The sequence below is a fragment of the Eublepharis macularius genome, chromosome 1 (genome assembly GCF_028583425.1).
Source record: "Eublepharis macularius isolate TG4126 chromosome 1, MPM_Emac_v1.0, whole genome shotgun sequence".
Taxonomy (NCBI): Eukaryota; Metazoa; Chordata; class Lepidosauria; order Squamata; family Eublepharidae; genus Eublepharis; species Eublepharis macularius.
In genome coordinates, this window is record NC_072790.1 from 78804357 (window position 1) to 78948535 (window position 144179).

Sequence of the window (144179 nt, forward strand, 5' to 3'; positions counted from 1 at the left end):
CATGGGACATTCATTTATTAAAGGTACAGGTGCTTCTTGGAGGAAGGAACCTGCCCCCCCCAATGTAATTTTCCCCAGATTTTTCTGCAAAGCTGGGGTTTTTCTTGGGTTTGTAGAAACTTCTGTCTTGTCTCTAGCATCCACAGGTGGCCATGTTAAGAATCAGGTATCAGTTTTTTCTTAGAGCACATTGAGAAACTTTATTAGTATACAAATTATTTTGAATACATGTCATTTTGCATTGGTTTAGGTTTAATTCAGTATTTAGATGTATAGAATTTGAATTTTTTTAAAAAAGTGCTTTTAGTGATTTCCCATTCCTGGTTCTCCAAGAAAAGCAGTATCATTTTAAAAAGAGAAGAGAGGTGTGTGTAAATCACGGTAAGTAACTGAAGGCCATGTAGGAGGAAAAGATGCAGTAAACGGAAACTTCATCCTCTGAAATGCTAGAACCGTTTGCAAATTGCTTTCTGATATTTTCAAACTGCAAAATGTGTATGTGACAAAAAACAAACTTTAATATGGCTCAATAGTGCCACCTAGAGAGTATGGAACCTGTAAGGTTCTGCCAAGTAGATCTCAATGACTTCACTGCATGAGTCCAGAACTGCATGAGTTAAAGCTTTATTGATAATCGACTAGTTCAACAATCCATTACAGGGTCATTGCCAGGAATGAAATTCTGTGCCAAGCCACAAGCCTGTATTGAAATCTAAGCACAACCCAGTTCCCTCCCCATAGCTACCAGCCTAGCCTAAGTTCTTACTTCCCATCCCCCAGCCTTTACATTGTGTGTAAGACAAAAGCAAAGTGACTATGAAGGAAAGTGGAGAGGATGTTTAGAAAGTTCAGAAGTTCAGATGTATCCTTGACAACTGTTCTTCTTCCTAGGCTGAACACTGGAGGTAAGCAGATAAATTGGAGACAGATAAGCTCAGGAGCCCCCCCCCCTCTGCACGCTTTCACAGGACAGCTGCAGCTGTCTCTAACCTAAGAGCACAATGTCCATTAGAGTCCAGTCCTTAGCCCAAGCTTTTACACAGCAGTCCAGGGATTTGTCACGTCCCTGAGGTATGGCAGGAGATGCTAAAACCCTGACAGGACCTTGGGCCGCTGGGGTTTACATTAGACTAATCCATTCATTTCCATTCCCCATTAGACCACCTTGCGAAACTTAACCTTTAAAGATAAAGGACAAACTAGTTTGGACAGACCAACTGTGTGTGTGTGTTTGTAGTTCAGACCCATTAACAGCTACTTTGCAAGGGGGACTATAATTTTGGTAATCTTGATTGATAACAGCTTCTGGCATCAAAGATGGGGCTTTATGTTGGATTTCTAAACCAGCTAGTCTCTCTTAGAAAGGAGGCTAGCTTAGGTTAGATTCCATTGCTCCTAAATATCTGAGGAGACTGTAATTTTCCTTTGTCTCCACTGGAATTATGTGTAATCTGGTGCCCTCAGGATGATGGGTAGAGAAGTTAAAGAACCCTCGTTAATCTTATTACAGTAAGGAACTCAGCATATGCTTTGAGGAATCTACTACAGCCTAGGTAACATGTAACTAGCTAAATTAGACCAATATCATTGCTTTTATTTGAAAGTCTGCACGCTGTGATACTCTGTGTTCTTCCCTGTAATATTTGTTTTGTCCCCTTTTTCAACTACTTTTGAAATCCAACCACCCTTTCCCTTATTTCTCTTTTATAATAAATATTTTTATAAAGACATTTTTGATTTTGTCTAGTGCAATGCATTTCTCTGGGATATTTCTCTTAATCTCTTCCCTATGTGCCAGACTGTATGGACACTTCATAGTTTTCTTAAAAAGTAATCTTCCAAGTTTAAACAAAGGAATAACAGGTAAATAGTACTGCTGTAGGACACCTTAGTGGCTTAGTCTAGATTTTCTCAGGAGGTCCATGTGTGGTGGTAGCAGTTAGCCAAGTATTTCCATGGAACCTTTAATCTAAAAGTTTTCCCAGAAAAGCACCTTCCTGTGCATCACAATTTGGTGGAACTGGCGAGATTTGAATTTGAAGATTCCCCCCCCCCTGCTTTTTTGGTTGGGAAATCTCAAGTGAGAAACAAAAATCCAATTTTGAAGGCTTTTTGGGAAACTAAGGCACACAAACGTCTTTTGTTGGTTTTAGTTAGGTCATCATGCCAGGAATGCAAGACGGAGATGTCCTGGCAGGCATTTGGTGGGGGCTAGGCTGTCCCCTCGCCAGCCATACCACTGAAGACCGTCTACCACCCATGCAGGAGCTCATAAGTGTGATGCAGGGCATGAGGTAAGAGCCAAGCCCTATGCCTAAAACGCTGTATTTTAATATCTATATCCGCCAATTGAGAAATTTTTATTGTATGGAATAGTGTTTTAATGTTTATTTATAATGTGTTTACTGTTTTTAGACTGTATGTTGTCAATTGTGTGTTGTCACACCGCCCTGAGCCCGTCTGATGGGGAGGGCACCCTAGAAGTGCAATAAATAAATCAATAAATAGGAAAGTATTGTTGGATCAGGAGTAAGAGGAAGTCGTCTTACAAACGCCACTGAGTCAAATGTCCTGACTGCTGCTGAGGCACTAAATAATTCAGCGGTGGTCCAACTTCAGAGAGTGCACTTAGATCCCAGTTGGGAAGAGATGAGAGAACTGGAACTCACTAAGGTAAAAGCAACCATACCAGAAGGAGTGGGGGCACAGATAAGGCCCCGGCCTTTCTCCAACTATACAAAAGACAGTAATAGTGGCCTTCCTTACATCATTTGAATGAGCATGTCACAAGAGACTTCAGTATCGCTAAGAGTGTAACTATCTTTTTATGGGTTCTATCGGGCTTAGGAAGCAAACTTTCACACAAATTTAAGTTAAGAACAATTTTAAACCTTTTAACAATTAATTTTTTTTTCTTCAACTAAACTCGTAAGTGCAACCATACAGAAACTTTAAACCAAGAAAGGGAAAACAGTTCAACTTGTCTGATTCCACCAATTGATAGAGTCCTTTTTCACTATCCTTCCAATTCTAAGCAACTGTAGCCCGGGCTTCTGTCCTCTTCGCGGGGAATTACAGCCCTGCAAAAATAATACATTGCCAGTAACACAAACCAAATACAATACACAAACACCACTTTTAGTCTTATTGTTCACATACAACATTTCTGATTACCTTAGTCAAGGTGGTAAGAGCAAATTATCATTCAGCTTCCCAGAAACCAGCTTCTTCCTCAGCTGCCTGGCTCTAGCTACTGACTCCACCCTACTGGGCTAAACCAATTACCTCACAGGGGTTACAAGAGCACATGAGAAGTCTATAGAGGGATGGCAGAGTCCAAGTATGGAAATAATGACCTTTTAAAAAGCAGAGTAAAGGTGCACTTTGGATTAACTGCTGGACAGAGAAGGAAAAACTTCGGGGCTTTAAAAAACACAGAGAAATTTTCATAGATGGGAGGACATTGAAAACAAATTCTAACTCGCTGGTGGCAAGGACGGGGAATTAACTCTCCAGCAAGGTGAGCCAGAGACTGTTTGAACTTACAGGAACAGAACATACAGTTATCTTCTCCCTATTTAATCCTCATAATTGCAAACTAAACTAACAGCAACTGGCCCAAGTTTGCCCAGTAAGCTTGATGGCTCATGTTTATACTAATCTGGATTTTAATGGTCTAAGCCTAAAAACCAAGCAACTATACCCCACAGGCTATCTGGTTAACATTTTAACTACATGTAACATGTGGAATCAATTGGTAGTTACATGTAATACATGTACATGTATTATGCCAAAATGCACATACCAGACCACAGTGGGTCACATTGCACCTCTCTCTATTGCTTATCCAGAAGTTACATGAAGACAGTAAGATCTTAGTAGACACCTTAATATGCACAGTTTTCAAGTCAAGCTACAAGTGATAGTGGCCACAGGTCCATCCCACGGCTGCCGATACCTTTTTAGAAGCATTTGCAGTGCTTTTAAAATTGCTGCGAGGCCCTGATGCAGGAGGTACAAGCGGCCCCACAGGAACGCTTCTCCCACCCACCCCACCTCTTCAGGTGCCCAAACAGCTCTCTGTTGTTGTTTCAGCATCTGAAAAAGTGAGAGGAAACAAGAGCTCCTGTGGCTGCCACACCATGCAAGCTCACGGGATTGTGGGCTCACAGCGATTTGAAAAGAACTTCTAAAATAGCTACTGAAGTCAGAAGCATTTCAGTGCTTTTTATCTAGTGGAGTGGAGTGGTTGGAGGAACAGATTAGGGTCTGGGAGACCCAGGTTTTAATTTCTCCTCTGCCATAGACATTTGCTGAGTGAGTGTGGGCCATTCATACTCCGCTTAACCTACCTCACAGGGTTGTTGTGAGGATAAAATGGAGAAGGGGAGAATTCTGTAAGCCACCTTGGAGCCCCACTGGGGAGGAAAGTGGAGAACAAATGAATAAAATAAAGCCATTCTATTCTGCAATCACTAAGATTTTCTAGAAGCAGCTGGTATTGTTCAAAAGCAACTGTCAGATTGTCAGCATTCAAGAATGAGCCCAAGGGAGTGCCACATGCTTCTTATGGGGACCCACGAACACAACATGGAGTTGGATCCAACAGAGTATTTTCCTCAGACTAAAGGATTCTGAACATGACTTTCTCACCTCTCTTCCTACTGCAGCCCTAACATTCTCCCAAATGTATTGTCGAAGGCTTTCACGGCCGGAGAACGATGGTTGTTGGGGGTTTTCCGGGCTGTATTGCCGTGGTCTTGGCATTGTAGTTCCTGACGTTTCGCCAGCAGCTGTGGCTGGCATCTTCAGAGGTGTAGCACCAAAAGACAGAGATCTCTCAGTGTCACAGTGTGGAAAAGATGTAGGTCATTTGTATCTACTCAGGAGGGGTGGGGTTGAGCTGAGTCATTCTGTAAGAGTTTCCCAGGGTGTGGAATGCTAATGGCGGGAGGCTTCACTGTAACCTGAGGAGGTTCTTTTGCATATGGATTGGTGCTTGATGTGCTAATCTTCTCTGCAGGGCTATTGTCGGGTGTGGAGTGTTTTGTTGGCCTGGTGTTTTTCAGAACTGGAGCCCATGCTCTGTTCATTCTTAAGGTTTCTTCTTTCCTGTTGAAGTTTTGCTTATGCTTGTGAATTTCAATGGCTTCCCTGTGCAGTCTGACAAAGTAGTTGGAAGTGTTGTCCAGTATTTTGGTGTCCTGGAATAAGATACTGTGCCCTGTTTGAGTTAGGCTATGTTCAGCCACTGCTGATTTTTCAGGCTGTCCAAGTCTGCAGTGTCTTTCATGTTCTTTTATTCTTGTCTGGATGCTACGCTTTGTGGTCCCGATGTAAACTTGTCCACAGCTGCAGGGTATACGGTATACTCCTGCAGAGGTGAGGGGGTCTCTGCTGTCTTTTGCTGATCGTAGCATCTGTTGTATTTTTCGGGTGGGTCTGAATACTGCTTGAAGGTTATGCTTTTCCATAAGCTTTCCCATCTGATCAGTAATTCCTTTGATATATGGCAAAAACACTTTTCCTGTAGGTGACTGTTTTTCCTTGGTTGTTTGATTCATCCTGGGTTTGATTGCTCTTCGGATTTCATTTCTGGAGTAGCCATTTGCCTGAAGTGCGTGGTTTAGATGATTAATTTCCTCATTGAGAAAGCGCGGCTCACATATCCGTCTTGCACGATCCACTAATGTTTTCATTATGCCTCTTTTCTGTCGGGGGTGGTGATTGGAGTTTTTGTGTAAGTACCGATCAGTGTGAGTTGGTTTCCTGTAGACCTTGTGACCTAACTGAAAGTTTGCTTTGCGGATGACCAAGGTATCCAGGAATGAGAGTTTTCCCTCACTTTCTTTCTCCATTGTGAATTGTATGTTCAGGTGGATGTTGTTGAGATGATTCAAAAACTCCCTCAATTCTTCCTCCCCATGGCTCCAAATGATGAATGTATCATCCACAAACCGGAACCATACACTGGGTTTGTGGGGTGCTGATTCTAGAGCTGTTTTTTCAAAATGTTCCATGTAGAAGTTTGCTATAACTGGGCTGAGTGGGCTCCCCATGGCCACCCCATCCATCTGTTCATAGAATTCGTTGTCCCATTGGAAGTAACTGGTTGTCAGACAATGATGGAATAAGGCTGTTACATCCTCTGGGAAAATCTGATTAATCAGTGCAATAGTGTCTTTTACTGGAACCTTGGTAAACAGGGATACAACATCAAAACTGACAAGTATGTCTTGTGGATTGAGTTTCAGAGAACTGATTTTGTTGATGAAATCTGCTGAATCTTTGATGTAAGACGAGGTTTTCCCGATGTGGTCCTGCAGGAGATCTGCCAGATGTCTAGCTAATTCATATGTCGGTGAACCAATGGCACTCACAATGGGTCGGAGTGGGACTGAATCTTTATGTATTTTGGGGAGTCCATATAGTCTAGGTGGCTGTGCTTCAGTCTTGCATAGTTTTCTGTGCGTGTCGGGATGTAGTGAGGAATTCTTGAAGGAATTTGAATCATCTCAACAACATCCACCTGAACATACAATTCACAATGGAGAAAGAAAGTGAGGGAAAACTCTCATTCCTGGATACCTTGGTCATCCGCAAAGCAAACTTTCAGTTAGGTCACAAGGTCTACAGGAAACCAACTCACACTGATCGGTACTTACACAAAAACTCCAATCATCACCCCCGACAGAAAAGAGGCATAATGAAAACATTAGTGGATCGTGCAAGACGGATATGTGAGCCGCGCTTTCTCAATGAGGAAATTAATCATCTAAACCACGCACTTCAGGCAAATGGCTACTCCAGAAATGAAATCCGAAGAGCAATCAAACCCAGGATGAATCAAACAACCAAGGAAAAACAGTCACCTACAGGAAAAGTGTTTTTGCCATATATCAAAGGAATTACTGATCAGATGGGAAAGCTTATGGAAAAGCATAACCTTCAAGCAGTATTCAGACCCACCCGAAAAATACAACAGATGCTACGATCAGCAAAAGACAGCAGAGACCCCCTCACCTCTGCAGGAGTATACCGTATACCCTGCAGCTGTGGACAAGTTTACATCGGGACCACAAAGCGTAGCATCCAGACAAGAATAAAAGAACATGAAAGACACTGCAGACTTGGACAGCCTGAAAAATCAGCAGTGGCTGAACATAGCCTAACTCAAACAGGGCACAGTATCTTATTCCAGGACACCAAAATACTGGACAACACTTCCAACTACTTTGTCAGACTGCACAGGGAAGCCATTGAAATTCACAAGCATAAGCAAAACTTCAACAGGAAAGAAGAAACCTTAAGAATGAACAGAGCATGGGCTCCAGTTCTGAAAAACACCAGGCCAACAAAACACTCCACACCCGACAATAGCCCTGCAGAGAAGATTAGCACATCAAGCACCAATCCATATGCAAAAAAACCTCCTCAGGTTACAGTGAAGCCTCCCGCCATTAGCATTCCACACCCTGGGAAACTCTTACAGAATGACTCAGCTCAACCCCACCCCTCCTGAGTAGATACAAATGACCTACATCTTTTCCACACTGTGACACTGAGAGATCTCTGTCTTTTGGTGCTACACCTCTGAAGATGCCAGCCACAGCTGCTGGCGAAACGTCAGGAACTTCAATGCCAAGACCACGGCAATACAGCCCGGAAAACCCCCAACAACCATCATTCTCCCAAATCCTGCCCCTGTTGGATTCAAGCACTTGCCTTTGTTAAGGATCAACTTAAAAGAGAAAACATCCTCTATTGCTTGTGCTGTCCCCAAATTTCACTACACTCCCTCCTCCAGTTTGGTGATGCATTCTGTAATGAGCCCACAACCAAATCCTGCCACACCATTTGAGACATAGTACATACTTTCTTTCTGCACTTACAAAGCTGGTACCTCTTTTCTTAGATAAAAGAGCTCATGACATTGTTTTCGAAACAAAGCAGTAACTCAACTGTACTTATTGGCTTAGAACAACTTTTATCAAAGCTGTAGCAGAAAGGAGTAGACAGCAATATCAAGTTCTTGCATGTATACCAAGTGCATATACATTTATAGGTTTTCCAAACAAAAAACCACCTCATACTGTATTTTAGATTTAATGCTATATTTCCACAGACCACATAGAAACAGCAAGTTATTTTACCTTAAGTCTCCATGCAACCAAGTGTAACGGGAGGGAATTGTTTTGCTTTAGGTTATTTTGATCACTAGGCAGGGTATTTTTGGGAAACCTAGATCCAGTGGGAGGTTCAGTTGCTACTGAGAAGTAATACATAGCCTAAGAGTATTTTTAAATTCATAAAAAGCAAGCTACTAAAATATAAGATTTTGCTGCACAGTTAGAGCACACTAAAAGAAAATGGCATGATTATTGAGAGTGTAAGTCATTTGACACAGATGTCACAGTGTCTTTCCAATACGTTCTGCTAACTCGCACAACCACGTTCCATACAGTGCTCACAAGCACAATACCATCTGGAAGGAGCATTGTACTTTCTTAGGTACAAAATATTGCAGTTTCCTGAAAGATGTGGCAAAAGACTTGACACATTCCCCTACATAGACTTGCAGATTTATTTCACTGAAGAATATCCCATTTGGAATGGCCATTGGAGAACCCAATATTTTAAAAAAAGGAAAGGCTCCAACAAGAAGTATTTACATTCGCTAGAGGTAAGATATAAAAAAAATGTGCTGATCTTGGAAGAAATTTATGGGGACAAGTTTATAAATTGTATTTTTTAAACTTCAATATGGTATTTGATAAAATGTACGGTGTTAATTCACACGAAAACAATTAAGAATCACTTTGTAATTCATGATAATATTGGGGGAAAGGGAGGGATTAACTTTGTGCTGAAGCAATAGTCAGCGGCAGAGAGCTGCTCTCCAATTCCAGCTTCTTTATCATCTTGAGATGAGGCCTTATGGTTTTAAAAAAGTATACATTTATTTTATGAATGCAGCTGAATCACTGTTCACTAGAATTCTGAATAGTACGCAAATAAGTATTTCCAGTTGTAATTCCTTGCCAGTATAAACAAAAGAAATGACGCCTTTGATTGTGATATTCTAAGGACTAACTGAGGAAGGACACAAAAATACAATGTCAGCAATATATAGGGAAAAAATGTATCATTCATGAGCATACCTTGCTCTGTTTAATTCTGACAACGATGTAGTAAGCTAAGAGTATAAATTAAGTTGTATAAAATAGTTAGCTTGTTTTAAAATCCCAAGAAACTTGTGTTTTGTTGAATAGATTTCTCTCCCTTGGTACTCTGAAAATCATCCACATGACAATCACTTCAGCTTTCCTTCCCACTGAGAAGAGTTTATGCAAAAAGCCTGTGCCAGAGCCTGACAGATCACCTGGAGAAACCAGGCCCTGCAAATTAGGGTGTGTGCGTGCACGTGTGATATATTGTAAAAGAGACTCTCAGATATACTCCACCCCCATTCCCCTAACCATGGGCTGAAATCCTCAAGAAGCGGAGTATCGCACCCAATAGCACATTCACTTGTTTTGCTATTCTTGCCCACAAACCCGGCCTATAAACTCGAGGAAAGACTAATACAAATGTTCTGTCCGAGTTATCCTGTTGTAATTGCTTATTTTTTGTACCCTTATTCAAAATGAACTGCAGGGGGTGGGGTGCAAATGAATACACTAATCAGCTTTGCGTCCTGTAGTACCTTGTGCTGATCCATTTTGTTCTTTATTGCAGTTTGCTTTTCCACACAGTTATTCTTGGCATTTAATCCAAAACAGTGAGCTGCAACTACATTAGATAACAGACATGAATCATTCTCTCATAATGGTATGAATGCTCACTCGGGTAAATCACTGTAGCTCCAGTTTATCCAAAACCAATAAATGCTGAGATTATTGTAATAACTAGTAAATCCAACCACAAGCTACCAAACCAACCCCCCATCCTTGAACAACAACCACCAAAAAATACCAATAACATGTTATTTACTAGAACTAACAATCTTTTAAAGTCTTCCAACAACAAAAAGCTACCCTCGATCAGAGAATTTTGAATACACAGTACTCAAAAAGGTATCAATACTTGTTACAAATGCAGAATTATCAAAATGTACTCATTTCTGTAGTTTCAATGCTTTTTCCTGAAATGTGTTGTAGTTCAGCATGCTGCTGCTTACCTCATCTCCATTTTGCCACTTTTCAATCAAAAAAGGGCTGTCACTTCCTATTTCTTATTTTAAGAGCTTCGATTGTAGTTTGGACTCCCCTTACATTAATGGAAACCATACCCAGGGCAGTACAAGATCATCACTGCAGCACAGTCTCACCCATTGTATAAGGCATGATGGCTAGGAGTACTTTTCAGAAAGCAGGGCAGGGGGGCATCCACATTCACACAAGCATAATAGAACCTTGATACCATTACTTCAGTAGACAGAGCTTTTTGTTACTACACAAAAACTGGGTACAATCTTAGGAAAATGAACATTTGAGATGACCACACAATCCCATTAATTCAAAACGTATGCATGGTTGTGATAATTCAGTCTTTGGTAACTGGAAAGCAACACCACTATTACACTTTTTGCTAATTGGCAGGTGGGTGGAAGGGAGGGAGAAGTATCATAGATCAGCTTAGTAGTTTTCAACTCCAAATTAAAATGGCATCCTATAGAAGCGGCACAGCCTAGTAATCAGTTTGGTAGGGAAAACGCATAGCAGGCAATGGGTTGAAAAGAAATGGACACATAACTGCCTTCGTTCTTATTCAAGAACAACCATGTAATCAATCCCAGATTCATGCAGTCCCCATATCTTCTCCAAATCCATAAGGAGCTTTCTTCATCAATGCTTGTTCCACATAGGAGCTGCTATTGGCCCCTGTGGAGATCTTTCAACAACAACAAACTCATCCGGGTTGCTGGACGCTTGATAGTGAATTAACAGATCCTGAATAGCACGTTCTTCTATCTGAAATGAAAAAAATGAAACAGCTCTATGGAATCTACAAGGAATTTTCAGATTGGGGATGAACATTTGCCATTATTCTGTGCTGTGTAATTTTTAAAAGAAACTGAAGTCACTAGAATTTTCAAGCTTCATTATACATTTTTGCACCAAAGATCTTTTAACAACACTGATAACAGGACAGAGCACAAACAGTGGCACTTACTTGCAAGTTAGAGCATTGTAACAGATTCTGCAATTAAAGGAGTCACACATAAAGCTTTTCTTGAATCAGAAGCTGCTGAGCACGCAAATCTTGTATGCTTGGCTAGGTCCAGTTATGTGGATTAGGAATGCCAACTCAGTGCAACATGATTTATGAATGCTTAGGAACATGAATAAGAGAACACTACAGCCTAATATTTTAGTAAGCATAAATGCCAAACACAATTATTCTTAATTTATTGTCTGAACATTTTTCTTTACCTGGATCAAGGCTAAAGGTTTCTCTCTAGTACGGATAAGAGCAGCTTCTTGCTGGAGCTCTTCCTCTACAATCTCTGCAAATGTGATGGATGTTGCAGCAGCAAGACCTGGCGAGGATGTTGCTAACCAAGGACTGCAAGGTAAATTATAAATGCAAGATAAGCAGTTGACAGATTTTTTAAACATGATAATGTTTAATTAAAAATCCAACTTACTTTTGACTCTCTGAATGTACTGGTTCACAAGAAGGGTCATTTTCTGCCTCAAGATCATTGGTGAGTCTACAGCAAAAAAAATATTAGCAGACCATGAAGCCTAGCGCACACTATTGACTTCCAGAGACTAAACAGTAGGAGTGTTCAGGGGTTGCATGTTTGCTAAGTACAATACTTAAAAACTGCAAGCAGGCATTGCAGCTTTGAGATATTCCCTACTAGTATACGAGGAGAATAGTGCTTGGAATAGTACTTGGTTTGAGGAGGAGAGCTGACGTTTGACTGGATTTTTTCCCATTAAACTATGTGTGGAAAGGATGGGATAAGGAACAGAAAAGGAATATAATGAGCTATTGTTCCTTTTTTGTGATGGAGGCAGTACAGAACAAGGTGCATAAACGTTAAAACGCCACATTTCTCGAGGATAGACCATACATCTAAATAAATGTAAGTAGTTTTTTCAATCCACTTTCATTAGATGAACTGCTGTGCAAATCCAATTACATACACAACTTCTGAGAATCAGCTCCTTAAAGCCATTATAAAACAACCATCATACATTCAAGGCATCACCATCATGCATTAGGAAAATATTGTGTAACTGGATCGCTACACAGATGTAGACTTTTCATAATTAATTGCACTCAGCAGTCCATCCAGCAACAAAGTTCTAAGGCTATAAAGTTAGCATTAGAATAGAAAACACAGTGACTAAAATTAAACGCTGTACATTTAGATGCCTAAACAGATGTACAATGTTGCCAGAAAAGCAGTTTATAAATACTGAAGACACAATGATTTATGTGTTCACCTTATAGACTTTGCAGTTTGTGTATCCTCAAGTTCTTTAACCCAGTCTTTTCTGGAACTAGTACCTACTCCGAAAGACTTTTCTTCCTTGACTAGGAGATCACGGAATGATTTTGGCAATGCAGAATGCATTGAAGTAGCCCTTTAACAGAAAGCAGGGACATAGTCTCAATCAAATACTTGTACCTTCCAGTAAGGATTCCAGGAAATGTATCTCCATGGGAATTATTTTAATGAACAAACAAAGCTTGCATGAAAATCCCAGTACATATCAATCTGTTGGACCTCCACAGGTGTTTATATATATAAGCCTGTCTTTATATTGGCGCAAAAAAGCCCTTGAGAAGTATGGACATTCATTATAGCTCTCTTAGGCTATAACGAGCAGAACAAAATTAGCCATTCCAGACTATCTTGAAATTTGAATATGAAAGGAAAACAATGCCTGAATGTTTAGGCAGAACAAAGAGCTGGGGGAGCCTCTTTCTAGCCCCAAGTACAGGACACTTGTATTTGCAAGAGCTGTCACTGCTGTCAAGTCATCATTTTCACACCATAGATACAAGCTGCTAGGAAACACAAGCATGGCTACCCTGTACCTTAACACTAGTGTCATAGAACATCACTGGATGGCATCTATTACATTACTACAAGGATCCCTTTATATCTAAACAGAGCATTTCGAATCTTTAGCAGCTGGTCAGATCTGACAGTCCATTTGCGTTCTCCAATAATCATGTTTACCTCTTTGGCATTCAGTAAAGAGACCAGCAGGGAGGCACTTTCTTAGAACATCACTTGCCATGTTGTTATTGGATAAATTCTTTTGGAACACATTGACATGGTTGGAAAGAATCATTTGCGTTCAGAACACGCATCTGGAAAACTGTGACTGTCTTAATGAATACTTTCTTTTTTTAATACACAAAATCTGGGCTGTGACTTCTTCACTGCATTTGTGGCTCCAAGCATGACAGTCCTCAACTGTTCTGCTTTTCTCATGTCAGAGGCCTAGGATGGGCCTTTGCCAGGGACTTGAAAAGCTGCTGCCAACTGGTAGTCAGTACCAGTCTAGGCACAGACAAGTGGTCTGACTCAAGAGATGCTTTTCAAACTCTGTGCAATACCTATAGTAAAGAAAATCTCATCCAAGATTCACAGAGAGACATCATTTGAGGCTATCTGCAGCTCTGGAGCTCCTTTCATTCACAAGTTCTGTACTTATTACAAGGGAAGTTAACACATTTTTACTGGGCAGCCATTAGATGGCCACGAGAGTAAAGAACCACTTGTTTTAGCTGTGTAACTGTCTCTCTCCTGCTTGAGTTGCAAACATCATGCTAGAGAGACATCTAGAAGTCAGAGAGAATTCAACAGTGATGGGGAAAGACAACTCAATATGCTCAGCGATACTCTTGCAATTTAAATGGTATAGCTGTGTATTTAATATTGATCGTTATATTGTACACTTGTATTTGGCGGGATAACGCACATAGTAGTTACGTGGTTCTTTTGGTAGATAGTACTAACTGTAGGAAGAATACCAGTGATGTAATGAGTCAATGGTGCATATGTTTGTAAGTCTGATAAAGAGAGGTATTTCACACTGAATTACTCTGTGGAGTTTAGAGTATGTGTATATCAAATTTTAGCCTTTGTGACAGTTTCTGGAGTGCCTTTATATTTTCAATTAATGAAGAAGCATATAAATTTCCCATTATCAGACCACAGCAGTAGCTAAGTTGCCTTGGACTACAAAGAAGAGCCATTCTAATAATGCTGTCAGTCAGTACCACACTACTTTACTGAATACTTCCTCTATACATTATGTTTTACAACTTAACTCACCATAAGCCCATATGTGGACTAAGATGTGACGGTATTACTTGAGAATTTGTTTAATGCAATGTTGATAATTTAGCATACTGAGCTGTAATGATATTTTATCCCAGCAAAAACAGGGACAAATTATATAATGTTAGGAACATCTCTCGGTCAAAGAACCGCCCGATGCCATCCTTCTATGCCCACTGATAAATACAGAGTACATGTGACATTATATATACATGTAACTTCACATGCAATTTCTCCATCCCCTTTATATATAACATTTTTACAATTGGAAAAATAAATGCAAAGAATTCTATGAATCCTTAAGTCCCCCAAACTGTGAAACCAGAGGCTTCTTTTGGTGCAAAAAGTGTATGGATAAAGATATATTGAGTCTCCATGTCAACCAAAGAAGTTCCAGAAGGCCCCACACCCATCTGGCATCCTGTCTTGCCAGAAGAGCTGCTGTATTTCCAAGACAAGTATCTTGTTTCATGGCAAACATACAAATGTTCTGAAGAATGCCACATGCAAGCATGGAAACCTCAATTTGGCGCCAAATACATGCGTATGAGTTTGTTTTATAGACTTTTAAAACCAGGATTATGCCATAAGGTAACTAAAGGGTGACAAGAGAAGACATATCTCTTAATCACAGGGAAGCAGAAATGCAGGAGAACTACATTTTAAACAAATCATTATCAAGCCATCAGTGTAGTATGTACGTTTCATGAGGAAATAAACACTAACAAACACCATTTTCCAAGGAACCAAGATTTTTAAATCATTACTTTACATTGACTGTCATCTTTTTAAAAAACCTCTACGTTTTTTGCTGTTTCCCGTGTTTGCAGCCAGAGGAATGTTATGAAGGAAGGAAGGGTCATATGAAAGTTAGATAGGAATTCACTGTGCAGTTAAATTTTATGCCACGGAGTTAAGGAAGAGAGCGGATTCGTGGGAGCGAGCTAAAGCAAGCCCCACGATGTCAAAAAAAGAGTGGCAATCGGCAATAGAAAACCTGGATAAAAACCTGGACAAAAAACTTTTAGATATGATTAAAGAACTTAAGGACACGAAATTGGAGCTGATAAAAGAGGTTAAAGAGGTTACACAGACAGTAAAATCGGAGCTGTCAGAAGTGAAAAAAGGTATGGAAACAATACGAAGTGAATTACAAGGAACGCAGCAAAGAGTTAAAACAGTAGAAGACGCGATGGAGAATTTAGCAGACACGCAACAAACAGAGATGAGATTGGTGAAGGGGAGAATGTCAGTTGCAGAAACTAAACATATGGAGAAGCAGCTACGTTTTCGTGGCTTGCCAGAAGTGGAAGGAAAGTCAGCGCAAGAACAGATGACTGAGGTGTTGGCTGAGTACCTGGGGAAGGAGGAGGAGGAAGTTGTGGCTATCCTAGATGTGGCATACCGTGTGAATTCGAGAATAGCAACCCAGAGGAAACTACCAAGAGATGTGATTGTGCAGTTTACAACACGAAATATGAAAGAGAGGATTGTGACAAAACAGTTTCAAGATCCATTGGAGATTGATGGCAAGACGATTATTATAATGAAGGAACTGCCCAGATCAGTGTTACTGGACCGGAAAAAATATAAAGTGCTAATTCAGATTTTGAAGGACATGAAAATCAGGTACAGATGGGAGTTACCGGAAGGAGTGTCCTTTGAGTTTGGAGGGGCCAAAAAACGCATCAGATCTGAGCGAGAGATGGAGCGATTTATTAAGGACAATGAAAAAGACTTACCAACAAGATCATGAGTATGGAGTGTAAAGTATTATCTTGGAATGTAAATGGACTAAACTCACCGAATAAGAGGAAAAATACTTTTCACTGGCTACTAAAACAAAAATGTGACATTGTTTGTTTGCAAGAGACCCATATCAGAAAGCAGGATGTAAAATATTTAAAATCTGGAAAACTGGGCAAAGAATATGTAGCGGCCTCCAACAAGAAAAAAAGAGGAGTGGTGTTGTACATAAAAGAGGAGCTACAGCCAAAATTTGTTATGAGAGATGTGGAAGCTAGATTTGTAGCAGTGGAATGTATTTGGAATTTAAAGAGAGTGTTGGTAGTCGGACTTTATGCACCTAACGGTGCAAAAGAAAGCTTCTTTGAGGATTTAAGGAAGCATTTAGACGATCTTGCATATGACCAGATAATTCTTGCTGGAGACTTCAATGGAGTGACAGACTTGGAACTAGACAAAAAGACTACAACGGCACAAAAGAAAAGAGGACTATTACCAAAGCTTTTTTTTGAGTTGATTCAACAAGAGACTCTTGAAGATGTATGGAGGAGAGAATATCCTAAAAGCAGACAGTTTACTTTTTATTCTGCAAGGCATTCTACATTATCAAGAATTGATATGATCTGGGCCTCAAAAGACTTAGCATTATGGACTAAGGAGGTAGAAATAATGCCTATGGTAGGCTCAGATCACAACCCAATTATGTGGAAATTTGGAAAAAAGAGAAAAAGGAAAGCATGGAGAATAAATGAGGACTTGTTACAGGAAAGAGAGAATATGGAAATACTGAGAAGAGAGACAAAGTTTTTTATACAATACAACGTGAATAAAGAAGTACCAACCAATAAAGTTTGGGATGCTTACAAGGCGGTTGTAAGGGGCATACTAATGGACTTAAATGGTAGAGCAAGAAAGAAGAAAGAGGAGAAAAGACAAGAGATTGAGGAGAAAATAAAAGCCAAAGAAATACAGCTGAAAAAGAGACCAGGGAAAAAGAAGGTATACCAGGAAATTAAAATACTTCAAGAACAGCTAACAGCAGTGAGCAATAAAGAATTGGAGTGGAATCTCAAAAGACTGAATCAAAAAGCGTTTGAGGGTGCTAATAAACCTGGGAAGTACCTGGCATGGCAATTGAAGAAGAAAAGGGAAAAGAAGATAATAAATAAAATTTGCGAAGATAACAAAACGTATTTGGAGCAGGCTACCATTAGTAGAGCCTTTTATAAATTTTACGCTAAGCTGTATAATAAAAAAGAAGTAAACAAAGAATCAATAGCGTCATATTTGGAGAAAACCAAACTTCCAGAAATCTCGGAAGCTTGGAGAAATAAGTTGAATAGTGAAGTAACTGACGAGGAAATAAGTAAGGCAATACAATCTGCAAATCTAGGAAAGGCGCCAGGACCAGATGGACTTACGGCTAAATTCTATAAGACAATGGCTAATGAACTGGCACCATTCCTAAAAGAGGTGATGAATGGGGTTTTAAGGGATCAAAGGATTCCAGAAACTTGGAGTGAAGCGAATATATCCCAAAAGAGGGCCAAGACCTGACTAATGTGAAAAATTATAGACCTATATCGCTACTCAACAATGACTATAAAATTTTTGCGAAGATATTGGCGGAGAGATTGAAGGGGTGGCTCTCGGAAGTCATAGAGGAGGAACAAGCAGGCTTTTTGCCAGACAGACAAATAAGAGACAACTTAAGGACAGTGATCAATGCTATTGAATATTATGACAAGCGTTGTGACAAAGAGGTTGGTTTCTTCTTTGTAGACGCTGAAAAAGCGTTTGACAATTTAAACTGGGACTTTATGTTTGCCACTATGGAAAAGCTACAATTGGGAGAAAGATTCATCAGAGCAATTAAGGAAATTTATAGAGACCAGACTGCAGCAATCGTGGTGAATGATGAATTGACCAAGAAATTGACAATAAGTAAAGGAACAAGACAAGGTTGCCCGTTATCTCCATTGTTGTTCATTTTAGTATTGGAGATTCTGATGATACAAATACGTCAAGATGATGAAATTCGTGGAATAAAAATAAAGGACTATTCATACAAGGTCAGAGCATTTGCGGATGACATAATGTTAATTGTAGAGGACCCATTGGAGAACATGCCAAGAGTGATAGATAAGATCAAGGAGTTTGGAGACTTGGCAGGTTTCTTCATTAACAAAAAGAAGTCAAAGATATTATGCAAAAATATGACTAAGCAGAAACAACAATTGTTAATGGAAACAACGGATTGTGAAGTAACAAGTAAAGTGAAATATTTGGGAGTCGAATTAACTGCAAAGAACATAGATCTATTCAAAAACAATTATGAAAAACTATGGACTCAGATAGAGAGAGACTTGATTAAATGGAATAGATTGAATTTGTCATGGTTGGGCAGGATTGCAGCAGTTAAGATGAATGTGTTACCAAGAGTAATGTTTTTGCTACAGACAATACCAATCATCAGAGACTCCAAACAATTTGAAAAATGGCAGAGGAAAATATCAGATTTTGTTTGGGCAGGCAAGAAGCCTCGAGTGAAAGTGAAAGTTTTACAAGATGCAAAGGAAAGAGGCGGAATGCAACTGCCCAATCTGAGACTTTATCATGATGCAATCTGCCTAGTTTGGTTGAAAGAATGGATTACATTAAAGAACAAGAAACTATTAGCCCTAGAGGGATATAAAAAAATATTTGGATGGCACGCATATTTATGGCATGACAAAGTAAAGGTCAACTCGATGTTCCTGCATCACTTTGTTCGGAGAAGTCTATACATAATCTGGAAGAAGTACAGAATTTATCTACAAGAAGGAACCCCTTTGTGGGTGGTTCCATATGAGGTGATAGACCCGAGAGCTGTTGATAATGAACAACAATGTTTAACGGATAAAGAAATAACTAAAACTGAAGCATCCAAACTTAGAATAAAGACACAAGAGGAACTATCACCTGACTACGATTGGTTCCAGTATAGACAGATCAGAGACTTATATAATTCGGACTCTGTAAAGGGAGGTATACGAATAGAGAATTCGGAACTAGAGCAGACCCTTCTTAAAGAAGATAAGAAAAGAATATCCAAGGTATACCAAGTACTGTTGAAGTGGTATACCGAGGATGAGATAGTTAAAACACAAATGGTGAAATGGGCTATAAACTTTAATAAAGAAATAACAATGGAGGCATGGGAATACTTGTGGAAAACTACAATGAAGACAACGACATGTATTAATATCAAAGAGAACATTTACAAAATGATCTATCGTTGGTACATGACACCAAAGAAGATTGCGCTAGGGAATTTGAATACTTCTAATAAATGCTGGAAATGTAAGAAGCATGAGGGCTCCCTCTATCATATGTGGTGGTCGTGTGAGGTAGCCAGGCAGTACTGGGGGGAAATAATAAGAGAAATGAGTGAAATTTTACAATTTCAAATTAATAAGAACCCAGAACTCCTGCTACTGAACTTGGGAATGGAGGGAATTCCAGCCCAACACAGGACGTTGATATTTTATATGACAGCAGCAGCTAGACTTTTGTATGCGCAAAAATGGAAAGTACAAGAAGTGCCAACTATTGAAGATTGGACTTACAAATTGCTGTATATGGCTGAAATGGACAAGATGACAAGAAAACTGAGAGATTTGGACTCAGGGCAGTTCAACACAGACTGGGAGAAGCTGAAACAATACCTGGAGAAGAAATGGGAGGTGGGAGGAAAACTGTGGCAGTTTGAGAACTACTGAAGTATTGAAGTAGAGGGGGGAGACTTTACCGGGGGGAGAAGAGATAAATGTGAATTAATAAGCAGTCAGATTAATAGATTGACATATATATAGATATATATAGGTTAACAAACAGAACATAGAGAAAATAATTAATTATAAGGACTAAATATAAGGAGCGATTAACTAACAATATTTTCTTTTTTTTCTGACAAGTTTTGTACCAAACTGAATGTCTGAAGATATAGATGGGCCAAATTGATTGACTACGTGAGGAGAGATATATAGAACTATTATAAAAAGATAGAATGAGTAATATATAGAGAGAATAAGTCAAATTGTTTGATATAAACGAATTTATGATCTATATGGTTTATGATATATAGAAATATCTGAAATTGAAAAATTGGGATAAATTGTTTATCTAAGATGGAAACAAAGACAGTTTGGGCATATAATGTTAAAAATAGTTAAGGATGTACTGCTTAGAATAATGGAGAATATATATTTGTTTTAGATAGAGGAAGCTAATAAAAGTAAGGGAAAGGGGACAAAGGGTTGGAAAGCTGTTGGAAGTCAACAAAAAGGGGGGGGAAAGGGAGGGGGTTAGAGATGAAAAAATTGGGGAAAATTGAATGTAAATGTGGAAATAATGGATTCTAACCCAATAAAAATTTTTCAAAAAAAAAAAAAAAAAAGGAATTCACTGTGCAGCTCAACTACCAGCAGTCTAAGCCAGAATAGGACAGTGAATGGGGTGCTAGATTTACACATCATGTTAAAATCCCTGCTCAGTCATGAAGATTACTGGGTGATCTTGGGCCACCATCTGTCTGTCAATCTAACTCACCTCACAAGGTTGTCAGGAGACTACAATAGGAAAATCCCATGGGAGGAAAGGCAAGGTGCAAGTATGATAAAGCAATGGCAAGTGATTCCTTTGATTAAGATGGCTAGAAAATAATATACTTTTAAGCAGATCCCAGTTTCCATCTCTGGCTTCTATTTACTAAAAAGTATTTAAGTACCAAGGCTGGGAAAGACCTTTGCCCAGTCCTTAGCAAGGTACTACCAAAAGGACCAGACAGTACTCAGCTGGATGGGACAAGAAAAATTCTTATGTCTAGATCATAGGTAACAGAAGGTGTAATACATATCTACAAATATAAATAGGGGTGGATTTCAGATTTCTGCAAGTTTAAGAGTCCTTGCATAGGAAGAAGCATTAAAATTACTCTGCACTTTGCTTGTACTAAGTGAAAACAATTGTACCCATAGTATTTTTCTGGGGTTGCCAAACATAGTTCAAGGTACTACTTGATATAATTTCAAAACCAAAGTTCATAGCAGTTGCTAGAACGGGGTATCACCAGGCTCTAGCTTATCTGAACACACCAGCAAGAGATAAGAACAAACAAAAATTGTAAAGCAAGACCAAGATCTCAAAGATGCAATCGTATTTCTAAACCACTGCCATATTCAAGTGCGAATTCTCTAGACTAGACCAAAACATTTTTAAAAGATACTGTGCATTTAAGTTCACCATGCCCCAACATAAATGCATTAATAAAAACATACCACACATTCCCTGGCTTTGTAGCTTTTCGAGGTGTAGGTAACAAGGCTGCATCTGGCATGATCTCTGGGCTGCCATCCTTAGCAGCCATGGCAATCAACTTCCTTTGCTTCTGAGAAAGCTTATTCCCATGTGAAGCAGGTCGGCTAAAAATTAAAAGATAAGCTTACCATCACTTTCTGGAAAAACAAACTCTAAACAGAACAAGCATATGAGAAATTACAGCAAGGACCTTTTTATTCGCTTGTCTTTTAAATCCACGTTAGTGGGTAATAACAGCAGCAAAAAAGTTTACTAAGTATTCCAATGCCTGATCTGTGACTATAAATTCTTGTAAAATTTGATTTGTTCAATATGTTACAAATGAACAGTATTTAAGAAGGAAATGAAGTATTGTAGCATTATGTGCAAACAAGATTTTGAACTACAAAATATTTTTCAAAAATAAAAGTTTTAAAAATGTTTCACAAAGTTTAGGACTCTTCCTTTAAATCCTAACCAGTTTCATAATATTGTTTATTTTATTATCAATCCTAAGAATTACATCCCTTGACAAACCCTGGTTTTTTACCAACCCTGAATTCATCTTTGGCATGGTTCCACATTTTTGCATGTTTTCTTCGATCTCCATAATAGTTCTTAAATCCATAGCAGGAGGACTGGCAGGACTGAATGAAAAAAAATTACAAGTTACTACTTCTTAAGATGAATATTTTTACTTGCATTCCAGTTGCCAAACATCATTCACATCTTCTATATCTTGCATCCATATTGTAACCGGATGTGTAATTTATGTCTACTTCCTCAATTATGGCAAACCTCAAATAGAATGTTTTCAGACAACCATCTTATACATATATGTACTTTTCAAGAAAAAACCTCGCCAAGGACACTTTTAGGTCTCTTGACAATGCTAAACAAAATGTTTAAAAACCCATAGTTTATGTGAAGATGGATTACATTTCTTTCAAACCCTACTTCAAATCAGATCCTTTAAGATCGGAAGTTCAGGATGCAATCTGCATACAGTCAGACTTGTAATAGTTCCTTTTAGAAAGAAAGCTATAGGGCAGAGACATGTAACTGCTTTTAAAACAGTGATCACAGCTTCCTGATAACCTGAAGCTTCAAAACTAAGTGACAGTTACTGGCCGTCGTATACAGGCAATGCTTTTCTATTGAGAAGAACCTCTTGCATACATGGCTCACTGCATGAACTGGATTATGAATTAGGAGAAGAAATAATGACTACAACTTTATTTATATATGAATTAGGTGAAAAAATAATAACAACTGCATTTATATACCACTTTTCTAGACAGATTAGTGCCCCAGTCAGCGCAGTAAACAAATTCACAGTGAAATCCTAAGCAGAGTTGTTCTGCTTAAGCTTTCACTGTCAGAGTATTATTATCTCCACAATACAAGTGGGGAACTAGGGCTGAGAGGCGTGGCTTACCCAAGACCACCTACTGAGCTCATGGCAGTAGTGGGATTTGAACCATCAGACTGCTGATTCACAACTCAACCACTTTACCACTATGCTACAGCAGCTCTCACATAGCACTTGACAAACACAGGAACAAAAATATACCTAAAAGAGCTGACAACCCAATTGGAGGAGCCTGCAGAGGTGTTTCTGTTATTAGGAATGCAGCGTGGTGGTGATTTTTTTTGCAGTAATGTTTCTTCACTGGCTTTTACCTCTTTATTGGCATGTGCAACAACTGCACTGGAAACACATATCCTTTCTTTCACCTGAAATCAAGACACTGAAAATTATACACTTTCCTTCACATATTTAGAAAAATCACTGATTTGGGTAAGAGGCAAACATGTACAAGAGCAGACAAGGAACAAAATTCAGTAATGCACTTAAGCCCATGAATGGATCTACGCAGCTACTTTAGGCATGCCTAAGAGCGCTAACTCCCCTTGAACAGCTGGCCCCCTCCCCACAAGTCACACTGACACTCCTGAATTTTGTGAGTGGTTTACTATATGACAAAGGGCTGCAATTTGGGGTTCACAAAGTCAAAAATCCTGCTGGCTATGTGATGCTTGGGATAGTCTTGGATCTGCGTGGCTCCATATTCTACAATGTACCATCACATGCATGATTTAATCCTTTGAAAGATAATTACAAAATGGTCTCGTATCTGGCAGCACTACAGTATTCTGAGAATGTGTTTATGACATCTTCAGATTAGTGAATTTAGCACACATCATCCAAACACCACAGCACAGCTGCCGTAATTTAAAACTTGTGTTAAGCAAATAAGATGGAGCATGCAGTATATACTTCAAAGATCAGGAAGCAACATATGAAAACAGAGAGGTATCAACAACTGTGCTATTCAGGAATAAAATTCCTATAAATAAAGCCTATTAATGGAATTTATGAACAACAAAATTCTCAACATAAGACTGTGTAAATAATCACCATTTTTAAACTGAACTTAAGCCAGCTTTTTGGCTTATCTAAAGAAATTTGTTTTTTATTGAAATAGAAAGCATTAAGGTAACAAGACAGCTCTGACCTCCACCTTATCTGTATGGAATTCTACTGTGAAGTCAGGAGACTGCAAATCTCGGGGACTATTCACTCCCACATAGCTACTTTCAGAATCAGAGGTCAGCATTTCAGGAAGGGATTCAACAGAGTTAGTTTTATCCAGTTTCAGAAGCCCTACATTTATGAGAAAAGGAAAAAGTCATAATTAATTTACAATGTACTGACATGGCAAGAAGTTAGGGATATGACAATGTTCTGGCTACTTAAAAAGTCTAGAGACTCAAAAGATGCATGAAGTTCCACACTATCACACACCACACCCTGCTCAGCTTTAGTAGACACAGCTCTAGCCTGGTACCAGTCTCCAAGCCCAACTACCGATAGGGTGCTTTGCTCATCACTGGCCAAGTCTGTCAGTTTGGTACCTCCTACCTACCCTTACATCAGTCTGAAGTTCATTCACTTGGCAGCTCTACTTTCTGAAAATGACTAAGTAGGAAGTACAGCCCCACTTGTTTCTGCTTACAACCTGACCTGACCAGCTCCTAACAGGCCACTCAACCAGTAACAGCAATGGGGCTGTACAAAAGAACTGGCCCCTGAACTGCTGCCTGTGCAGCATCAGTACTGGTATCACCATCAGTGCTGGTATCAGCTACTGCTAAGTCAGCCACTACAGCTTCCTTTGCCACTGACACCCTTTGGTCAACCCTGGACCCTTTTCCAGGGCACGATCCGCCCTCTGGGTAAACACCGCCTTGCTGGCCAGGCTGCATTTATTTACTTCTCACCAAGAAGATCAGAATGGAGAGCTGCCACAGGGTCCTACGAGCCTAGTTGTTCATATGCACATAAGAAAAACATTCAAAAGAAATTATCTGAGAAGTTTAACAGAAATAATCCTGGCCATTTCCTCCGCAGATATCAGTGACAAACTGAAGCTTAGTTTCATTTAGATCCACTGAGACTGCTCCAAATGTAGAAGAAAGTTTTCCTGAACCATCTTTGAAGCAATCAGCCACTTTAAAAAAACCCTAAATATGCGATTTTAAAATATATACTTTATTTCTGTACCATTTTTCTTCACCAAAGTGGTTCATAATAAATCGTTACTTATTTACAATAAAACATGTCTCTCTGTGTGAGTGCATGCACGTGTGTGTGTAATTAACATTATTTCTATTACTGAGTGCTGGGGGGGGGGGGAGAGAGAAATATTTAAATATGCTTTTTTCACATTACTCTAAAAAATCTGAAATAATTCAATTTATTGTGCGCAGATAGTGCAATCCTATGTAGTTACACAATTCTAATCACACTGCATTCAATGGACTTGGTAGAATGTAACTCTGTTTTGGATTGCAGTACGATGCTTCTAACTCGGAGATAGCATTTAAATAGGTTTTTTTTAATCCTACTTTTTCACTTACATTTGAAAACCAAAGCAACAGCCTTTAGTTACATAGAACTGAAGAGAGCAGATTTTTGTTTCTGGGTACTACCAGTCAAAAAACAGTTGCTCAGCAAGTAGAGCCAGTCACAAAATAGCAGCTCATGCAGGGCTTCACAGAGCAAGTGCACGGTGGCTTCCCCTCTGCTATTTCCCCCACAGCAAATCACTACTACCGTCCCAAACTGTAGCTTCCCCAGAGAGAGAAAAATATATACAGTTATGTTTTTCCTAGAACAGGCAAACACCCTTCTAGACACCTTTCCCTTCCAAGCACGTATGTGCACATACGTGCACATATGGAGGTAGACGGGAAAGGCTGCTGGTACTGTTGCTTTCCTACCCAGAGCAGAAGTGTGGGAGGGTGTATTGCTGCCCCTCCTCGTTCTTGAGAAAGAGGAGAGAAGCTGTTGTGGTGGCTTGAGCAAGAACGGTAACAAAGTGACTACCCCAGCACTGGGGCTGAGGCAGAGTGCTACTTTTAGTTGCTTAGAGAGTAAATGGTTTACTCCCATGTGACCTTCTGCCCACTCCTAGAAGATCCATTTTTAAAAAACCTCTATGATCTCCCTTGAGATAAACATTTCAAGTCCCATTTAATTCAGTAGGAGAGACTGAAGGATTGCAATGAAATCAACTCTCTTATATGTGTTTAATTCTAATTCCAATCTATTTTAATGGGTTCTTGGTTCATTACATTAAACTATAAGATGAATTCTATGTCTTTCCAGTAACCATCCTATTAAGATCAGTCCTTTAATAACCATTCTAACCATGACATGCACACAGACTGAATGTAACTGCCTTCCCATAAGTGGTTGTCATTAATCATTAAACACACAAGACACTGTCACACCCATTATGAATAATGAACTATGGGAATCTTTTTGACATGGTTAGCATCTACACATTTTTACTCTGATATGTTTTCTGCACACTACAGGATTCTGTTCCTTCTCTTTTCTGTTGATCCATGTTCATTTTGGTATGTTCCTATGTTCTTGCCTGTTGGCTTATCCACACATTTCTTGGGCCTGATTTTTCCTGTTGAACTTTTGCAGCTGCTTGGGGGCAGTGTCGGTGGCAACTGCAATCCTGCATTCACTTCACTGCATTATGCTTATTTCACAGACAAGTCCCTTTATTATGTCAAAGAACACTTAAAACTCAGGAGAAAATTGGTGGAAACTTATGTGGTTGAATACCAATATGGACACATATCAAGTTTCACTGCTGTTGTACACCACACGTAGCATTATGTTTTAATGCCTTGTTTTCAGCTGACCAATAAATCCAACTTACTAAAGTGTTCCGTTTCAAAACCCCAATTTGTTCCTCATGAGGAAAAAAAAACCCCTGGCAGCTTAATGCACACCAACTCTGGCATACAATGGTTGGGGAGGGGAGTGAGCAACAGTTGGATATACATCTGGCATATGCTCCAAAATCCTGTGCAAAGGCAACAAAAAGTGGGAGGGGGATTAGACAGGACTTTTAATTTCGACAGTAAAGAGGCCTGACTCCAGAGGCGAGGGAAAGCCTTACTAATTTCACTTCCACAGCCTGTCACTTTTACATACTGCATTAATGCAAAATGTTGCACATTATCTAGTTCACAACCATATATAAGACTAACAGAAAGTGACAATTCAATAGCAACAGCGACTATCAGCAAATCACCCTCTAGCCTGGAGAAACAGCATCATGCAAGGCACCAGATACTGGATTGCACAGAGAACAAATGACAACTGACTCACTAGGATCAGATGACTAGCACTGATTCCATCGAGTTAGGGGCATATAAAGTCCAGAGTTAACTCAAGGCAATAATGGAATCATATGAAGGAAAATGCTTCCACAAATGGTCCTGCCCCATGAAAATGAATAGATCCATGTGATAAACACAGTGAGCAGACACAGGCCTCATCCATATTCAGAGCTGCTTGCAGTAATTAATACATAATGGATTTGCATGGCATGTGCATACATGCAAATGATTTCTCCTACTTGACAATTAATCAAAAAAAAGTAACCTTCAGATCACCATTGTGAAGGAAGCTCATTCACCACTAACCTGTGGAGGGTGGACTCTGAATTATATCCGATAAATTATATCCTCCGGAGCTGTCTGACCGTTTTCGAGGCTTCTTTTTAGCTTTAGCTTTTGCCTTTTTGAGGAGAGCTTCCCTAATTTAAACACACAAACATATGCATTTAAATTTCACTTGCTAAGGATTATGGCAAGCACACAACACTGTAGCTTTTCTTACTGCACACTCCCAGATAAAAATCTTATCAGGATCATATCTTATCCGAACTTAATTAGACTTTATGTTAGGAATTGAAAATTTATTGTCACTGCAAGATTTCCTTCAGAGCTTTACAACGTATCTGCTTAAACCTGTACTTGTTCACTTTTAAATAGAGCAGGTGGGATTCACACCAGGCCTTGGAAATACACAGAAACAGTGCAAAATAAAAGTTGTCTTAGTTGTCAGTCATTATTTGTCACCAAGCCATGCCACTCTATTTGGATGCAAAACTGGTACTCAAGATCTTGTGAAAACATGAAGTGTGCTATAAAGAGATAAGAAATCTGTATCGAAAGGAAAAAAAATTGAACCTTACTGAGTAGCTTGCTCTGTACATAGTTCTTCTTTTAGGAACACAAAGGTTTCTCCTTCCTCAGGCTCCAATGAACTGATATCTGGGCCATCTTGATATGGAGTAATTACTCTCCTGACCATAGCTGGAATCTACAACATTACAAACTCCTTTAAGCTGTACAGTAGGAAAGACAAGTAGGCCCTGAACTCAACTGGAAAACTCCAAAGCTTAGGGAGGCACAATAGCCCTTTATGGTGAATTGGTCTAATGAGAAGTCAAAGTTTTAGATACATCTACATAAAGTGTATAGAATACATGACTGGGCACTACTCTAAGGCTCTAACGTATAACCTCACTTATCAAATGGTCAAAATGCTTTTCAATTGTATTTTTGCCATTTTAACCTACATTTTTCAACTTAGTTATTAATAAAGATATTTATATTCTCTCTTTTGATTTGTACAAACGCCAACATGCTATACAATAAATTAAATAAATATTAGCAACTAAAATTCAAACACAAGCAGAACCACCAAAGCATTTTAAAAAACCACAACAAATCCAATGATCAAAGGCTCTTCTTAAAATTTCTGCCTCTGAGGGCACAAAACCACCAACTGAGAAAGAATGAGGTGAATGCCCCTTGGGAAGCTACACATTAGGTTTAAGCCAGCCCAGAAAGATTTCAAGGCAAAGTAGATCTCTTGTGTTCTGAAAGGCTGCAGACTGCTAGTCCTTTGATCCCCTCCTTCAAACCCCTGTTATCTAAAATCAGCGGAACAGCTGGGCATACAGTCACCCTGTTTTATTATCTAGGTCCCACTTACTATGACTGGCTACAAGGGAAGGTTTTACCATAGCTATATATTTACTGCTAGTTTGTGAACAAGCTCCAAAGTTATGAAAAAGGGTGAAAATGCAAAAAGATCACACCACTCAGCAAATGCCAACCCACAGACACCAAATGAAGAACGGTTGAGGGTTCCTCTAAAATTATCGAAGAGACAGGGTGGGGGAGGAGATGGAGTTCAGATTGGTATTATAAAAATATAAGTGGCTTTGGTTGAAAAGCAGGACATAAATGAAACAAAGGAAATGAACTGGGTAAGTGCACAAGGCTCTGAACTTCTCTTTATTAGGTACGTGCATAGCTCCAAACCCCTTAGCTTAAAAGGCATTAAAATACTTAAAAACAGCCATGATGGTAGGGTAGTATGGGAGCTAACTCACGTACAACACAATACGTCACATGTATGACTACCTACTGCCTGGAACCAGCTGTGCATGTGCTTGGTTCAGTGAACTCCAGGCTCCTAGGGAATGATTTTGTACTGTTTGTGACTAAGGCTGCTGACTTAAAGAAGCTAAGAAAGGTACAAAAGCATGCAGATGAAATGTTCAGGGAGCTGCTCCCTTGATGACACCCCTTCTTCTGTCTGGGCATATTAGGGTCTTGGGGTAAGAGGGCATCAGGCAATAGGAGTGGGGGATAATCCTCAGAAGAGGCCCATTCCTTGATTGGGAAATAGATAATCCTCTCACACCAAAGATACCCCCCCCGATTAGGGGATATTAGTCGTGGGAGAGTCATTCTGTAGACTGATGAGTCTATGATGAGCCTTTCGATCACATGGTAACTTGAATACCTGTGTAAAAAGTTGTGTGAACATTCCAGAACATATACAAGATAAGCAGATAGAATGAAACTGTTAACAAAACCATGCAGCTTCATTAAGACTGGCTTTTCTTCCAAATGATCAGAATGTAGCAAATACAATGGTTTTTTTTTCAAAGGGGACCCATGGAGGCTAGTGGTTCTAAAATTTGTTCTGACTAAATTGGTGGAAACTGTTACTGATGACAGAACTGTTAAACAGATAAGAGAAACAAACTCTACTCAGGAAAAATCCGCAAAGGGAAGTCATCAAGCTGTGGGAGTTCTTTGACAGGATTAAAAACAAGTGGACAAGTCTGACCCAGCAGACAGGATAAACTTGGACTTACAAAAAGCTCTGACACTCATCCCTCACCAAAGGTTCCTGAATAAACTTATTTATTTACATTTATATCTTGTCTTCCTACCCAGCCAGGTGATAAGAGGATGCATCCTCTTGCTGGTTAAAAACTGGCTAAACAAAAGAAAGCAAAGGGGAGGAAAATATGGACAATTCTCTCAATTAAGGGAAGCAAGGAGCAGTGAGGTTCCTCAGCAACCAGTATTGGGACTAGAGCTTGTTAGTAAATGATCTAGAAATGGGAGTGAGCAGTGAAGTGGTTGAGTGTGCAGATGATAATTATAATCAGATGTTGAGAATCAAAGCAGATTGCAAAGAGCTCCAAACGGTTCTCTCTAAACTAAGTGACAGAGTGGCAAATGAGGTTCACTCTAAGTGTAAAGTGATACACAACAGGGGCAAAAAAACCTCATTTCACATGTATGGTAATAAGATCTGCTGACATTCTTTGACAAGAAAAGAGATCTTAGAATCACAGTTGATAGCTGAAAGAAAGTGTTATCTCAGTGCGCTGCAGCAGTGAAAAAGACAAACTTGATACCAGGGATTATTAGAAAAAGAATGGAAAACAAATCTGTCAGTATATCATAATGTCCTTGAATGGTGCAACTGCATTTGAAATACTACAAATATGTTTCTGGTTGCCATATCTCAAAACCAATACTGCAGAGCTGAAGATTGTGCAGAAAAGGGTAATCAAAATGATAAAAAAATGTCAAAGATCAAAGAAAGGCTGAAGAGTTTTGGGCTTTTTGTTTAGACAAAAGACTAGGAAGGCAAGGAGATGACAGAAAATTATACTCAGGGAGAGAAAATTTTTCTTCTGTTTCCATAAGACTAGAACATACAGACACTCAAGGACATTGACAGACGGTGTATTCTGAACCTACAAAAGGAAGTGCTTCTTTACTGTATCAACCAGTGGTCTAATCCAGCGTAGCTGGACTTTGGTAAGAGCCAAGAGTATTACTTTTGAAAATATCGTGGCCTCAAAGAATCCACCCCAGTACTTTTAATGGAGAAAGACAAAGGAAGAAGATTTTATCATATGGGTATGGGTGGGCCTTTAAGTATCTAAAGAAGCAGCTGGCAGCCAGTGCAAATGGTGTACAACTGTGGCAAGCTCCTGTTAACAATCTATCAGTTCCTGCATTCCTCAGTCTATCCTGAGTTTTGATGAAAACAGTGGCCAAGAAATATGGTAAGTACATACAAATTCTGACTCAGCTGCATCTCCACACAGACCTGTTACAGTACTTCACTTGGGATGTAAATAGGGTATGAATTACTACAACTGGGTAATTCTCCATAAAACAGTACAAGTGGTAAAACACACACACACACACACACACACAGCCACAACTGCTACTCCAACATCTACAACTAGGTATACATCTAAGAGCACCCTCAAACAATATACCTGTCTTATGGGGAGTGTTACCTATTCCTGGATCAGACATATTCTCAGATTGTTTTGCCTTGAGTGGATTAACTTTTAGTGTATTCACCCCTACCCAGTCCATCACTGAAAACGGACATAAATTCAGAATCTCCACTACCTCCCTAGAATCAGAGCTGGGTGACATCAGCACACCAATGATGCTCCAGGCAGTGATCACCAGGAGTATCATGTAGCTGTTAGAACAGCATAGGAGACAAGATAGAACCGGAGGCACCCACAGGCCAATGGCCATGAAACAGTAGCAGTCTGCCTGTGGCCACCTCCTGGAGTCTCACGACTAGGAAGGACCACTGCAAAACAGTACCCCATAGCAGCAAGGCACTTGCTGATGGTCACCAATACTGAAAATCACTGAGTGGTCCAATAGAAGTAACAGGGAAATATTTCTCCTTATCCTAGTCCAACACAGGACATCCACTAGAGAGGTAAAGAAGGTCTCAGGTCAAAAGCCATATTAAAAGATCTATATTTTTAATAATATTTTTGTTACAATATTTTAATTCTATGGCTAAGGAAGACAAAACAAATAAGCTATTTTTAAAAGAAACACAAATTACTGAAGAATGACCCTCCCCCGACACACATACAGACTTTGCCTAATTCTCTTGCACAATGCATAAAAATCAATAAAAAACTACAGGGTATTTTGCTACACTACCAGTTCATGAAACTGACATCAGTGTTATATAATTAGCTAATTAATGGTGGAGCTTACCATTTTTCTATAAGACACAGAAAGGTCCTTCAAAACATCATCACTTAAAACATCCAAAGCCCTAAAACAAAAACCACACACATTAGTAAGTAAGTTGGTTGGGAAAGCAGAGATGGTTAAGAGCGTGGGACTCTAATCTAAAGAACCAGATTTGATTCCCCACTCCTCCACTTGAAGCTGGCTGGGTAACCTTGGGTCAGTCACAGCTTCTAGGAGCCCTCTCAGTCCCACCCACCTCACAGGGCGATTATTGTTGTGGGGATAACAACATACTTTGTAAAAATCTCTGAGTGGGCATTAAGTTGTCCTGAAGGGCGGTATATAAATCGAATATTATTATTATTATCTTGAAGGACTTCCAACCTTTGATGGGGTTCAGTTGTCCCTGGATGACTCAGTCAAGAGCCTAGAGGTTATACTGGACCCAGCATTACTGCTAGAGAAGCAAGTAAATGCAGCTGCAAAAGGCCAAATCAGATTAGCCTGGAAGATAGCCCCCTATCTTGACACAGCTGATCTAGCCACCTGGATTCATGCCACAGTAATGTCAAGGCAAGACTATTGTAAAGTTCTCTACACAGAACTCCCCTCAAAGTTAACTTGGAGACTCCAGCTGGTGCAGAATGCTGCAGCCCATTTACTCTAGATGCTAGACAGAGCGTGCATATCACTCTCATTCAGAAGTCGCTTCATTGGCTGCCAATGGGCTCAATTCAAGGTGAAAGCCCTTCATAGCCTTGGCCCCTCGTATCTGCACAACTGCCTCTCTCCCTATGTTCCACCACAGCAGCTCTGCTCATCTGAACAGGGCCTTCTGCAGATACCACCCTGCAGTTGGGTAAAAACATCAGCTGCTAACACATTCTGTGATTTGATTTGTTCGATTTTAGTCCGCTCTCCCTGCGAACGGGCTCAGAGCAGAGTAACAACTGTTAAAAAATTACATTAAAATATACATAAGATACAGTTCATGCAAAAATAAAAACTCAAGATGACGGTCCCCAATATACCCCGCCCCAAATACATTTCAAAGGGCAGGAGATGGAAAGAACACGATCTTACTGATGGAAAACTCGGAGGTCACACTACCACCACCATCCCCGGACAGGAGGCGGGCAGGAAGGCACCCCTAAACCCCAGCCATATGCCTAGTGGAACAACTCCGTCTTGCAGGCCTGACAAAAGGATAGTATGTCTTGTTGGGCCCAGGTTTCCACAGACACAGAGTTCCACCAGGTCAGAGCCAGGACCAAGCAGGCCCTGGCTCTGGTCAAGGCCAGGTGAGCCTCCCTGGGCCAGGAACCACCAGTAAATTTTTTCTGGCTGATTAAAGCACCTACGGGGCATATACGAAGAGAGGTGGTCCCGTAGATATGCTGGTCCCAGTCCGCTAAGGGCTTTATAGGTTAAAACCAAAATCTGAACCTGATTCGGAGTTCCACAGAGAGCCAGTGCAGCTGTTGTAGGACAGGAGTTATATGTATCCTATACAGAGTACCTGCAAGGACTCACACAGCTGCATTCTGGACCTGCTGTAATTTCCGTACCAGACCCAAGGGAAGGCTTGCGTAGACCAAGTTACAGTAGTCTAATCTGGAGGTGACTGTTGCTTGGACCACTGTCTTTAGGTCATGGGTTGAAAGATACAGAGCAAGCTGCCTGGCTTGCTGCAGATGGAAGAAGGCAGACCTGGAAACCACGTGATCTGAGTTTCCACTGATAAGAGACATCCAATATCACCCTCAAACTGTCAAAGCGGATGCAAGAGGTGCCCCATCAAGTGTCAGGAGCTGGATCCCTGAACCCAACGATCCAAGACTCAGATACAGGACCTCCGTCTTTGTGGGATTCAATTTCAGTTGACTGTGAAGGCACAATCTCCAAGGCTCTAGCTAAAACATCTGAGGGAGATTCGAGCTGGCTGCCCATGAACAGATACAATTGGGTGTCACCCACATACTGGTGACAACCCAGTCCGAAACTTTGCACTAGCTGGGCAAGGAGGCGCATGTAAATGTTAAACAGCATCGGGGAGAGAATCGACCTCTGAAGGAACTGCACACCGACAGACATAGTGGTGACAACTCCTCCCCTAGCGCCACCCTCTGTTCTGACCGTGGAGAAAGGAGACAAGCCACTGCAAGGCTGTCCCTTGTATCCACGCATCAGCAAGGTGGTAGGTTAACAGATCACAGTCGCCCATGGTGACTATGGTGGAAGTTCCAATAACATCAGCAGCGCTGATCCCCCTCGATCCAGATGTCTACAAAGATCGCCTGTGAGGGCGACCAGGGCCATTTCCATCCCCCGGAAAGGTACCCCTAACCCTGCTCCTAGAGCAACTGAGAAGCCCATCAAACTAAGTAGAGAGGAGACAACCATAAAGACTGTGGAGACAGTTACTGCTTTCTTTAATGAGCACAGTATAATAACGGCCTGTCTGCAAGCCAGACAGGACCAAAACTGGAAATTGAGGGAGAAACGGCTCCCACCAAGAGTAAGCCTGCCTGCCTCGAGGCTGAAGCTTCTACCTATGAGTTCTGACTGCCCCACCCTGGACCACTGGAGAATCCAGTTAACACTGCCACATGCCTAGGGCTGGATTAGCATCTGGAAAACCCCGGCTTGAATCCCTACTATAGCACGGAAGCTTATGGGTGACTTTACACCACTCACACACTGTCATCCCAAGCCCAACCTACTTCATCATGTTATTGTTCTAAGGAAACGAAAATTATGCTATACGCTGCTTTGGGTAGTACTGGGGAGAATAATAGGATATGAATGAATGCTTGAACACAGTGCCAAATTTCTAAACCATTATTTAAAATAAGAGAGGCAAGTGATAATTTAAGAAACTGTTGAGCATTCTGTGAAGACAGCTGCCAAGAAGGAAGCTCTCAGACAACAGGATGCATTAGCATATGCTTCTTCCAGACCGCCTCCAGATCATCGTTCAATTAAGACAGCCATTGTGCTTGTAGAAGAACCACCTTATGGCTTTTCTTACCTTGTTTCAAGTACAGCTGCCATATTTAGCACTATGAACTGCAAGCAAGACTGTTTCAATTGTTCAGCATTACACATTGCTGCAAACTCCAGAAGCTCAGCAGCATTCTTTAAAGTAACTGAAATTGGGAAGAAAAGGTGAATTACTGACTTAAGACACAGAAAGGACAATGGACAAAGAAAAGCACACTTTTCCATAAGCCACTATTCTTAATAGCAGGTTGCCCACACACATTTGAGAAAATTCCAACATCCAAACCCTACAGCACTGCAAAAGATTCTGGGGTTTGTTGACATAAGAACAGCCCTGCTGGATCGGACCAGTGTCCCATCTAGTCCAGCATTCTGTCTCTCACAGTGACAAACCAGTTACTTGCTCTTGGGCAAAGTCTCAGCAAAGTCCCCTGGGCTCCACATGAATTATAAGTACAGCCTAGAACTGTACTTAGGGAAGGTGGGTAGTAGGAAACAAACTGTCCAACACACTGACCTTCCCACTGAAGAACCACTATTTGGTCATTTATGTAAGCTATTTCAGGGCTATAAAACAAATAGGTGTATAAATACAATAAAAGTTAAACGACATTCTGAAACAAGACACCACTCACGTTTTTCTGTAATGGCTACTTCACATATTTCTTTCAGTCGTAATATGAGGAGCTGGTCTGCTACCACAAGGACATTGCAGATAAATTCCACATTCTGAGAATCTAGAAATGATTGGAAATTGGCATCCTTAATGAATTTCCAATTTTTTTATATTTAATGCCCACCTTATGCCTCCACCACTTTCTAATACAGGAAAGCAACAGGGAGCCTATCAGACTGTCTCTCTGAAGAGGAAGGAGAAATAAGAGGATGGTGTACAAAACCATTACCCTTGCACGGATTCTTCACTCTAGAACTCAATGGAAATCACTGCTCTCACAATCTATGAGTTCTACTTAACCCCACATATCAATCCTCCTTTATTTAACAAAGATACTCATTTTCTTCTACTGTATAAGAAGTCAATACACTCATCTAAATAGACACATATTCCAAACCAGTCACTTCAAACATGCTCTCCAGCAGAAGTGCTTTATTGCCTCTCTCTGCCTGCCAGGATTACACATAGTTCAGTCTTCTCAGTTCAGTCTTCTGTTATCCTTTATATGGTAAATTACAACTTGGAAGCACCTGACTCCATCCTCCCCCATCTTGGCTTGGCTGAGAAAAATGCAAGTCATATTAAAAGCCAGTATTAAAAAACAAATCACATGCAGTGGATTTGCATGCTATTATTTTGTCCCACATACCCAGTCCTTCATTATCAATATTACTTTCCTCCAGCCCCACCCCTTCACTGATCATTCATCTCCAAAAAGTCCTTCCTCACTGCACCAGACTTCCAGGCAAGCTAGTCACTGCTGTTCTAGGAATTCCAGAAAAGTAAATGGCCCCTCACCTTTTACTGCAATAGCTTCATCAGTATATATATAATCAAGGATGACCTGCAGGATGTCAGAAGGGAATGGCATTTCCAGCGCTGCACAACGTGATGCCTAAATGAACAATAAAAAAGCCTGCTTCTCATGAAAATGAGAAAAAATGTTATTCCTTCCATATGATTCAAATATAATTAAGTCATATGCTAACGCTGTTGCAGTTGGTAGTTCTACAGAACATCTTGGTAATATTCCTGAAAAAAAGTGTCAAGACATGAAGTAGAGCAGATGCACTCAAAGAGTACCACACCAAAAGATCACTCATGAGTCTTTCCAAACTTGAGACAATGGAAGCTAACCTTTTGTCCCGAACCAAAACTGAAGGCATGCTTCGCCTTCATATGCCAAAAAGCATCTTGATCATTTAAGAAGAATGTCTCATTGGTCAAGAAAGCCATCTCAGTATGACCACATTCAGAGATCATATCAAAGCCTCTCACTCGCCAGGGGAATAAACATGGCTTGTCTGCCATATTCATGAGCTTCCACTCCCCACTCCCTACCCTCATGAGCATTATACTGTTATAAAAGAGAGAAAGAGAAAATGGCTGTCAACTGCCATTAGCACAATATAAATAATGATGACTCGTGTCACACAAATATACAGCTTCTGCAAAAGGCCCCTTGTGGTCACTATTGTCTAGGAAATCAAAGATAGAAAAAAGACATATTTTGATTTACAGCTGGAAGGTCTGCAGTGAGAGTGAGGAATTGGCAAAAAAATCTCCCCATCTTCCTCAGAAGCGCCCTTCTTCCACAGGCTGTAAACTGGTATTGGAGCCAACCCTCTACATTCTTTCCTGGACATAACCTTCTGTTTTGTGAGCCATTACTTCACCTCTCAACAGCCTCCAAATAAACTTTTTTGTGCAAATGAAAGAGGAATGCAATTAATCTGCAAGCTATACTGGTAAGCTTACCTCAATCCAGGAGCTACTAAGCATGCTATGGAAGTAGTCTGCAAAAAAGAAAAGTTTTTTATGCTACTTGGCATTCTTGAAAAGACTTGATTGTGAACAAGGAAACAGAAATACCTTGTATCCTACTTACCAAGTCTTGCACAGAGTATGCATTTGTGACATGGGAACTCCTTTCCATCTATAGACTTCATGGTCACATCACAGAGGTATGAGCTAAAAAATTAAAAGATATTTTGAGGCTTATTGTTAAAAACCAGCAGATCAAATTCAGTTGGTTTCTTATTGTTTGCAACACAAAAACTGAATCTTATCAAGAAAAAAAAAAGACATTCAAATGATGGGAAAACTCGCCCTAATTTAGAAATAGTTATCAACTTTCTCATCTAGATGCTGTAAAATGACAACCCAAACTGGAACATCCAAAAGAAAAGCTAAACAAGACAGTTATACCAAACTAAGCTATACAGCCATTTGTTACTCTCCTATGTGTATTTAAAGGCCAAAACCTGGTAAATACTATAAACACAACAATGAAAAAGTCACTAACTGGAAAAGTTGCAATAAGACATGCAAGGAAAAAAAGAGAAGGACTACAACTAGAAATGAAAAAGGAGTAGTTAAGGATAACATATTGCAAGAAAAGAGCAGCAGATCACAATTCTTTGGTTGCACAGAATGTTCAAGATCTACAAGGTAAGAATTGGAAGCCAAGCATGTGTTGTTAAAAATCTAAAGCATGAGACAAAAACTTCTAACTAGAAGGTGACACTAAATAACCTTCTTCAATGTGCTACACACTTTAACATGATTTGCGCCACAACCCACTAGACAGATGTGGGGGAAGAGAATTATGTCTACTTAAGGAAAAGGGAGTAGCAGAGTGAGGCCATCTACAGGCCAGACAACAGTTTTCTCATATTAAAAAAATCTGACCAAACCATTCTGTGATTTGTCTGGTAAATTCTTTTGAAACTCACAGTTTTTTCTGGTTCAGCTTTGGTCTGTTTCCATGTTTTCTGTTAACAACATTGATTTTCCCATTTTCTATTCTGACTCCATCTAATCTGCAGGGGAAAAAACCACAATGCTTCAATTGTTACTTTATAACTTTCAACACATTTATCTGCATAAGGAAAGCCACACTGATGTTACCACTGTGAAATTAGTGAGAAGACAATGAAAGAAGACAGGGAAGAAAATGCATGAGGAATAATAGCTGACTAGGAGGGTTCCAACTAGGGGTGTGCGCTTCGGATTTCCTATTCGGGTTTTTAACCCGAATAGGGCCTGATTTGTACAGATTCGGGAGTTCCCGAATTGGCCCCAGCATTGCTGCGTCGATAAGGGAAGCCCAAAGCAAAGCTTTCCAAAGCATTTCAGAACACTTTGGAAAGCTTTGTGTAGAGCAGCAGCACTTTCCTTGGCCTTTGCAAATGCAAGAAAAGTGTTGCTGCTGCTTTCAAAGTTCCCAACATCTTTTTCACCTGATGGGGTGGGGGCGGAGAGGGAGTTCCCACTTCTTCCCTCCCATTAGATGAAAAAAAAAACAGCCTGGGACTTTTAAAAGCTCAACACTGCTCTTTTCAGGGCTGCTTTGAGCTTTTAAAACTCCAAGCAGGCTTTTTCACCCAGTGGGAGCTTTCAAAAGCCCAGGCAGGATTTTTCATCCAATGGGAGGAGGGAACTCACTCTTCCCCCTTCCCATCCAACGAAAAAGCCTGCTTTGATCTTCGATGTGTTCAGAATATTTACAGAGCATACCGAAGCAGCTTAAATACCCGAACCAGCTTGCTGCTTCGGGTTTACGGTTATTCTGGATTTTTTTCCAGTGCACACCCCTAGTTCCAACAGTAAGGGCAAGCTGTGTCATCTCCAATGCTTTTAAGAGGCCTCCGACCAAAGAAGAGTTACTTCAATTCCATGCACCTGGTAAACAATATGCTATCAAAAATCCCTTCTGAAAGCAGAGAACTAGTTATAAATCCTTCTCCCAACAACTTGGCATCATGGGCACAAAACAACAAGACATGAAGATCAGCTGTAAGGCGACACACAAAATTCATGGCATACCTTGAATTTAAGCTGCTCAGTCCAAACTTCTTTGCAGCAGCTTGTAACATTTTAATGAGATTCATTTCTTCTCCAGCAACTTTGCATTTCTTAGAAGCTGATTTTAGTTTGCTTTTCTGGGTTTCATTTACAAGCTGTGCCTGATTACTTCTGTAAACCTCAAATGCAGACTTCTTATTAATATCTTCACGAATGGTTATTTTATTAAAGTTTGAAATTAAGCTGTCTTGAAGTTCTTCCATTTTTTCCTTGTATATCATTTTGGGTTTGCAACCATGAATCAAGAGATCACACGAGTCTGTGTAAATGTACTGCAGAAGGTACATGAACAAGTCTGGGTGAAGTCTTTCTATCACAAACAGATCACAACCAACATCATCTTCATCTTTACGGTAAAGATCGGGAGGATCTAGCCAATCGTGGTCTGAAACAAAGAGCTTCCTAAAAAAATCAGAGCGCATCGCCAAAATATACTTGTGCACAGGAAAAATCCTGGTGCCAACTTGAAAAGTCACATCATGGATAGTGTCCATAACTTCTGCTTCCCCAAGTAATTTGCCAAAATCCTCAGCAAAGTTAGACAGTGACACACTTGGAATTTCGTAGAGACTGGAAGACAGTTTAAGAAATTATTTTGATGTATTCCTTATAATTTCTCATGATTAAAATGTTAAAGCAACATAAGAGGAGGAAAAGTTCTAAATACTATTGCACAATTCTTCATTCTCCTTCTTCAAATTTAAGACCAAAATTAACCTTAAAGGAATACATAATTATCCTGAATTTCAAGTGCAAATTAGGCAGTGAGAAGGGGCATGTTATACATGAACATACATACCCACAAGAGAATGCTGATTTTGGAAACTGCATAAGAGATGTAATGTAACTATTCCAGCTATTTAACTTATGACTCTAAGTATCTTTAACTAAACTATAAACCATTTTCTATACTAATCAGCTTTTGTTCTCATAATTGTACATTTTATTTTTGGATAGTTATAATTTTATGTTTCGTATACATTGTAAGACAAGCTGAACAAAGTCAGAGACAGAACATTTGTTTCCAAAACAGACATGCAGTAGTGTACAATAACTAGAGAATGTTACACTTCTTACATGTTCAACACCAAAACAAACAAAAATAATCTACTAGCATTTTTAGACCAAAAATGAGAAGCATGCAGACCAATGGTTCTCCAACAATAAGGAACTGGTCAAAGTAAAAATCTGCACTTCAACAAATAATGTATCTATAACAGATAACTAAAAGAGTATGCTTTAATTAATATATACTTTAGTGCTGAAAACTATTTCACCTGCATTCAGAAGAGAGTTCCATGAATTTGGGCACAGCACAGGTTACCAAATTGCTAACCAGGGCATATCTATGAACTATCAAAAGGACGATTATGTATCTCTATTTTTTCCACTGCCTTCTACGAATGAAGCATGGTGTTAGACTCCCACACCTCAATAGGTGGTCAATCCAACAATCTGTCAGATAGATAGGAAAATGAAGAACTCTGACTTCGGGCCATCATATTTTAGCACTTGATGTTTTACCTGAAAACTATGCAAAAATGCTAATTCAGTAGGGCTTTCTTACACAGATAGGAGTTGTACTGTACGGAAATGGTTCAGAGAGAAGCTTTGGTAAAGGGACAGGGACTGTAGACTATGCTACTGCGTACTGTCTCTTACCATAAGTATAGTCCTACTGGGTAGTTTCTGTATTATTTAATATATCATGTTAAATTGCTTATGCTCCATTTCAGAATTGTTTCAGTTCTGTAGCGGATTTCTGATTTTTTAAATAATTCTGCAAGCCACACTCTATTGTATTGTTTACTGAATGTCCCAGCTGTTGATCATACTGACTTACGCTGTATAATCTGCCATGAGTCTCAGTGAGAAAGGTGGACTACAAGTAAAGTAAATAAATTAATTTAAAAAAATAAGTTATTCCCATAAACAATTCAGATGTACCTTGTTTTAGGATCTGACTGTAAAACAGCAAAGTTGCATCCATTTGGATCTGTGGTAATACTGACAGCTCTATGAACAAAAGCGAGCTTCTCAAGTTGTATTCGTTCACACGCGCTGTTTGTATCGTTAGGGGCCACATTATGGGTGGAATTCTGAAGATTTGACACAATCTCTGTTAAAAATGAAGCATTTAAATTCATTAGACCATAACTGATGAAGTAAATGTAAACTTATTGAAATAAATTCAAAGATTTTCAATATGGCTGCTTTGCAGTAATGGCCTGAGCAAACAATCAGGCAGATAACTGCTCAGTAGGGAAAAAAATTGAAAATGACCAATGTTATCATAATAAGAATTTTACTATATCTAAGAATGAATGCTGATGGCCCTGCACCAATAATGAAAACAGCAGTGGATTTCCCAGGTATGCATTTGTCAGTTAAAACAAAAGCAAAAAAAAGTCTGAGAACTGAGCCTGATCCAGGAGCCAGACGGCTGAGAGTCTAGTGAAAAACAAACATGACAGAAAGACGGGCAAACTGGTCTGCGGAAGCCTCTGAGAATTTATCAAATCCTGACGGGGAAATTTTGGCATATGTGTAATTCCTCAAACATTATTTCTTCCTTCCTCATGATTCTTTATGGGCCACCAGTTTCTATTTTAACCTTTTAATAACAACATTTTCCTCATCTGTCCATTTTATGTAAGCTAGTATGTGACTTTCAAGACACTAGATGGCACCAGCTTGCCATTTTCACAGCTGTTAATATAAAAAAAACCCCAAACGGTGTAAGAACAAGCACTATGGCTTTGAGCCATTAAAAAAAATTAAGAACTAGCCTGCTAACAGGATCACAGAGCTCTTAACTATGATCCTGTTTGCAGGATCTCTCTTGGAGCACTCAATGTAAACTGGTACTTTTTATTCCAAAGGTGGAAAGTATACACCAGGTGTCATTTTGGCCTTTACTTTTAAAGTTATTCCTCTTCCCTTATTTTGGGCTTCTATTTGGATAAGCTCTGTTACTGAGAATTTGGATTGTCCACTCTTATAATTTTTTCGGAGGCTTGTGAATGTCCCCAACTGTGTATCAGGCATTGCTCTCTGAGGGTTATTCAGCCAAAACTCACCGGAAGCTAGGGCTTGGCTTTCTGCATTTAATTTGAGGCTCAAGGTGGTCTATAGTGAGAAAGGGTATCTGCACGCACTGAGTCTGGACTCTAGCACATCATCCTGAAAACTTTTAGATGAAAAATTGATATCAGCCTTGATGAAAAGTCATGGGAAATACGAGATTCTTGCTCTGATCAAGAAACACATTACTAACCTTGACTAAGTAAAGAGCTTGCCATGTTTGCTCTTCCAAATTTTTTGGTTCCCCCCTCCCAAATCTTTCTTCTTTTGAGTATTATTTGACTATCCTTCGATATGTGAGGGCTTTCGGCCTGGCTAGATTCATGGCTAATCCTTCTCAAGTTTATCAGGGCATATTTATGAATATACCATATTCTGATCGCCTTTATCAATGCCCTTTAGGTAAGACTGATAACTCTTTTCATATTCTTTTTGAGTGCCCACTGTATGAGGATCTTAGAGTTCTTTTTATTACTCCTCTTTCAGCTTGTCATTCTGAATTTTCAATTTTAGATGTGCCGTCCTTTTTACTTTGTGACAGAAAACCCAAAATTACTCTATCAGAGCTAAATTTTTCTTAGTCCTTTCATCCCTTAAGTCATAATTATTTTTGCTGCTCAAAAACATTAACTCATGGAGCTTCTATAGGGGAAAGGAAAGGTTAAGAGCTCTAAAACATAACCATCCAGAAACTCCAAATTCAACACTGCAATAAAAATATTTTGATTCCATTACAAAAAGTACAAGTGTTCAACAAAGGACTCAGTGATCAACTACCCAAAACTGCTGTGAAGAAAAGGAGCAAGACAGATGAACCTGGTAAATAATACTACCTTGCCTTGTGGAATAGAACATTACAAGTCAGGTAACTGGCTTTACTTGAAAAGTTTTGCATGCACAGACACACAACGTACACTAAGGCATTAAAAGGGGTAATTCTGCAATCATGCCCACATTTACAAAGGTGAGCATATTCTCCATCCCAAATGGTGCTTTTCTGCAAAAGTTAGCCTCTAAAGAGTCAAATTAACTGACCTTTCTTTTGTGAATTTTTATTCCCATCCAACCACTTTCCTTTGAAAGCTTCACCATCCTGCGTAACAAACATCAATTCATTCTTATTTAGAGAAATATCAGATATGCAGACTTGGCGGCCGTAGACCCATCGGCATTGCTTCATAGGACTGTTGGCAGATTTCCAGCAAAACACCTAAAATATCAGAGTAATTATCGAAAAAGGTAACAATATCAAAGCTGTTTATGAGCCCACATTTCTTCAACACCCCAATTTCCTATTATATTCTAATATTCTGAACTGGATCATTCTTGTGCTAAGAAGTTGCTAATGTCTATTCTTATTTTGACAGTGCATTTGGAAACTCGCTCTTCATCTATGTCTTTGTCCAAATGTACTTTCTCTCCCAATTTCCATAATTTCTAACCAGAACTGTCCTTTCCTTCAAAAGGCTTCAGTTTTTTTGCATTTAAAAGAAAACAAAATTAATACCTATCAGGTATTAAAAAAATCAGGACAGTTATTTTAAATACCGAGTGGCCAGAGATGTAAAAAAAAATTATGCTTAAATCTCCACCTAGGCATTTAACACAGAGATTTATCAGCTATTTCAAGACTGGTGTGTGATAGCCTTTTATACAGCCATACCAATTGCATTCTTTCACCTCTGTAAGTCTGCTCTTAGGGAAATTTTTTAACACTGAAGATTAACTCCTACCGCAATCAAAAGTTGTGGTACCATTTTTTAAAGTTAAAGGTTTCATTAGACTAATACAAAGAAGTCAAAATATATATTTATTTTATTCAAAAGAAAAATGAAAATTGCAATGGCAATAGCCATTTTGCTGTAGCTATAGCCATTAGCCTTTCTATCACCTTACAACAGAGTACTGCCTTAGGGTGGTATTTATGCGGAATCCTATGCAACTCTTTATTTTAAATGTGGACAGCTGGCTGTGCCTCGGGAGCAGGGCCTGCTGCCATGATAGGGACCTATCCACCCTCTTTTCAGCATGAAGTAAAACATGACACTGAGTGTATATACACGCTTCAGCCAGACAAAGGCATATTCCATGGCTTGGAAAACAAGCTTCCATGGCTCCTAATGCTCATCTTAAGAAGGCAGTGAGTAGTATTATTCCATGTTTTGTGTTGTTTCTGAATGCATACCCTCCCCTCTTATCCTCCCCACATATCTGGCTGCTCCTGTTACTACAACAACAGACAGGTTGCAGATATATAGCATCTCTCTCTATCCCTGCCCTGCTCTTCTAGCATCTCTAAGGCGGTTCTGGCAACATCCAAGGCACCAGGTGTGTTCTTTGAAATGCAGCCTCCAAGATACCAAGTAACCACAAGAAGAAGTCAGGAAAGAGAAACTCTTTACTTTCTCCACTGTTATACCACTATTCACCACAAGTAAACTGAGGGATGGAAGCACCATGAACTAAGGGGCGGGGGGGGGGACCTGTCCACCTATTAATTTTTCAGTGCAGTTTACTGAGTCAGTTCTAAATCAATTGGGGGTATTTGAACATTTCTATGAATACAAGGATTATTGTACTCAGCTTATGCCACTTGTACCTTTTCAGACAAACTGCATTATTAATATTCTTTCCACACATATAAATGTTATTTGTACCACTTGTTTATAGATATCACTAGATACACTATGAAGCAGCAAATGCTGAATCCACATGCACTGGGGAGTCATAACTAATTTCAGTTCGCACATGTATCTGTAATGTATGTTTGTTCTCAGAGTTTTAATGTCTGTTTTAAGCTCCAGGTTTTTTTATTACTATATTTTGTTTTAAACTCCATAAATAAATCTGTTAGAAGATATGTCATTGTCACAGGCACATGTTTTACTTCTTCGTACTTCTATAACACATTTTATGCAAGTTCCCACTGAAAACAACTGTTTCTCTTATAATTAGAGATCTTTAAATAAACTGTGAATAGCTCAAGAAGACTTTCTATAATATTGAAACAACTTCACATATTCTTTTTTATTGTCCTCTCTATGTAAAAATTCATGCTAAATATTTAGATCCTATTTTGGTAAACAGGATGGGATTGCCTGATCCCATTAAGATTAATTTTAAATTGAATGACTCCTCCCTGAACATAACTGAGAAGTTGGCTATACTTTTGCAATGCATCATAAAGTTGTGTGGTAATAAGACATAAAGAGTTAAATTGATATTCATCCAACTGTAACCTCAAAGCAATTTGTATCTTATGATCCATCTTAACTGTTCCTATGCCAATAAAGAATATATTGGTTGAAAAAAGAACTTTCTATAATACACTGCTGCAAGCAAATGCATTTGTTTTAAATAATGCCCAATGCCATAATATCATTACAGGTTAATGAAAATATTTTTTCACTTTTTTCAAAAAATTGAAGTATCACAGGAAACTCACTCTTCCAGCTTCATCCAAGGCAAGAATACAGATCCGCTGACCTTCATTTTCTTTAAGATGTTGAGGATTAACTCGGTATTCCAAATATCCTCCACTAACAAGAACCTTTTTTAGGTTTAGTTGCCTGAACAATGAAACATCAAGTTAAGCTTAGGCACACACATACACACACTAAAGAGAAACATAAAGGACATGCCACCACAGAAACAGAAAAAGAAATATACCTAGTAGAAACTTTCCAAATTACAAAAGCAACTATTTAAAACAGTTGATAATGGAGTCTTAACCCTAACTTGGAGCAGAAATCCTGACAATCTGATACAACAATCCTCCTAACCAATGGAGGGGCTCCAGTCAGTAGCATGTGAGACACCCAGTACTTTTTACTAGAGATAGGCACGATCCGCATTATGATTGAAAAAAACCCACGATAATGGCGATCGTGCGATCAGGACCCAGCAGATCGTGATCGTCCACGGCCAATGATCCAGCGATTGGGAGGGGCCTGGATCGGGGTAATCGGGCTCGGATCGGGGATCCAGACACTCAGGCGCCAGCAATCTATTCCCCTGGCAACGGAGCCAGGGGAATGTTTGAGCTCTGTTTGCCCTTCTTCTGTCGCCCTGGAAACCCGAATGGAAGCCCAGCTTTCCTTGATCAGCACGGTTTCCTTCCAACCACGGAGCAGCAAAGCAGTCACCAGTTGGGAGAAGACACCTAGGGGAGGGAGGGGGAAGGGGGTGTTCTGCAGCCATGGGCACTCCAATCTCATCCCTGCAAACCCTGATAGGCAGCTCTGACAGCCAAACACAGACGGCCAAACACAAACACAGATGCCACCGTCACCACCCACCGTTCTTTTCTCGCCTGGAATACCAGCACGCTCCTCTTCGGCCTGGCGGGCGGGCACATGGGGGGTGCCGCCGGCGAGCAGCCAGACCCCCTGCCCCCTGAGGGGAGGCGGCTCGTTGCCGTCTACCCATGCCCGCCGGCCGCCGCCACCACCCACCTTCCCACATAGCTGGGAATAGCAGCGCGCCCCGCTTTGGTATCCACGATCCACAATCCACAGATCGGGAACGGGAGATGATCGGTGTGGATCGTTAATTTGGGATCGTCGCCTGCGCCGATCCACGATCAGCTAGACCGTTATTTTTTTTTTATCGTGCCCACCTCTACTTTGTACCCTACCTTCTCATTAGCATTCAGCCTCATGCCCACAGCCAATATGTGCAATATACCTATTTGTATACAACCATACAATCTTTGAATGCTGTTCAAAATAAAGCTATTTTTACATTTTTAAAAAGCATCATATTTTGAATTGTAAAATGTTATCATCTAAGCAGTAATGCAATTTTTCAAAAAAAGAAATAGTTATTTAAAGTTTCGACACAACTGGCAATCATCACAGGCCCAGAAAGGAGAGTAAATGAACAACACTAAAGATAAATCATTATTTCTAATGATGCTAGTGAGAGGTTACAGGACTAAAAGGCTTCTCAGGTTACAGGACTCAGAAGTGAACTTAGGATTTCCTAGTTCAAAGTTCTGTTTTGCCATAAACTTATGTTGGCGGCCTTCAGCAGGTCATAACACTCTTGACCAGTTTTCTATCAATGAAGGCAACTAAACAATAAACAAGATGCAAGGATTACTGGGGTAACATGCTTAAAACATTATGGACACCCTAAAGCTCTAGAGAGAGACTAAATGCTATTACAATTAAAGCATTCTGTGATGTGGGGGCGACATTATTACAGTATTTTAAAAGAGTCTTGACAATTTGGTAATAAGCCAGCACAGAGAAATTTCTGGTGTGCTTGCACAAACTTGTTAAAGATTTGTCCCAAAGACAAATTCAAGGCATACACAAGTACCCAATACATTTATTTTTACATAAGGAAATTTCCTCTACCTTAGCCTGTATTTACTGAATAATACCCATCACACAAGGAAAATGAAGCATGCTAAACAAAGCCAGTTCTGCATGCCAGAGTGTTTCACAGTTAATACTATATGGACAGCGCTTACAAAATCTTATGCAACTTTAACAAGCAGTATTTATCGTAACAGTCCAAGAGGTTTCCAACTGGTATGAAATCAAGACGGATCTGTTCAAAAAGAATGTAGTATAGGCAATAAAATATTGCTTAAAAATCCAAATTGAATAGATGTTTTGAAGGAAAGCACTCACTTGGAAGCTATCTTCTTGCACTGATAGTCAGTGAGCAAATAGATATCTCCTCTTTCAGTAACGCAAACTGTGGCACCATCACTTGCAGTAACAAAGGATACTGTAATATCTTTATGATACAGAGCAGAGACTTGGCGAGGAGAAGTAATGCACTTTTCTCCATTAGGATCTAACAAGTGTCCTACAATATAAGAGAGCAACCTAAATTTCAACTTTTCCAAGTCCATAAATATAAAGAATTTAAGCACAATACATCTGAACTCAATGGTGGGGAAGGGGAAATCACACATTCACACACACAGAACAGAAGTGATCCATAAAGTTAAACCAATATATGAAGCTCCTTTATAGCAAACAGAGTGCTCCAGAAACTTCCCCACACCATCAAAACACACAAAACACACTTATACTCCTGCCCCAAGCATGTTTACTTGTAACTGTATCTCAGTGCAATGAAGATTCCCAGCCCAGATCCGCTGTTAAAGAATTTATGTATTTTAAATAACAAAGTCACTTATGCTTTGGAGCATAAGAAATGCTTTGAAGATTGAACTGGGACTTATGCTCCTCTTAATGACAATCATGCCAAGGTTCACGGAGGATGTTTTACCTTGCTACAGAACTGTGTGTACTCACACCAGGGATTTCCAAAATGTGTAACACATTACAGAAAGGAACAACTGACAATTCTATTTGCCTTATTTCTGTACATTTTCTCTTTTTTTGTTAGCATTCTTCCCTTTTCTGCGTAAATTTTTAAAACTACTTGAATAGGAGGTATGCAGACCCAGGAAGGAAAAAGAGACAGAATGAAAAGGAAATTGTTGAAGAAGCACCCGTGCCAGAGACTAGAGATGGGCACGAACCGAGGAAAAAACGAACTGTGCAGTTCGCGGTTCATCGCATTTCACGAACCACGAACTTGCCCTGGTTCACAAACCAGTTTGTTTGGTTCGTGAAAACGCCAATTCTGGGTCAGCAGAAGGTCACTTTCAGGTCAGCAGGAGGTCTGCAGAAAGCCCATCCCCCATTGCCTAAGAAACTGATTGACTGGCACCAGGCTGCCTGCAGTGATCAAAAAATGAACCTGCCTAAAGTTCATGGCAGTTCATCAGAAATGGGCTCTAACAAACTGCCAGTTCATGAACCATGAACTGGCCCGGTTCGTGCCGAACTTTGGTTCGTATTTCGGTTCCTGCCCATCTCTAGCAGAGACCTTAACCAGTCTCTCTGAGAGCTCAGCAGCAGTTAAACCTTTCTTTCTTTCATTTCTGCACTGTTGCTGCCTCTTATTGGAAGATGTTAAACAGGTTAGCCTAATTCTAAAAAAAAGATGGCAATATACAAGAAATTTTTGTTCCAAAAAACTTTTATTTTTAAAGCTTTCTTCCTCACCTAGCTGTCCACCATTCAGTCCCACTGTATACACTGCTTCATTTGTCCATAGCACTGTATGGAACCTGCCTGCAGCTACACCAGTCACCATTCTTCCTTTGAGATTTTTTGCTTGAACCTGTGTGCAAAATCCAAAAGAAATACCAGGAGTTGTGTATTAAACTAGACTATTCAGGATATATGCATATCATTAAGAACATTAATGCATATTATGATATTATAATGACATTTGAAAAGAGAGGGTTGGATCTGAAACAGAACTTGCGCAAACAGAAGCCACTTACACCATGAAGAAGGGTCTGTGATTTCCATGGACCCCCCACCCACAACATCCAACATTTTTCCTGGGAGTCTCCCAACTGTTGGGAGCAGATTTTGAGGTGATGCGAAAGCCTGCAGAAACCAAGGAACTGGAAAAGATCCAGAGCTTTGCACATAGTTCATTGAGTCCAATACACAGAAAGCAAGTATAATAAAAGGACAAGAACTACTTGCAAAGAAGGATTATTACTTTGATCCATTAAATGAACAAAAATATATGGTGGCACTCTGGAAATCTGTTCCCAGTTAAAGCTACCATGCTGTAAAGTTCTAGATGGTTTACAGATTGATCCTCATTTGTTTTGAATGGGCTTCAACTATTCTACTTTCTACAGCCCGCTTTTAGACTACTTTTACAACCATGTGTTTTTCATGCTATTACTGCTGCTACTAACAGCACTAAAAACAGCAATTAACACTACAGAATGATTTATCTTAGCAACCTATCATTTAACACTGGTATCAAGAATTAGATGCTGCAAAACACATTAAATGCTATTTTACAAGATAGAATTAAAAACAGAGTCCTCAAGTCTTACAGGCTCCGTTTATTATAGTGCACCCCATTCTAAGGACTCCAGTAATGTCTACCACAAAGTCCCAGTCCCAGTTATTAAGTCCTCTTCTCACAATTAAATCATTAAGAGCAAAAACAAAAAAATAAATATCATATTAAGAAGTTCTTCTCAGTAAATATATTTCACGATTCAAATTATTTTCTCCCATAGCCTAGTGACTCTGGACGTTCCAATTTTGTTTTGGAGAAGATTCATTGGTTTTGCCACAATCCCACTAAAGTCACTGCCAGGATTCAGCTAACTAGCCCTTTATTATTATTTTTTAAGAAACTTCTTCTCTTATTATTCCGAAGTGCCAGGCAATGGTGCTGAACAGTGTTCAAAATTTACAGTCCTCCTCTGAAGAAATGTGTAGGAAGCAAGGTTATAAACTGGGACAGAAAAAACGCAGATATACCAGGTGCCTTACAAACAGATACTACATTTAAAGAGTTTGAAATATTTTTTTCTGGAAAAAGATAATGGAGACATCCGTCCATGCCTGGCATGATCAAGCATACAGTGGATGTGTGCAAGTGCCCCTACAAGAATGTCAGAAACCATCCCATTTACAAAAGAAGATGTTTACCTGTCTGGGAACACTGCAATTAGGGGGAGGAGGAAGAATACCCAGCTGATGAAAGGTATTCAGGCCAAAGGTGTACACACATCCATCTTCTGTTAACACAACAGTATGATCTTTAGCAGCAGCCACTTGAGAGCACTGATGAACCATTAGGCTTTCCACCAGTCTAGGGATCTAGAGATTGACCATGGAAATATTGCAGTTGACATACATGTCTGTTTCTTTGGAACTTTAGTACTATTGTCAAAATTAAAGAAAAGCTTTTAAATGAAATGCTATTTTTTATCTCTCTCTCTCTCTCTCATACACGCAGAACCCTCTCCACTGTTTTAAGATCCTCCTGCTGAACAATAACTTACACACATCTTTTCAGCTTGCAGTGCTTTTTCAAAATATGCAATTTGCTACTAACCCTGATTGTCCCATGATGCAAGAAATAATGCAGCTGCTGCTGCCTGTTTCAGAATATTCCCAAAAACCAATGTAAGGCTAGAGACTACCTGCCTCTTCCTTTGGGATAGGGCAGATTGTGTGCACCAGACTAAGAGATGCAATATGAGGTAATACATTTTTGGATTCACTTGACTGGGAAAGCAGCTCTATTCTCTTATTGTTTTCTACTGAACTTACAGGGATCTGAAGTCCACCATTTTATTCCTTTCACAAATAAGAAAGAGAACACTATGCCAAAGAAAGTAGAAAAAGCCAGCTTCAACGCATTTCCTGGCTTGCAATGGAAAGCTACTGTAGCTTGTCACTTATACTTTGCTAAAACATTCATCAGCACAATTTCAAAACCTCTTGAGCTTCCCAAGCAGCAAAAAAAAAAAAATCTATAGAGCTGAACTCTAAAGTTTAGGGAAATAAAAATCAAATGCAAGTTAAAAGACAACCAAGTCACAGCTGCATTTAGGTAGTTGGGGGAGCTACATTTAAAAAAATTCCAATCTGTTCAAATGGATCATGCAAAAGACTACAGTTTTAAAATAACAGCTTTCTTTTGTAGTGAACAGACTGGGAGTTCCATTCTAATGTATATTTTATACACATGCTTGATAAAAATGTTAAATGTACATTTTAAATTTTCACCAGACTAATTACAACCAATTAATGCCAGCCCAAATTAGCATGTTACATTTTCTAGCAGATATTCTTCTCACGACAAGAGAATTACTAGCACTGTAACTAACAATATCTTTGACAGCCAATGGTGTGGAAAGTGTACTGAATTTGGACCCAAAGATGTTAATGGGTATCTCTAGAACTAACATTTATAGTCTACAGCCTAACCTTCAATACCAAGGGCATCTTCAATCAAGGGATCAAGGAAGTTACGTCTGTACTGGACCTCAGAAACTGAAGTCAGGTATTACTCCCTAAGTATTTCAAGCTGAAATAAAGATGGCACAATGAAGAAGGCATACAGGAGGTGAGGCTTTCAGAGCTGCACCTCGTCTCAATGCATATGACAAGATCTGCATGGGCAAGAATGCTGTTAGCAGTTTAAAAGAAAAAGGACAAAGTCCTGCTTCTGACAGTGTACTAAAAGCAATTTCTGACCAGATGAATTATATTACATTTTTTAAAATAAAAAGACCAATGCATGCATAGATGCCTCAGAGGCCATACCGGATAGCCAATTATTTGAGTAAGATATTAGTTTCAGAATACCAAGCAAGTCTGTTCATCACCATGACCCAAGCGGCCTCCTTGACCATGTCCACAGGTATAAATGTGTCCTTTCTGGGACAGGAACACAGAGTGAAATTTACAGAGCACCACCTGAAATAAGGAAAAAACGCATTTGACAATTCTAAACTTTCTGCAAATTATCTTTTACAGTGGTATCTGTTGTGCAATACTGCTCAAAGAAATCAGAAATGTATTTGTTGATAAGGATATGAATAAGAGACTCAACATCAAGTTTAATATTAATTGCAGCTTAATGCTAACTGCAAACAGCTTGTTGTCATGACTAGGGATGTGCGTTTCGGCATTCAGAATGCCGAAAGAATGCCGAAACAAAAGTGTTTCGGCTTCTTTCAGGGAATGCCGAAACGTTTCGGGGAATCCCGAAACGTTTCGGGTAGCCGAAAGAAAAAAGCCGAAACGTTTCGGGATTCTTTCGTCTTTCATTCGGCTTTTCAATGGGAAAATGCCTCCGTCTTCCCGGACGTCTGGGGGAGGCATCTTCCCACCGAATAAGCCCAAAATTGGTGGGGACCTTCCTCTAACCCTTCTCTAACAACCACCCAAGTTTCAGACAGATTGGACTTTGGGGGGCCATGTTATGGCCCCCCAAAGCAGGTCCCCCCATCCTCCCATAAAGGAGCATCTTCTTCATTATTTCCTATGGGGAAAAAATGAAGAAGCAGGCTTCCTTTGCCAGGGGTGGCATTTTGCATGCAAAATGCCCCCTTACCCTCAGGGGCCCTTCTCCCACCCCTCCTCCCACCCCCCACCAAGGCTCAGCCTGCTCCCACTTGGGGGGGGCATTTCATGGCCTCCCCAAGTAGGTGCTCTAATCTCTACCACTGACAGCTGGGGGAGGCTTGTGTTGCCAGGGGTGGCATTTTGCATGCAAAATGCCCCCCAACCCTCTGGGGCCCTTCTCCCATCCCTCCTCCCACCCCCCACCAAGGCTCAGCCTGCTCCCACTTGGGGGGGCCATTTCATGGCCTCCCCAAGTAGGTCCTCTCAGCCCCTAAATTCCACCCCTTACAGCTCCACACAAACCCAATTCCCCCCAGCTGCCACACACAGACCCAAATCCCCACATTAGCCCCTCACAGACCCAAATCCACCCCCACCTGCCCCACACCCATAACCCCAGGAACAGGCTGGCAAAGGCCAGCCCTCTCCCTTTGTTCCCTATGCTGGGAACTTCTAAACTCTCTTTCCCTGGGCAATTCTGCACAGCCCAGGGGTGCCACAATGGTGGGCACACTTCTGAGTGCCAGCTGGTCCCTGTGAAAGAGCACCTGAACCACAGACACCCTCCCTCAAATTCCCCCACCACCTACAGAGATGGCTGGCCAGCCAGCCCCATTGTTCCCTATGATGGGAACCAACTGCACAACAAAGAATAAAACAAGAACAACACAAAATAAAGTTTTTTAAAAATTATTTTCTCCCTTCCAAAGTACAAGTAGGCAAAGCATTATGACACATAACACCAGCAGTCCCCCACACAGAAAAATAACACAACTCACTTAACATCAGAGAATCACAAAGCACGATTCCTGTCAAAAACACTTTATTTCTTGAACAGCTTTAGGCTACACAGCAGGGGGGGAACACCAAAGGGCATGGCAGCAGTATCTTACACAAAAATAACACAACTCACTTAACATCAGAGAATCACAAAAGCACAATTCCTGTCAAAAACACTTTATTTCTTGAACAGCTTTAGGCTACACAGCAGGGGGGGAACACCAAAGGGCATGGAAGCAGTATCTTACACAAAAATAACACAACTCACTTAACATCAGAGAATCACAAAAACACAATTCCTGTCAAAAACACTTTATTTCTTGAACAGCTTTAGGCTACACAGCAGGGGGGGAACACCAAAGGGCATGGAAGCAGTATCTTACACAAAAATAACACAACTCACTTAACATCAGAGAATCACAAAAACACAATTCCTGGCAAAAACACTTTATTTCTTGAACAGCTTTAGGTTACACAGTAGGAGGGCACAAAAGGGCATGATAGCAATGTACTACAAAAAATAATACAACCCACTTCACCGTTTTTGACAGCAATTGTGTTTGTGTGATTCTCTGATGTGAAGTGAGTTGTGTTATTTTTGTGTAGTACACTGCTTTCCTGCTCTGTGGTGCCTTCCTACTGTGTAACCTAAAGCAGTTACAGAAATAAAGTGCTTTTGACAGCAATTTTTTGGGGTGATTCTTTAATGTGAAGTGAGTTGTGTTATTTTTGTGTAAGATACTGCTTCCATGCCCTTTGGTGTCCCCCCCCTGCTGTGTAGCCTAAAGCTGTTCAAGAAATAAAGTGTTTTTGACAGGAATTGTGCTTTTGTGATTCTCTGATGTTAAGTGAGTTGTGTTATTTTTGTGTAAGATACTGCTGCCAAGCCCTTTGGTGTTCCCCCCTGCTGTGTAACCTAAAGCTGTTCAAGAAATAAAGTGTTTTTGACAGGAATCGTGCTTTGTGATTCTCTGATGTTAAGTGAGTTGTGTTATTTTTCTGTGTGGGGGACTGCTGGTGTAATGTGTCATAATGCTTTGCCTACTTGTACTTTGGAAGGGAGAAAATAATTTTTTAAAAACTTTATTTTGTGTTGTTCTTGTTTTATTCTTTGTTGTGCAGTTGGTTCCCATCATAGGGAACAATGGGGCTGGCTGGCCAGCTATCTCTGTAGGTGGTGGGGGAATTTGAGGGAGGGTGTCTGTGGTTCAGGTGTTCTTTCACAGGGACCAGCTGGCACTCAGAAGTGTGCCCACCATTGTGGCACCCCTGGGCTGTGCAGAATTGCCCAGGGAAAGAGAGTTTAGAAGTTCCCAGCATAGGGAACAAAGGGAGAGGGCTGGCCTTTGCCAGCCTGTTCCTGGGGTTATGGGTGTGGGGCAGGTGGGGGTGGATTTGGGTCTGTGAGGGGCTAATGTGGGGATTTGGGTCTGTGTGCGGCAGCTGGGGGGGAATTGGGTTTGTGTGGGGCTGTAAGGGGTGGACTTTAGGGGCTGAGAGGACCTACTTGGGGAGGCCATGAAATGGCCCCCCCAAGTGGGAGCAGTCTGAGCCTTGGTGTGGGGTGGGAGGAAGGGTGGGAGAAGGGCCCCAGAGGGCTGGGGGGCATTTTGCATGCAAAATGCCACCCCTGGCAACACAAGCCTCCCCCAGCTGTCAGTGGTAGAGATTAGAGCACCTACTTGGGGAGGCCATGAAATGGCCCCCCCAAGTGGGAGCAGGCTGAGCCTTGGTGGGGGGTGGGAGGAGGGGTGGGAGAAGGGCCCCAGAGGGTTGGGGGGCATTTTGCATGCAAAATGCCACCCCTGGCAACACAAGCCTCCCCCAGCTGTCAGTGGTAGAGATTAGAGCACCTACTTGGGGAGGCCATGAAATGGCCCCCCCAAGTGGGAGCAGGCTGAGCCTTGGTGGGGGGTGGGAGGAGGGGTGGGAGAAGGGCCCCTGAGGGTAAGGGGGCATTTTGCATGCAAAATGCCACCCCTGGCAAAGGAAGCCTGCTTCTTCATTTTTTCCCCATAGGAAATAATGAAGAAGATGCTCCTTTATGGGAGGATGGGGGGACCTGCTTTGGGGGGCCATAACATGGCCCCCCAAAGTCCAATCTGTCTGAAACTTGGGTGGTTGTTAGAGAAGGGTTAGAGGAAGGTCCCCACCAATTTTGGGCTTATTCGGTGGGAAAATGCCTCCTCCAGGCGTCCTGGAAGACGGAGGCATTTTCCCATAGAAAAAAGCCGAAAGAATGCCGAAAGAATGCCGAAAGAATCCCGAATCCCGAATCCCGAAAGAGATTCTTGTTTCGGCTTTCAGCTTTAACGATAGAGAATTTTCTTTCGGCTTTCTACTTTCGGCTATAGCCGAAAATTTTTGGCTTGCACACCCCTAGTCATGACTAGACATGGGCACGAACAGAAAAAAAACGAACATGGTGTTCGTTGTTCGTTGCCACCCATGAACAACGAACAATGAACACTGACGAACATGATCCTCTCACGAACATGTTTGCTGTTCGTGGGGGCCAGCAGGCTCTCCTCCAGCCATCAAGATCCCTACTGCACCACTCCCAGAAACCCTACCTGAGCAGGCAGCAGGAAAGGTACCAATAATAAATAATATCTTGGCCCCAGAACCTGGCAGCAGCCCTGGAACCTGAAGGGGTAGATCCCTATCCCACCACACACAAAGAAAATTCAAGCTCCAATGCACTCACCCTGTCTCTCTAACAGTAGCCGTCTCTCCCTAAAAGCCAGAGCTGGGAGCCCCCCTCCCCCTGGTCTTTTCTTCTTGTAACAAATTTGGAGCTCCAGTCCACACTTGGAAGGAAGACCTGCCTATCAAGCTAAATTGGGCTTAGATTGGGGTTTCCAGGGCAACAGCAGGAGTTCAGACACAGTTCAGACAATCCCTGCCTGAGTTGCCATGGGAATTGATTGCAGTTGCCAGACTGTCTGGCTTGATGAACAGCAACGAAGGAGGCTTGCAACGACTACCTGTTCATTTAGAATGGAGCCTCATGAACAGCTTGTTCGCGAACAGCAGATTAGGCAGTTCATGGGTTTTTTTAGTTCATATTGCTGATCGTGCCCATGTCTAGTCATGACTCATGAGTATAGGACAAATGGAAAAACAAAGCTCCCAAAACAAAGAGATAACTGGCATTTTAAAAAACTGCATTTTATGATCATTTATGACCATTCATATTTTCCAAGTGAAAAAAATATACTGAACACAGAATCCACCTTGTGGTGATCATGTACCTCTAGAATTTTGTAACATATTGTTTAAAATTTAACCACAGAAGACTGAAGCAGGCCTACCCTTAATCTTATCTGACACAATTCTTATACGTTTTGTATAAGGAAAGTATATCAGAACAAATAGCAAAAAGAGAAGTTTATGCTGAACAAAAAACAGTCTAGAACCCATTTATATAAAATGAATTACCTGTTTGACATAAATACTATTCCTAGGAAAGTGATCCACCAACTCAGGATGATGTTTGCTCTGTTGACCACCATGCCCCAAAGTAAAATTTATATTGTTTCCCCAAGTGTAGACATCTGTAGGATCTAAGATAAAATGATTAATTCTGTATGTATCATTTTCTATACACGTATATGAGATGTATTATTTTACTATCATCTCTGGTTTCAGCTGAAAGACTCCAGACAATCCCACAAAATTACATCTTGGAACATTAAAGCACATCAGTTTATTACTGCCACAGATCTAGGTACCTAAGCATTTGCAAAATATAAATCAAGGTACCCTCCTTTCAAAACCTCCAACTGCAACATGCTGTACAGCTGATCCATCAAAAATGTTTTAACTGTATCTTTATTTTAAAGAAGAAACTAAGATAATGCTGACAATTCCAGTCATGCTGAATGGTACATTGCTTACGGAAGAAAGTGTTCTGTTTTCAGAGAATGCCTATGGCTAAATGTAATATATTTATACAGCATGAATTAGGAATAAATTAGAAAGATGTGAAAAACCATTTGCCAACATGCTCGAAGTACATTTCAGGCTGCAATGCCTATCATGTTTACTTCAAAATATCCGCATCATATTTGGAACTGCTCCAACCACCCACCCCCACGTATAAACATGCATAAAGATCTGCACACAGTGAGAGGCACACCCAAAAATCTAGAAGAGAAACATTATAAATTTGCTGAAAAACAGGGCTACTAAAATGGGCTCTACCTCTGCACAGCAAAACCCTTCTAACTACTGTATATTTTGTACATATACACTAGCTCAGGGTTCACCAATGTGCTCGCCATGAACACTGTGGCCCCCGCAAGCACTTTCCCTGACACCTTACAGAAAATGGGTGGCACCTTTTTATATGGCAGGGCTTGTTATTGGCCACCTTCATTCAAATGAAAGGGTTTTCGAACAATAGCAACAGCAGCATTAGCCACTGTAAGATCAGGAGGACTGCTAAACATCTGGCCTTGTGGTTCTATTCTCCCTTCGCTACTTTGCCTCTTTTTATTACTGCTTCTCTCTTTCCCTTCTGTACCTACAGGCTTTCATTCCCTTTCTGCAATTATTCTGCAAAGTGGGGAAGGACATTATCATATTTGGCTCTGCCTCCTGTGGCAGCCTTTTGGGGCTGGCACTCACCGCCTCCTCTCAAAATTCTAAAGGTGCCCTCAGGCTAAAAAGGTTGTGGATCCCTGCAGTAGCTTAAAAGTCACTAGGACTATACATAAATTCTCATCCCTTCACTAACAAAGAAACAGCTGCAAGAGAGCAGGTAGGTAAGGCTATGAGGCAGTCATTAGCTGGTTGGCCAATCATTTCTAACATCCTAACAGGGAGAAAAAAAACCTGGCTTCCACATGCCTCCTTCCCAAAATCTGCTGAGCTTAGCAGTATTCCCAGGCTTCCTTTCGTCATGCACTATTGCCCAAGGGGAGGACAGCCTCCGAAGTCCAAGCAGCCTTCCCCACCCCACCTTGGTTGTGTGTGTCTACTTTCCACTTGGGAAAAACAAGTGAAGAAAATAGTTATTACTTCAACAGATGGAAATCTTAAACTGAAAGTAGACAGACAGCTGTGGAAGAAGTAATGGCCACTTCCATCAGCTGACTGCAAGTATTAGTCCTTCTGAATCTGCAACTTCACACAGAAGAATGTGCCAGGTATAATCCAGCACCCCCAATTTAATGAAAGACACACATTCCAAAAGGTCAGCAGGTTGAACAGAGTAGTGTAGTGCCGTTCAAATTTGTATATGAAAGAATAATGATCCACATATATAATGCCATACCAGTATTCTTGAAAGTAACATAACTGGGTCTGTCCTTCATTACAAGATCCAAAGCAGATAAGCCTTCTTTATCCTGTATGTATAAGCTCACACCATGCTGCCGTGGTGAGGAGAGGGGCACCAAAGGAGAGAAGAGGAAAGAGACACATAAACTGACAATCTGTTTTTTAAAGAACAAAAGCAGGCACTGCTTTTTCCTTATCTCAAGCATTTTTGCAATACAGAAATTGGTCACTCTTATTCCCATTTACAGATGGAAGTCAGTTCCATAAATGAGAGTATTCATTTATAATTAATCAAAATACATCCTTCATTTAAAGTGGAAATGATACTGCCAGACATTTTTAAAAACTCATTTTCATTAGACTATACAGGTTCAACAAGTAGGTTTAATGATTTCATGGAGACAAAAACTGCACATTGCTAGCTGATTCCAGGTTACATTCCATGATGTGCTACAACAGGAAAAAAGCTCAATACTGCTAATACTGAGAATACTCCCGAAGCATACATTTCAAATGTCAGACTTGGTAGTATTTATGCATTCAGGCAAAAATGTTGAAGACAGGAAGCATCAGTCTTCCAATGCACAAGACATAAAGGCTGCTGGCACTATACATCAGCAGTAACAAATCTAGCACACAAAGGCAGATCCATTTTTTAAAAATCACCATTTGTGTGTGTTTGGTTTCATTCACCAAACTCTTTAACATTTTAACACAGTCTTTGGACTTTTAAGAGTACTTCACACTTAGACTGATTGTTCTATTTCTTTTTAAACCTCTTCTGTAACTTTACTGCAAGCCTTTTCTGTAATGCTCACGCACACTAATGTTCTCCATTCAAAGTGATTTTAATGGACAAACACGGCAAACAACCCAGAAAAAGACTGAAGCTCTCTTTAGCTGGTCTTCCTCATCCCCTACCTGCCAACTTGTTTGGTTTAAATGGAGAATAATTGGTTTTAAATACAGTCTCAACGTTTTCTCCCTAACAGTTTTCAATAGAAAAATCTCTGGGTAAAGTGATATCAAGCCATAGCCAACTTATGCCAACCCCATAAGTGTTTCATGGCAAGAGACTAACAGGGGTGATTTGCCATTGCCTGTTTCTGTGTAGAGACCCTGGTCTTCCTTGGTGGTCGCCTATCCAGGGCTTTTTTTCTGGGAAAAGAGGTGGTGGAACTCAGGACCGCACAATGATGTCACTTTGGGTCAGCTGCAACAAGGGGGGAGTTTTTAAAGTTTAAATCACCCTCAGCAAAAATGGTCACATGGCCAGTGGCCCTGCCCCCAGATCTCCAGACAGAGGGGAGAAAAGAGGTTTTACAGCAATGCTATGATGCCTCCTCCAGGCTGCTGCAGGCAAGGTGAGGAGATGGTGGAAGTGGCGCTGGGCCCTGAGCGAGGAAGAGCTGGAGCCCTACCCAGAGCCACGATGCCTCGCGAGTCGATGGTGGGAGCGGCGTGCAGGGCAATCTAAACTCCTCTCTGTCTGGAGATCAGGGGGCGGGCCCACCAGCCATGTGACCATTTTCAAGAGGTGCCAGAACTCCGTTCCACCGCGTTCCCGCTGAAAAAAAGCCCTGCGCCTATCCAAATACTAGCCAGCACTGACCCTGCTTACCTTCCCAGAGCTGATGAGACTGGACTAGCCTGGTCTATCCAGGCTGACATTTTCTCCCTAACATTTTTCAAAAGGAGTATCTGTTGTGCTAACTCAATAACTAACCACAATCAAAGACTTAAAGTGTTTGTGTAGTTGAGAAAATATGGTGCAATTGTCCACCAAAATATACATAACACTTCTGTTTCTTAGTTTATCTTGTCTGAGTGCTTGGTTTCTCAAGACACTGGAGACAATAAAAATTTTCAGTAGCTGTTATCTTTGTTCCCACTGACCTTCATTAGTGACCATGCACAATCTATATGCCCATAGAAGATGCCTCGATGCAAAGCAGTCCACCCCGACTCCTTGTCCTTTGCCAACAGATCCACTCCATTTGTTTCTGCCAGCCACTCCAGCACTCCTTTCTTACCACAGGATGAGGCAAGATGGAGAGCATTCCGGCCAAAGACATCCTTGCACGTTGCTGCATTGTAACAGTGAGAAGTGAGGAAGGCCTTGATCTGGCCTTCACGTCCTTGTGTCACCACAGAAATAATATCTAAAGCATGCTGCAAGGATCGACATTTCAAAGTGCAGTCAGGCATCAAAGGATTCATCTTACTTGTTTCCTATGCTGCTGCCTCTATAAAAGAAGCCCCTGTACGTACACTATGGGGGTCCTCCGCTTCTGCTACTGCTTCACATATAGTCCATGGTTTCCAGGTATGTAATCTGATTTTAGACAGCTGCCATGGGAATCATTGTGCTGTTAAGGCGTGGCATTTAAAAAAATAAATACTTTCAACAATATAAATTTATATTTCAAGTCTTCATTTCTTTATCTACAAAACATTATATTATTGTCCAGGGGGAGGGGAGAATCCAGAAGGCAAATGAAGGAGGGGGAAGGGGGATTTCCCCCTCCGCACGATCTAGTTTTTAGATCTCCATAATTGCAAGAGAGACCTGTAAAAGAAGAAGGGGAAACAATTATATTAACACAAACTGTCTAGATAACTATGTTTGTTATGACAGCATTTTTATAGTCTGTGCAAACTCTGGCCACAATATTAACATTATTGTCGTGAATAGCAGGAGAAGCTTTAGCAATGAAAGGAAAAACTCAAAACAGGGCCAGAAAACTGAAGGCCTGAAAATCTTCTAGGGCATTGGTGTTCTGTGACACATTAATGCCTGGTTTAAATACAGAGCATGCAACCCAAAATCAAAAACATGACAATGTACGTTCCATGCTGCTGACCAGAGAGGCTATGGAAGCACAGACAACTACTGAACTGGTTTAAACACACTGCCTGCATGAACCTCACATACATCATTGCTTAAACTAGACCTATTTTTTTAAAGAAAAAAAATCAAAATGTACTTTGGCTCAAATTCTCTCACATTTGCTTTTAAAAAATGTTTTGAGTGATATGCATGATTTCTGGTTTGTGATCACATATTTGACAAGCGGCTGTATATTGATAGTATACTATTAACAAGTGATTTGTTGACAAACCTGCACTATGCATCATTCTAACCTAGGACAGTCAAACATAACTGCCCTGCTTTTTTTTCTAGTGAAATACAGACTTGATTCTACAAAGTACAGGCACTGCACCTATGCCCAGGGACTCACTGGACTCAGAGAAGCTGTATTTTTCAAACTTCCCCAACATTTTTCTATACCACAATAACCCTGTAATGTTTATCTCATATCTAAATGAGTTGAGTAGTTTGCCTAACTTTATTATTAAACAGGGCTTTTTTTCTGGGAAAAGAGGTGGTGGAACTCAGTGGGTTTGCCCTCAGAGAAAATGGTCACATAGCTGGTGCCGCTGAGCGGCACGGAGGGCAATCTAAACTCCCCTCTGTCTAGAGATCAGGGGGCGGGGCCACCAGCTATGTGACCATTTTCAAGAGGTTCCGGAACTCCGTTCCCCCACGTTCCCCCTGAAAAAAAGCCCTGTTATTAAATATAACAATGAAAAAGTTGCACATCCCAACATCTGACAAACCATTTTATAATTTTATTTATTTATAGCATATATCATTTGTTATAATCTACACAAAATATCAAATGCCATTGACTATAAACCATAAAATATCAAAAACAAGAATTCAACTATCAAATATTATCAACGCCTGGCACTGAACATCCAATATCAATTATCCAGCAGGTGTCGAAATCTGTAATAAGACTGCTTACTGTGACAATCTTATCTTCTTCCTACCCAGGAGAATTTATCTGAACAACTTTAAGTCCAAGAATATGTAATGATTTACTGTTTTTTGTTTTTTAAATAACCTTTGCCTTTGGACTTTCAATTCATCTCCTCCTTACATTATCTTAAACTTATACCTCTGGAGGGCTCTGGTCACAAACACAGAGTTCCAGGTGTTCTCTACTTTACCCAGGCTTTAACCTCAAGAACACCTTGCCTTTTGGGTTTGTGTGACTCCCTGAAAAGTTTTTCCTCTGCCATCAAATGCTTTCACCTTAGTCCTCCTTGGTTTAACTGGTAAAACAGGAAGGCTTAGTTCTTTTTTAAGTAGCAGTTAAACTCTGGAGTGTATTTAAAGACACCTAAGAGCAACTTCCCTTGTCTTTCTCCTGACTAAATTATCTTAATGTTGCTCTCCACAAAAACTAACTAAGATCTAGATACATAATATATGCTATTATAACTTAACACAAATATCCTTTACTTTTACAGGCTGCTCACTTGAACCTATAGCCCTGCCACTGTGGATTCCAGATGAGTACCTAGAAAATTGCACAATGACTATATATAAAACAGCAGCAGGCATCAGCGCACAAACTCTACCACACTAGCATCTAGATAACTCCAAACAAGAAGGGGACTGTTTAAATTATAGCAAACAATAAGCCTTCTCAACAAAACCCAAGCTATTAGAGACTATAGGAATCCAGCTAGGATAAGGATACGAAATAGCTTGAACCAGTGCAAGCCTGTATGCTACAGCCTATCGCAGGGTCCCATTATAACAGCTGCTAAATTAATTAAAGTGCATTAGCTTACAGTTAACCATCGCAAAACGATATACAGTCCAATTCTGCAGCATTCTAGCAAGAACACAAGATGGTCGCTGCTTTCCTCAGAACAACTTATAGCTAGGACTTATAGACCACCTGCTCCGGGGCTGACATGTTACTAAGTGACCATGTGGTAGATGCAAATGCAATCTTCCCGGCCTGCATCTTCTGTTGAAAGATGGGTGGCTTCCATCAATTCTGTGGAAATATGAAAACCCTGCTATCTTGTATGACGAAGCACTTCCAAGGGTGCAGCTTGTGTCTATGCTGCTAGCTTTCCGACTGGTATCTGAGTTCAGCATGCAGTCAGATGGGTACATGCAATATCATCCAGACAGCCTCAAACTTCCTAGCCTAGCCTTTCTCCCACACAACTTTTAGATTCCTCCAACTCAATAACCTTTGGTTATTGGAATACAATCCCTATTCGATTATCTAAGCACAGGCTTCTGATTAGAAGCAAATAAAGAAGTACTGGGAGTTTTTTCGGACTGGATATACACAAAACAAAATTAGACTTTCAAAATCAGACTTTCAAAACTAACAGTCTCTTTGGTTCTCAAAAATCCATTCTGAAAACTACTCCTACTAAATGTAAGGCTATTTTATAAGGCAGTAGAGAAAGATGCTTTTTTGAGAGGGTGATGGGGAAAGCAGAAAACTCTCTTTTCTACTGAGAATCCATTTCTGGAGAACTCAAAAGCTTGCACTATTTTCGGTTATTTTGGTTGATCCTAATAAGAAGGTTTTACACAGCCTTTGTTATGCTAATAATTCACCTGACTACTATACATAGAAAGCACACTATGTGTTTGTACATACACAAATATTGTTATAAGGAGAGGCATTGGGAAGTAAAAAAAAGGACAAAAAGGAATGACTATTGTAGGCTAGAGTTCAATACTTTAAATAAATCCTTGGCTACCTACATTTTTCTACTGCTATAAACTTTGTGGCAAGGGCTCAGGCCAGTTCCAGGTTTTGGGTGGCTCCAGGCAGAATGCCCAGAAGCTTCCCTCCTCTCTCTGCACATCATCAGCCCCCCCCCCCACTTGCACCTCCCTCCCCGTCTACCCACCCCCATGCACCTCCCACCTGCCTATAACAGATGTAAAAGAAATAGTCAATTATGTCATGTATCAGCTACCCCACCTCAACCTTATCCTTCCCCTCTTTCCCACATTCCATGCCATTTGTTACAGCTATAAGCCATTCCAGAAACCAGCCTTGAGCCAGAAGATGTCTGGTGATTCACATATTTATTTGCATATAGCTAGCAAAATTTAAATAGATATCATAAAAAGCTGATTATTGACTAAAGACTGTGGTGATTTTTAACTGGCCTTTTTACAGATGGAGCCAGATCTTTCTACAAATCTGAGAAAAGCCCCGAGTTTGCAGAAAAATCTTTTTAAAATACATTGGGAGTTTTTAAAAAACCAAATAATATAAACAGCACATGTAGCTTTATTTATTTACATTATTTATAATCTGCCTTTCTCACTGAGACAAGGCAAATGACACCGTGTGATTCAATACAATCAACATCTGGGGATTTAATAAACAATAAGAGTACAGATTGCAGAAATTTGAAAACAAGCAGAAATCTCATACAGAGCAGAAACAATGGTGAGCAAAACATAAACAATTCGACATAACATAATTAATGACAGTAACAGCCAGTGCACAGCAGTAATATAGTCCCTAACCTTGTATCGAACCATCTCTTTGAATTATTTCCTTACAGTGCAGCTCTATTACCTGTGTAAGGAAATCCTCTTGAATAATTCGGCTTTGCACAATTTGTGGGAAGCCAGGAGAATGAGATCTTTCCTGACCTCATCAGGCAGTCCATTCCATAAGTTGGGGGGCACTACAGAGAATGCACGTGTGGGCAACAATTGATTTTGCCCATTGCAGGGTGGCACCTGCAGAAGACCCTGCTCAGATCAGCAAAGATGCCATACCAGAACATAATGAGAGAGGCAGTCCCATAGATATGAGGAGCCAAGGCCATGATGGGCTTCATACGTGATAGTCAAAATCCTTAACTGAGCTCAGTAACTGATGGGCAGCTAATGGAGTGACTGCAGAATGTTCTGCCTAGCTCCTGATAACAGTTGAGCTGCTGCATTCTGCACCAACTGGAGCCTCTGAGTTGACTTTGAAGGGACACCTATGTAGAGTGCATTACAGTAGTCAAGTCTTGATGTTATCATGCCTTGGATCCAGGTGGCCAGATCAATTGTGTCAAGGTAGGGGCTCATCTTTCAGGCTAGACTGAGTTTATGAAAGGCATTTTTTACAAAGCATTCTTGCTTTTTCAGCAGCTGTGCTGGATCCAGTATAACCCCTAAGCTCTTAACCAAGGGTCAGCTGTACCCCATCAAAAATGGGGAGCACGATATCCTTCAATATCTCTGCCGCCCAACCAGCATCATTTCCACCTTGTCTGGGTTGTTTCAATTTGTTTGTTTTCAGCTAACTGACCACAGCTGTCAAGTAGCAATTTAAAATCTCTACTGCATTGCCAGAAGACTGGATAGAAAGATATAAAGCTGGGTGTCATCCACATATTGATGACATCCAATTCAAAACCTATGAATGATTTCTCCCAAAGGCTTTACATAAAGGTTGAATAAGATGGGAAATAAGATTACGCTTTTTATGACATCTGTGTAAATTATGCTAGCTATATGCAATAAAGATTGCTTTAAGAATTGAATGTTCTCATAGTGGCTGTTGCTAGGCAATCACAGTAGTATTGCCAATCTTCATGCCTTCATCTCTAGCAGTAAAAGGCAGGGTGAGGAGCAGGAACCTTTTCAGGGCTGTTTTGGCCTTTGAGGGTGGATTCACAGGGGCCAGGCCCAGCAGCAACGATGACTTGCTTGCTACCACCCAATCTTCATGACTCCAGATCTGGCTGCTTGCTACTGTTCAACAGGATCCACCCCACAAAATCCAGTGTAGTGCTTACAGACTAGGATCTGGGAGATCAAATCACTACTGTGCCAAAGATATGACCTTGGGCCAGTAAGCCTGACTTGCCTCAATGGGTTCTTGTGAGGATAAAATGGAACAGAGGAGAATGATGTAAGCAGCTCTGGGTCCCCATTGTGGAGAAAGCTGGGGTATAAATGAAGTAAATAATTAATAAATATACCTGAAGATGGGGGACAGATAAAAGGTATGTTGGTTGGGGGGTGGGAAGGAGAGATGGAAGCAGTGAAAGGTGAGACTATGGTGGTTGCCAGGAGAGGAGGAGAAGAAATAGGGTGGAGAGGAAAGATACAAGGGGAAATGAGATGCCCCCCCGAAGTCCTTGTGAGTCCCCCACCTCACAATTAGGCCAAGTCTGGCATCTGCTGCCATGCAACTTGGCCATACTTTTTCTATGTAGAGGTAAAGATGAAAATGGGGGGTGGGGAGATATAAGATTGGTTGGCTGGTAGGTGGGAAGCAAAAAAGAAAGTAGGAAAGGGGTAGAGCGGCTGGAAGGCTTTAAGGGTAGGGAAAGAGAAAACAGTGAAGGAAGGGAAGATCAAATGCTCCCTGCAAGTCCTTGCAGGTCTCCCATTTGTGAACTACTAAAACATTGCTTCTAATTTATCATGCTTTAGAACAGTCGTCTTCATATTTATCATCCCAACTATGATGAATAGGTTTCCTTGCCATCCAAAAAGATTGATCTGTTAGGATTCCAACAGGCATTAGGAAACTAACACTGCCGCAGGAGACAGATATGACAACAAAATACACATGGCGCCATCCAGAGGCACCTACCCCTCTGGTATGAGCCATTAGCAGAGCTATTAGGAACACAATAAAACATCAAAACCAAGAGCCACTGAAGAAGTGAATGGCCTGTTCTGCTAGTTTTGAAACATCCATTAAAAACCCTATTAAGTTCTAATGCACTTTTAACTGGTACAGATAGAAGCACCCTTAAAATGAGGCAACCTCAGAATCGTTAGTGGATTTATGGAGCCTTAGAAGCATGTCAGATGTATTTACAAATTTAAGAGTGAAAGGTTGTCCACTGCCTGCATAGCAGAATATTCTCAGGCGAAATCTCTTATACACTATATTGGGTCAGTGCTTCTGTACAATATGTTCACTAAAGATAACCATCCTGCTAATGTGTACACAGTCATTTTATCCTGGATGAAAGCAAGGAAGGGTCGAGGCCTCCTGACCTAGCTACTGTAAACAATCAAAGGACAGTGTGTACACAACACTGTCATCTTGCAATAAGCTATCCCAAGACCTCAACAATCTGCCCTTGAATCAATGCACTAATACAGTATAAAGGGATTTTGCTTCTGGGTGGAGTAGGTAGATCCTGGAGGGAAGGAACTTGTATGATTAAAATATTATTGTGCCACTGGACATAAAGAGTTTGGTTGAATGTTCTGTTAGTTCAGATCTTTAAACACCTAGCAAATGTATTCCATCTGCCTGCCATTCACTGCACCTTGGGTGTGAGCAATTTTCGCATTCTCCAGGACTCTATATCTGAACAGAGGTCTACTTCTATTATTAGGCTCCACTGCCCTACCCACCAACTCATCTCATCTTTTAAACTCGTAGCCTTTTAGCCTGCAACATTAGGATCATTTTGCTACCTTTGGGGTGACCCTTCTGCCCTTCCTTCCCCACCACACCCTTTCTCCCCCTACTAATCACACGGAGACAACTGCACGTCAAGCACAAATGCAACAAGTGCAGCTTCGTGGAATAATCACCCGTGCTTGGAAGAACGAACACATGAAGCCCAGCCGATTCCTGCCCCTTTAACAAGGGCCTGATTTGCAGAGATCGGCGGATGAAGCTTTTCACGGCGTGGCAACAAGCATTACAACCTGCGGCTACAGTAAAGGGACAGCTGCAGGGACTGAATACTCAGTAACCTTCCTGCGAAGATTTGCACCTGTTGGATTTCTGCCTGCTCGTAAACGCACAAAAGCCCCGTCAGAGTAAAAAAAGGGGGGGGGAGGAGGCATTTAATAAAACCTCCCTTCCTCCCCGCCTCCCCCGCGCCCACCCTCCGGCCCCTCGCTTGCCGGAGACCCCATCAGGTTCCCCGCCCTCACCAGTCGCTAGATGAATGGGCTCGGTCGGCCACTGCAGGAAGCGCGCAGAGCTGCGGGGGGACTCATCTTCAGTGGTGCCAAAGAGCTTCGGCCTCGGCCAGGACGGGAAGCGGAGGGAAGGCGAGAGCGGCAGCAGAAACCGCCACGGCTGCAACCCTCCCGAGGCCGCTGAGAGCGACGAAACACTGGCAGCCGGACACGGAAGCAACGGCGTCGCGGGTTGGCCAAAACGCTGAGTATCCCGAGCGCCTATTGGCTGGCAAGAAGCACCCGAGGGGCCTTGGCCTCAGAGCCAAGAGCGGCTGACGCGCAATGGGGCTCATGGGAGGGGTCGAAGACTAAGTTCCCCCATAGAAGGGCCGAGCCGGTCGCGGGTGCACCTTATGCTGGGCTCGGGCTGCAAGGGAAAGTCTGTCTGTTCGTGAAGCGGACGCGCTGAGCGTCGTGGGAATGGATTCCAAGTCTTGTGGCGTCTTCAATGCTCGTAACATTTTATCCCATTATAATCGGACTTAGTCTGTAAAAGCATATGGTGGAATGAAAATCTTTTGGGTTTTAGCGTCCCGCTAGACGCCTGTTTATTACTGCGGCGAAAGACTGACGGCGCAGCTCGAGGAAGAGTTACACCCTTCTACGGTCGTTTAAGGTCGGTGGGTTGGAACGACCTTTAGGATGTCGTTGTAGTAAAGCAGCTAAGTTGTGCGAAGTGCCTTCAAGGCACAGGCAACTCCTGCTGGGGTTTTGAGCCTGGGCCACCCAGGTATAACACAGCTATCGCTCTGGATTTACTGTCATGGTAGGCATTCCCAAGCAAGGGAACACATGTGCACGCATACATTTTAAAGGGGAGGTCAACAAAGGACAGTAACTCTGGGCACAGGAAAGCTTTTTAAAAAAAATTATGCGGGTTCTACACCACACGTGCCATATTATTATTATTACACCAAAAATAAAAGACCAATTGTAAGCTACAAAAGACTGAAATACTTAAAGTGTGCCCATTAAAAACTGAGTTCATTCTATGATGTTGTTTTATATTAGATTTTTATTAAGTGACTCTCAAAGCCTAGTGTAATATATTTTAAATATATATTTATTATATACAAAATATATGTTAAATATTTTATTTTGAAAGGTAGTGTTGTGTACTGGTTAGAGTGTCAGCATAGGGACTGGGAGACCCAGGTTTGAAAACCTGCTTTGCCATGGAAGCTTGCTGAGTGACCTTTGGTCCCTCCCTCATTCAACCTACCTCACAGGGTTGCTGTAAGGATAAACTAGAGGAGAGGAGACTGATAGAAGCTGCTTTGGGTCCTGTGGGGATAAAGGTGGGATATAAATTAAGTAAAATATGCTGGGCAGTGCTTTGTCCAAACGCAATATTCAATCTAAATCACATTCTCCCTGTACTCCTAGATTATAGTTTAAATTTATAGTTTATGGGAAAGGATAGATATATGGATTTGGTTGTTGTGGATTTTCCGGGCTGTATAGCCGCGGTCTTGGCATTGTAGTTCCTGACGTTTCGCCAGCAGCTGTGACTTCTTCAGCATCTTCAGAGGTGTAGTACCAAAAGACAGAGATCTCGCAGTGTCACAGTGTGGAGAAGTTGTTGGCAGGTAATTTATATCTACTCAGGAAGGTGGGTTTAGGCTGAGTCATCCTGTAAGTGTTTCCCAGGGTGTGGAATGCTAATGGAGGGAGGCTTCACTGTATCCTGAAGAGGTTCTTTTGCATATGGATTGGTGCTTGATATGCTAATCATCTCTGCAGGGCTATTGTAGGATGTAGAGTATTTTGTTATTTTGTTACATGTAACAAAATACTCTACATCCTACAATAGCCCTGCAGAGAAGATTGCTAACTGGGCCACACAGAGGAACACTTTAGCAGTCCCAAGATGCCAATCTGCTCCCAAGTCTGCTGTTGAGCTAATGCTGTTTCTCCTTCACTCTCTCATACATTGCCCTGTGTGCATACAATCATTCTCACTGATAACATGTAGTATTCACATACTGTCATATACACAGGCTTGTTTCACATGTAATACTCAACTATGGATTGACATAACACAAGCAACCATTGGTCTCATGCACCTCTTCTGTCTTCACATACTGCAATTTCTTTTGTACTTAACAGACTATGATGTGTGTGTGCCTGTTGAATGAGAACTGTTGTAATAGCTATGGTTTGCTCATGCCTTGGCATTATTTATGGCATTATTTATGGCCTATAAGCCATAAATATCCCAATAGCATTACCTACTCTTCTTTCATCTGAACTCCTTCCCACAACCTCTCCATCCCTAAGTCTTGACTGATGACAATGTTTGAAATTTCTGAACAGCTGAAACGTTCATAAGCATTCCATAGCATCTCTGTATCTGATTTAATACTTACAGGGGATTAATTTTAATGAACTGTAGCCACAACTCTTTCAGCTAATAAAAAGAGGTTTCAAAAACTTCAACATGCTGTTACCTTAGGGGTTTGATACCTCATTTGATTCACTTCAGGTGAAATTCCATTAATACTGTTTTGGAATTTTGTTGATTTTAAAATACTCCTTGCTGATTTTAACATGATTATAGTTAAGATGACCTTCAGCAGAGTCGAGTCATGGAAAATGTAATCTGTATCTGTAAAGTAAAATGGCACTCAACAGCCACACCCTCTCGCTTTTAGTGTTCAGCCACCACAAAAGCTTTGAAAGCTGAAGAGAAAATTAGTATACGAGGATGCTCCTGAGGTCAGAATTAGCACTGTTATGTGGAGAAAAAAAACAGACGGTGGAAATAGATTTTTAAAAAATGGAAACACATCTACGTTTAGCATTGCACCAGAGTTGTTTTGTCAGCTAGTTGAAAAAGCCAGTTCTACATACTTTCGGTAGCTTGGATCCTGCCTAGAGTTTCCACAGAAAGGAGGATTTCTGTCTATGGAAACAAGACTCCCCTGCCTCCCCTCCTCCTGTAGCATACCAAAATATCCTCCCAAATGCTGATCCTGGAGGTTGGGGGACCTCTCAAGAACACTTGCAACCTTAGTTATGGAGCAACCAGGGCAGCCCCCCTGGGCTCCATGCTGGGGGTAGGGTATAGCTGTGCAGCTGTCCTGGCTGCCACTGCCCTCTCTGCCACAGCCGCAGCAACAGCTCAAGATGCTGCAGCAAGAAACAGAGGCTGAGGGGGACATTTGGGGTGGGTCACCATATCAAGGCTGTGCTGGGCACATTCCCTCTCACAATCCACCCAATGCCAAGCATGAGAGAGGGAGCTCTGGAGGGGTGCTGTGCCTTCCTACTTACCAGCCTGTCCCACTCAGCCAGTTCTGCCCCAGGCAGCTGAGCAAGACAGCCATGCTGCGCAGCCACCCTTACCCTCTTGTCACCGACAAGCACTGGCGGATCCATGTGCCAAGCACAAGGGAGGGAGAGAGGATGCTGTACCTGCCTGCCTGCTCACTCAGTTATCCTTGCTCTTGCAGCTGGGCAAGAGAGCCACACTGTGCAGCTGTCCTTACCTGCTGCCAGTGCCTGCAGTCCCACACACAAAGCACAAAGGAGGGAGAGGGTGCGGATCCTGCTGTTGCCTCTCTCTCCCACTCTTTTCTTCAGGCTAAAGTAGCTGGCAAAGGGAGCAGGCCAGCTGTGCTGTGCAGGATGGCTGCTCTGCCCCTGGGCAGCCATGGTACTTGGTAAGTAATTCCCAGTATACTTGTTCAGTGGGTTGGGTAGAAATAAAGGTGTGTGGACTCTGCCCTCGACTTTTGTCCGAGGCACCAGAATCACTACAGCCTCCCCTGTACAAGAATAACTGGCAAAGAGGTCATTGGAGCACTGCTATAGGAGGGCAGTATCAGCAATTGCCCCACCCCACACCCGTGTAGGCAGGATACAACCCAGTGGTTTTGCATTTTTTTCTTTAAGTCAAAATTATGAGGTGCACATCGATGCCCATAATAATTCATGCATTCCTGATTTGCTTCTCAAGAAATAACAAAACACAGGGATTATGTATGTATTATGTATTAAGTTTTCTTTCATAAATGAAAATGATATAACATCTCTCTTATTTTCCTGCGTAACATAGACATATTTCATACCACTCTGTGGAGATGTCCCAAACACTACATATAACTCTCCAACCCTCTTATGCTGTGGCAGCTTCCTTATGCAATCCTGACTCACTCCCATTTGGTGCTTCAGTTTAATTGGTGCCAAATAAGTGTAGAAAGCAGCCAAGGGGAAGTGGCTTCAACAACTACTATCATTATTGATCAGATCTTTTCCACTGATACCCATTTAGAGTGAAATGCTAAGGAAGTCTACCCAACAAGATTTGAGTCCAGTGGCACCCTAGAGATCAACAAGATTTCCAGAGCGTAAGCTTTTGAGAGTCAGAGCTCCCTTCTTCAAACATGAAGTCTATCCAAAATCCTACTCAAGACTATTAAGTGGGGCTTTAATTCCAGGAAAGAGGTCTTAAATGTATAAGTGGGCTTAAGACTGAGACATAGGATTGCAGTTTTTGGAAATGTATATTAAGAAATAATAGTTGAAAATCAATAATTAATAAAATAAACCAGGCTTTTCCATGTAAGGAATAATACAAATGATCTTACATTGTTCAAGTGCGTGCGTTTAGTAAAGTGCCTAGTTTTGGCCACAAGATGACACTGTTGAGACACTTTTAGTTCCTTCTCAGCTGGGCTTAGAAGTTGGTTACTAGGTGGGTGATATTTCCAATACCATTTAAAAAGAACAAGTGATTTTGCAGAATTGTTTAAAATCCTTATTAAAACTTCCATTTTAAAAAGGAGAACTAAAGGGGCAAATATGCTGCTTCTAGTTTGGGTTAATATCAGAGAGTTTCCACAAAATGTACAATTTATGAAAATACTTATTTTTCCAAACCACCAAGAGTCCAGCAGCACCTATAAGACTAACAAAATTTGTGGTAGCTTTCGTGAGTAACAGCTCACTTCTTCAGATACAGCTAGAATGGGAGTCCATCTGTCCTTATATCCTGGAACAAGATATAAGGACAGATGGACTCACATTCTAGCTGTATCTGAAGAAGTGAGCTGTGGCTCACAAAAACTCATACCTTGCCATAAATTTTGTAAGTCTTATAGGTGCTACTGAACTCTTGCTCTTTTCTACTGCTACAGACAGACTAACGTGGCTACCCATCTTGATCCTTTTCCAAACCAGTATGAGTTCCACGATGCCAGAAAGGCAAGATCTAACTATGACAAATTAAGTTTAACACATGAGTCTTTCCAATAAAACTCCATGTGCTTCCCATGCCAACATTGTGGGGTTCTTTGCTTTTTTTACTTCCTTGCCAAGAATGAGGTAACTGCTTCATCACTGGAGTAGAAGGGGGAGAAGAGAGAGTATATGGTTTCCAAAAGTCGTGTGATACCTCTTAAGACCAGCAAAAATAACACAACAGTTTGCAAGCTTGCAAATACTTGATCAGACTGGATGTGCTAAAAAACAAAAGGAGGGAGGCGGGGAGGGGAGAGAGACAGACATAAACAGAGACACGGAAGGAAGGAAGGAAGGAAGGTAGGTTATGGTCATCAGCCACTCTTAAGGCCTCTCCATTGGCTCCTGTGCAAAATGCTCTGCTGACTTCAGAGGCTGCACCTTAGGCTTGCTGGGAACATACAAACAGCTTTATGAGATCATCTGCAGTCACTGTGTTAATGTAGATAAATGTTGAAAACACAGATCCTAATCTGCCCCAATGGATGAAGCATAACCAGTAAGAAATATACAGACATCCAGAAGCTGGATGAAAATATGTGGAAATGGTCTATTAAGTGCAATGTGCAAGCCATCAGATAATTATTACTTTGTATTAATAAACCCTTGAAGCAAAAGGAGGGGGCAACGGGGGAACAGGATACATAAATGAATGGAATGAACAAAACTTCTAATGGCATTTCAGACACAGCAAATAAAAACCATGAATAAATGAAGCCATCATGAAGTAAATAAAAGAAAAACACAAATAAAAGACATTAAAAATGTGACAGATGGTGAAAACAAATCACAAAGACAAATAGCAAGTAGCTATACATAGCAATAAGATATATCATAGGCTACCCTCTTAATCACCTCTAACCCATGTGACTGAAAAATAAAAGAAAGCTACACCATCTAAGTTCTAAGCAATTCATAGCTACCTATTCAAGAGTCCTACAGATGGGGAGGGGGGGAATAAGGAAGAGGACAAAAGCATTATTAAAGAAGGACAAAGGTTGAAAAGATGGCTAGCAGTATGCTGATAAAGAAGAAGGGGGATTCTTGTCACTAAAGCATCAACAGTTTTTGGCTCGAGAGAAAAGCCTTCTCAAAACTGAATCCTGCTCTGTTTTTTTTTAAAAAAAATTCCTTTATCGGAGGCTTCCCTTCCATTCTTAGATGAAGTGTCAGACTTTTCCTGGATATCCAGTTATCAAAATTTATAAATCAATTACTTTCTCTTTGAGGGTAAACATGACTAGTATTTTTCAAGAAAACTAGATTATAGCTGGGAGGGATATTGAGTACTCCCATCCATACATGAATACAGACTTCTGCTCCAAAATCTCTGGTGGCTTCCCACCGTTGCTTTTTAGGAAGGTAACATGAAAAGAATCCGGATGCTTAAATAAGTATAGCTTGACTTTACGCTTTTCCACATCACAAGACCACTTTCCAGTCCTTGTGTAGTCCCAGCCAAACTGACATCTTTCATTTCCATCACAGAGCCTGGACTGTGAAATGTGTTATTCATTGAGCAAACAAACATTCCATGCTCCCTCACCAGCACAGCCAGTGTCAGAGGTGCCTCCACAGCTAGCACAATACAAAACAGATAGCACTCAAAGGTATCCTATAAAGTGAAAGATGCAACGTTCAAAAGGGCTGTTTGTAAATGTTCCCTGAACTGTAACATTGTTTGGTACTCCATGAATTCATTTTTAGTAAGACACGTCTTCAGTTGCTATACAAAATATATTAATGAGTAGCAATTTTGTAATTTTAAGCAGGATAGCTGGAAAATAAAGGGAGGTGTTATAACAGTTAAGAGAATAAAAGGCTCACTTATTTAACTTTTTCTGTAAAGGAAGGCTGGGTAGACTATTAGGAAATGCCGAGCTCTCACTGCTTTCACTATTTTTAACAATATCTGTGAAGACTTTCTACCTTTAAAAATCAGAAATAAATAGTAGCTCACTATTTTGCTGGGCTACTTGAAATATCCTGGCTCTTGAAACGTTTTGCAACTTACTTTGCCTGCTGCTCGACCAGCTTGCAGTCCATGGAAATTATATTCATGCATTGCAACACAGAGCATTCCATTATGCTTTCAATAATCCTTTTCCCAGTTCCTTTAAGGTAGGGCATTACATGTACTTTGCAAACTATGTGATCTGTGAAATCAGAGAAACGGAATTTATATGCTTTCTCTCAGGTTTTTGCTATCATTTTTAGATTGTCAGTACTCTTATATTTATAATAACAGGCATTTAAAGGAATGGGCTACTTTTGGAGACCTGTGAGCAAGATTGGAAGTGGGAGTTCTGGGCAAGGGCTTCTGCTTTTTTCCTTCCTCTTAGCTCTAGGTGCTTGCTTAATGCTTTTGATGCCTGGTGTCTGCTAGCTGTTAATGCCTGCTCACTTAGGTGAACAAGAAAGGTAACACTTTGGAAATTGGGAATTAATAAGGTAAGAAAAAAGAGCAGTTGCCCAACTGAATAGTGAAAAAGAACATAAAATGTTCCAGTAGTTGTTGTTTTTTTTAAAAAATGGATGCTGTTTTAAAGCCCAGCATGGGTTTATTTATTCAAATATAGCCCACCTTCCCCTTGTAGCTCACGATAACAAAAAACTTAAATATATACAAAATACAGTAAACCCACATTAACACACTGTCACAAACCCTCGTCTAACTAAGGCTTGGGCTGACCTTCCTCTACCCTGAGATAAAACTTCTCCTCTCTGAGCCTATGAAGCTAAATACTGGGCTGGGAAGCCTTTAGTAGCATGGCTGAGATTTAGCTTCAACTTTCTTTCTTGTCCCACCGTTCAGGAACATATAAGTGGTATAGTTACCCAAGCCAAGTCCAAGTAGGGGAAAGATCAGGAGTTTGCGCTTCCCTTATAAAGAAACCGGCACACAAGGCTTATGAAGATTCAATGAAACAGGCAGGGGTCATTTCATAGAAAAAGAGCTGGAGGAACTCATTAGCATAGTTCATTAGCATAACTCATTAGCATATGCCATACCTCTTGCCATTACTGAAGGTGTGTCATTAGTATAGCTGATTTGCATTTGCCACACACCCTGACATCACCTATTCTGGCTGTTTTGGACCCAACCCTGGCCATTCAGAGCCGAAATTGGGCCCAAAATGGCAAAAGGGGGCTGAAAATGGCTGAAAAGGGGCCCAAAACAGTCAGGATTGGGCCGCTGATGAGCAGGAGAGTGAACCACCACCTGTCAGAGGCCCGATCCAGGCCATTTCGGCCCCAATCCAGGCCAAAACGGGCCCAAAATGGCCGAGAGTCAGATGGGTGGGGGCACCTGACATGTGACCTCTTTGGGGAACTGCCGGAACTGTGTTCCTGTGCATTCCCCCTCGAAATGAGCCCTGGAAACAGGTTTATTTACAAGTAGGTAAAATAAGAAGGCATGTAGGCAGGTGTTTAAAACTGAAGTAACAGAGGGGTTTTTGTACAGAATACTTAACTGGTGTAAGGCAAAAAACACTTGGTATGATTCTTGCTGGCTTGTATGAGAGATGTTGGTGTTATCATACTTAAAGTTGTTAAAGTGAGTTCTTTCTGAGATTGGCACTCCTTCTCAAGTGCTCCACTTTTAACACACAGACAGCACGACTTCCCTCTTCTGCAGACCTTAGGGTACTCCACTGAGCCAACACCTTTTTTAGATACTGGGCAGGAGTTATAGTTAAGCCCAAGCTATAACCCTGTTCCTGGTGCCGAAGGGGGACTCCTTTCTACTCACTTCCTTGCCCCACTACAATTCTCAGATCTCTTGTGTCTATGCAGGAGTTAATGCTGCCTTTCTCACTTTAGTCCAAGGGGTTAAAGTGCTTCATGAATGTATTAATTTCCATCACACACACCCTCACAAAATGCCTCCAACTTAAACTCCATTAAGAGCCCTCACAAATAAAACAGCCTTAGAGCACCTTCTAAAAATGTCTGAGAGTGGTGCTCCCCACCTCCTCAGGAAGGTGAAAGTCACCACAGAAAAGGAATGGGCTCCAGTATCTTGACACTTTAACACAGCCTCTTTGATATAGTCAAAACGTATGACAGGAAGGGATCAATGAACACCAACAAAGGACAAAACAACACATAACAAATTGCAACAGAAGAGCTCTGGGATGCTTCACTGTTAGCTATTCTCTCTGGTACAGACACCAGTTTATTCCAAACCACTGCATTTCCATCTTTTCTCTGTTGTCATTCTGTTTTTTCCCACTGCAGATTTGTAAATATTTTTAAATATTTCCACATCAAATTTCAGCCCAAATTTTGTAGGAATGTTGCACTTTCATCTCATTGTGAGTAAAGAGGTCATCAGTGATATTTTGCTATGTGCCATCCCAATGTAGTGGTGTTATGCTCAATTCTGGTATTCAAATTAGGAGAAAGGGCCTCAATGAAATCTACAAGCCACACAACCTCACACCCAGTTTTGCTCCTCCTACTGAACCTCATAAGCCACACCCACTAGCTCTGTTCCCTACAAGGTGATATACACCTTTGCCATGTAATTCTAAAATCATCATGACCCAAATTATGAGGACATATACACAACAATTAGGAAGTTTCTTGGCAATCCTATGCATTCTTTTGTTCAGACTGCAAACTGAAATAAGACCCATGCTCAGTTGCATTGAAATGACAGAAGCGTCTGTGCTTTCATGAGCATTATTTTGGGTGAAACAAAAAGAAGTATTAAAAATGAGTGCAAAACAATGAAGAGCTGAAAACCAGGATGCCCTTCTCAGCCCGACAAATAGCAGCAGAGAGACATCGTGGAGAGATCCAAGGATGAAGGGCATGAGGATCTTTGAACAGAAGGAATCCTAATCATGATTTCCCCTTCTAAACCAGTAGTCTATCACAGGACATAGGTGTCAAGGCCCTGTACCTGCAGCACTGCTTTCCTCTGCCTCTGTCATTAAAATTAAAAGCAGAGGTAAAACTGGCACTCCAACCCTCCTCCATCAGCAGTTAGTCCAGAGAAGCTGTCAGTTTCACAGGAAGTCTAATATCACTGCCTAGGTGGGAAGGAAGTAAATCAGTCCTGGAGCTTATAGTAGATAAAGAACTGGTAAAATTCAACGCTTTTCTCCTACCTCTCAGGGAACTTGAAGGGCCCAATAAAAGTGACAAAGCTTGCCGGTTTTCACCAGACCTCTCTCTACTCCTGCTGAGATGGAAGATAAACCTTTGACAGTTTTATGACTTGTTATATATAATGTCAGTGGCAGGAGACAGGTACAACTAGGTCCACTGTTCATGAACTATGGAATTCACTATCAACATGGAACAGGACTAGGATTAGCAAAGCATTAGTATAACAATATTGTTGTCTCTTTTACAAGGAGCTTTACAAGTTTAAAAAAATCTTTTTATTCTCTTCAGGCACAAGGATATTTCTTCCATAAGATCAATCCTATTTACAGGCTTTGTGTTTGGAATAAGAAAAGCCCAGAACTGAGATATAACTGCTGTGAAAAAATAACCCTGTGAGGCACCTGTTCTATCATCTAGGAGTTGCTCGCTGTGCTGTGTTTATAAGACGCAATAAAGGATTTCCAGGCACTTGTGGACTGGGCACTGCCTTCAGTGCAATCCTAAGCAGAGTTACTCCAATCTAAGCCTAGTGTTTAGGACTGCACTGTTTGTCGCCCAAGTGCTTTACTTGGATAGCATCATATCCTTTCAGATACATTAAATAGAAAACTAAGTACACCAGCCTTTTATTTTGTTAAAACTAAGCACATGATTAGAGCTTCAAGTCTAGTAAATGTGATCCAGTTATAACTCTTTTACATAATTTGGCTGAAGAAGACAGAGCAACCCGCAGAACAATTACACTGCATTCCGATGATCCCTTTTCACATTAAGTCTGAAATCTATTTTTATACAGCACCATTTCTGGTAGTAAACACTCTGACTCACTCAGATTGTATAAAGAATCTGATGGTTGTATGAGCTGTCCCTGGTACTCCAGGGTATCCACGTTCCTGCAATGAGGGGGGAAAGAGGTATTATTTACTATGCACAGCAAAATTAAGTTATTCATAATGAATACTGCAAGCCCTAGTCAAGTATTTGTAAACTGTTTTTTATTTGAACAGAATATGCTGACATTTGTTAAGTTATTTCAGATACCTACTAAATAATTTTCCATTTGCTCATTAGTTGTCCAGGAAGACAGATCTGCAAGGCAATCGGTTTGCAGAACACAACTAAATATATTCAGCGGGAGACCACACAGAGATATGCAAAGATAATACAACACAGAAACATATAAAACAGATTGACAGCTATGATAAACATTGACACCCAGTCATAAAGTGATTGCAACTGTGCCATATTATACTTTCAGTGTTCAAGCTAGACATTTCTCAAGATTCCCCATTATGGAAACTAGATGCTTCTGTCTGTGGTTTAAATTTTATGTCTCAAACATGCACTTTTAACAGGTATAGCTTTGCAGACCCAAAGTATTTTGGTTAAGTAAAATTTCACCTCACTTAGAATGCCTCAGCAGACATATTGGAAAGCCAGGCAAGCGGTTCTGAGATTGCTACACACATCTATCAGAGTGAGAAGATCTCCTTAAAAAGGAAAGAGTTCACAGCTGTCAGATCCAGATGTGCTTACATGGGGAGTCATCAAAAGTGTAAACTAGTTCAAACTCCGTAAAATTATGAACCATCTTCCACTGTGAATTGATTTGCTCTGTTTGGCTTTCATACTTGTTTACACCAAGAGATACGATTTGGAAACACTAAGGCATATGCATGCTATATTGTCATTCTAATACACCAAAACTAAACTCCAGTTTGCTGTTTGTCGTTCTATTCTTATCCATATACTAGTGATCAATGTACAGTGCAATCCTAGGCAGAATTATATACCTTTCTAACCCCATGGAAGTCAATGGCTTTAGGAGCGTTCAACTGTTGAGGATTGCAACGGTAGTCATAGTATTCCAAATAGTCAATCTTTGAAAGAAGAAGTGAAATTTAAACTTTTCCCCTTTGTGGTGCAATGGCCATTCTTAGTGTTCAGGAATTAACTGGGTGGAAAAAGACATTTTAACAGGCGCGCTTTGTCATGTTGCAGTCTCACAGGAGAGAAAAGTTGCAAAACTTCCTCTTATGCACAACCAGAGATATTCTATGCTGTAAATTGCCTCTGGTCACCCTTTTCAGGAGTGCTTGTGCAGCTTATATCAGGCTGTTCTCTATTCCTTTGGGCCCTGCAAGGGGAACGGTATAGTGCACAAAGGCCATGCCCCCAATCTGCCAGTGCAGATGTTCTCTGGCGTCAATTCTGTATCAGCTACAAAGGCCCTTAGTACGGCACTGTATTCTCAATGGGCCAGAATCCTGACAGAACACCACTAATGGGCTTTTGTGTAACCGGGAATCCAGCCTGTGATTACAGGCGGGCAGCTCCAAATTAGAGGTCAGTATACAATCTTCTGTCCCTGTTGGACTCCTCGGAGCATTTTCTTTCTCAGTAAACTGCCAATTGCAAGGCATTACAACAGAACTTTCTTGACATCACTATGTTGTGACACTGCTAAGAAACAACATAATCATTTTGCTATAAATATATGGCCAAGCCATTCCCAGGAAGTTTCCAGGCAGGAAAAACGAACATGCATGAGTAGTTAAAGGTAAGCCCAAGGGGCAGAGGCATGTATGCAGTGCAGAAATACTTACCTCCCACACGCTCTCTAGCTAGCAAGCACCTACCCTTATATGAGAAGGACTCATCCTGGAATTAACCCTCTGCCTTACCTCCTCCCACCCTTTCTAGCCTGCCTCATAAGGAGGATTGTGAGTTTGATTTCCATACTTATCTGAAAAAGTGAGAGGTGACTGAGGAAAGCTCATATTGAAATAAATGTTGTTTATCTTTAAGGTGCCAATGGAATTTTGTTTTATTTTGCTACAGCAGACTAGCACAGCTACTTTATTTATCTATCCACTTATTTATAGTCTGCCTTTCTCACTGTGATTCAAGGAAGACTACACAATAGACAATAAGCAAACCAATTGGGTAGGGACTGAAGAAATTTATGAGCAAGCAAAGATTTGAATAGACAGCTGTCTTTGCAATCATAATGCAGCACAGCATGCCCCTCAACTCTCTGGTTGTAATTTGAGTGTAAAGAGTGCTGTGGAGTATGGAATGTGTTGTGGCTCTCAACTGTACAAAGATTCTGGCAAACCAGTCACCGGGTCATGAACAGTTTTACGGCTGATAAAGTTCTGAAAGGAGCAGTCATGGAGTTCTGAGGGTGGCCACATTTTACTTGACAACTTAGAGCTGAGAGCTTATTTCCTCGATGAAGGGACGTTATCATGACTGCACAATCAACGCAGAAGGTCCCTGTAAACCGTATCTCTTTGAGGTTTTTCCTGTTTTGTACATGAATCATTTTTACCCACTTCCTCACTGGGGCTCATGTTCCACCTGTGCTATCTGATCGCTCTAAACATATGCCAGTCTCAAGAAGATTTGTGCTCCTACCATGTACTTTCTCCAGGCAGTACATTTATATTAAAAGGCAGGAAAAAGCAACAGTATGAACACACTGGAAGAGTGGCTTGCAGTGCCACTATAGGCAGAGGCACCCCCTCTAAGTCCATTGACTTCAGTGGACCTAGAAGGGTGTAACTACGCTTAGGGTTGTACTGTTGGACCCCTTGGCTCACAGGACTACTTGACAGGAGAACTAGGATAAAGGTTAAATAATATGGAAGTCTAGCGGCACCTAACAAAATTTATTCCAGCATATGCTGCCCTGAGTTAGACCTCACTTCTCCGGATCTGCAGAGGGGTTGATCCAAGAAACGCGTTGTAAAGTTTAAACAAGTAGGAGTCTTAATGGTAACAGATTTATTCTGACACATGCTTTTGTCCGCTACAGCCCATCAGATGAACGGAATGTTTCCTCTTAGTCGGCATATAATATAAAAACCCATGAGGGCAGCGGGTTAAAACCCTAAATGTAGCGAGGCCAACAGGCAAGGAACGGAAGCGGCACAACCGGTAGCATTTCCGTGCACGGCTCAGTCGTACGCCAGTCGCCAGACCATTCACAGGCGCAGAAACTGCGCGGAGAGACACTCCCCCCGCCCCGGCTCGGCCACGCCAATTCAGCGCCTAAGCGCGGGAGAAAGCCTCCGTCCCCACTGAGCCCCGAGCGAACGGGAGCAAACTTGACTGGAGCTGTAGTTCCAATGAACGAGGCCCGAGCGACGGCCGGCCGGGGTTTCCAGTCCAGTTAGCGCGGAAGGGTGGAACGCGAGGCAGGGCTCAGTCCCAGCCATAAAGAAGCGCGTACCTCGGAGCGCAGGCAGGGAGCCGGCGCGCCCCCTCTCTCTCCCCTGCCAGCCCCTTTTCCCTCCACCGGCCAAGACTCTTCGCAGCTTCCCAAACAGGAGCGAGGGGCCGGGCCGCCCAGGCAGCCGCTCCTCTCGCCTCCTTGGAAGGAGACGCCACAAAGCCCCCGCCAGGGAAGGGAGCGGGCTGCGGCTGGCCGGGAGGGCGTGGCGCGAGGAGCGGGCAGCTCCCCCCGGGCTGCGGCTGCCATTGGTCCCTCCTGGCCGCGGAGGCTGGGCTAGGCAGGGCCGGGGAGCCGGCGGCAGGGAAAGTTGCTGCCCGCGCCGCGGAGTTAGCACTCGGCGGAGGAGTTGGAGCGGCAGCCCCGGGCGCAGCACCACCACCAGGTAAGGAGGAGGGGCCGGGCTCGGGCTCGGGCTGGCGCTGCGCGCCCCTTCCGAAAGAGTCCCCGCCCGCGCCGAGAAGAGGCCGGGCGCGGCTTCGGGCCGCACGTGGGGCGGCCGCGGGGTCTGCCTCCGTGCAAGTCTGTGTGGCCGGTCCCGAGCGCCCGATGTGCACTGGGTCACGGGCCGGTCCCTGGGCATGTTTCCTCGGGAGTAAGCCGCGCGGGATTTGGCCGGTGCAGAAAGGAAGGAGTGGCAAGTTGGGCGGGAGGGAAAGAAGAGCCGTGGCGCCGAGGATTCACGCGTTGCAGCTTTTCGAGAAAGAAACTTTGTCGACGCACAACAGGACCGCGCCGGGGGGCGCCGCGCTCCTCACCTGGGAAGAGGATTGGTCGCGGCTCTGGGCTCCCGGGATGAATGGTGAGCAGAATCCCGTTTCCAGAGTGATGCCACTAAAGGGAATGAAGGTTGGAGGAGGAGGAAGCCGCCTGTGTCAGTGATCTTGGGGGACCTACTAGCGACAGAAGAGTTTGGAGCTGGGAGACCTGGTGGGGAAGGGGTGTTGAGCTCTGGGTCAGAGCAAGGAGGGGGCTGCACGGGGGCAGTCAAGAAAAGAGGGGGCTGCCCACATAAGCTGGCATGATAATTTGCACTTGAGGCTCTGCAGCTGGCGGAGGTTCGAGAAGTCCACATTATACAAACCTCTGTACACTGTACACTTTTGTACAGTAATAATAAAAACCTTTTCCGTATCACCTTTTCAGTGGGATTGGCTTACATTCAGGGTCATTTCCTTTCAGCTAAATACGGGCATCTAATCCAACCTTCCATTTCCAATATCCGCTGCTTCACTCATGGAGCCTTCTCTGTTCATCCTCAGTATCTGAAATTCAGGGATAGACTAGTCTGTACATGGAAGCTCTTTGAAAAACAACAACAGAGGAAGTTCTCCCTGAATACCAGATTTGTCAAATGTCATTTAGGCTGATATATATTGCTGTATCAAAACGTAGGGAAAGCAAGGCACGTCCGGACTGCCTTGCACAGTCAGAATCCTTGGTGACTTTAAGTAGATGGGCTTGTTTTTGTAACTTTGCTCTCGGTGACATGGGGAGAGTGGTTGGCGATCTTGGAAAAGAGTGGTCTCTTGGTCTGCAAATGGTGTCCTTGGGGGTTTGGTTGTTTTCATCTTCTCTCTTTGCTTCTTCTTTCAAGGGTGGCTGTGCACGGAAGGGAGGAAACTCAAGGACTTCAGGAGCAGCCAGCCCCAGAAGTACAAGAGGGGCATCTCTGGCACTTGATCTGAGTTCCCGTCCACACTCCAGTACTGTTGACATACTAGCAAGAGTACTACTGAGGCCAGGGGTTGTGTTGTTTTCCTATACCTAGGAGAGTTGATTGTGCCGGGGCTTCTCTTCTGCCCCCCGCTCGATACAGGTGCCAGTGTTGCAGTGAGTCTAAAAGGCAAGGGGCACACAGCGGCAACCGAACAGCGAGTGTGTGCCACAAAGGAGCAACTCCTGGCAGAGGCGGTGATGCTGGGGTGCTCTTTTTGGGGCTCTGCACCCCCCACGCCTGTTGGGGAGAGGAAGAGAGCTGTGTGGCTAGAAGTGCTGCTGCTGGTGGGAGTCTTTCCCAGCTGGGTCTCGGCTCAGCTGCTTGCCCATTGTCCTGAAGCCTGTAATTGTTCCGAGACAGCCAGAACAGTGACATGCATCAACCAGAACCTGACTGAAGTGCCGCGGGACTTGCCCCGTTATGTGCGGGATCTCCTCCTCACAGGCAACCGCATCAGCGGCCTCCAGCCGGACACGTTCTTCTCCCAGCCCCCTCTGGAGCTCAGTCATCTCAGCCTGAGTGGCAATGGCCTGGAGTGGGTGGGAGAGGACGCTTTAGCTGGCTTGCCCAGCTTGAAGCAGGTGGACCTCAGCCACAATCTTCTTTCATCGTTCAGCAGTGTGGCCTTTGGCAATGCCAGCAGCCCCTTAGAGGAGCTAAACTTGAGCGACTCCCTCTATAACTCAAGCAATGTGACCCTCATTGCCGAGCTGCTCCAGCAGGGGACGTTTCCCAACTTGAAGCGCCTGGATCTGTCCGACAATCACCTGCATTTCCTGCCTGCAGAGATGTTCTCCTCTCTGCCCAACCTGCAGCACCTGAACCTGCACAACTCCTCCCTAGTAGGTTTGTATAATGTGGACTTCTCGAACCTCCGCCAGCTGCAGAGCCTCAACCTCAGTGACAACTCCCTCAAGTGCCTGAGGAATAGCACCATCTTCCAGCTCCGTAGGCTTCCCCAACTCAGTAGTCTCGACCTCAGCCGCAACACTTGGGTCTGTGACTGCCAGATTGAGGACTTGGTGAACTGGCTTAAGGAAAGCAACCTAGTGGTGGCCAAAGGAACGCTCAAGTGCTCTTATCCAAATGAGATGTGGGGCAGGCCCTTAGTGACTCTCAGCTTCTCAGACCTGGACTGTCCTGTGTCAGCAGGTGACCAAACTCAGCTACAGACTTCTTACGTCTTCCTTGGGATAGTGTTGGCTCTCATTGGAGCTATTTTCCTGCTTGTTTTGTACTTGAACCGAAAAGGGATTAAAAAGTGGATGTACAATATCAGGGATGCCTGTAGAGACCACATGGAAGGATATCACTACAGGTATGAGATCAACGCCGATCCCAGGCTAACAAACCTCAGCTCCAATTCCGATGTCTGAAGAAGCCCTGTGGGGGAAGCAGGCCAAGCGCACAAATAGCTATGCATGAAGTGTAGACTTTAGCTATATTTTCCCCTCCCTATGCTTGCTGCCCTTTTGCACACACCCATAGAGACTTCACAGACTCATTTGTGCCCAGCAGAGAATGATGCCATATATCCAGAGTTCACAGCTTTTTGTTTTTCTTGCCCCAGTCAATTGTGCATGGTACTGGGCTGAATGTAGGAAACCTGCTGCTATCTGCTGCTTGTTTTGCTTTTCAGTTCACTATGAGCCCTTGCTTGCCAAGATCTCTCAGCATCTAAACAGAAAAGGAACGTTGTGGTTTGTTTGTTTGCTTTCCTTGTGAGAGTATATTTTTTAACAAGCACCATTCAACAAAGGCTGCCTCAGCTTTTTGGGGGAGAAATGTTTTGTCCACTGGTACTTTTTTAAATGCATCTGAATTGTAAAGAATTCCATAGACTATATGCATACTTAGAACACTCAATTTAAAACATTCTCTGTACATATAAGCAAATAAAAGAATGAGCATGCATAAATTTGATTATGTCACATAGTTTGGGAAAAATTGAAAACCTCAGTAGGGCTGTTGTTGTTTGTAAAGGGTACAGGATTTTTTAAAGGAAAAATCCAACATAAACTGCACATGGAGCTGAGTTTGAAATGTTAAATCATTCAATAAATGTTCCTACAAGTCATTCACTGAGCTGAAGTTTGCTGTTTAATGTTTCGGGGGCAACACAATATAGGATAAACATTGTTCTTTCAATGGTGAGCGTATTTTCTCAATACAAAACATGGCAAATGCTGACTCCTTCATTTATTGTTAAAATAATTTATGTTTGCTTGGAAGTGTCTTCTTCAATGTAGTTTACCTTTGGTGAGATGAGGAATATACAAAGTGATGCTAATTTGCACTTGTTTATTAAATTCTGCATAAACGACCATCTCTTTCATAATACAATGTCATTTTTCATATCCTGTTTTTAAAAGAGGCCACGAGGGTGCAGATGATGGTCTATTAAACTGCCACTCTGGTTCACTTCTCGGTGCTTTGCTTAGATAGAACAGTCTTTGAAATCGGAGGGTCTGACTTCTGAGAAATGAAAATGATCCGGCCAAAGTTTTAAGTGCTTGTGCAATCCAATCCTGTGTTTGCATACTCAGAAGTTAGTTCCAGACACTTCCATAATGCTTATTTCTGTTTAAAGGAACATAGAATGTGAAACTAAAAGTCCCATGAATTTCAGTGGGAGTTCATAATTGCTTAATCCCTAATGAAATCAATAATTTTTAACATGTGCTTAATTTTAGTGAAATCATGCCTAACGTGTCTAGGCTTGAAGCAACAGGCTTTAGTCAACGAGCACATGCACAATCCGCTGCTATGTACATTTACATGAAAATCATACTGTTTTCAATAGATCTCATCCCCAAAGGCTGCATAAGGTGGCAGCCTAGGCTATGAGATCTGTTGAAATTGGCATGAGTGTTCACAAACAAAATAGTGAAATAGTAAATCTGTGGCTGGACTGTACCTCTTCAGACTGCATTGGGAGCTGACATAACTTAGTGCCAGTAGAAAACTGGCATGCTAGGGACAGTTCTTACCTACCTGTGTCCCTAGTTTCCAGTTTTATATGTGCAAAGATTTTTGTTTCATTCTTTTCCTATGGACGAGCATATGCATTCTGCAGGTATGCATTCTGAAGTGGTACAGACAAGAAGCCGCTTGGTAAAGGAAATGTCAGTTCAAAGGCAATATTGGATAAAATCTAAAAAAATTACTTGGGCCTGATATTTGTGTGTTTTATGCTTTGTATGCTCTATACCTGCTTATTTTATGCTTTTAACCTGCACATGGCTCCAGGAGTGTATATGAATGTTTAATGCACATTTGTGTGGAAAGATGTCACAGAAATCACAATGCCAGATTTACCCTGGATGTTGCAGACATTGCAGTACTTCAGGAAGGGGAATGAACAGGTTCTTGAACAAGGGCTTGGGCAGAACAGTTGGCTTTGCATTCGGAATGTTCCAATCTGCATATCTGCTCTTTACAGGCAAGCTTAGTTTGAGTTAATCTACTTTTATCCATTCTTGATGTTAGTCTAATAGATACTTGGTTTTGCTTATAAAAGCAAATTATTTTAATAAGGTATGATATATGAATAACTCGCCTTAGCAATTGCACAACATGATCCTATATACATCTGCTCACAAATATCTCTGACTTCAGTGGCACTTATTCCAAAGTGTGTGCATAGGATTGTATCTTATATTCAAAATGGCACAGAACTTAATTTTGCAGTTGCGCTCAACTTGTGCATAAATTCAGCAGCTTCGTTTTGGGCCAACCCAATTCTCTTCTTGCTTTTGTTGGCTTCTAAATTCCCTTTATAAAGCCATCACCATATTGTGGGGATTGAGGGAAATTAGGAACTGAGCCATGGGATTTCCTTAAAAGAAAATCAGTAAAGCCACCTCCCTAGCCTCTAAATTGTAACTTAAATATAAATGGTAGTAGCATTTTATATGCACGAGTTACTGATTAAATGTAAGAATAAATACTGAACACATCGAAAGGATTGTAGAATTTCCAAAGACACTTTCATGCCCGTAAATCCAAGTTTTGGCAATACTTTCTAATAACAAAGTTGTGTACAGATTTTAGAAACTATCCATTTCTGTTCCAGGTGAGCATACAGTGCTATTGGCTTCAGTTCCACTGTTCTCTAATGATATTGCAATGTAAATTTTTGATTGTCGTATGTAATATGTAGATCAGCCAAACAAATGCATGTGTGAGCAGAAGTTAAAAATAAATACAGTGATATAACAGCTTGTTAAATGAAAGCTTTGAAAAATGCTGTATGCCTTAATATTCATATGTGGTTTGGATTGATTTGAATGAGTCTTTCATGAGAGTTCCTGCCAAATATACAGTTTGTAATGAATAGGAAAAAGATGCATGAAACTATAGGACTGAAATAAGAATAGCCATCTGAAACAGGCAGAAGTGAATTGTAGTGTTTAATTAAAGAGCCTGTTTCAAAATTAAGTTCTATCCTTTGCTTTCCTGTGCATTTGTTAACATATGACATCTTAGCTTGTTAAATATTTTTATGGGGATCTGGAATTGTTTTGCAAACCATACTGTTATTCCACAGAGCTTAGTGTATTTGATATGAAGTAACATGGGTAGTTTATTTTACCATGAAACAGAAACACAGTATAAGGAAGGTATTTCTACTCAGCAACTGCAAAAGTGCTTGTAGTTTTTCCCCCAAGTACAATTTGAAGAGATTTATTTTTATCTTTTCCTGGAGCTCGTGTGCTTCTGGGCTGTGGCTATTCTACATGTTGTGGCCCTCCTAATGTTTTTAAATTACTGCTCTAACGGATGAGAGAGCTTAGCAAGGCTGAGAAGGTAGATAATATCAAATGTTCAAAGGAAGGTTGTCTTTTTTTAATTAGACCCTCTAGAGAATATTTATTCCACTTGAACACTATAACAAAATTCAGACTGAATTATCTATAATGAGCAACTTAAAGAAATACAGTCAATTTGTAAGAAAATGGCAAATGCTCACTTCTCTCCACCGCCCCAGTTGGCTTGCGTGCACATAGAGTTTCCAAGTCCCTATTCTCACATTCATGGCTTATTAAGAATCAGCAACTCTTTGAGGCAACTGGTTCTGGTACCAAAGCATTATTTATGGAGCTCCAAGTGAAATCTGCTTTGCTCTGACCTGCTATCACTGCTGCTTCTGTTACCACAGCCACTCAAGGGGCACCCTACATTTTGCAAGGGAGATAAAGCTTTCTCTACCTCAGCTGCCATAAAAATATTCTTACTACATAAGCAAAAAAGTATAGAGAGATCCCCTGATAGGGTCCCTTGGTCCTTCAAACAGCCCTCTGAATGCTGTGTACAGAACCCTGTCCTACTAGCCCTCTGCCCTGCTTTACAGAGTTCTTGTATAGATTATATACTTGAGGACACAGGTGCCCATTATGGTTTCTGCTATGCTGAGTCTTCTTGTTCTGGCATAAAAACATTTATTTTCTTCCATGAAGTGACCTAGTAACTGCTTGAAAACAGCCCCATTAATTTTCTTTAAACTAAACTTGTCTGGTTGCCTTGGCTCTTCCTCATGTGACCTTCATTCCAAACATTTTCTCATTTTGCTACCCTTTTATTCCTTTATGGTTTCCTAAAGAGTCTCTAATTTCATTTGAGTGCTTTTTGTACCCACCTAATTTCTAACTGGATTATTAGGCTATAGCTGCCCAAATCAATGCATAATATAATAATAGATGCCCAATCAATACATAATATAATAGATCCTGAATAAAAGAGCCATTATGCGTATTCAGAAGCAGTATGCTCAAACCAATTTCACTTATGAAACTTATTCCTCTTAGAGGTTTCCAGTGGGAAACTATTTGAGGCACTGATGGAACACACTTTTTGTTTCAACCTTGTTAACACATCAGGATTTCCTAGACCAGTTTACCTCTTAGAGATAAAGAACTGGATCCTGTGCTATATTCCAGTGACTTTTTGGGGAGTAAGAGCCTTTTGCTGAACAATCACAGTTGGCTCTTCGTACCTATACCAAAGCTACAAAAAAGAATACAGGATCCAGTCCAAAACCTTCATGACAGTATTCTGTTAATAAGAACTGGGAGTATGAAAATACTCTTACTTTTCCACCTCCCAGTTTTATTGCTTCCTCCAATCTATTGCTAATTAACTGTATAAGCAACTGACTGCAGACAGATAAAGCATGACATTTAAGGCGTTCAACAAAGCTAGGAGGTTCAAACGCTAACTTAGTTTGTTTTTCTTTCTTTCTTCAGCAGCTGAACAATCACAGTTTCGACAGTAACCCTGTGCATGTGGTGACTGGAAAATAAGATTTGGTAAGAGAATGTTTTGGTCCAAAGCATCCAAGTTAACTTTTATATATAGCACAGAAGAAAAACTGAGAAGAGACTCGTTGTTGTTGTTGCTGTGAAGAAGCACTTGACCATATCTTGGTCTACACTGAAGATTACAACAAGCTTGACAGAAACCATTATTATTTGCTTGAGACGGTAATGTTCTACCATTATGATGGACTTGGCCTGCAAGAAGTGGATTAAAGTCCTCACAGATGTATGTCTAGCAACGTAACCCTGGACTTTTGACAAAACAAGTAGAACTGTGGGCTTCTTGGTTTGTCATTTAAGTGTTTAGTTGCAGTATGCCTACCACTACAAATATGCAAGTGGAGACCTGAGAACATTTGTTTAAAGGAAAGGGGGTGAAAAGGTACCTACTCCAAACTTCAGTTGGATCAATGTCAAGAGGTCAAGTACCCTTTTCTGATGACTCATAACATGTATGTAATTTCTGATTCTGCCCCTTAAGGATCCAGTGCAAACTGTTTGCAATGATGACTAACCAGCACTCTCAGGATGGTGGGCATCAAGCAATGTGCCAGACCGCTGCTTTGTTTTACAGATTAAGTGGTGCTTTAAAGCAGCACTTTAAACTGGTGACCTTCCCCAGTTCTGTCCACTTACCTGTTATTGCTATCCATTGTGCCGTTTTGTGTCTAAATCCAAATGGTCTATCTTTCTTCCTCCATTAAGAACATCTTGGCTTAATGGAGGTGTACATTATATTTGTGTCATGGTTCTATTCTTGTTTGCTCCTTTTCAACCAATTCATTTGTTGCTCAATTTGTTAATTTCCGCCATCTCCCCATTCTGGTATAAATGTTAGGAATATCTTCAATAGCAGCACCAACATTTCAATAATCTCCAGCTCCATCAGTTTTTAATTACTTCTCCCTCCCAATCAAAAACTTTATCTAACCCCCCTCTCCCCCCAGAACTAACTTATTCATTCTCCTTCTCTAGCTTAGTTTAAAAATAAGAAGCAGCCGGCTGATGTGCTGGAGATATGAGTCTTGTTCATACTCTAAATTGGCCACCCCCCACCCTTCCATACCAAGGGTTCAGAGGGGCAGACCATTGCTCACTAGGGACTGGACAGATTCAAACCTGCTTCTGGACAAACTGAGCAAAGACAGAGCACAGGCCAGCTTTATTTTCCATGCTGTGCATTTGTTATTGAAGAGAAATGGAATATCCCACCAGGGGAACCAAAGGGTAATTTATCAGGGTTTTTTTTTCTTTTCAAATTTGACACTTCAGCCAAAGACAAGCTGCTAGCTGAGAATCTAAGGCTTCTGCTTTGGAACTGAAGGCAAGGTTGTGTGCATAGGAGCAGCCCAAATTACTTTCACTCCATGGTAACTGAAGGAAGGGCAATTTCTTCCTTCTTCCCCAAACCTGTTATTTTCCTTTGGATTCTATGCTCAGAGATTCAAACATCTGAGCATCTGAAAGGACAGATACGTATATTTAGTTGTGGGTGCCAAAACTGGCCCTGTGTGCCCCCCCCCCCATATGGGAGCTTAAGAGCTTTCAACTAACACAGCTATCAAGTGTACCTTGGGAAGTGCCTTAAAAAAGCATCTGTTCAGCGGTAATAGTTACTATGGGCTAAACCTCTATCAGCAAGGAGAAGCATTTCTGTTATATTCAGGAACGAAAAGTAAAGTTGTAATGTAAAGTTCAGATATGTAAAGTTCAGATATGATAGAGATGGGCATAAAAATGCCTTTCATTTCCCTGTTTGAATTTTAAAGACCCCTTCCATTTAATTTTTCATTAGTGTTTGTTTTCGTTTCCTATTTTTCCATGGAGGGGGCTGGTCTATTTTTCCAAGGAGGGGGGTGGTCTAGCCAATAACTTTCTCCTGTGTGTAACTTTAATATGTTGCATCTATTGGTATGAAATTTTCAGGCATTCTATTCTCTCAAGTAATTAAACATGTCAGATTTCAAAGTGTTAGGTTGGTGGTGGTGGTGAAGGGTGTCCATTTTAGAGGCGAACAAAAGTAGGGTTCCTATTTATTGCAAGGAGAGATTTCCCCAGTCTTTTCCTGGCCTGCTATTTTGTTAGAGGTGTTGCTCAAATGTTTGTTTACTATAGCTTAGGCAGCTTTCCATTCTTATTAGCTGCCCTATTCTCATTCCCACCCCACATAAACGTTGGGTTGGATCCAACCATCCTCCAAGAATCCTTCCTCTAGCCTAAGGAAGTTTCCTCCAGTTTAAGTGGCTGTTGTGTTAGAGGAAGGCTCCTCAGGCTGGAGGAAGGTTTCAACATTTGATCAGTGGAGTGCTAAGATGTTTATGCTCGACCCTGTTTTGTGTGCTTTTTCAGCTAATGTGTCCCATCCATGCAAAACACATCCCTGTGTTGCTTTGCATTGCTAGCACAAAGCCATGAGAAAACAAAGGAAACAAATTAGAATTTTCATCAGATTTGTGTTTCTGTTTTACAATTTGTTTCTCTTATAATGAGGCTCATCTGGTTCTCTTACCATTCCTGTTTTAAATGAATGCAAATTACTTGGTGCAAGATTGACTTGGGTATTTGGACATTTCTTCCCATTCCCCCCCCACACACACACACACACTCTCTTTGACACCCACATCCTGATGGTCATATGTTGAGGGAACAGAAACTGCCCCTTTGGGGAACAAGACTCTGTAATGATGCACAAACATCAGAGTTTCTTCTACTTATGTTGCCAAATGCTGTGGATCAGGATTTTTAAAATAACATCTATTTTAAATGCAAATCCTGCAAAAGGACCTATTTGCGCAAGATTATAACACTCTAGGTTGGATCTAGGTAAATTTTTGAGCTAGCAAAAGGACATGTTATTTCCTCCCATTTTTCCTTCCTACTGCAGACCCCCAACTGTAGACGTACAATAAATGCACTGCCAAATATATTCCTGAGGTCCCCCATCTCCTCCTGCCAAAGGTACTTTCATCAGCAGATAATAAAGTCTGAATCCAGCTCTCTAATCCAGTAGAACACCACATTTAAACTTTGGACATTATGAATTTACCTGTGTAGATAATAGATGGGCAAATATGTTCATAATTCATGCCTGTATGCTCTGCAGTCCAATAGTGTTTATGCTTAATGTATTAAGTGTGGCTAACTCCCAGGTAAGTGTGTACAGAATTCCAGCCATACCTTACATGAATGTTCAAGGCCAAAATACAACAAAATATTATTGCCTGCTTTTTTTTGTAGTGTTGTGATTCATCCCCAGCTTTGCCCATCAAATTCTATAGGATAGGTACAAACTAAAATCTAGCACTTGACTGAATTTAATGGCCTTGGATTCAAGTCCTATAACTCTGTTCATATAAATGTATTCTCTAGAAGATTGTAAAAACATTTTAATTTGCAGGTTGATTATTTGGTAAACAAGGAAAAACCCATTGGTGTATCTCTTGTGCGAGCCCTTTAGAAATGAGTAAGAGTTGCTATGCTTGCATTGCTATGCTTGCAGGCCGCTTAAATTCATTCCTGTGGAGCTAGCATAGGCAATTTTACTGATAGGCTGTGAGCACGATCCTCACCTTTTGCCAAGATGGGGTTGGTTGAGTGGCACAAAAGTGAGACAGAGTTTTACATTTGCACTCTTTTAGAAATGATGCATGAAAATTTATATTGAATGTCTGAAAATGCCATGTGTTGTAGTTTAGTGCCTATGTAGTGTGATAAAAAGATTTTAAAGGTTTAAACATGTTCAAGTTTACATAATGTTAACTGAGAAAATGTGCATGCCAGGTTAAGTAATAAATATTTATTAGGGTATTTGGATATGCAGAACAAGCTAAAAAATGTGAGCATGATGATGGTACAAAGCACATTCTACGATATCACTTATCGCTGGTGTAGCTCACATTTTTGGTTGAAGCAGGACAGTTTGTTACACTGGATTATAGCTTTGAACTAAATGTATTTTCTTTTATCAATAAAGTTGCCATTGCCACAGTGCATGTTTAAGTGTTGCCAATCATATACAGATTGCAGGATTAATTTTTCAAAGTAAACTTGACAAAGTGGCTAATAAATGTGGCTTGATTTTTCATTCATTTTTCTGTGACTATTTTTTACAGTGCTTTCATTTTTTTTTACAGTGCTTTCATTTTATTTTATTTTTTACAGTGCTTTCATTTCATTTTAACTGATTACAAGCCTCTAATATCATGGTGCTGTATGCAACTTCTTCCTAAGTAGTCCTTCCTGTTCACCTCAGTGTAGGGGCATAGACTCCTCAGTTTCCAGGGAGAGGGCACACAGGGTTGAACTGGCCCAGGCCCACACTGAGTAATTTATATGAAATTATTTCAGTATGAAATTATTTATATTTCCTAAAACCACCAGCCACCAACAGTTAATTGTGTGGCTTTAAAAATAGTTTTTTTCACCCTGTAAACTGAAGCAAATAAGATTTAAAATAAAAATCAGTAACTATTTGTTACATTAAAACAAATGTATTATTATAAGTAGCCAGAAGGAGCACTGAAGAGCAGCTAACTACAGAGAGAGCTAACGAGAAGAAATACATTCAGCATGTATACTTCTAGAAATTTTTTACTCTTACCTTAATGTATTTTTTTTTCCATTGGGGCTGCCTGGATGAACTCGTTTGCTATGATGTCAAAGAGGAGTCTCAGAGCGGAACTACAAGTGACAAAAGGCACAGGTTGGACACTTGTCAGCTTCCCTCAAGTTTTGATGGGAAATGTAGGCGGCTTGGCAGAATGTTGGACAAGTGACAGTTGAAAAGTCCATTGGACAGCAGTCGGAGAGCCAAGGTGCAAGACTAGGATGCCTACATTTCCCATCAAAACTTGAGGGAAACTGACAAGTGTCCAACCTGTGCCTTTTGTCACTTGTAGTTCAGCTCTAAGATGAGAGGAAAGATGTCATGAACTCCTTCATTAAGACAAGTACAGAAAATATTTCCTTTGCATATGAAAGGAAATTCTCTCCCCCCTCTCTGCAAGTGTTGCCAGGCCCCTAGGGCCTCCTGGAGGGAGGGAGGGAGGAGGCCAAGTACTCACCCTACATGTGTTCCTCGCACGCACGTTCTTCCAGAAGTGATGTTATGCTGAGTGCAGGCCTGATTCCTTCAGAACTGGCCCATTGGGGGCCAAATCAGCCCACCACCATTGGGCACTAGGATCCATATCCCCCTCTCTTTTTTTCCTTATAATTATCCTATGAGGTGAGTTAGGCTGAGTGTGTGTGACTGGCCAAAGCCTGTAGGGTTGCCAGCTTCCAGGAGGTAGCTGGAGATCTCCAGGCAACAGAGATCAGTTCCCCAAGATAAAATGGCTGCTGTGAAGGGTGAGCTTTATGGTATTATACCACACTGAGGCCCCACCCCTCCCCAAACCCTACCCTCTCCAGGTTCCATCCCCAAATTTTCCAGGAATTTCCCAACCTGGACCTGGCAACCCTAGGCCCAAGGTCACATAGTTAGCTTCATGGCTAAGTGAAGCTCTGAACTCTGATCTTCCCAATATTAGACCAACACTCTAACTACTACACCACTCACATATTGCATACTTTGTATATATCTCCACATGAAACAGAATCCAGAGAAAATACTGGCTTCTCAGATATCCCAGCCTCTTACAGAATGAATTTGACAGCCTGGCCCCACTGCCCCTCTGAAGTTTACACCCTAGCCCAATAGTGCACATGTGCTCAAGAGTCTGTCTGTCTGTCTGTTTGTTTGTTAGGCTTCTAGCCTGCCCTCCCCTAAAGCGGGCTCAGAGAGGGTTACAACAATTTTCAATACATTTTAAAAACATAATAAATCAGTATCATATTTATATAAAAACACAGTTCCCAGAGGGCGACTCACACAGCTCACACCTGCAGCCATGCACGGGAGTCGAGGGAGGTGAAAGGGAGGAAATAGTCAATGCTGGCCACACTACAGCTCAGGTGGGGCCAAGGTAACTATGCCCTCAAAGAACTGTTAGATTTGATTAATTGACTGCTGTTCAGGAGGTGAGGGGTGATGGTGCAGTGGCAGAGCATCTGCTTTGCATGCAGAAGGCCCCAGGTTGAATCTCTGGCTTTTCCAGTTTAAAATGTGATATGGAAGACCTCTGCCTGGAGAGCCACTGCCAGTCAAATATGACACTATTGAATTTGGTAGAGCAATATAAATAGGGTTGACAGGTCACCTTGGCAACAGGCAGGAGGTGGGGAGTACGTACCCTGTGCACATGCTCTATTGCTAAGTATTAGAGAATTGGCCCTGGCCTGACACTGTCTCTTCTGGGTCAGCCTACCTCCTCCCACCAATCAGCTGGAGAGCGGCAGGCAGAGGCTTAAATTTGCCCACCATAACCGGGTAGCAGACGAGGCCAAGTATAAGGCAGCTTCATATATATTCATAACTATACAAGGTGGACTTTGTATACTCAGCAGAGCCTTCTCCTTTCTTCCACAAACATTTCCTGAGTTGTGTGGGGAGAATCCCTACAGCCTGTTCACCAGCAGCAAGTTTGCCTTCATTTAGGGACTAATTAGATTGCAGCCATTACATAAAAGCAAATATAATTTAAATCACTATTTAATATTGCTGTGCCAAATTTACAATTGAAATTCTGATTCCTCCATTTAGCTACATGTAATTAGTTCTCTCATTTAGCCAAACTTTTGCGCCTCCTGAGGATTCATGGGCACATTATATTTTTGTGGCATTAATCTCAGGGATAATTACTGCTAGTCTGTATATAATACTGAGGGCATATTGCTGCTGACCTCCTGATAGATTCTTGTTGATCTGTAGCCATTTTTCACAAGTAGATTTGAAGCTACTTAAAATTTAATTCAGTAATTTCTTCTCAACAGAATAAATCAAGAGGTAAAATGTAATATATATGCCAGGGGTGATTGTTCTGCCTTTTCTTAAGACCCCTGCAGCACTTTGGTTATTTCCTGAATATTGGTTTAGTTGGTACATATATATCTTTTTTAAAAATAAACGTAGTTGAGCAATTACAAAAAGGGTTGTAAGATGGTTTCAACATCTCTCTCTTTCACTCCCACACACACACTCAAACACACAGCCCGCTCATTCTCCATCCTAAAGCCCCCAGATGTGCACACATCTCAAAGCCTACCTCAGAAATTTGCCCACCACCTCAGAGCTGCAGCCCTTTCTACTTCTGGCAGGGCTGGTGCCTCCATTGAGGCAACCCTGGTGATCGCCTCCAGTGCTGAGGCGCCGGAGGGGGCACTGGGGCTGGGGGTGCATGTCGCGGACCTGGCGGCAGCAGCGCACGGACAGCTGACCGGGAGGGATGGGAAGTTGCCTGCGCGCTGCCCCAGCCACCTGCCACACTTGGCCCGCAGCTACTGCAGCCTCCCAGCTCTCCCGTGCTGCTGCCGCTGCCAACATGCACTCCCCGCCGGGAGCAGCAGCTGCGGGTCAGGCACGGCAGGCATCTGGGGCGGCGCATGGAGCAATGGAGCTGAAGGGCTGGGAGGATGCACACAAGCCTCCCCAGCCACCCGCCATGACTGGCTGGGGCGGCAGCCTCTCAGCCCTCCTGCCCAGCCATCCGCCACCCCACAGTCCAGGTACGTGTGTGCGCGGGGGCAGGAGCAGTCCTGAAGCTGCCCCCCCGGCCTCAGGCACCAGAAACCCTGGCACCGGCCCTGACTACTGGTCTCATTTGACATGCTAGAGTTGCCTCACCATATGTTCCCACCATCTCTGTCCTGCATTCTAATTCCACCAAATGTTGTTTTCTGCCTACAGTGCTGCTACAGTTTTGAGCTCAAAGCCATTTTCTTCCATTGGTTGCCTACATGGCCCCATTCCCTCCTTTCTGTTGAGAGTGCTGTGGTGTCACACCCCTTCCAATACTCTCTGCTAACTGACTAGCTCTCACAGTGCTGTGGTGGCAGCCTATTTACTCTTGCTCTAGATTTTAGCTCTCAGTTTGGCTGTTATTGGCAGGCATGGTCATCAATCACACCTACCACTCCCTGGCTAGAGAGGAGGCAATAGAATGGTTTATGTTCACCTCTTGCATGTGTCAGACACCTTTTGGGGTTCCAGTTGGTGATATTGCTTTTCAATTTAGGAATTTATGCCATCAGCTAAAGCCACCAGAACCATCTCCATCCCATAACCTGGCCTGAAACCAGACTGAAAGGGGTCCAGAGCGCAAGAGTTATCTAAGAAGACCTGGAATTGGTTAGCTATTGTTGTCCAATCACTCTGCCCAGAAAGAGCAGGTTAGAGATTGGGCAATTATTGGTTATGTCATTTTTGTCTAGGAATTATTTTTTAAAGTTGAGAGCGGATGACCTCTTGGGCACATCAGAGCTTGGGAGCTAAGCAGAGTCATTCAGCCTTGGTGAGTACTTGGATGGGAGACCACCAAGGAAAATTGAGGTTGCTATGCAGAGTAGCAAACCACTTGCGTTTATCTCTTGAATGAAAAGTCCCGTAGATGAAGTTGCCATGAGTCAGTTGCAACTCAATGGCATGTTCTTCTTCAGAGGACGTTCTGTTAGCACGGGAGGCTCCACTGGCTGAAGAGAAAGAGGGAAGGTTGGTTTTTCCCCAGTCCAGCTTCCTCAGCCTTTCTGCCACATTTGTCCATGAGTGCCACCCCAACTCCCAGTAATGTCTTCCTGCAATTCACTGGGGACTGTTATGGGAAGGGGCAGATGGGAAGAAATCTGTTACAGCTGACACAGTACAGAGGATCCAACCCATTTAAAAAATCTGGTTAATGTCTGTTTTGCACACTTCCACATACGTAGTTTGCTAACAGTGTCTTCTGATAGCCTAAAAAATCCATCTACTGTACAATTCAAGGTAACTGACAACCTTACAATCCCTTTTCAAGGTGTTTCTCTCTCCCCATCCCACTTTTTCAGCTCACTGGCCTGTAACACCCAATTATGCAATCCAGGAAGGAGAAGTATGCATGAGAGTGCAAGGTGTAAAATTATTTCTAAACCAGAAAGGGAAAGTTAAATGAATAAAACTCATTAAAATAGGGGACAAAATCTATGGCAAGCAAGCCAAACCACACACCACAGAAGAAAAGAATAACTCAGAAAGCAACAGCCCCTTCCTTACTCCCCCACCCCTAAAAAGTACCAGTACTAGGTAATGCATCAGTACCAGGGTAACAAATAGATCTTAAGAACAAGTCCCAGAAGTCTTACAGTCACCATGTTGTTCATATTTGAGATTATGGATAGCTATAAATAAAATAATTGTTAATGTATTTCCAATCATTATTTAACCCTACGTTGAACCCTTCGAAGATGGAGGTCCTGTACCTGGGCCGTGGGGGGATAGATATGGGGATTCAGCTCCCGGCCTTTGAGGGGGCATGACTTGTGTCTGTTTCATCTGTCAGGAGCCTTGGTGTGACACTGGACTCCTCTTTGTCAATGGAGGCCCAGGTCAAGGCAGCTGCCAGAACTGCCTTTTTCCATTTTCAGCAGGCCAGGCAGCTTGCCCCCTATCTCTCTACCCATGACCTAACGACAGTGATCCATGCAACGGTCACATCCAGATTAGATTACTGTAACTTGCTCTACACAGGACTTCCCTTTGGCCTGACCTGGAAAGTGCAGTGGGTCCAAAATGCTGCTGCTTGTGTCCTGATAGGAATTTCTTTCAGGGCACATGTGACTCCAACTCTGCAGCAGCTGCATTGGCTCCCCATGGAATTCCGGATCAGGTTCAAGGTTCTAGTTCTGACCTATAAATTCCTAAAAGGACTGGGGCCAGCATACCTGAGTGACCGCCTCTACCCATATGTACCTTGGAGAGCTCTTAGATCTGCAAGTAAACATCTATGGGTGGTCCCTGGCCCCAGGGAGGCTCAGCTGGCCTTGACCAGGGCCAGGACATTTTCTGTCCTGGCCCCAACCTGGTGGAATTCTCTGTCAGAAGACACTTGGGCCTGCCAAGATCTTGTATCTTTTCGGTGGGCCTGTAAGACAGAGATGTTCTGCCAGGCATATGGTTGAGGCCAGCACTGGATCCATCTAATTAGTCTCCCTGCCGGTCTCCTGTCAGTGGGGGGGGGGAGTATATGGTCCATCTGCCTCCCCATGCTTGAGGAGTTAGAGGTTCACCAACCCACACCTCCACCCTTTTCTTCCCTTGTGTATGGTGGGCAGGGGAAGGGGGAAGGCTGCCCCATCTGGAATGTGGATATTCATGTTTGCACTGAGATGCTGTTTTTATTGGTTTTACCTATTGTACCTTATTTATGATTGTAACCCACCCTGAGCCTGCTTGTGGGGAGGGTGGGCTAAAAATCCAACAAACAAACAAACCTGTGGCATTCAAGAGATTCAGTCTAATCAAGCACTAAGCTTTGTCCTCTTTGAACTCCAAGTAGATATCAGGCCCAGGTGCCTTTACTCTGGATCAGGTGTGTGTGTTGTGTGCGTGCGTGTGTATGCAAGTGCATGTACAATCTTCCCCCATACATACAAAGACATGAGCGGTGGAAGAAAATTTTCTATTTTTGAATTGATATGACTAGACCATGTCTTGGGGCTTGCAGCTTTGGATGGGGGTGGACTCCTAGTCCTAGTATTCCCTCTCTCTCCCACAGTCTGGCATTAGCAGGTATAAAACCATCCAGAGCTAGAGGGAAAGATATAGACTAACCTGTTGGAATAGAAGCAACCCAGCATGCTTGGACACTGAGGGGTGCTATTTTTCCCTTTTCTATAGAGCCAGACTGTGTGTATGCGTAAGGCCTTTTTTTATCTGAGCTGGAGGCTTCTACCTGTCTTCTCTTTCTCTGCCTTCTCTCTCTGGCTGTTCTTGCAAAAAGCAAGATGCTTCTGCAGAGGTCTCTTGCCAGAGACACACCCTATTTAAATTAGTTTTCTATTTTTTTCTCTGCTACTACAAAAATGCAAGTGAATAAGTTTTACCTGTTGCAATATTCTGACTTGAAGAGTGGTTCTTTGCACATGATTCCATTCTTTCTGGTCTGTGCAGCTTTAATGCATTAATGAATAAATATCCCCAATATAACCATCACTGCATAAACAGTAAAAGGAAAGGGTTGATTTCCTGTCCTAAAACCATTCACTATTTTCTGTGCAGACAAAACAACCAATCCAAGAGCTGATCTGTCTTGACAATCAACACTAATTTACACTTTCTGATTTTATACTTTTAACAGGTGGTGGTGTTTGTCAGGATGCTATGGTTGTCTGCAGTGATCACACCAAAGCATGAATGGAAGATATATATATAGCTGAAACGCCAAACACATGCCAGAAAGCCACTGCCCCTCTCTCTTGGTGTTCCCCCCAGCAACCACTTTATTGACAAATTTTGTTTATTTTATTATATTTGTTTTCCAGCTTTCTTATTTCATGGAAATCAAGACAGCTTACAGAAGTTTCCACAGGAGTCCCATGCACCAATCAGATGCAGACTGTGGACTGGCCCGTTTGTTGTAGGCTTTTCAGCTTTCCCTCAAGTTTACATTCTGTTGAGGAGGAAATTGCATTTTCTGATAGTATTTTGTATCTGGGAAAATACCATTCTTCCCCCTTGGTGTTCATCCATTGCCACTGCAATTTGTGTGTGGCACACATTTGCACAATTGTAACACAGTACACAATTGTACTGTGTCATGCATGGTGACACGTCATAGAATTTCCTACCCATGCCATGCTGTGAAGCTTTTATTCCCCTTCTCCTATTTAAAGGGTAAGAGGCGACCTGCTCCTTTACTGTATCCTTTGCCACCTTTAAAAAAAAATAGTGAATGTCTGCAAAGTTACCACCAAATCCCCCCTCAGCAATGCCCTTCTGTTTTTTAAATGTTTTGCTTCATTCTTTGAAGGCCTTTACTTTACTTTAATGATACTGCTCATACAGCATATTCGGCTCTGAGCAGCGCCACACTAGAATTAGAGTTAAAATAGGGAAAGTCTTTTAATATATAATCTGTATAGTATTAAAATTTAGCAAGTTTTTTCTTTAACCGATTGGGAGAGGAACTTGGCTATTGCTAAAGTAGTATTAAAATCCACCCCTGCTAAAAGGAGCCTCAGATTGTCCTCTGTACTTCCTGGGTCCTGGATATAGGGCTTAATCCATCTGTGTCTTGCCACGTTTAGAATGTTACATTAAAATAGACAGTGTTGAAGAGTGTCTATTTGGCCAGAGCCACATTGGCAGAGTCGCTCAGAATAGGGAACCCTATTTAATTCTTTGAAGGCCATGCATTTCTATTTCTCCAGTGTGAAAGTGAACAGCTGTTCTGGTTTTTCACAGAGAGGGAGAAAAGGACGTGTAGCATAGCTATTTCAGCCATCATCCATTATTTGTGAGCTATTGGTTTTAATCAGGAGCTGCAGCACTTTTGTGAAAAAGCAGTTGACTGTTCCTCTAGATTAGCTTTAAATGCATATATAATATCTTTTATACATATGAGGTAAAGGCATTTGCTACTAAAGGGTTTTTTATTATAAAATGAAAGGAATGTATGTCTGTGGGCAATTCACAGTCACTTGCGAATCAATTGGATTGCAAAAAAGGAGGGGGATCATTTTCTTACAGAAGTTGTCAGTTTATTATTTTCTCCAGTGCTTAATTTTGCTAAAGCTACAGATAGAGGCCAATTAGGTATTTAATACAGCTCACTTGAAAATATCAATATCAATCTAGTATACCTCTACAATTTATTTCTTCAGTTCTCTCCATGGGGAAAAACAAAGAAGCATTCTCTGCAGCTTCACCTCAGGCAGCCACTGGCAATCTTTAACACGGTGTTCTCCCTTTCCCCCTCTATTCTTTCCCCCCATAACACTAATACATCCATGATACAGCTGCTAATAGATGTTAGCCTTTAAAAAAAAATATCCAATAGCTTTAAAAGGAAGACTGGGAAACTGTGCAGAAGGCACTCCTGTGTGAAATCTGATATTTGGCATTCACAAGACTACTTCGTTAAAGCTGTTCATGAGTGAATATGTTGTGTGTGTGTAAGCAATATCTAGGAGCTATTCCTGAATATGTTGCCTGCTAAGTGAGCTACTTTAAAGCTATTTAATTAATGAGAGATGCAAGAATTACCCAGGGATTCTTTAACAAACTGCTGAACAATGTGGAGACTCATTATGTTAGTATTCAGCTAAAAGGTGAAAAATGCACCCTCTTGGAACACATTTGTTTTCAAAAGTTGATTAATTCACCAAGGCTACATAACATCAATGGTAAGGGAATATCCCTACTGTTATTTTTCTTGTTTCTCTGTGTTTCCAGAAGACTAAATGAGATTAATAAGGCTAACAGACACACAATAGGTTGTCTTTATAGGAATCCATATAAAGGGTTGCATAGTTGCTATACTAATGTATTGTCTCTTTGGATCCAATCCTTTATTACTTCATTACAGAAAAAAGGCAAATTTTGCAACTAGGAACCTAATTCATCAAACTCATGAAAAGAAAAGATGCTTGTAATATTTACCCTTGGATGCCCAAAGGTGGGGGGAGACTATTACACAATGTGAGACCAAATCATAAAGGAACTCATCAAGAAAGCAAAATTGAAAGATGTTTCTAATTCCCTCTTGTCTAATGTAAATGGCAACTGAGGCTTTGGCAGAGACTGTAATTTATTATGTATACAGTAGCCTGCTTTATGCAACAGGTTCTTAGGAAGCAACTGAGCTGTTTTAGAAAAGGATTGTGGCATTGTGTGTGAATTTGGGATTGTGGGTTATGCTAGAAGCCAGACAGGAAGTCCTTGAAAGCCAAATTAATCTCTGAGACCACCACTTTCCTATCCCAGCCACCAAGGCCTTTCTTGCTAGGGAGAGCTGCTCCATTTCCAAGGAAAATTTCAAAGGAATGAACAGCAACTTGATAATCTCCTCATGCCCTCTGTTTCCATTGCTATCCTCCATTGGTTTCTGATAAGGATGGGAATTCCCTTCATTCCTTGGTTAGTGCCAACTAGTATGACTTACTACTGTATTGTTTGCCCATCTGAAATGTTTTGCCACTTACCTTAATAATGAACCTCTGCTATATAATGCAATGATACAATCCAAAGAAATCATTCTTAATATGAGTGATTATGACACTCCTGGACACTTAAACATGCTCAAAAAAAGCTTTACATCTCAGTGCATAGCCCTGTTTCCATAAAGAAAGAACACAGGCATAGACTTTGTTTGAACATATACCCTTTCATTCCAAGGTAACAGCAAACAGTTTTCCCGAAATGCAATTCTTTTGTGTGTGTGCATAGAAGGTACATATCGCTGTCATCAGATTTATTATCCACCATTTGCTGTAATTGCATAAAAACAAATAAAAAATAATTCAGCGTCTGATCTCAATGCTAAAAATGCTCAAAGTGATTGAGATCAAATTACAGCATAGAACATGTACATTTTATTTGCCTGAGAGCCAGTTTGGTGTCATGGTTAAGAGCGGAGGGACTCTAATCTGGAGAACTGGGTTTGATTCCCCACTCCTCCACTTGAAGTCGCTAAGGGATTGTGTTGGTTTGTCCCCCTGGTGTCAGCCTCTGCCTCCCAGCTCTGGGTCAGCCTGCATAGGGCTCTCTGGTTTGGAGGGGGGGGGCGGGCGGCGCAGGGTCATAAATCCTAACTCTAGTTTTTAAAAAAATTCCCTGATACAGGACAGCAATGTTCTAGGTAGACATTTTTGTTACGGATTTGCAACCCCTCCAACCATGCATGGTCCAAACCGGAGAGCCCCACACAGGCACAATGTTTCTCATTATCCAACTCCTACAATTCCTGCATCATCCTTTGTAGGTTTATGCTAACAGAGATAACAGAACTTCGCAGAGGGCCTTGCTTCTGAATAAACGTTCATAGGATTGTGCTGGTAAAATCTTTCCCTATACATTACATTTTCGCACCAAGATGACATACCTGTCCATTGCCAAGCAGACTGGAAAAGGAAGCAAGGGGGCCTATATTTCTTGCAAAAGAGAGCTATGAATATATTAAATAAGTGCAATATCCATGGCTGAGGAAAATGACAACGAAAGTGATCTCTTATTTTTCTCATTCATTTGGGACTGTACATAATTACATGTAGTTAGTTCCTTATTAGAACTGTTAACTTAAAATATCTGAATGAGGTTCAGGTATCCTTGCATTATCAATGGCATTTTCACAAGTAATCTTAAGCCCATTTATAATTATTAGAAATTTATATTATACAGAAAGGCCCTATATCTCTGTCAGATCTGATCATCATGGGTTAAAATGTCCTGCATCAATCTTCCAACCCCCCAAATCAGCCGGCTTTTCCAGATCATGTGGTTAGTAGCTGCTGTCTTAAGTTATGTGCTCCCTCTTTAGGTTGCATTTATATTTAAATTGTTTTTAACTTTTTTGGTTTACAGCTGTATACCTTAGAATTCTTTAATTATATTGTGTCTTACTTTGATGAGTTACTCAAAAACATCTATTAAATAAACCTATGTTGCTTGAGAAGAGAATTTAACAATAGCTGAACACAGCGTGGGATTGCAGACTGTCATACTGAAACCAGAATCCCAGATCTCTATGTAATGTGTTGCTCCATGAAAGCAATGATGTTGTAACTTTACTTACCAGGCACATCTTTTAAATGAATTGTACAAATCTTCTCTAGAGGTTGGAGATGGATTGGCCACATTGTGACAAACAGATTGTACAAGATGAAAGGAGGGCTTAACTGCTACTTCATCTGGAACTTGTCAATGGCTCTGCTTAGATTATCCAGAGAGGATTCTTTTAGAGAGGAGCGTGCTTTAGACTTCAGTCTTTCCAACAAAGGCTCTTAGTTTTTAGACAAACTTGCACAAACTTCCCATTTATTTAACTTTGCTTCTAAAAAAGGTGAATCCTAACCTATTATCCAGGAATAACAGGACATTTGATAATTCACTTCCTAGTTCTGCACAAGAAATATTTCAACTGGACATGAATTAAAAGAAATCCTAGAGATGTGCTATATTATTACATTCGTAAGCAAGTGCGTTTATTCAGGAGTCTGTATTTTAGTTGCTTAAATACAAGAACATTAGAAAGCTTTCAAAAGAAATATAATACATATTTAAAACTATCCTTAGCAAAAGAATGATATCCAGACAAATATTGGTTGTAGAAAAATCAGCTTAGGTGCAGGAGGACCTGTTCAACTTTAATTGCCTTCATTACTTTTCTTGATAGCATAAAGAATATTTAGGTGGTGATGGTGTGAAAGCAGGCAAACTCTGATGCTTTGAAAATCATGTACCCCAAAAAAGTTTTGGATTAGGAAAAAAATCATGGCCCACAAGTGAACATTGGTAAAGAAGAGCAACTGCTTCCTGTGGCAAAACCTCATTCATCACAATGGTGAGTTAACTGGTTTGCCATTTCCTAAGCAGTGGGAGGTTCTTGCCAGGGGCAGTCTTTTACAGCGGGCTAGGCAGTGGATCACGGGCCAAATTTCCACTGGACCACATGGCATCTTCTGGTTGCTTGGGATTCCTACATAGAATACCACTCAAGGTGAAGCACAATTTGATTTTTTCAAGACTTAAGTTCTTAAGGAAGATTACACATTCAGGACCATTCATTATTTATCAGCGTATATGGAGCCTTTTAAAGCCATGCCCCAAAGAGGTTCTCTATTGAACCTCAATCTATTGAATCTGCACTGCGTATATAAAAATATCAGACTGCTTTGTACTCAATTAAACCACTGGTCCATCCTGCCAGGTATTGCCTGACTAGTATCAGTTCTCCAGCATCTTAGGCAGAAAAAGGTCTTTCCTAACACTTGCTACGTGAGATTCATCAGCCATCAAGAAAGACTTGAACATAAGAAGCTGCTTTATGCAGTTAAAGTTACATAGTATAGTGAAAGGCTCCTGTACCATTAGCAGCATTACCGAAGGTCTTTCAACAGGTACACTTTTCAATCCTAGCCTTGCCCATCTGTGTGTATTGAAATTCCCTCTTCTGCACTTAAAGCTATGCAAGGCCTATCCTGCTTTGCATCGACGCACTCTATTATGCAAAAAGTAATGGAAATTATTAAATATCAAAACTATTTTCAGTTGACTGCAACACAGCAGTCTCCTACTGGGGAACAGGAAACTTTTAGTCTTTTGGTACACAAACAGCCAGTATTAATAATTTGATTAGCCAGTAGTGATTTCCTTGTTAGCTAGAAGAGAACTTGACTGTGAAATACCAGTTGTGACTAATGAAACTGGGGAAAGCTGGTTCAGGCACGTTATCAATATAACCCCCAATTCCAAAGCTGTCATCAATTCACCCGCAGCCTCCCTGGTGACATAATGTTCATTCCCAAGTGCGTTTGCACGTCCTGAGGTTACGGCAAGGAGAAGCTCAAACAGCAAGTTGTCTTAAGCCTCTTTCCAGAAATCATTTTTAATGAGCACATTCACTCCTTTCAGGGCAATCCTTGCACGTTTGCTTTGCTCTGAGCAAGAACACCTGGGATTCTTCATTGAGGCTGTGTGCTTAAAGCACACCAAAAATAGGGCTGCAAAGGAACCCATGATGAATTGCAAGCCTGTGTGAGTCACCTCTGAAGCATGAACTGGTGCACTTGGTGATCTTGCCTGCATCTCTAGGGATGCGAAAGCGCAGCAAATGGAACTACATATATCTGCAAAATTTGAATGTGGTGGTCCAAAAAGGGATTGTTCATCTTTCTCTATCAAACAGCCAAGTATAAAGGAAAAAAATAGGGTCAAAGCCACAGTAAACATACATGTGCTTATTTTTTCAATACTACCAAGTCACATCAGTATTTCACAATATTGCTAGTCAAAGGTGGCCGGAAATGGGACACTAGACAGCAAAGAGCAACCTTCTTCCAGTAGGAATGGTGTACTGCAGGAGACTTCATGCTATCATGGCTTTGGATCCAGAGTAACATCTCGGCAAAGATGGCTGGAGGGGTGGAATGTCTCAAGGCTGTCAGCATGCAGTAAGGGACAAACTACACATTATGATTTAGGTACACTTCAAACCCCCTGTCACAAACCCAAGTCTCAATCTTGGGCTGACCTTCCTCTACCCTGAGATAAAACTTCTCCTCTCTAAGCCTATGAAGCTGTATACTGGGCTGGGAAGCCTTTAGTAGCATGGTTGATGTTAAGCTTCAACTTTATTTCTTATCCTGCCCTTCAGTAACATTTTAGTAGTATGGATACCCAGCCAAGTCCAAGTAGGGGAAAGATCAGGGGTTTGTGCTTCCATAAACAGAAACTGGCACACAAGTCTTGGGGAGATTCAAAAGGTAATTTAAGGTTTATTGACAAGTAGGTAATGTAAGAAGGCAGGTAGGCAGATATTTGAAGTAACAGAGTTTTTGTACAGAAACTTCACTGGTGCAAGGCACAAAACACTTGGTATGATTCTAAGTTGCTGGCTTCTTTCAGAGCTTGGCACTGCTTCACAAATGCTCCACTTTTAACACACAGACACAGCACGACTTCCCCTCCTCTCCAGACCTTAGGGTACTCCATTTAGTCAAACCCTTTCAAGATACTGGGCAGGCGTTATAGTTATGAGTTATAACCCTTATTAAGTATTGTGATTTCTGCTCATAGTAATTTCAGCTAATAAGTATTTCAGCTCATCATAACATCTTTATTGAAGACCAGAAGCAGACAGACAGCTCAGGCTCAACAGGAGCAAATATATACACACAAACACCACGCCCCTTTCAAACTATAACCAATAAGAACACACACAACTAGAATCCTTAATTTGCATCAACTATATACAATGTAACTGATTTGCAGGCCTTTGGTTGGTCTTTATTTCTGTGGACCGATTGGCTGCTGCCAACGAAAAGTAACCAATGAACAATAAGGCATTAGGAGTCTAACTTAGCTTGAAGTTCAGCCCAGTACATAACAACCCTGTTCCTGGTCCCGAAGGGGAGACTCCTTTCTACCCACTTCCTTGGCACACCATAATTCCCAGATCTCTCGAGTCTACACAGGAGTTAGTGCTGTCTTTCTCAGGGCCAAGCTACACATGACGAATGACACTTGAACGGCAAGTGGATTGAGTGGAGGGCAAGTGAACAGGGAGAAATACACTTGCTGTTCAAGTGTCATTCGTCATGTGTAGCTTGGCCCTCAGGGCCAAGCTACACATGACGAATGACACTTGAACGGCAAGTGGATTGAGTGGAGGGCAAGTGAACAGGGAGAAATACACTTGCTGTTCAAGTGTCATTCGTCATGTGTAGCTTGGCCCTCACTTTAGTCCAAGGACTAAAAGTGCTTCAGGAATGTACCGATTTCACTTTTAAGGGAACTCCTTCCCTTCCTTCCTCACACAGAGGACTCTTTGGCTGACCCTCTCTGGTCAAAAGCCTGACCCCCATTCCCTTCACTTGTCAGTTTACTCCAACTGTCAACCCCTCAACATTCTATCACCAACTGCCATTTCAGGCTAGCCACATTTGGGGTGGGGGGATGTCAATCATCCTCTTTACTGTCCAGCAATCTCAGCATTTGAAGCTGAGTCTGTCACACCCCCAAGGGGGCAAATAGCTACCTTGGGGCCATTTGGGGTTTGGAAAATGGTGCAATGGAAGCAGAAATCACTTAATCCCCAGTGCCATGGTCTCAATCCAAATCAAGGTCACATGCACTTGGGAAATAAGTTACCATATACCTGTCTCAGTCAAAGTCAGGTTGGGGAAACTTAGACATTCTCCTGGACCTCTCAGTGGCTGTTAATACCATCTAATCTGGTGAACATTGATCAAGAAAGCACTGAAGGCACAAAACTGCAGGAGCATTCTATAAGATATTTTGCAGAAAAAATGGCAAAGAGTGGGGAGAAGACAATCAAAGGCTCTCTTCCCCTGCCACAAATAAGGATTATGCAGGTGTATTTCCATGATGGTACTAGGGTGTATCTCTGGTAATCAGGGTAGCACACAGGACTGAGCCACACAAAATACCGGAAGCATACTTTGTAACACAGCTGGCCACTCTCAGTCTAGTTCTATCTTTTTTATTCTTTCAGGGAAGGAAAAACAAGTTTTTAAAAATCCAATTATCTTTACGCATTCAAGGGCCTTTCCACATAGTTATTTTGCAGTGGTTCAGATTCCATTCTGCTTCCCATGATCTCCAGAGTTCCACACATGCAAGGAAGTCATGGGATGCAGAATCAAATTTTGTCTTTCCCCTGAGTTGTCCCCCTGCAGATATACTGTGACTTTTTCTTGAAGCTGCTGCTGAGTGGCCACTGATGCATCCTATGTGCGGGTGGAATTCTTAGTATCTAATTGCATCTTTCCCCCCCTTTTCCTTTCCCCAGGAGCTTATTGGTTGGCCACCAACCAATAAGCATCTGGGGAATCCTTGCACCTTGGGGGAAATGAACTCCAACATTACAATGTTACAATGCACGTACAATTTTTTTTTAAAAAGGAGTGACATCAGGGCCATTTCCAGACAGCTTACCTGCCTCTGGAACGTTGCGCCATATTGCGGGGAAAATGCGAAATATCGCGTTTCCTCACACGAGTTTTGCGCAACATCGCGCGACGTCGCGCAAAACTCGCGTGAGAAAATGCAATATTTTGCGTTTTCCCCACAAGATGGCGCAACGTTCCGGAGGCAGGTAAGCCATCTGGAAACGGTCCAGCTCCAGCCCCCACAAAAGACAGCTTCAAATGGACATATCTCAACTCATCAGCAGACACCAAATCACCTTGAGGTCATGCAGTGCAGAATGCCAGGAACCCAAGCCAATTCAATGCTGACTGGCATGAATATGCAGAGGTGCCAGCTTAAAGTGTGCCATGCAGAAGGGGCTCAAGAGTAGCAAATCTGGAAGTAATTACACAGCCCAGATGATCTCCCAGATATTATCTACAAGGTTGGGGCAATAATCCCCAGATTATGAGGAAAATATGAAAAGCAACAACAAAAACAATAAAGAGTCAGAAAGACCAGCCCCAAATGGCAGCTATTATCTCACAAGGTAGTCTTGCAAGATCGGAGCATGAGAAAACTTTATCAGGGGATTCTTACTATGGATAGCTCTCTCTTATTCATGATCGAAGATCACATGTTGCTTCAAAGATTAAAATTATGCTTGCTCACCTTCCAGTGTCATATATGCTGTAATGTGTCAACAATGCCTATCTGCTCTTTACACAGATCAACTCTGTCCGCTCTACACAAACAAGACAAATAACTCAACACCTATTTAAAAAAATAAACCTTACATTAAAAGTGCCAATATTCAGAAATCATTTGAGAAACATTTGAATCTTCCAGGACAGCAGAGCTGATGATCTAAAAAGTAATCATTATCCAGCAAAAGAAAGTCAAAAGGAGTTTCCAGGAAAAAAACCCTGCGCAATGAGACCACCTAGGCCCATGTGTGCATATTTCTGCAGGGAGTTAAAACAAAACCAAAATCTGCACATGTACATGTTTAAAAAGCTGAGAAAACAAAATGATGTGAGGAACTGTGTGATAACAGAGGAAAAGACCTAAGGGGACATGGGAGAAACCATGTGATGGGAAGGTTTGGGGGATGAAATTGTGAGGGAAGGACTGGAAGAGGTGAAAAAGAATGAGTCTGGGGGAAACTGCATGGTGAGGGAGTTGGACAGAGAGATAGAGCAAGAGAGGAGGAAGGAAGGAGGATGTATTTTCCCTCCCAGAAGAGCCCCTGTGAGTTACCCACTTGTGTATGTGTGTATGCTTAGTGAGGACTACTACATGCCTCTACTGACATGGAATAGATTTATGCTAGAATAAAATCTTATTGGTCTTTAAGGTGATACAAGATTTTAATAATGTTGTTTTATATGAGTGAATAGCCCAGGCAAGCCGAAACTCATCAGATCTTAGAAGCTCAGTAGGGTTGGCCTTTGTTAGTCATTGGATGGAAGAGCACCAAAGAAGAACAGGGTTGCTATGCAGACAATGGCAAACCACCTCTATCAGTGTTTTTGCCTTTGAAAACCCTATCAGGGGTCACCATAAGTTGGCTATGACTTGATGGTACACACACATATGAGTGAAATACAGGCATCAAAATCAGTGTCCAGGCAACAAGGCTTACTTACAGCAGTTATTTTGACTATGCCTAAACCCAAGAGTAGTTATGTTAGTTCTGTGGTTGTTTTTTCCCGGCTGAAGAAGACAAGATGAGAAAATACATGCCCAGGAATAATAAAACCAATGAGATACTACAGTCTCTGGCAGAACTGCACAACTGAAGAGTAATATTCTTCACACTGGTTTCAGTTTGCTGGGAAGTAATTGCCTTAATAGTTTTAAAAAAAAACAATGAAAAGAATACGAGGACACATAAGAGGAGGCTATCAGAAAGAAAGGAACTCACTGCATTCTGATGTATTATTTTAATAAAGCATAAACCTAATGAGAAGTCCACAGCGATGAACCACAGCAGGGTACTAAATATCCAAACCCAGGGCTTGTCTTATTGGAAGAAAGAGAAGGATATGTTCACCCAATCATCTCTCGAAAGCCATAGCAGATACTTAACTTGTTTAACTTGCGGTGAGAGGCTGTGCAAAAAAATCCATAGTACTATAGAAGTAACATGGCTATACTTTGCTGTTACTATCCATGCACTAAGCGTTGCAATTGATAAGGGATATACAGCAGTGAAGGAACTGCTTGATTCCCTGGGCTGAATTCATTCTGCTGTGGAATGGACAGGGCCTGAGCATACTGCTGTTTCCTTTGGTTCATTTTAAAATTATACATTTATACTAAAGATATCTGCATGAAAACAGGAGTCTCAAATGTTCTTTACCTTCAAAGGAAACGGTTCCAGCCACGCAAACCCAAAACTCAAGGAAAGGGGATTAGAAAAACACACTAGACTGTATTAAAGAGATTCTTCCCAGTCCCAATACATTTCCAGTATTCAGAAGATGTCTTTTTTTTACTAGTTATTGCAGTGGGTTACATACCCTTTATCCTTATATATTTACACAAGCTGATGAAAGATCTATTCATGGAAAAATATTAATAAGATAAAAGATAATACTATTAGAAGAACTAACTGAAAAGGGAGGTGATCTGCTGAGATAAATCTTTATAATTTTTAAGCTTCCAGATGGAAGCCACTTACAACCATGATAATGTTACATTCTATTGACAACAATTTAGATGTTCTTCTTTTCAATGTAGACAAAAGGATGCACTGAAACATTCAGACACCAATCTTTATAAAATGTAAATCTGGGCAGACATTTATGTAGTACAGTTGCACTGAAGGGCCAGGATCCCAAGTCTTGTACACTCATGAGTTTTACAATATACATTTTACCTCAGAACCAGGTGGGGAGAAATTATGGTGTGTAGGATGTCTGGACAAGCTTCCCATAATGCATATTAACAGACATTACCAATTTCCATAGTAAAAATTCTCAGACATACCCCCATCAGTCATTGCTGTTGAAATTTGGAAAGGACTTGTGACATTCCTGTAGAGACCTGTAGGGAGGTTGTATCTCTCTTCTTGCCCCACTGAATGAGAGTGGGTTGTAGATCTTCTGTCTTTAATGCTGGGACTAAATCCACCCTAATACACAGTATAAAAGACTAGTTATGCTATCACCTGAAGAATGATAAAGCTGTAGGACTCTTAATAATACAGAGTAATTAATTTGATTCAGAGATTTAACTTGGTTGCTGGTTCGTGACTAGAGATGGGCAGAAACAGAAAAAAAACCCGAACATGATGTTCATTGTTTGGTGCCATCCACGAACAGGGACTCATGAACAACCACGAACATGGCCCTGTTCATGAACATGTTCATGGTTGGCTCTTCGTGGGGGCCAGCAGGCTCTCCTCCAGCCATCATCCAAGTCAAGATCCCTACTGCACCACTCCCAGAAACCTGACCTGAGCAGGCAGCAGGAAAGGTACCAATAATAAATAATAGCTTGGCCCCAAAGCCTGGCAGCAGCCCTGGAACTTGAAGTGGTAGATCCCTACTGCACCACACACAAAGAAAATTCAAGCTCCAATGCACTCTCTCTATCAAAATGCCAACAGCAACTGTCTCTCCACTGTCTGCAAAGTCAGAGCTGGGAGCCCCCCTCCCCCCTGGTCTTTGCTCCCTTGTTGTAACAAATTTGGAGCTCCACACTTGAAAGGAAGACCTGCCTATCACGCTAAATTGGGCTTAGATTGAGGCTTCCAGGGCAACAGCAGGAGTTTAGACAGAGTTCAGACAATCCCTGCCTAAATTGCCAAGGGAATTGATTGCGGGTGCCAGACTGTCTGGCTTGATGAACAGCAACGAGGGAGGCTTGCAACGACCACCTGTTCATTTAGAATGGAGCCTCACAAACAGCTTGTTCGCAAACAGCAGATTGGGTGGTTCGTGGCTTTTTTTTGTTCATATTGCTGTTCGTGCTATTTGTGACTTTGCTAGTCCCTCAGGTTGCGAGGTCCCCAGTATCTCAAAGACTATGGAATAGGGCTTGATGGTGTCATAGGTCATGTGCTGGTGATGTCATATAGAATAGTAGCACATAGAACAGTAGCACAACATTAGGAAATATACCATAGGGTATCAGTAACTAAACACCACACAAACCAAAACCATGGGAATGTGCTAAACGTAAAATGTAATTGAGCTGTTAGCGCCAGATTATTGTCTCTCTTTTCCAATAAAAGAAAGGGGAATGATCTTGCGTGAAAGTGAGATGCTAACAGGATGGACATGTGAGGGGAGTCTCTGGACAACACATCACAGTTCACTATTTCATCAGTGTGGTCCCAGGCAGGAAGGAAGTGTGCGCAGCCTGCATGACCTAATTGTGGAATACCTTTGGTATTAATGTTCTTATGATCATTAACACTTTGATCTAATAAATACTGCTCCTGGAAACAATACTGTTTCATGAAAAGATGTTTCTGGTTGTTGTTAAGCTCCAAAAAGTCCTACTATGCTTTGTCTTTCTCGTGCTGTTTTCAGAATGTATAATCTCCCTTTCTACCCAACAAGATGCTCAAAGTAACTCAATGAAGGTCTATACAGTATTGTCTACAGAGCATGGGACAGGCATGTCCCAAATGTATTCTAAAGGTCTTTAACAATGACCTTTAGTAGGGAATTATAGAGTTGTAGTGTAAATAATTGTGAAGATCCTGCTCTATACCATTATCAAGTTAACTTTACAGGCCAATAAGACTCTGAACAATACCACTCCCATACCACTTAATGGGCGTAGGAGGATTTATTTGGGACAGCCGGTGTTGAGGCTATGGGTCCAGGCCCTTTATTTCTTCTGGCTTGAATTGTTGTTGGAAGCTAAAAGGCAGCTACCACAGTGTTTCGTAACTTTGCCCTAACATGAGGTGAGCAGCAGAACCTAGTACTAACTTCAGCTTCTGATCAGTTTTCAAGCACAGCCTGTAACAAAGTACTTTGCCATAGTTGCCTGGAATAAAACACTACTTTTTTTCTGCCCTCTTTGGTGATGTGCCCTATATAAGCACATGCAAGACTGGAGAGAGTGAAATAGGCTCGCATGAACCAGCAGATGGAATAATAAATAATTGGGCTGAATCTTCGGACAACCTAGTTTCTATGTTCTACCAATAACTTCTGTAAGGACTTTTGACCTGGAACTAGTACCTTTTGAACAGTCTGTACAAAGCCTGAGCCAGCACTCTTGGCAATGTGACCGAACAGAGGACCTCTCTCATCTGAGCATTAACAAAAGTGCTGTGCCTGGGGAAGCTGTTCAATATTTCCCAGCTAGTTCCTATTTCATGGGGTTAGGAGGCTATGCTCTGAGGAGCTTTTAGCAGCCTCTTGGGGGAAGGATGGCTTTGTCTTTGTTCTGCAGCACAAGTCTCCTTTTCCAGCCTCCTGTGAATAAGGAGCTCTCATATGATTCTTGCCTGAAGCCCTGCTGTAGCCTCTGTAGAGAGGCTGAGAGTGACACACTTATTGCCACGTTAATGCTCTAAACTGCTGGAAAAGAGCCACAGAAAGTCTTGCAAATGACAAATGAGGTACTCTGCAGAGCAAAATGGAAAAAATGATCAATCATATATTCTGTCAGGGTTCTGTACACAGTGGAAATCATGCCTGCCTGTCCGTTTTAGCATGATCAATTTCACTATATTTTTTAAAAAATAAATTCTGCAGGCTGGAGTTTTCTTTTCTTTGCTATGGTCCCGATCCAGAGATTTTCACAAGCAGCACAGCACTGTAAGTAGGCTATTTCACACAAGGACATCTCTCAGCTGCTGTCTGTTTTGACAGTGTTAATAAGCTGTTTGGAGGAGAGAGGAAAGGAGTCTTGAAAACAAGTTGCTTGGAATTATTTTGACCACCTGATTTAGGGAACTGGAATGGATAAGACCAGCAGGATGAAGAAGGCAGCCAATAGGATTCTTCTGGGCCTTGTACATCATTTGGCTAGGTGAATAAAAATCTAGTGGAGCCCTCAAAAATCTTAACCCTTTGAGCTATGGACACTCACAATAACTTAACTTAGCCCTCAAAAATCTTAACCCTTTGAGCTATGGACACTCACAATAACTTAACTTCTACAGCTCTCCATTATTTGAGGCTTGTAATGACATTCCTCTGATAGGCAGTGTGTATAACTTCTGATGCACAAAGCATATAACCTTACCTTGTGATCATATGAAAGTCTATTGCTTTTTCTTTCTGTACTGGCTGTGTACATGTCTTCATGTGCATATCTTAATATGTTGTGTGGTTTTTCTTAGCAAGCTATAAAGAAAACTCCAAGGAAAAAGATATTAGTTGGGCCAGATGGTGCAATGAATCGTGGGCGAACATAAGTAAAATAGTTTTTCATGGTGTGCCAGTTTCATTAGATTATTACTGGAAAATACAAGCCATTTTTCCTTTTCAGAAGTTTAATCTGTAACTATCAGCTGCCACACTATAGTAATCTCAGCAGGTGATATGTACTGTCTAGGAACATTCCATCACATCTCTGAATTTGCTATAATACTTGCACTTAGAGACTCCTCAAGACTACTTTGGAGTACATAGTTGTTAGCTTCAACATGATGCTATTCTATGATTCTATGAACATGTAGAGAAGTACCAATGGGAACATACAAAGCTGCCTTATACTGAATCAGATGGTCCATCAAAGTTTGTATTATCTACTCAGACTGGCAGCAGCTCTCTAGGGTCTCAGCTGGAGGTCATTCACATATACTACCTAGTCCTTTTAACTGGATATTCTGGGGATTGAATCTGAGCCTTTTGCATGCCAAGCAGATGCTCTACCACTGAGCCATGCCCCCCCTCCTCTGCAAGGGACCCCTGTAGAATATTTTAAAACTGCAACAATCCATATTGTTAATTTACTATATAATCCGCTCTAGATCCAGCTAAGCTATATTATTTTGATCTCTGTCAAGAAAAAGTCTGATCATAAGTTGTACCAGTCATGATAGGACCCTTTAACCACCTTGACCTAGTTTTGCATTAATATTGTGAATGTATCCAGACAAACAATATGATGAGGGGATCCACAATAGAAGAAACAGCCATTATTGCCCAATTCAGCATCATCATACAAGGCTATTGTGTGGTGCAGAGATTTTGACTATTTAGGCAGCCAGAACCTCTCAAAACACAGCATGAGAGCGAGCACCATCTCCTATTGTTTGTGCCAGCATTGGAAATACAAAAGTGCGCTTTCTCTTTAAATTACATTCGACCAGTATGTCTCTTTAAATTTTGTTCCTTAGTAGATAGCTGTAAGCATTTAATATAAAATGGTGGTTTTTCACTCCAATATTGCACGCAGCTATTGAAGGAGTCAGATGGATGTTTAAGCTTCTTTGTAGAAGTAGTATGTGTGTAGAATGCATTACTGCAATTTACCTTTTGTAAGTAAGTTTTTTATAGCATGTATTACACTTGTACTTTTGTAATTACTATAGGAATTAAGTAGGAAGATCGTCTGTTCCCTTATTTCACCTTGCCATCTTTGACAAAGAACTGAAACGGGACTTTGATTAAGAACCGGTCCACCCTTTAGATGGCTTCGCTTTATTTGGATTCATCTTTGTTACCTTCAGAGCACCCTTGAGCTGGTTTTGACAATGGACTTTCTGTGGGCTAAACATTCTTATGAATGATGTTAATTGGTACCTTATTTGTGCTTACAATGGCTTATTGACTTTATTGCTGCTTATGCACATCGCACTTTAGTGGTCTTTTGCAATATTGATTATTGGTATTGGTTATTGTCCATAGGTGCTCTACATTGTTATAAGAATTTTGTACTAGCATTTTATACAGCCTCGGGTGAGTCTCATGCGTGTTCAGTAGCAGAATAATCGTCATAAAAATAGTATGATTAAATGAGATGTTTTGAATATATTATATAGAATTCATTGTGTACTAGTATATTGGTACTTTTCTTAGTTAGTTTTCACGATTTCTCGGGGGCACTTGAGTTTATTTAGGCAGCCAGAACCTCTCAGAACAAGGCATGAGAGTGAGCACCATCTCCTATTGCTTGGAACAGCACTGGAAATGCAAAAGTGTGCTGTCTCGGAGCACAGAGGTTCCATTAAGCTTTTTTAAATAGCCCTTTGATAGGCAAGTTCTGCCTGTATATGACTAATTCTTTTACAGTGCAATCCTAAGCAGAGTTACTCCAGTCTAAGCCCATTGAAACCAATGTTAAGGTATTGTCTTTAAGAGCAGAGACTTACACCATTTATAAACTGTATAACGTGTAAAGCCCCACACAGTTTGCTGAATGATTGTTTGCTCCCAAGAACGAAGATCTTCCAAATTCTTCCACTCATGATAATCAGAAATAAGGTGGGTGGCTACTTAGAGGTTTTTCTGTAATACTATCCTGGCTCTAACCTTTTTATATATGTGTGAGTTTTTCTTTGGGAGAAAGGTTTTTCTGGTTGTTGGCTTTTATGATGTAACACTATAATGAGCATATAATAGTAAAGCTACATCAACCACATCATGTTCCAGTTAGTTTCCCATTCAAAGTGCTGTTTAAAGACCTTTACAACCATAAACAATTTTTGGTCCAAAGTATCACCCTCCCCTGTACAAAACAGCCCCAGTTCTACAATCAGCTTGGGCTGGGAGCTTGTCTACAGGGACCTTCACTTTTGTAAATCCAGTTAGCAAGGACTGGTAGGATATGACTGTCCAAGGGTAATTCTCAGGTTTGTGTGGTGTTAGTAGGAGTGTGTATACAGAAGCTCATTTTTATCACAGAATAGCATTTTCTCTGCACCTTTTTCTTTTATCATAGCATGCACTCGTTCCTAGAAGGTCACCCATAAGACTGAGACCAGACAGAGACCTGCTAACTTCAGCAAGGTAGCAACATCACAGGTCATCCAACTATATCTTAGGATTCCTGGAAGAATGAGATAGTTTTTCCTTTGCTTTTAATTAATTAAATTTAATTGATTAGATTCGTATTCCGCCCTCCCAACACGTGCAGGCTCAGGGCAGATTTTGTAGCACTATTGGATGAAGACCTTCATTCCATATAGTAGTCAAATTCTTACATGCCTATCTTAATTACATTTACTGGGGAATGACTCTTACTGATATTAATGATTTTTAAGGCACAGGAATGGAGCCTTTTAAAAATATATAATCCAGCCATCTCCTTAGTGGTCTCATCTTTTTCTGTATGCTTGCAGATTTACAAACTGCATAAGATGGACATTAGAGAATGTTAGAATGCATTAGTGGTGCCAAAGGAATACTTGTACATTATGAACAAGGAAAGCCATTAACCAGGAATGAGTTTAATTAGGAAAAGAATCATTAACCATTTCTTTATAAATCCCAATGTGGCAACAAATGCTGAGACTCTTGAAAAGAGTAAGTTGCAAAGATTGAGAAAACTACTTCCACTGCGCTTTGTTGCCAAATAAAAGTTTAATACACATACACGAACTTTTAGGCCAGATTCACTCTTGAATTAGCATGTCTTTATTCATTCTAGCATCACAGATACATTGGACACAACATTTTACATATTTTCTTGTTCTCATAGGAGAGGACATAAATGGCTAAAGAAGGCTGCTCGCTCTCTCAGTTTATCATTGTTCATATTATTGTTCAGTCTTACTAGATTTTTCTGCTGACTGCACAGGAGTTCCTAAATTGAAGATCTCTATTGCAGCCCCTTTGGAGCAAGAGAAAATAAGAGGATTTAAAGGAGGACTACTAATGGTTAGTATTTGGCTTCATAGTTAATAACAGCAATTGCACTATAATAACAGTAAGGGTTAAAATATCTATCAAACTTTCAGCAACAATAAAGACTAAAATATTTGTCAAATGTTACTGTTACATGTCCTGCTCAAATGTTCTTATTTATGTAAATATGTTTACCTCATCTTTCCTCTTGGCTCAGCAGGCTTACAGTTTGTAAGGGACACTGTGTATATGTTCCTCATTTTTTAAAAAAAAAGTACATCCTGCTTGTTTACATTGTCTTTGAAAACTCCTGATTGTTGTTTTAAATTTTCTCAGTTCTCAATAACAAAAGACATAGAAAGAACTTAGGAAAAATGGGATGTGATTCATCCTATGATGAATCTTCCAAACCTGTATTCTACCATCTGACCTGAAAGCCAACCATTGTGCTTAAAACTGATAGTTGATGTAACAATGGACTGGAGATATGGGGGTGGGGGTGGTGTTGGAATAGGCGACTCAGCCTGCCTTTGGACACTGGGGGCGCTGCATGTCTCTTTGAATGTAATGTATAAATCTAGCAATCTGCCACTCTCTTGTCTAAGGTGGGAACGCCTACTGACTCCTCCTCTCTTGCCTCTGTGCCTCTTGGGAAATTTTCTCTTCCCACATGGTCTTCTAAAGAGAAAGGATGTAAATTCTCCATGCTCCACTATGGAGCGTTTTTTTTGTCCACAGACCCACTTCCAGCCTCGCCGCCTACTTTTTCAGGCCGTGGCATTAGAATACAGAATGTAACTCTTTAGATTAGGATTTTTTCCTTCTTATTACCAGAAGATATTGCTATGGAAGAAATCTGCTACAATAAACTGTAAGTTCTGTCTTTCTATGATTTTGTCTGAAGGTTAATTAATTAATGCACGTTTTTAAGGGTTTAAACGCTTCTGACTAAAATAACACTGCTTTGTTACTCTGCTAAGTTACTGAACTAAACCAAACTAAATATATATTCCCAATAGGGGGATCTATCAGATCTGCTTATCTGTGCAACCAAATATGTGTCTGCAAGAAGGAGTACACAGCAACTCAGGGATCTGAACATGAGATTATCTTCAGCAAAATGATGTGGAGCTTAACAGTTGTTATTTTTGCAGTATTCATGTGGTAGTTAAAGGTAAAGGTAGTCCCCTGTGCAAGCACCAAGTCATTACTGACCCATGGGGGGACGTCGCATCACGACGTTTTCTTGGCAGACTTTTTACGGGATGGTTTGCCATTGCCTTCCCCAGTCATCTACACTTTATCCCCAGGAAACTGGGTACTCATTTTACTGACCTTGGAAGGATGAAAGGCTGAGTCAACTTTGAGCCAGCTACTTGAACCCGGCTTCCGCCAGGATCGAACTCAGGTCGTGAGCAGAGCTTGGGCTGCAGTACTGCCACTTACTACTCTGTGCCATGTGGTAGTAGGAGTTAATCAGATGACCTGAGAACAGGATGAGACAGGAGTATGTGGTGCAGCTAGTGGGACAGTACATTTGGAGTGTGTATCCCAGGACAAAAGATATACTTTTCATGATAGTACTGTTTATATGCCAAACTACAGAGTCCTACTATATCACCTGAACTCCAGCCATCACTAGAGATGGGAACAAACAGAAAAAAAACTGAACATTATGTTCATTGTTCATTGTCATCCATGAACAGGGACTCACAAACAACCACGAACATGGCCCTATTCACAAACATGTTCATGGTTGGCTGTTCGTGGGGGCCAGCAGGCTCTCCTCCAGCCATCATCCTAGTCAAGATCCCTACTGCACCACTCCCAGAAACATGACCTGAGCAGGCACCAGGACATGACTTCAGGTGTTTCTGAAAAGGAGCTCTGACTCTCAAAACTTACACTCTCAAAATCTTGTTGGTCTCTAAGGGTCAAATCAAACGAGACAAAATACACTCAAATTACACTCAAATACACTTGAATTACAAAATACACTTGAATTACCCATATAACTCGAGTATATTTTGTCTCGTGAACTCAAATCCTGCTGTTCTACTGCAGACCAATACAGCTACCCACCTAAATCTTGGGACAATATTATGTTATCTAACATATTTTATTCTACATTTCTGTCTTCCCTAGCCATTCCCTGATGTTTCATAGGGTTGGATCCAGACTAAACTGGCAATTTCCTCTCTCCTGCTACATATCACCCTTTCATTCCTGAGTGTCCCATCGGCCTGGAGCAGCATTTGGTGGAGATAAGTGGGCTGCAGTGGGAGGAGGGAAGTTCTGCTGAGTCTGGATCTAACCCATATATCCTTAGGTTGCATAAAGAGTCCCCCCCCATCAGGGACTATTTGACCTAAATTTTTCAACATTAAAAAAACAAAAAAACAAATTCTAATTCTGAAATGGTATTGGAGACCAGAATGATCCAGATAACTGTTACAGAAACCCTTTCTGAAATCCAAACCTGAAAAGTTCCAATTTTTTCAAGTGTTTTACTCTGCTTTTCTAAGGTTAAAAGCAGTTTGCAAAATAAATTCCAAGTAAAACCACAAGTATAGCATAACAACAAGCAACAATGGAGGAAATAAAACAGTACCCAGAGGATTTGGGGGGGGGGGGAAACCTTTACCATCTAGCTGCTAAACCAAAAGCCAGCCAAAAGCTCACAGATGCCATATCTTGTGGGAGCTGAACTTCTTCACTTTGCAATGGATACAAATTGCAGGTCCCATACACATAATCCATCTCATATTCAAAGACAGATATTTTTTTTACTTCATTTATACCTCACCTTTCTCCCAAAGCATCTTCCATCATTCTCTCCTCCACTTTATCTTCACAAGAATTCTGTGAGGTGGGTTAAGCTGAGAGTGTGTGGCTGGCCCAAGGTTGCTCACCAAGCACCACACCATAAATTTTTGGTCTGTTCTTCCTGCTCTGGATGTACATGCAGTTAACCTGTTTTCCATAAAAGAGTAAATCATTCTCCAGTAGAGCTTGAAAAGCACACAAGAAGTTATTTTCTTATACAACAAAACACTGGTTTAAAAAGTTTCAGGTTTTAATTACAATATACAATGTTATTGCAAAAAATTAAACGGAGGGCCTGATCCAGCTACCACTATGATAAAGTCCCCTGAAACGTGCTCGTTCTTCCAACTAATCACAGCTGAATCGAGAATGAATCAATGTTCAGCTGGCATGGACCACCGTCCAGCGATACCTTCCTGCTCATGTTCGAGTCTCAGGAGTATTTCTGACCCATTGCGGTAAGTGTGATTAAAACTAGGATTTAATAATGAGCTTCAGTGAATGCATTTTTTCTGAGTTTAACATGGTGCACATAAAAATAAAACATTTTTTAAAAAATAGGGGAACATATAATATTATCTGACAGCGCCCAAGCTGCAGAGAAAAATTACTTCAGAATTGTTACAGATAAGCCAATAAGAAGATGAGGAGAAATAAAACCTAATTGTTTCCAGTGTTTTGGTTCTGTGAGTAATGAGGCATCATTTTCATTACTCGTCTCTGGTTATCTAGGTAAAAATGCTGTATCACTGATCTACTGGGAATTTAACAAGCAAATTCCAAGTTTAGACTGAAACTCTGAGAGTTTTCAGATTTCCCCCCTAAGGGCCGCTTGTCAGTTGTTACAGAGTATAATACATTTCAAATTACAAGTACTAAATTGCTGGGAAATAATCTCCACCGTCTGAAATCTGTGTTGTGTGCAGCACTCAGTCCTAGAATATACAAACAACACTGAAAAAAGGTATTTTTTTAGCATAATCTACCAGGTAGAGAGCAAATCAGATTCATGACAAACCATTCCACCTTGGATCATTGTATAACTCTAGCCTTCTAAACTGAAAAATGTTCCCATTAATTAGGCGGAAAGCTCTATGCCACTTTTATTGACCTCCGTAAAGCTTTTGATTCTATTAATAGGCCCCTATTATGGGAGAAACTTCACAGATTAGGTATGGGCCAACGTCTTTTGTTTCTGCTCCATACATTCCATTCTGCAACCAATTGCCAGATTAGATTTGACAGGAGAGGGTCCCTTGCTCATAAAATTCCTGTGACTAAGGGCGTTAAACAGGGGTGTGTTTGGGCCCCCTTTCTTTTTAACCTTTTTCTTTCTGATCTCTCTTCCAGTAAAACTTGATGGCCATCCCATAAACTGAACTCCTTTTCGGTACCTATCCTATTATATGCGGATGATGCTGTGATTCTCTCCTTTTCTAGGGTAGGCCTAATGCGTTTTCTATTAGGGTTCATGGCCTATTTTAGACAAAACTCTTTTTGTAAACTTTCATAAGACAAAAATATTGTTTTTTTCTAAATCCTGGAAGCACATTTGTTGGAGAATAGAGGGAAAAGAAATCGAGCAGATTAAATCATTCAGATACCTTGGCATCCTGTTCCAGTATAACTTAAACTGATGTTCTCATCGGGACCACTCTCTCATCTTGGCCAGGAATAAGATTGCGGCCATAACACGCTTCTCTCATCAAAGAGGTAACCAATTTGTCCCAGCAGCACTCCAGATTGTTCAGGCTACAGTCATCTCATGCCTGCTGTATGGGATTCTTGTGTGGATCCAGAACTTCAATAACGAGGTAGAATGCATTAATGCTATCTTCCTATGCAGGATCCTCGGCCTCCCCAATTCTGTAGCTTATTTTACTCTTTGCGCCGAGTTGGGTCTTCATCTTATTGAATCGCGGGCGTGGATCACTGTGTTTTATAGATTTCAGCAAAGCTTTTGATTGTGGTGATCATGAAAAGCTATGGATAGTGTTAAAAGAAATGGGGGTGCCACAATATCTGATTGTTTTGATGCACAACCTGTATTCTGGACAAGAGGCTACTGTTAGAACAGAACATGGGGACAGAATGGTTTCCAACTGGCAAGGGTGTCAGACAAGGATGCTTATTATCTCCCTACCTGTTCAACCTCTCTGCAGAGCATATCATAAGGAAAGTTGGAGTAGATCTAGAAGAAGCTGGAGTAAAATTTGGCAGAAGGAACATTAACAATTTGAGATATGCAGATGACACCATGTCACTGGCAGATAATAGTGAAGACTTGAAACAACCATTGATGGTTAAAGGAGAAAGTACCAAAGCAGGATTACATCAGAACATCAAGAAGACAAAAGTAATGACTACTGAGGAGTTACACAATTTCAAAGTTGACAATGATGAAATTAAAATTCTCCAAGATTTTCTATCCCTTGGCTCAATCATCAACCAACAGGGAGACTGCAACGAGGAAATCAGGAGGAGATTGAGACTTGGAGGAGCAGCTATGAGGGAACTAGATAAGATCCTTAAAGATAAAGATGTCTCTCTGGGAACCAAGATCAAGAAAAGCCAAACAATGGTATTACCCATTGCAATGTATGGATGTGAAAGTTGGACTGTGAAGAAAGCAAACAGGAAGAAAATTAATTCATTTGAAATGTGATGTTGGAGGAGACTTTTGCAGATACCTTGGATGGCCAAAAAGACAAATAAGTGAGTACTAGATCAAAACAAGCCTGAATTGTCCCTAGAAGCAAAAATGACAAAATGGAGGCTATCGTACTTTGGTCACATTATGAGAAGATAAGCTTCTCTCAAAAAGTCAACAATGCTAGGAAATGTAGAAGGCAGTAAGAAAAGAGGAAGACCTAAAATTAGATGGCTTGACTCAATAAAGAAGCTGAACAAAAAATTCTTCCTCCCCAAGATTCACACTACTAAAGCGCATGAAAGTGTTATACATATATAAATAATTAGCTTGATACCCGTGCTTTGCCACGGTATTTAACTATTTTAAATCCAGTTACCAGCTTTCTTCAACTGTCTGCAGTTTCCTTTACCTGATTTTTATCTCAGAACACAGTTCCACAGCTGACGGATCAGAGAGAGGGTGTGCAAGCAGGCAGGAGCCTGCCAGCCACACAGGAAAGCCAGGCCCCACAGGGAAATTGGCAACATGAGTGAAATTTGAGGGGAAGACTGAGAGGTGCATTTTATCTCTCTGCAACAATCTCTCTGCAATTGTTGTAAAAATTTTATAGTCCATATTCAATAATGAAATTGGTAATAATAGATCAATCCCTTCTTTATATATTAAGATTATATTAGTTTCTTGCCATGTTACTGGTTACTTTCTGTCTTGTATCTCATTCATTACTCTTTGTAAGGGTATTGCTAATATATCTTTGAAGCATGTTGCTGTCAATCTGTTCAGGCCAGGCACTTTACTTATTTTTAGTTTTGATGGCATACTTAATCTCTTGTATTGTTATAGCTTGATTCAAGATTCTTCTATGTTCAGTTGTAAATTCTTTAATTGATACTTTCGATAAATACTTCTCCATCTCCATTTCATCTATAGATTCTTATTTATAAAGATATGAAAAGATTTTTTTTATTTGCACCTTCATTTCTTGTTCTGCATAAACTACTTGATTTCATTTCCTAATGTCAGGTATCCTCCATTTTTCCTCTCTTCTTAAACAGTATCCTAAATATCTTCTGAGTTTGTTTGCAGCTTTGTTTTAAATATATCGATTTTTTTCTGCATTTCTACTTCCAATGTCTAATTGGTTTTTAATTGCTTCATTTCCTTCAATTTTTTCTTATTGCCAGTAATCTTGTTTTCTCATTCCAATGTAGTCAATTTTTCTGTTATATTCTTTATAGTCTCCTGCTTTTCTTTTTTATTTCATGCAGCTATTGCCAATAAAATTCCTCTGATATAGGCTTTACTAGCTTCCTATATTGTCGTTGCATTGACATCAGTAGTATTATTTAACTAGTAGTATTATTTAACTACTACTAGTAGTAGTATTTAAGCACACGGGCTTTTTCTGTGATGGCCCCCACCCTATGGAACAGTCTGCCTGAGGAGGTCAGGACAGCCCCTACTCTCTTGGCTTTTTGCAAATGATGCAAAACTGAATTATTCAAAAAAACTTTTTACTCAGATCAGAGGGAAGTATTATAGGGAGGGGTCTCAAATGCTACACTAATGAGTTAGGGACCATAAACTTCACCACTACATTGCCTTGCATATTATCTGTTGCTTGAATATATACTTTTATACTACCTGTACTTCATGTTTATTTAATGTCAGTCCTAGAATTGATTATGTTCTGTTTCAACAATTCTTCAGCTCTGTATTGGATTCTTGCTAATGCTACGCCTTTGTAAAATCCTATGACATTGTTGTGGAAATGCCCTTAACACTGTATGGAAATGTCCTTGATACAGTATGGAAATCTCCCCGATACTGATTGTACTAATCTCATGCTATGTAATCTGCCTTGAGTCTCAGTGAGAAAGACAGACTATAAATGACATAAACAAACAAACAAACAAATAATAAACTTGAAATATTCTGTCAGATCTTTCTTAAATTTTTTGTATTACTTTGTCTTGCAATAATCCAGTGTCATTTGATCTCCATCTCCTTTCTTTCTTACTTCTATTTTTCCAAGTTAACGCCGTTGGATTATGAGCTGCTAAAACCTTCGGAAGAATCTGATTTTTTCACTTTTGTGATTAGGGGTTTTTGATACCCAACACCACCTGTCTATTCTGGAGTATGATTGGTGTCTGAGAAATACATATAGTCTCTTTCATTTGGGTGCAATAGTCTCCAAACATCTTTGAGTTCTAAGAAACTCATATGATTACTCATTTTGGGCGTTACCCTCTAAGGTTTTTTGATTTGTCTTTTTTTGGAATCTAGCACCCCATTCATATCTCAAAATATTAAAATTTCCCATTCTTGAAAGTCTAATAATATTTGGCAAAAGTTTTCAAAAATCATTTTTAATACTCTTGAATGCATAATATATCTGTTTTTAATTTCAATTGATTAAAGTTTCTTGACCTTTTAGGGGGCGAATTTAAACCATTCAAATTCACTGAAATTACTTTAAGTACATTCATTCCCCTCCCTTTCTTTTTTCTCCTTTCTTTTGCTGATCTCTCCTTCCTCTTCTCTGGTTGAAAACCCCCTATCTTCTGAACTCAAACTTCAATCAGTGTCATTCACTTCCAGCTCTTGTAAAAGTGCTTCTGTTTGTTTACCTGTTACTATTTTCTTGCCCTTAGTCAAGAATATTTCTAGGGCGAAGTGAATTTTCCAACAGAATCTTACTTGCTTCTGCTTCAGCACTCACTTCCAATTTCCAAATTATTTTTGTTTCGTTATTATATTTGGTGCTAAATCTTGCAATATTTGTATTTCTTCTCCTTCAGTTTTTAGGGGTTCTCTTCTATGTTGCAATAACATTGCATCCTTCAAATTTTACGGGTAAAAGTAACTAATATGTCTCAAAGTACCTTGTTCTGACTTGCATACTTTGAATTGATTCTTTTAAAACTGCTCAGTTTCTGGGAAATCACCATGCACTTGCAAATAATCTTGTAGTAGCTTTCAAAATCTGTTCTCCAAGTCCAAATCACCAAAAGTTTCTGGAATTCCATGGAACCTTAGATGGTTGCTCCTGAGCTTTGTTTCTAAGATTTTTATTCTCTGGTCTGCTTCTGTCAGGGAGCTTGCTTGGAGTTCTTGTATTAATTCTTATTTTTGATCTTAACCAATCTTAAACTTAATTAATATTATCATATAGTTGTCAGACTATGGCATTCCAAACCTGATAGTCTGCCTCACTCCCTTCTGCAAGAAGACAAGGTCTTTTGATTTCAAAAGGTTTATTGTGAAAGACAGCATTCAAGTCCAGATGTACATATTCCAGGATTAGAGATCCTGGCCGAGCAAAGTATTGCTAGGAATGAAACACAGAGTAAAGGTTGTTACATTTCATGCTCCCGGAGCCCAGCCTCCCCCCCGAGTTCAAACAGCAGAACTTCTCAGAGGAGCGCTGAGCTGGCCAAGGTCGAGATAGCAGATAAGACAGTATCCTTTCCCATGGAATCGGCTTCTTGCAGGTGTTGCCTGGAGGGAAAGAAGACTAAACACTACAGGATTAAATATGGCGTTACTTAGGTTAAAACAGTTTCTGACAATAGTTAGCACCATATATTAGCTACTTTTTTATACAAACATATTTCCTCTTGAATTTTTATTAACAATCACAACAATTAATAAGCATTAATATTTGATATAGATATCAATATTAACTATTTAGGAAATACAAATTTAAATCTCCTATAACAATTTAAATTTTATCTTGAAATTGGTCCAGTTTTCAGCCAATAGATGAGAAAAGGGATTTTCTTCTTTAGATTCTAAATATTAAAGATCTGTTCAATCTTCAACCAGCAAGTGGTAGCAAAGTTTTATCAATGAATTCTAAACAGTTAGCAATCCAATCAACAGATACTTTTAATTGTTTTAATTGTTCAGCGATGTAATTCTAGAAAAAATAGGGAATACAAGTTTCAAAAAAGTCCAGTGATATGTTTTATAGCTTTCAATCCTTTGTGGCAAAATATAGTTCAGTCAGTCATATAAAATATAACATTTTGTAATCCAGAAGCAAGAAAATGGAATTAAAAATTAACCCCAAGAACAGAGCAAAATAAAGTCAGTTGTAGTTCCTAATTCCATCTTTAAAGAAGGAAGGAGGTGAAGAATTAAAACAAAGAAAGATAAATATTCAGTTTTGACAGTCTTCCTTGGTGTATATTGGACACTATTTATAAAATAATTTTGTATTCCTTAATAGTAAATTAGGTTGCCAAATAAAATGGCAGCTTATCTCCGTGTTATAGACTGTATCCAATTAAATACTTAAACACAAAGTTTGCAAATTAAAACCTAGTTCAGATTATTTTGAAGACAAATATCCAAGCAAAAAGTAAATAATAACATTTAATGAAGAGCTGAAAATCTTGTTTGATCTCTTCATTTGCGTGGAAAGATGCCAGAAAGATAAGGATATAACTTGTAGCTTATAATAATTGATTGAAGTTTCATAAAAATTAGAAAAAAGGAAAAGCAGTCTAAATGCAGTCTAAGCAAATTTCAATTGATATATAAACAGATATTTCAAATGAAATTTAGAAGCCTTAATGAGACACAGATAAACAAACTGTTACAATTGGTAGCAAATATTTCTCTTGCTCTGCTCTTCTTCTTCATGTTATCAGATTCTTAATTAATTTCTCTTTTGATCCTGAGAGCCAAACTACATGAAATGAATTACACGCATATGACACATGAATGCACTTACACATGTTTCCCCGTTGCTTTCCTGTTCACTCACACACTGTGGCCACACTGCACTCAATCCCGTGCTCGGATTGGCATGTGTTTCTTCCCCATTTGTTCCAGATGAGAGATGGTATCTAGGGGTGTGCGCGCAAAAAAGATTTGGGTTTCCCACTTTGAGTTTACCCGAAGCGGGAAAAAGATCCGGAAAACCCTGAAATCTGAAGCGGGTGGAATGCTGGAGCCGCTGCTGAGCTGGCCAGCTAGCCAGTAGAGAAGACCTTCCCCACTGCTTCAGCCTGCCAGCACAGCCAGTAACCATGTGGGTAGAAGGCCTCTCCCGCTGCCATCACTGCGCAGTTGCTGTCAGCATGGTCAGTGTGGCTGGCTGGCTGGCAGAGACGGCCACCATCATACAGTCATGGCTGGCTGGCCAGCAGAGAGGGCCACTGACATCAGTGCTGGAGGCTGGCAAGGAGGCGGGAGGGCCACCTTCTCCACAGTGCCACAGTGGGGGGTGGAGGGTAAGCTAGGGAATGAAACAGTTTAAAGGGCCCTTTCCTGCCACTTGTAAGCAGCAGGGACCTTTAAACTTCAGCTGGGAGGCAGGGGGGAATTCCCCCCACCTTCCAGCTGAAGATTAAAGGGCTCTGCCACTTGTGAAAGGGCCCTTTAAACTTAACCCCAGGCCCCTGAAGCTTTAAAACCCGAAGTTAACCTGAAGTTAACCCGAAGTTAAAAACCCAAAGCGCACACCCCTAATGGTATCCTATGATGCACCTTCTCTTTGTGCAAGCTCAAACCTTCCTCTGCAGCTTTTCTAAGAGGGAGATTAGTTTACTCAATTGGACATATCAGGAAAAAAAACTGAGTCTCCTGGCAGGGGGGGATGCAGAAAACGAGGGTTCCACACCTCTGCTGAGATCTTGCAGCTCTGCCCACCAGGAAGGCAGGCATCTATGTAAAGGGAGGTGGGCAATCCCCACATTGGAAGCCACGGCAGTGTTTCTTGCTGTCAGCCAGAATCAACCCTTTCCTGTCTGTTTGTCCCCAGCTACCTCCAATGTCCATTATTATCTATGGGGAAATCTATGAGGGCTATCCAGGGGGATGGGGGTGCCATTTTGCAAAATAAATCTACAAATTTTTCAGGGGACCTACTACTAACTGTCCTATAAAGATCCCCCAAGTTTCAGGGAGATTGGACCTTGGGGAGCCATTTTAGCCCCCCTCCCAAAGAAGGTGCCATCAGCCATCCCATTTTTACTATGGTGGAGAGAAAATGACAGCAACTGGGGAAACCCATCGATCATGCCTTTCCCAGGTTTCAAAATCCCTGAAACTTGGGAGATCTTTAGAGGACAGTCTGGAGTAGGTCTCCTGCAAATTTGGAAGATTTTGCTTGCAAAATGCAACCCCAGCCCCGAGATAGCTTCCATAGTTTTCCCCACAGGGAATAATGGACATTGAAGGTGGCTGGGGGCACCTTCTTTTGGGGCCCCTAAAGTGGACCCCCAAAGTCCAATCTTTGTAATACTTGGGCAGTCGTTAGAAAACTGCTAGAAGTAGGTCCCCAGAAAATTTGGTAATATTTGGTTGTAAAATGCCCCCCCCCGAAAGCCCCAAATTGCATTTTCAATTGGAAATGGCCAAATTTTACCCAATTTGCTCTTTATTGCCAAGCCAAATTGGAGAACAAGTATCCCCCCACACCCTGTTCTTTTCAAGTTCACGTATCAGGCATGTTTCTGAACTTTTGCTCAGTTGCTCAATCATGCATGGAGAGGAGGAGTAGGAAGTTAAGGGGAGAGAAAAATGGGAGAATTTTAAACATGCCATATTAAAAGCAAAACAGTTTGGGTGTAAGCCGGATCTTAGAGCAAAAAGAAGGGAGAGGGAAGTGGAAGCCACCCAAAATCGATGCTCTGCAATGACAACTTGCTGATTATGACTATGGACACTCACAACCGTGACTACACCACATGCATGGACTAGGGCTACAGGACACATGTTCACCTGGGTTAAAATGAACATAGGCAGGTAGGAACAGACAAGATTCTAGACACTTGCATAGCCTTGAGTAACTCGTCTTGAGTCAAAAGTTCTAGAAGGCCTTCTAGAGATTTAAAGTTCCAGTCTTTTTGGCTGTTAAACCATGGGACAGCAGATAGTCATTTTAGGGCCTGCTCGCTAAACCTTTTTAGATCATGTTACTTACTGTGGATCTCAAACTGGTCATAATGTCATATTTCTAGTTAACATTGCTGATGATGCTTCTGGAGTACAATACACTTATTACACCCTGCATGCTTTAAATGCTCAAGGGCAGATTGAGAGCCCTCTTGTCGAAATTAGTCATGTCCATGCTCAAGTTTGGCTGGGGGGGGAATATTTTTATTCCCTCTGGGGTTTCTGGATTAGGCCACTATGACAATCCCAACTTGTTCATATGGCTCCTCTCCTCTCCTCTCCTTATGCTGTTTGAAGGCATTTGGACTTAGGGCAACAGAGAAATTTTCAGCTGGGATTTACGCAGCTCTAATTGCCAATGTCAGTCCTGGAACGCCAATCCTCATGCTTTACCTTTTAAATCATTATTTGTTTCTTAGGAAATAGCATGTAACTTGCATGTCTGCGATTATATTGCATGTTTATATGCATCATTCCCCCTGGGGGGGGGTGCATAACTCCCTCCATCTCCCCTGTCAGACAGTCGGGTGCAAACTGTCAGTCTGGGGATGCAAGAGCAGTGACTGTGGAATAGGCAGTGGGAAATTCACCCAATGGACTCACGTTAAACACTAAATCCTTCCTCTTAATTGATCCCTGACCTGTACTCTGGTAAACTTACAGATTGAGCTTTCCATGAAAGCTGGCATCTTTTGAGAATGACCCCACCCCAGTCCTCTCACTGGGCTAAGCAACAAGGATTCTACAGCGTGGACATACCATACACTAGACTGTCTTGTGACATAGCAAAGCTCTATTATAAATGGGCGGGAATATGCTCGAGGCTGAAAGTCTGGCATTTTGGTTTTCAGTGATAGCTAACAATTACCTCAAGTCACTCTAGCAGTACCAAAGAACACCTCGTCCACTATCCCCACAGCCAGCTATCTACCACCACCTGAATCAAATATAGGGATAGGGGCAATCCTAGTTCAGCTGGTTTACTTTTACAGTGAATCCATACATACATAAATACTTCTGCAGGACTTATACAACATACAGTATTACCTCAAAAAAACTAATATTAGCTTCAGCAGGAATCCTCAACTACATCTAATTATAAAAACAATGCAGTTTTCCAAGGGTGTCTGAAGATAAAATCTGCACTGGAGTTACACGTGACTTTTGTCTGTGAAACAGTTCCAAGCATCAGTTTCCTAACAGCCTGAGCAATGCTTGTCTATTCAGAAGTCAAATTCAAGTTCAAAAGGGTTCATTCCCAAGCAAATGTGGGTAGAACTGCAGCTTCACTCTTTCCTCAGCCTAAACCTGGTAAGATTTATCCCTGCTCTAAGAAAAAATCCTGCACTGAAGAATCACCTTCCCTTATGGGAACCGCAATTCTCGCTTTCCAAGGAATCCCTGTTCTAAATGCAATCTCTCAGGAAAGTCTCATCTGCAGTGATGGTGGAAAGTGCCATCAAGTCATCGCCGTCTTACAGCAATCCCTGATGAGGTTTTCAAGGCAAGAGATGAGCAGAGGTTGGCTTGCCATTGCCTGCCTCTGCATAATGACCCTTGTCTTTCTTGGAGGTCTCCCATCCAATTACTCACCAAGGCCAACCCTGCTTAGCTTCAAGACCAAGATTGGGTTTGCCTGGGCTATCCAGGTTAGAGATTGACCTGCAGTACCTCATCTCAAAGCGTTTTCTAGTCATGGAATATTGACCCTAATAAAATACTTCTAGGTGGCAGCCAACACTAAGGGCCAAGCTACACATGACGAATGACACTTGAACGGCAAGTGGATTGAGTGAAAGGCAAGTTAACAGGGAGAAATACACTTGCCATTCAAGTGTCATTCGTCATGTGTAGCTTGGCCCTCAGTTAGTGTGTTGTGGAATCTTACAGCATATCATTTTAGTCCACAAAAATTTAACACAACGTGTAGTGATTTTAATGTGCCACAAGGCTTCAATTTATTTTTACTACCCTAAGACATCCTCCAAAATGTTTCTCTTTTGAATTTTAGGAAGTTAATAAAATGTCTATGTTTTCTTCCACATCTATGTAGACTAATAATAAAGAGCCATTAAGTCACAACCAACTTTTGGTGATCCCTGCTGGGGTTTTCAAAGCAGGAGATGAGCAGACGTCAGTTTGCCGTTCCCTGCCTCTGTATAGTGACCCTGGTTTTACTTGATGGGCTCCCATCCAAGCAGTAACCAGGGTTGACCCTGCTTAGCTTGGGCTTGTCTGGGCTATTGAGGCTGCTATCTATGTCAGCTGCAGTTCTATTATTTATGACTGCTGTGTGGAAGGTTCTAGCTATAGATTGTTTTATGGTTTTACTAGAAAGATTTCACTAATTCAATAGTCCCCCAAACTTACTCTTGGTTAGACATGGGCACGAACAGCATTACGAACAGAAAAAACCCACGAACAGCCCAATCTGCTGTTTTCAAGCAAGCTGTTCATGAGGCCCCATCCTAAATGAACAGGTGGTCATTAAAAGCCTTGTCCATTGCCTTCGGCAGCCATTCAACAAGCCAGACAGTCTGGCGCCTGCTGCAATCAATCCCCTTGGCAACCGGAGGGAGGGAGGGACTGAACTCTGTCTGAACTCCTTCTGGCTTTCCTTCTGGCTTTAACCCTTCAAAGTACTTCCAGCAGAGAGTCTCATTTTTGCCACTGTGAAGAGAAAATGACAGCCAACAGGGAGACCCATGGATCATGCCTTTCCTGGGGTACAATCTCTCTGAAACTTGGGGGGGGGGTCTTCAGAGGACAGTGAGGACTATGTCCCCTGCAAATTTGGTGGGTATTGGACATTGGGAAGGTCAGTTTGTTGGATGTTTAAAGGGCCCTGCTCCTTGCACGTGGCAGGACAGGGTCCTTTAAACTATCAGCTGGCAGGCGGCAGGGGGGAATCCTCCCCTGCCGCCTGCCAGCTGATAGTTTAAAGGGATCTTTAAAGGGTCAGGTAAGTGGGTTTATGGGGAAGGGGGCTGAGTGGGGGGATTTTTGGGGTGGGCGTGGTTCTGGCCCCCACGAACAACGAACATGTCTGGGAACAGTCCATGTTCGTTGTTCGTTGTTCGTGGATGGCACCAAACGACAAACAGGGTGATTGTTGTGGGTTTTCCGGGCTGTATTGCCGTGGTCTTGGCATTGTATTTCCTGATGTTTCGCCAGCAGCTGTGGCTGGCATCTTCAGAGGTGTAGCACCAAACGGCAGAGATCTCTCAGTGTCACAGTGTGGAAAAGATGTAGGTCATTTGTATCTACTCAGGAGGGGTGGGGTTGAGCTGAGTCATCCTGTAAGAGTTTCCCAGGGTGTAGAATGCTAATGGCGGGAGGCTTCACTGTATCCTGAGGAGGTTCTTTTGCATATGGATTGGTACTTGGTGTGCTAATCTTCTCTGCAGGGCTATTGTCGGGGATAGAATGTTTTGTTAGCCTGGTGTTTTTCAGAACTGGAAACCAAGCTCTGTTCATTCTTAAGGTTTCTTCTTTCCTGTTGAAGTTTTGCTTATGCTTGTGAATTTCAATGGCTTCCCTGTGCAGTCTGTGCAGTCTGACAAATGACCTACATCTTTTCCACACTGTGACACTGAGAGATCTCTGTCTTTTGGTGCTACACCTCTGAAGATGCCAGCCACAGCTGCTGGCGAAACGTCAGGAACTACAATGCCATGGCAATACAGCCCGGAAAACCCACAACAACCATCGTTCTCCGGCCGTGAAAGCCTTCAACAATACGACAAACAGGGTGTTTGGGGTTTGGGTTTTTTTTTTTTCCGTTCGTGCCCATGTCCACTCTTGGTTACCTAAGGGTTTAGTAGCACCTAGATAAATTTTGTAGGCGGTAAAGGCAAAGAAATTTGTCTGCCTCTTAATATACTCTCCCTCCCCACCACACACCATCCCCGGGAAATCAAGTTGGTTTTTATGGCGCTGCTGGACCTGAATCTTGCTGATGTTACCTGTTCTCTCTGAGAGAATCTCTTTCTTCAACTGATATCAGGAGGGGGGGGGGAATTATGCACAGCTCTTACCACTCACATGTAAAGCAGCCTTTAAAAATGGAGTGTGTTCAGCTAAGGAGAAACTCCATTCATTATCCACATCACCATTCTTGGTGCTCAAAGCATTTTATTTCCTTTTAGCCTACTCTGGAAGTGAGAATTGCCTTCTAGAATGGGGATATTTTCCTGATGATAACTAAACAGGGATGGTTGGCCTATGGAGACTTATTAGAGTTCTCACAAGGAGATTGTAAATTGAAGACAAAGGAAGATCTCATAGCTAAAGGTTATAAATGTTAATAGTTTTTCTATGCACAATTACTAGAAAGGTTTAAATTAGATAAAAAACTATGGGGCTTTGAATATGAAAAGGCAGAGTTTGAAAAAGATCTTTGCATAAATGATGATATTATTTCCAAAACATACAAATTTGAAATGGAAGAAGAATGTGTGAAAGATTATATGATAAAATTTGGGGTATAATATACCCCTCCTTACTGCGCTTGCCAACCCAACTGGAGATCAGCCAGAATAGCAAATGATCGCCAAAGGAGATATTTTAACAATCTCTGTGACAGTGGAGGCTTCAAAGCCTAGTGTCTTTCATATTGTACCTCACAGAGGCCCCTCCATGGTACGGTTGCCAGCACCTCCATGTGTTACTGGGAGATCCGTTTTCAGTAAGATTGAACTAAATATGACTGGTTATCTCTCTTGGAGATTTTTATGTAAATTTTTAAAACTTTAGTTGTACATCAACAACATAGTGGGTGAAGCTGCACTGAAGCTGTTTCCATGGTTCTGAAAAATACTCGCAGTGTTAACTCACTGAATCCTATATACTCAGCATCTCTGATATATCTGTTTGACCTTAAGACTGCACTCCTGTCCACACTTATTTGGATTAAGATCCATTAATGCACATGTATGCACATGTGTGGCCATAATAGGAATCCCAGTATGAGGTATCTTTAAAAAATCCATTAAGACTTATGTATTCCTCTGTTTCTTCCAGATAATAGCAAATCTATCTCAGCTCCTTGCACTAGAGTATATTATGTGAAAGAAATATCTCGTCCCGAGAGATACTCATCAGGTCGCTTATTTTTCCTGGAGTCTGCAAGACTGAGGCTGAAGCTTTAAATGTATGCCAGATTATTCAACTGTCCTCATCAGAACAGAAATATTTTTATTAAAAATATCCACCTTATTAAATGTTCTAGCGTTCTATTATTTTCCAGAATCAAGCCTCGAAAGAAGTTAATACAATAGTTCACTAATTAAACTTTACTGTTGCAATGCCTCATGGGGTAGGTGCTCAGAGTTGAATTTTTGCTTTATTCTACATCAAAGCCATTCCACCATTTCACAGGACAAATGATTTTTTTTTTAAAAAAAAAAGTTTGGGTGTAACATAATAATAATTTTATATACTTTGCCTCAGTCGTGATTTTTCCCATGAGGGTTTAATATGTTCAGTCTATAACCCCAATCACTGAGCTGTCATTGAGCTGTCGTTGACAGTCAATCACATACTTCAAGTCCATGCGCTCATCCACCTATTTTTACATGGACATTCCCACCTCCATTTTAATGCTGCTGCATCTTATTATGGTTAGTGAAACATCTGCACTGACATTGACTCTAATAATAGTTAGCCCAAACTGCTGTCCAAACTAGCTTCCTGGGCCAGGGTTGTGAATTGTGATTTTGTTTGAACTAAAGTGAATGTAGACATTGGTGCAGATGTAATGCTAACAATGGTTCCAAAACTGAAAGGGAGTGTGGCTGGATCCGCAAACTTGGAAAGTGGTACTTGTAAGCAAACCCCAGTTCAGCACTGATGTCTGTAGTGACCTCTCTCTTTCTGGCAGCAAGCTACAAAGATTAAGGTTGATTTATCTCTCATGGGGGAAGAAGCATGCACTCCTGCACTAAAGCCCAGTTCAGTATAAATTGTCTCCAAAGTGGCGATTTTTACTAAACTGGGCTTCAGAGCAACCTGTAGCATTTCCGTCACACCAGAAAATGATGTCATGGTTAGTGGGTTGTGCTGAAGCCCAGTTCAGTAAAAAACGCCAGTTTGGAGGTAGGTACCCCACTGCCCCCCAACCCCCTAAATGCCTGCTTTGGCATCCTAGAGCTGTTCACACTAACATTTCCTAGAGCTAGCATCTATGAAATATTAGTGGGAACATAAGCCAAAGCAAATTGTTGAAAATGAGGAAGTTAAGATCTTCTGGGATTTCAAAATCCAAACAGATAAGAAGTTTGAAAGTAAGTTTGAAAGCCGATTAAACTGATCGACATGGCAGATTAACAGTCAAATTGAAGAAAAAGACATTGAAAAGATCAAAATATCAGGATCTAAGATTTGAAGTTCAGCATCTCTGGGATAAGCATTCCATGATTACTGCAGTAATTATAGGAACACTAGGTGCAATTCTAAAAGGACTAACTAGAAACCTTGGCCATATTGGCATAGACAGGATAAGAACAGGACAGCTGCAAACAGCCGCACTACTTGGAACATGCCACATACTAAGGAGATATCTCACTAACTCCTTGATTCTTGGATAAAATCCAAGTCAGTGAAGGATCAAAAACATCTAGCCCAAACATCTGGTGGACTGTGATGTATGTATGTATGTAGTAGTAGTAGTAGTATAAAAAAATCAGAAGTACAGTTTAACATGCACATACATGCCCTTCAGCATGTTAAATATTTTCAGTACAGACTCCGAGGATCTGGGTGTATTGCATCTTTCTTCTGATGACAAAAAATAAAATATTGTAGATTGTGCTAGTCAAGACTATGGCTAATATGAACTGGTCTTCCAGGACATTCATGATTAAGCCTAAAATTAATAAGGCTTAACAACATGCTCATTGACTGTAGATAATTCCTTTATGAACTATTGAGAAGGCTGAATATTTGAGAACACTAAAGCAGTCCTGATACATTTTAAATCCAGTTTCTCTGAACTATGTGCAACTGTAAAGACATTGAGGAAAGGCTTGACAGTGTTCAAGCATATGCTTTGCATACAGAGGGCATTTCTGTCCTACTCTCCTCCTTCAATGGCAAATACTTGACAACTTTTTTGTAATGAAATCTTTAAAATCTTGGCACTATGCACTCGAGACAGTATAGAGAAACTAACCATCAAAGTTCCTGTAACTTCTACCACCAGGGGGTGGTCTTAGACATGGGGCATCCAAAGCGGCTGACCAGGGCCCACTCTGGGGGGGGCACCATCCTGCAACCAGCTGCCCTAACCACTGCACAGGCTGTCCATACTACTCTAGAGGCTTCACACTGGCAGTCACCGTGGCAGCAAACAAGCAAGCCAGCCACCTGGGACAGCAGCTATGGCAAGGGAGCTAACTGGGCACTTGAGCCAGCAGCCATGGTGGCAGTAGGTGAGAAAGCCAGCCCCAGGAGAGAGCAGCTATGATGAGCCTGGTCATCTTCCTTTCCTCCCATGGTTGAGGGATGGGCTGGGGGAGGTTGCCTCCAAAGCTGGGCCTGGGTAAAGGAGGGGAAGCATCCCCTCAAGCATGCTCTACCTCTTTGCCACCACCTCCAACAGCTCCCTGACTCAGTGGAGCTGCAGTCCAAACTGAGAAGGTGAGGAGAGGAGCCTGTGAGTGCAGCTCCTTCTCCAGCTGAACTGAGCCTGTGGCACTTGTCAGGAGCCTAGAGGGGAGGAGGAGAAAGCAGCCCCTGGAGCATGCAGTCCTCTTCTCCTCTTTGTGGTGATAGCAGCTTCAGCCATGCAGTGGGGAGCATGCCCCCCAGTGATTCTGAGGCCCCATCTTTGAATTTTGCCCAGGGCTCCAGTATCACTGCTACCATCACCAATATAGACTAGTGGGTGATCTCAACATATTCAGAATATGCAGTCAAAATTCAACGTTCTGTCTGGCTTTAACCATGAAATGTTTTTGACTACTGAAAAATCATTGGAAAAAAAGAAGAGGACAGCATAGCTGAACCTAGACTAGAGGGCATGCATTAAATTATTCTTTCTGCTTTGAACACCAATTCCAAAATACTTCTTGACTCATTGAGAGAGGTGGGCTGTATGAGCAATAGTGTTTCTTACCCTGCGTTTAGCTGCGTCAATCTAAACATTTCTGAGTAAGGTCACTTAATTGCTGGAAACCTTAGTTATAAAAAAGCAAAGGCAAATTTTGGAGTCAGAATGAGCTTGTGAAGTTGATTTGGAATGGAAACTTTTCCAAACTAATAGATAAACAACTGTAGTGTGTATCACCTAGCAATCTTACATACACAGTAAAAAAAAAAACTGGATAAGGAATGGAAGAAGAATCATATAAAGCAAGTAGATGCTTCCTGAAATGTGTGTAAAATATTTTTTAAATGTATACTATAATATTTTATGTACAGAAAAATCATTTCAGTTTATTTTTTAAACCCAATATCTAACAACAACAACAACAACATTCGATTTGTATACCGCCCTTCAGGATGACTTAACACCCACTCAGAGTGGTTTACAAAGTATGCCATTATTATCCCCGCAATAAAACACCCTGTGAGGTGGGTGGGGCTGAGAGAGCTCCAGAGAATTCTGACTAGCATCCTCTAACACTGAACAGCAAAACTGAAGGGCCATATGTATTGAATGTAAAATAACAATTCTGGATTATAGGTTGGGATGGCTGAAAGAATTTTAAGACTACTATAAAATTAACTCATATTAGCCCAACATGGATTCTACAAGTATTGATGTTAGTTATATAAAAAATCATGACAACATAGTAATGTAAAATATGTATCAGGTGGGTTGTTGGGCATTTGAGACTCAGGAAGAAACCAGATAGGGTGGCCAGCAGGAAGCCTTTGGAGGGGTGAGAGCATTGTGCTGGCAGGCATGGTTGGAAATGACAACACACATTATTACATTGTTATTTCTGGGTGGCATCAAAGCATTGTGCGCTGTCACCCCCCCCTCACAATTATGCTCCTACTCCTTCAGTGAGAGAGGCAAGGGTCAAAGTGTGTGTGTTTGAGCTTTTATCTATTTTGAGCATCATTTCAGGGCTTTTTTTGAGCAGGAATGCCCAGGAACAGCGTTCTGGCACCTGTTTTAAATACCTATGTGACTGGTATCACGAGGGTATTTTAAAATGGACTATTTTGGGCCCGTTTGGGTCCAGATGGGGCCCAAAAGAGCTTGTATTGGGCCGTTGCCAAAGGGGGATGGTTTCCCCACCTGGCAGTGACCCATTCCATGCTGTTTTGGCCCCAATCTGGGTCATTTTGGGGCTGTTTTGGACGTTTGGGGCTAATTTAGGGCCCAAAACAGCCCAGA

General features: G+C 41.2%; 2 protein-coding genes across 3 annotated transcripts; one reads left to right on the plus strand and one right to left on the minus strand.

The window, feature by feature from the left end:
- Positions 1-9695: 9695 nt before the first annotated feature.
- Positions 9696-69677, minus strand: IBTK (inhibitor of Bruton tyrosine kinase). 2 transcript variants are annotated; one of them, XM_054975360.1, is made up of 29 exons: positions 69507-69677; positions 61646-62318; positions 59745-59841; positions 57905-58029; positions 52922-53032; positions 51254-51424; positions 49787-49904; positions 48392-48572; positions 46195-46318; positions 43785-43959; positions 41613-41784; positions 39627-40235; positions 38534-38620; positions 37687-37769; positions 37557-37594; positions 36597-36693; positions 35758-35859; positions 35151-35268; positions 32141-32201; positions 27970-28097; positions 27416-27528; positions 23923-24065; positions 22971-23134; positions 21952-22044; positions 21379-21522; positions 12462-12602; positions 11651-11716; positions 11436-11568; positions 9696-10973 (listed from the first exon to the last, which is right to left on the minus strand). In XM_054975360.1, the coding sequence occupies exons 2-29, from the start codon at positions 61967-61969 to the stop codon at positions 10848-10850; spliced, it is 4044 nt and encodes a 1347-aa protein (XP_054831335.1). In that variant the 5' UTR covers positions 61970-62318; positions 69507-69677; the 3' UTR covers positions 9696-10847. The 2 variants fall into 2 exon arrangements, with proteins under 2 accessions (XP_054831335.1, XP_054831329.1); XM_054975354.1 differs by having other exon boundaries at positions 23917-24065.
- A 16097-nt stretch (positions 69678-85774) lies between these two features.
- Positions 85775-87920, plus strand: TPBG (trophoblast glycoprotein). The gene has a single exon (XM_054989458.1). It carries the CDS (start codon positions 86056-86058, stop codon positions 87232-87234), a length of 1179 nt encoding a protein of 392 aa, XP_054845433.1. The 5' UTR covers positions 85775-86055; the 3' UTR covers positions 87235-87920.
- The last annotated feature ends 56259 nt before the right edge of the window (positions 87921-144179 follow it).

Excerpts from the sequence above, each read along its gene's own strand:
- IBTK (XM_054975354.1), bottom strand. The coding sequence starts at position 61,969 with ATGAATCCTTTGATGCCTGACTGCACTTTGAAATGTCGATCCTTGCAG. Across the intron at positions 38,621-39,626 it reads CTGAGCAGCTTAAATTCAAG|ATTAGATGGAGTCAGAATAG; the intron begins GTATGCCATGAA and ends TTTCCCCTGCAG. Across the intron at positions 11,569-11,650 it reads GTACATTCAGAGAGTCAAAA|TCCTTGGTTAGCAACATCCT; the intron begins GTAAGTTGGATT and ends TTTACCTTGCAG.
- TPBG (XM_054989458.1), top strand. The coding sequence starts at position 86,056 with ATGCTGGGGTGCTCTTTTTGGGGCTCTGCACCCCCCACGCCTGTTGGG.